Below are 144,179 nucleotides of genomic sequence, written 5' to 3' on the forward strand. Positions count from 1 at the left end.
AAGAAACAGATCACTTGGTGAAATACTACAAAGATGTAATGCTTCTTTTCAATACTTGGAAGAGTTTCAATTTTTCAGGAAGGCCTTATAATAGTCACTCTCAGAGCATCATATACTTTTTAATACATTAAAATTATAATTTTTCACTTATTATTGAAAGCATATTTATTTTCCCTACCTCTATCCTGTAAGTTCCCTTTGAGCATGGAGCATTTCTTGTTTGTTCACCACCGTATTCTCTCCATCTGACTACCTGGACGGTGAGTTCAGTAGTTATTGTCAAATGAATAAAGGATGTGTGGCTCCAATGAGAGGGTTCAATAAAAACAGATGGACTTAAAGGAGAATCAGGTATTCTATTAGTACAAAGATCTTATAAAACTTATATCAAGCAAAAGATAATTTATTTCATTGTCTTCCTGTCAAAATTGGAGAGTGGGTTCATGTAATGGATGCAAGTTTGCCAAGATATCTTTTTTTATAATAATATTTTTTTATTATATTATGTTAGTCACCATACAGTACATCCCTGGTTTCTGATGTAAAGTTCGGTGATTCATTAGTTGCGTATAACACCCAGTGCACCATGCAATCCATGCTCTCCTTACTACCCATCAGCAGTCTATCCCATTCCTCCACCCCCCTCCCCTCTGAAGCCCTCAGTTTGTTTCTCAGACTCCATAGTCTCTCATGGTCATTCCCCCTTCTGATTACCCCCCTTTCTTTTTTCTTTTTTTTTTTTTTTAAAGATTTTATTTATTTATTTATTTGACAGAGAGAGAGAGACAGCCAGTGAGAGAGGGAACACAGGCAGGGGGAGCAGGAGAGGAAGAAGCAGGCTCCCAGTGGATGAGCCTGATGTGGGGCTCGATCCCAGGACTCTGGGATCACGCCCGGAGCCAAAGGCAGACGCTTAACGACTGAGCCACCTAGGCGCCCCTAATTACCCCCCCTTTCTTCTTCTCCCTGGAGAAGAAAGGGCCAAAATATCTTCTAAAATTGCTGATAGGTTAAGATTGTGTCCAACAAAATGCATATTTAATAAGAATTGCTGGATCAAAATGATATGTGTGGATTATAATAGTTGATATTACCTATATACTTTAAGTATTAATACAGATATTTGTTTATGATAATACTCATCCTAACAGGAATGAGATGATATCTCATTGTACTTTTAATTTGCCTTTCCTTGATGATGAGTGAAGTTGAGCACTTTTTCATATACCTGCTGGCCATTTGTCTATCTTGTATGAAGAAATGTCTGAGGTCTTATACTCAGTTTTAATTGGTTTTTTTGTGGGGATTTTTTTATGATTGAGTTTTAAGAATTTTTAATATTCTTCAGATATCAATCCTTTATCAAGTGTAAAGTTGATATTTTTTGCCCAAATTATAGTTTGTGTTTTCATTCTGTTGACCGTTTACTTTGCTGTGGAGAAGCTTTTTAGTTTGATGCAATCACACTTGTTTATTTGTGCCTTTGTTGTTTGTTACTTTTGGTGTGATACCCAAGAAATCGTCACCAAGGCCAATGTCAAAATTTTTCCTAGGTTTTCTCCTTGGAGTTGTGCAGTTTCAGGTCTTAGGCTTAAGTTTTTTTCATTCATTCTGAGTTGAGTTTTGCATGTGGTGTAAGAACCATTTTTTGAAGGGACTCTCCAATCCCCATTGTGTATTCTTGGCTCACTAGTCAAAGATCAGTTGACTATACATGTGTGGATTTATTTCTGGGTTCTCTGTTCTCTTCCATTGGTCTAAATGTCTATTTTTATGCCAATACCAAATTGTTTTGATTACTGCAGCTTTGTAATATGTTTTGAAGTGAGGAAATGGGATTACTCTGGCTTCTTGCTCTTACATTTGTTTTGGTTACTTAGTGTCTTTTGTGCTTCTATATTAATTTTAGGATTTTTTAAATTAAATCTCTAAAAAGGACACTGGGATTTTGATAGGATTTTGTTAAATCTATAGATTACTTTGGATACTATGAATATTTTAAAAAATAGGAATTCTTTTAAACCATGAACACAGATATCTTTCCATTTACTTGTCTTTTCAAATTTCTTTCATATTTTAGTTTTCAGTGTACCAGTCCTTTTACCTTATTGGTTAAATCTATTCCTAAATATTTAATTCTTTTTTTTTTAAGATTTTATTTATTTATTTGACAGACAGAGAGACAGCCAGCGAGAGAGGGAACACAAGTAGGGGGAGTGGGAGAGGAAGAAGCAGGCTTCCATCAGAGGAGCGTGATGTGGGGCTCAATCCCAGAACGCTGGGATCACACCCTGATCCGAAGCAGATGCTTAACAACTGAGCCACCCAGGCGCCCCTAATTCTTTTTATTGCTATTATAAGTAGAGTTGTTTTCTTGATTTCCTCTTCAGATAGTTCATTGTTAATGTGTAGAAAGGATGGTCTACCATATGCAAAGCAATCAATGGGATACACATTAACAGAGTGGAGGTTAAATATCATAAGATCATCTCAATAGGTGAATATAAAACACTTGACAAAATTTAACATCCTTTCGTAATGGAAACTGTCAATAAATTAGGTGCAGAAGGAATTTATCTCAACACAGTGAAGTGAAAATCCAGAAGCTCTCATCATACTCAATGGTGAAAACTAAAGGATTTTCCTCAGTGATCAGAAAATATGCAAAGTTGATCACCCTCACCACTTCTATTCAACAGAATACTGCAAGTCCTAGTCGGAGCATTTAGGAATCAGAAAAAGAAACAAAAGACACCAAAATCAGAAATAAGTAAAATAATAAAATAATGTTTGAAGGGAACATGTTTATATCATATATTTATATCATGTATTAACTTATATTTAAAGCCCTAAAAACTCTACCAAGAAGCTGTTTTAACTAATAAATTTAGTAAAATGTCAGGATACACAAATATACTTGTTCTCTTTAAAAGGATCATACTGGTTACTTTTCACTTCCCTATTTATCTTTTGGGACCTCTCAGGTCTCTAACTGGTCTCATGGAATCACTGATACTAGGGATTCTTTGTTTTTCTAAGACTTTAATTTTTCAGAGCATTTTTAGGTTTTACAACAAACTCGAGAGGAAGGTGCCAAAATTTCCAACATTCTTCTTGTCTCTACATACACAGCCTCCTTCACTATCAACATTACTCGTCAAAATGGTACATTTATTTAAAAAGGATAAACCTACTTTGACACATTATAATCACTCAGAGTTCATAGTTTATCTTAGGTTTCACCCTTGGTGTTACCCATTCTATGGGTTTGGACAAATGTATAGTGACATGTATTCATTGTTATAATACCCTACAGTGTATTTGCATTGACCTAAAAATCCTCTGTGTTCTACGTAGTCACCTCTCCCGCCCCAGGCAACCACAGATATTTTTATTATCTCTACAGTTTTGTCTTTTCCAGAATGTCATGTCATTGTAATCATATAGTATATAGCCTTCTCAGGTTGAATTCTTTCATTTAGTATTATGAATTTAAGTTTACTCCATATCTTTTGGTGGCTTGATACTTCATTTCTTTTCAGTGCTGAATAATATTTCATTGTCTGGATATACCAGTTTATACATTTAACTCAGTGACATCTTGTTTGCTTCTGAGTTTTGGCAATTATGACTAAAGCTGCTATAAACATCTGAGTGCAGATTTTTGTGTGGATATAAATTTTCAGATCCCTTGGGTAGATACCAAGGAGTGTGATTGCTGGATTATATGGTAAAAATATGTTTAATTTTGTAAGAAACCTCCAAACTGTTTTCCAAAGTGATTGTACTATAGACTTACCATTATTTATCATCAGTATTCTTAAATTCAGCCCTTCCAGTAGGTTTGTAGTGGTTTCTCGTTGTTGTTTTAATTTGCATTTCCCTGATGATATATGATTTGGAGTCTGTTTTTTATGCTGTGTAGTCATCTGTATATATCTTCTTTGGTGAGATATGTATCAAGTTTTTGGTCCAGTTTTAATCTGATTATTTTCTTGCCGGTGACTTTTAAGAGGTTTTTGAATTTTCTGGATAGTAGCCCCTATGAGAAATGTTTTGCAAATATATTCTCCCAGGCTGTGGCTTGACTTTTAATTCTTTTTTGATATTGTCTTTTGAATAGCAAAAATTATTAATTTTAATGAACTCCTGCTTATCAGTTATTTTTTCATGGCCGTGTTTGGTGTTGTTTCTAAAAAGTCATCCTTATATTCAGTGTCATCTAAGTTTTCCTATGTATTGTTTTCTAAGAGTATTATAGTTTTACATTTTTCATTTAGTCCTCTGGTCCATTGTGAATTAATTTATGTGAAGAGTATAAGGTCTGTATCTAGATTCACTATTTTGCACGTGGCTGTCCAGTTGCACTAGCACCATCTGTTGAAGAAACTATCTTTGCCCCATTGCATTTCCTTTGCTTCTTTTTAAAAGTCAACGTTGACATATTACAGGTCTATTTCAGGGCTTTCTGTTCTGTTCCATCAGTTTATGTGTTCTGTCACCAATAACACGCTCTTGATTACTATACCTTTCTAGTAAGTTTTGAGGTCAATAGTCCTCCAACTTTGTTCTTCATCAATATTGTGTTATTCTGAGTCTTTTCCCTCTCCATGGAAACTTTGGAACCAGTTTGTCAATATTCATAAAATAGCTTGAGATTTTGATGGGGATTATATTAAATCTATAGATCAAGTTGGGAAAAACTAACATCTTGGCAATATTGAGTCTTCTTACCCATGAACATGGATATGTCTACATTTAATAACTTTTCCTTTGATTTTATTAATCATACTTTTATAGTTTTCCTCCTATAGATCTAGTATATATTTTGTTAGACTTATACCTAAATATTTCATTTTGGGAATACTAATGTAAATGATATCACATTTTAATTTTCAAATTGTACCTGTTCATTGCTGGTATATAGAAAAGCAATTGACTTTTGTATATTAATGTTATATCCTAGAGTCTATATGATAAATATATTATCTGAAAACAGTTTTATATCCTCCTTTCCCATCTCTCTATATTTTTATTTCATATAAAATTCATATAAAATATACATATCCATATAAAATATTTTATATATTTATTGCATTAGTGAAGACTTACAATACAATGTTGAAAAGGAATGATGAGAGGGTACGTTCTTGACTTACACCTGATCTTAGTGGAAAAGCTTTGAAATTCTCACCTTTGAGTATAATGGTAGCTGGAGGTTTGTTGTAAATAGTATCTTCCAACAGTTGAGAAAGTTTCCCCCTCTTCCTAGTTTACTGAGTTTGTCATGATTTATATAAGCTGTTTTTCTGCATCTTTTGATAGAATCATACAGTTTTTCTTTTTCAACCTATTGTTGTGATGGACTATGTACATTGATTTTCAAATGTTGTACCAATCTTTGCAAACCCAAAATAAATCCTGCTTGGTTGTGGCATATAATTATTTCTATACTTTATTGAGTTCAATTTGCTAGAACTTTCTTGAGGATTTTGCACCTATGTTCATGCGATAAATCAGTTTGTAGTTTTCTTCTAATGTCTTTGTCTGCTTTGGTCCTAGGGTAATAACACTGGCTTCATAGATTGAATTAAAAAGTATTCCCTTGGTTCTATACTCTGAAACAGGTTGTAGAGAATTGGTATAATTTCTTCCTTAAATGTCTGTTTGCATTCATCAGTGAACCCATCTGGATCTTCTGTTCTGTATTGAAAGATTAATTATTCAATTTCTTAAATAGATACAGGCCTGTTCAGATCATATATTTCCTCTTGTGTTGATTTCATCCACCTTGTGTCTTTCAAAGAATTGGTCCATTGTATCAATGTTATTAAAATTTGTAGGCGTAGAGGTGTTCATAATATTCCTTTATTATCCTTTTAATTTCCATGGGGTTTGTATTGATGTCCATTCTTTCATACTTGATATTAATGATTTGGTTCCTCTCCTTTTCTTAGTTTCCTTGGCTACAGGTTTGTTGCTTTTAATTATCTTTTTTAAGGAGTGCACTTGTGATGAGCACTGGATGTTATATATAGGTGATGAATCACTAAATTCTACTCCTGAAACTTTTATTACAATACATGTTAATTAACTAGAATTTAAATAAAAACTTGAAATGTAAAAAAATATCTTTTTAAAAACCTATTTTTTATTGATTTTATGTATTGCTTTCCTGCTTACAATTTTATTGATTGTTGCTCTATTATTTCTTTTATTCTGCTTATTTGAATTTAATTTGCTCTTCTTGATTTTAGTTTCCTTAGGTGTAAACTTAGATTACTAACTACAGATCTTGTTTTCTAATATGTATATTCAATTTTATAAATTTCTTTTTAGCACTACTTTCACTGAATTCCACAAATTTTGGTTAGTCATGTCTTTATTTTCATTTAGTTCAAAATATTTCTTTGACCTGTGTGTTACAAAGAAGTGTGCAATGTTTTTTGTGTTGGTTTGATTTTTGTTTTGTTTTCTTTGAAATTTTCAAGCTTCACTATTCTATATCGAGGTGTTGACCTATTTTTATTGATTTTGAGGGAGGTCTTTGTGCATCCTGGACTTGAATGTCTGTTTCCTTCCCCAGGTTGGGGAAGTTCTCAGCTATAATTTGTCCAAATAAACTTTCTGCGTCTTTCTCTTGCTCCTCGTCCTCTGGGACCCCTATTACTTGGATATTATTTCACTTTACGTAATCTCTGAGTTCTCTAAATTTCCATTCATGATCTAATAGTTTTCTTTCTCTCTTCAGCTTCCTCATTTTCCATCATTTTATCTTCTATATCACTGACTCGCTCTTCTGCCTGGTTCATCCTCATTTCTATAGCCTCCAGTTGGGACTATCTCTTGGTAATAGCATTTTAAATTTCAGCCTGACTAGATTTTAGTTCCTTTATTTCTACTGTAAGGGATTCTCTAGTGTCTTCTATGTTTTTTTCACACCCAGCTAGTATCTTTATAATCTTTGATTGAATTCTAATTCAGACCATCTTACTTATATCAATATTGATAAATCCCTGGTGGTGAGTACTACCTCCTGTTCTTTCTTTTTGGTTGAATTTATTTGTCTTCTCATTTTGTTCAGAAGAAGAAAGAAAAAGAGAAAAAACCAAAAAAAACAACAAAAACTTGAGGGAGTGTGGTGTGTGCTGTGTGCACTCTGCTGTTGTGTTTTGGTTGCTCTTTCCCGCTGGTCCATCCTCTGCAGAGTTCCTCCTTGCTTGTTGTGGGGACTGTTTGGATCTTTAACTAGGTGTGCTTTGATTTGTTTGTCAAGATAAGGCTGGAAAAGAAAAAAAAGAGAAAGAAGAAGGAAGAAAGACAAATGCCTAATCCAAGACAGAAGGAAAAGGAAAAAAAATGCAAACACAAAAAATTATAAGCCTGTTTCCAAAGAATAAGAAAGAAAGAAGAAAAAAAGAGTAAGGGAAGAAGAGGAAAAAACCAAGATGCCTGATCCAAAAAGTAAGGGAAGGAAACCAAAGAACCAGCAAGTGAACAAAAAATTATAAGCCTGATATCAAAAAGAAAAAAAAAAGAATATATATATACATAAGAATATGTATATAAATGTATATATAAAATAAAAAATAAGATATAGAAAAGAAAAACTTAAAAATTTTAAACATTAAGAAAAGGGTGGGGAAAGAAGACGACTGGTTCTATTTCTACCAGAAGCTGATGTTTTGGAGATTTCTATAATCAGTAGACTTGGTACATGCGAAGGCCTGTGTTGGTCGCCTGAGGGAGAGGCCTGCTTTGCTGGCTCACAAGCTGACTTGTCCTTGGAAAGACACCCCTTTCAGGTACAGGGGGTCCACTGGAAGCGCTGTGTTTCTCAAGTCTGGTGGGTGAGTGGGGGTGGTGGAGGAGGAAGAGTATAGTGTTACCCCACCCTCTTGTCCCCAAGGAGGGACAGTCCCTTCCCCCAAAGGAGAGCCTTGCAGGGTGCACCATTGTTCTGTCCCCAAAAAGCAGTCACACAGTGCATGCACAGAGGCTAGGGTTTATTCTAACACTCAGCAAAAAGCTGGAACCAGGCTATTGACCATCTGGGCATGACTCAGTCTCCTACTCCGTTCTGTCCAGGAACAGCAGCCACAGAGGCTTGAATCTATTGTGGTATATAGTGAAAAGCAGCGTCCATGTTATCTGCAGTCTGCCCCGGTCACTGCTCTCTGCTCAGTCCAGCCACAGAAAAGCAGCCACTGGGTGCACACACACAGGTTTAAGCCTATTGTGGCTCACACGGAAAAGTTAAGAGGTTTTCTGCCTTTTGTGTGCACTTCTGACCCTGCTCTTGAATGCTGCTCAATGGCTCCCAGCTGGCCTTTTGTCCTTGGAGAGGCAGAATCCACTCTTCATATTTACTCCGGGAAGGAGAGTGATCTCTCCTTGTGCAGCCCAGGGGATCTCCTCACCAGGGCGTATTGTGCAGTCCCTACCTGCTCCACTCTGTCCCACTTTCTCCCTCTCCCTGACTTTGCTCCTTGAGAAGGGTTCGCTCCCTTTTGTGGCCATGGGGCTTTCCTCTCCCCCAATTCGTGGCTCCAAATCGGGCACATCCTCTCCCTCCAACTGTGCAGATTGTTTCCTTAATCATCGGATCGTATTCCTAGTTGTTCAAACTGGTTGGATGTTGAACTTGCTGTGTTGGAAGGACGAGGCAAGCTCAGGACCCCCCACTACTCCACCATCTTAACTCTGCCCTGTAGCATTTTCTTTATCCATTCATCCATGAATGGACACTTAGGTAACTTTCATATCTTAGCTATTATAAATTATGCTACAATAAATATCGGGGTGCATATATATTTTCAAGTTAGCGTTTCCATTTTCTTCAGTTATATACCCAGAAGTGCAATTGCTAGATCATATGGTAGTTCTCTTTTTTAATTTTTTGAGGAACCTCTATACTGTTTTCCAGAGTAGCTGTACCAATTTAGATTCCCACCAACAGTGCATAAGGGTTTCTTTTACTCCACATCCTTACCAAGGGTTGTCATTTATTGTCCTTTTGGTGATAGCTATCTAACAGGTGTGAGGTGATATCCCATTTTGTTTTTTACTTGTATTTCCCTGATGTGTAGTGATGTTTCGCATCCTTTCATGTACATGTTGGCCATCTGTGTTGTCTTTGTAAAAATGTCTAATCAGATCTGACTTTTTTTTTTTAAGATTTTATTTATTTATTTGACAGAGACAGGCAGCAAGAGAGGGAACACAAGCAGGGGAAGTGGGAGAGGAAGAAGCAGGCTCCCAGCGGGAGCAGGGAGCCCGATGTGGGGCTCGATCCCAGGACTCTGGGATCATGACCTGAACTAAAGGCAGATGCTTAACAACCGAGCCACCCAGGCGCCCCATGATTTGACCATTTTTAAATCAGGTTTGTTTTTTTTCTTTTTTCCTACTGAGTTGTGTAAGTTCTTCATATATTTAATACTCTTGTATTTATTTGAGAGAGTGAGCAGGAGAAGGGGCAGAGGAGAGAGACACAAGCAGACTACCTGCTGAGTGGGAAGTCCAATGTGGGGCTTGATCTCAGGACCTTGAGATCATGACCTGAGCTGAAGGCAGATGCTTAACTGACTAAGCCACCCAGGTGCCCCCATGTTTTAGATATTTCACTCCATGGTCTTTTTTGCATGGTTTTTCAGGAGAAGTCCGATGTAATTCTTTTGTTCTTCTATAGGTAAGGTGATTTTTTCCTTTGTTTTTTCAGGATTTTTAAAAATTATATTTGATTTTCTGTAACTTGTAAATGATTGTTCTGAAGAAAAGATTTGTGGCAGCTGTACTCTCGGTTTCAAAGGGGAAAATATTTCATTGATATTATAAAGTAAAAACCTAGTGGAAATAGAAACAAGAAAAGACAAATCTACACATAGATGAGGGCAACAGTAAGCAGTAAAGGAGAATAAGACAGAGTTACATCAAATCAGGTATTTACGACATCCAAACTCATTCGCTGGGGAAGCTGCATGGAGACAGCTAGGTTGGAGTCCCAGTTGAGAGGTCTGGGTGGAGTGTCCACCCCTCAAGTGAGACTTCCAACTGACCATCCCCATAAAGGCCATATTTATAGGGCAAATGACAGGGTCTGAAGTTAAACATTTGTTTGCCTAAGTGCAGTTCTGTGTTACCATGTCTTTGACATCTTCAAGAAGCCTGGGCCAAATGTGTTTGCCTCCCCTCCCAGATGTCATTCTGGGGGGTCAGCCCAGCCTGGAGCCAGATGGTATGCAAGGCAAAATTTATAGCTCTTAGCAACCATACCAGAAGGGCCAGTTCTGACCTGGAGGCCAGACAGTATCAACTAACCAGGATCCCAAGGTCAATCATGCAGCACGAGTCTCACAACATTTTCTAGCCTGCCGGCGTATATGCAGGTTGGGGTGGTCAGTTATGCGGGACAAATTACGGAAAACTCCATCCATACAATAGACTGATATGCCTATGAGTAGGGTTTTGGCATTTTTTCCTGCTGGGTGTTTGAGCTTCCTATGTCTCTGGTTTGGTGTCTGATAGTAATTTGGGGAAATTTTTAGTCATTTTTGTTTCAAATTTTTATTCTTTTCCTTTTCTCCTTCTTGTATTTTCATTTCTTGTTTGGTACACCTTTTGTAGTTGCCTCACAGTCCTTGGGTATTATGTTATTTTCAATCTTTGTTCTCTTGCTTTTCAGTTTTAAGGATTCTGTTGATATATCCCCTAGCTCAGAGATTGTTTTTTCAGCCTTGTCCAGTCTACAAATAGGCCCACTGAAGGTATTGTTCATTTCTGTTAGGGGTTTTGTTTGTTTGGGGTGTGTGTGTGTGTGTGTGTGTGTGTGTGTGTGTGTGTTTCAGTCTGTAGCATTTCTTTTGGTTCTTCCTTAGGATTTTTATCTCCTCCTCCATGCCCATCTGTTCTTAAAGGTTATCTGCTTTATTCATTAGAACCCTTAGCATATTAGTCATCGTTGTTTTAAATCCGAGTCTGGTAATTCCAACCTCCATCCAAGGCTGGTACTAATGCTTGCTGTCTCTTCAAATTGCATTTTGTTCTGTTTTTGGTTTCTAATATGCCTACTCCCTTTTTTTTTTTTTCATGAAAGCTAAATATGATATATTGGGTAAAAGGAATTTCTGTAAATAGGCCTTGAGCGATGTGGTGGTGAGGTGTGGAAGAGGGGAGGTATTCCATATTCTGTGGTTAAGTCTCAGTCTTTTAGTGAGCCAGACTTTGGACTATGAACTTAACAGGTATTTCTCAGGTTTTTTGTTTTGTTTTGTTTTTTCCTCCTCCTCAGGTGACACAGGATGGTTACAATGGGCTGGAGTTGGGTATTTCCTTTCTTACTAAGGGAAAGCTACAGCTGACTAGATTTTGGTATTTCTCTTCTCTCGTCTCAGGCCAGGTAGGCTCTTACAATACCCTGTGAGGTTAGGTTCTGTGAGTTTTTCCCTGAGGGTAGGCCTCGTTAAGAACAGAGAGCTTTGGCATTATTCCAAATGGTCTCTTTCCTCTTTCCACCAGAAACCAGAGGTGATTTTTTTTTTTTTTTAAGATTTATTTATTTATTTATTTGACAGAGACAGAGAAGTAACACAAACAAGCAGAATGGGAGAGGGAGAAGCAGGCTTCCCGCCAAGCAGGGAGCCGGATGCTCGATCCATCGAGCTGGGATCATGACCTGAGCCGAAGGCAGACACTTAACAGCTGAGCCACCCGGGCGCCCCAACCAGAGGTGATTTTTCTCAGATTTACTGTGAGAAGTTCCCTGAATTCCTGGAGATGTTTGTCACAGTATTGTGGGAGACCTCCTACGTGTAGGTCCTCCTGGAATTTTTAAATCTTAGGTTCGTCTATACAGAGTCTGTAGCAATTTGTCAGTTACAGGTCAGGTTTTCCTGTATCTGCTCGTGAGTCTCTACTCTGTTGAGCCACGATCCCTGTATTTACTTCTCTGTTTCTCTAATTCTGGGAGCAGAGGTTTGCCCTGAGTCTGCCCCTTAATGGATCCAAGAAGTATTGTTGATTTTTTCTAGTCTGTTTAGCTCTTTACTTATTGTAGGACAAGGTGGTATCTTCTGAGCCCCTTACGTGCAGAACCAGAAACTGAAGTCTCCAGGAATCCTTTTTAAATCAATCACAACCAACACCTTCACTTGAGTGTAAAGAAAATGGCAAATTCTCAGTGTGGCCCTTTCTCTCTTTCTGTGCCATGCAGGCAGCTTCAGTAAGTTTGAGTTATTTGGCTTCTAGTTTGAGTTATATACCAATTCCCCCTTCCTTACCCCCTCTCCAGGGTATCTGTGGAAAGTTTTTGAGATAAACTTTTGGTGATGTCTCCCTTTCACCCAGTTTTCCATGAATGGGAAATGTCCTTTGTTTTCTAATAGTTCTGGAGATATTTTCATCAACAAAATTTATAAATCATGGTCTAGGATATATTTTAAAAAGGTAGATCTTATTGTATGGACTCCAAGGACAATATGGATAAGAAAAAAGCCGACTTAGTGCAACCTAGAAGATTTTGTTGCTTTAAGTGAAACTGGAGTAAAATTTGTATAATTTTCTAATATTACAATACTTAACCTACCACTTAATCATTACACTATTCCCTTGGATACAGATTTGTAACACTTTATTTTTGGAATCTAAGTAATTGATTTTGAACTAATAGTGTTTAAGAAGTAAATCAGATCATTGCCTCAAGTAACGTGTCAGTGTGGTTGAGAGTGGCCATGTAATTTTCCATTCAAACATGGGCACATTTCATGGTGAATAGGACCACAAATTGTAGATGACGTCAAATAAGCAGGATAAAGTGCACTCTACCCAGGCAAAGTAGACACATGGTCACTCAAGGTAGGAAGGTTTTAGCCATAGGAAACTTCGACTTAAATTGATTTAAACTCTGAAGGAGTGTACTGTAGCATTTAATAGATATCTCACCTCCAAACAAAATGTTCTCTATTCTGCTTCGGAGTGCTGGTCTAGAACTCTGCAAATCACATTGCTGATTTGCCGCCTTGTTCCTGTTAGGTTCTGCCTGTAGCAAGAACTAGAGGGAGACGGGAAAGCAAGAGAAAGAGGGGAGTTCTTCTATTTTGAAGAAAGGTCTTGCCCCTTTCCCGGTCCTGTCAACAATACTTTGCTCTAGCAGTGGCAGCCCATTGTACTAACAGTAGCTGGAGCTGATTTTCAGGCTTTCTAACACTTACAGAGCCATATTCATCATACTCCTTCAGAGACGCTAGCACACATTATCACGCTCTCCACCACAGTCTGGATCTTACTAGAAAGGGGCCCCTCCATGTTCAATGGCACAAATAACCACTGTTCAGCAGCATATTCTCAGATGTATAGGTTCTAGCTTTGTGGGGCTTGCTATGGACTGAATGTTTTTGTCTCCTCAAAAGTCATACGTTGAAGCCCTAACACCTATTGTGACTGTATTTTGAGGGTGGGCCTCTCAAAAGGTGATAAAGGTTAACTGAGATAATAAGGGTGCACCATGATCTGTGAAGCAGAGTGCTCCATGACTTTTTCTTACCATGTGTTCCTTGGAAAGGCGAGGTAAACACGTACCAAGGCAGCCATGTGCAAGCCGAGGGGAGATGTCTCACCAGAACCAATCAGGCTGGCACCCTGATCTCAGACTTACAGCATCTAGAACTATGAGAAACAGATTTCTGGTATTGGAGCCAGTCTGTGGCATTTTGTCTTTGCAGCCCAAGAAGACTAATATAGGCCTCTTCCCCCAAGACACTAAGTTCTGGTAATTGTAATCTGCTTCTTTTTGTAGCCCTAGCTGTATGGTAGCTGCCCCATTCTGCTATGATACCTTAGAAATCTTTTTTTTTTTTTTCCCTTTCAGTTCTTCACTTTCTAATTAAGAGTTATATATATTTATTTCCCTCTAGTTAAGAGCTTCAGGCGTGTTTTTCCCTTGTTCACTGCACTTAAAAATACATTCAGAATTTTTTATGTAGATCTTGATTTGAATCAGTATATAGAGAAAAAGGCATTTAGAAGAATATTAAAAAACTTTGCTGACAATATTGGGTGATATTGACAAAAACTATTTTAGGTATACTAATGAAATGTTATAAATTAGAGTTATATTTTGAAGTATTTAGGATGAATGATATGGTGTACTGTGTTTTAAAATTATTAATATGGAGGCCAAGAATGGGGAATTGGAGAGGATGAAATAAAGCCATACGTTCGTACTGATAGAACCTAAATGATGGGGGTTTATTTTGTCCATAGTTTTTTGTATATCTGAAAATTTATATATATGCAAAATTAAAATCTGAAATATATGCATAAATTCAAACTCCAATGACTTCTTACACCACTGCTACTATTACTCATTTCCTCACTGCTATAATGGCCTAACTGATCTCCCATCTTCTCTTTCTTCCATAGAGTTCCTTTTCAACATAGCAGTTAGAATGATGACTTTTAAATAGAGAGCCAATTCTTTCCCCTCCATAGAGAACCCTTTGTATTGTACTGAGAGTAGGAATAAAAGATCCTACAATGCTTCGTGGTGTCCTGCATGGTCTAATCCTAATCCTTCATTTCCTCAACTCTTTTCCCACATCTTCTGCTTCTCTTTCCTTAATTTGCTGCACTCCAGGTACATTAATCTGGTTTTTGAACATGCCTATTTTTCTCAACCTTCTTGAAACACTTCCCTAGATACCTAGCTGGACTCTTCACTTCCTATGGTTTTTCTGTAGCTACAGTACTTAAAATTAGACAACACAACACTCTATCCCCTTCACTGGTATCTTTCCCCCCCATTTTTTCCATATTGTATTTAATAATAATGTAATGCATAGTGACAATATTAATTCAAATACAGTGACTGGAGTTTGTCTACTGACTTTAGTCTGACCTCAGTTCTCAAAGTAGCGAATACATGGGTAGGATGAAATGATCTATTTGAGAACTGACAGGCAACTTTATCTCATGAAACTAGTGAGTCCTTATATTCCTTAACTTTCTCTAGCCTAATCTCCTAGGATAGAGCTTTCAAAATGGGTGCCATCTCTTAAAGAGATATAGAGATTCCTGGAATCCCTCTGGCTGTCCTGGGGGTACTAGCCACTCAGGACAGAATTAGACTGACTTTGCATTCCTCCAGAGCCCTGGCTTATGATAGTGGTCTTGGTATACAGTGTTAATACAACCACCTTTTATCCTTTCATTATAAAAACTGCTCAAGCTTTGAAAATGAATTATACGGCAATCTTACCCAGAATCCTCCCAGTTAGTATTTAAAAAGTTGGAATGGACAACTGCCATCCGGTAGTGTAAAACTCAGCGAGGACTCAGATATATTTGAAGGATGCTAAAAGCCTGCAGAACTTAGTTTGTCAGAATTGCAGTTTAGGGGCGCCTGGGTGGTGCAGTCGTTAAGCGTCTGCCTTCGGCTCAGGGCGTGATCCCGGCGTTATGGGATCGAGCCCCACATCAGGCTCCTCCGCTAGGCGCCTGCTTCTTCCTCTCCCACTGCCCCTGCTTGTGTTCCCTCTCTCTCTGGCTGTCTCTATCTCTGTCAAATAAATAAATAAAATCTTTAAAAAAAAAAAAAAAAAGAATTGCAGTTTATCTAGGATGAAGTATTTTGTTATGTGATAATGATTAACTCTTATGTAATCTGATTATTATATACCCTGGTCATTGAGTAAAGAAAGCATTAGTATATTTAATATGTTTTGGGGAACCATATATTTCAGTTAATTTTTATTATCCCTCTTCTTCCTCTATATAATAATTACTGTGAAAACAGTTTTTTCCTCTTTTGTTGACTTTTGTGTCCCCCAAACTCAAAAGAATACCTAGCACATTGAAGGTGCTGAATAAATATTTGTTGAAAGTAATGGAGGTTTTGGAATTCACTCTATACTTGCGATTTTTTTAAATTGATCTTGTCATTATGAGACTGCTTTCTAATATGCTTTTCTTTTTCTCCCCAAAGACAGACAAGTCATTTCCAAATGAGAATGGGATTCTAGCAGAGGATACTTCTTGTGAAATTTAGTTCATTACCTCTTGCTTGTGAAGCACTGAAGTTTCCCAAAATCTCTATGGTATGATAGTTTATGTCTTTATTCTATGATTCATTCACTTTTAAAAACTAATAAGTGCAATCTTGCAAAAACGAATATATTAAAAAGGCACAAAGCATCAATTCATGAGCTTTGGGAATTTTTTAAAAAGGTATTGGGATGTTATACAAAAGCTAGAAATAGAAGAATTCAAATTAAATTGTGTTTTCCAGAAATATCAACTGAGATTTTAATTCAAAAGTTAAATGCAAATATTTTATAGCAGTCTTTCAATTATTCTTATAAATTCAAGTGTTTGGTTTTGTCATATACCCATGTTTGTGCATCCATGTTATGTTGACCTTGAAATAGCAAAATTAAGTAAGTAGAAGCAGTTATAAACATAGAGGACATTATGCTAAGTTAAATACAGCAGTCAGAGAAGGACAAAGACCTTGTAATTTCATTTATGCGAGATAGCTAAAATAGTCAAACTCATAGAAGCACGGAATAGAATAGTGGTTGTTGAAGTTGGGAGGAGGGAAAAATAGGGAGTCATTGTTCAATGAGTATAAAGTTTCAGTTATGCATGATGAATACATTTTAGAGGTCTGTACAGCATTTTGCATACAGTTAATACTGTATTATAATTTTAAAGATCTGTTAAGAGGGTAGATCTCATGTTAAGTTTCCTACATGCACACAGAAGAGGCACAAGAATAGTTTTGGAGGTGATATGTCTAATTACCTTGATCATGGTGATGATACAGCAGGTGTTTATATATATGTAAATATATGCAGCTCTTTGTATATTAAGCATACTTCCGTAAAACTACTAAAATAAGTTTCTCCTCTGCAAGATGTATAAAACTAGAGGAGGACATATTAAGAACCAGACCTTTTGATCCCTGGATGAAGGGTAAATAAAAATGCCTTAGCTCTATACATCACTCCTCTTTCCATTTAAAAATAAATATTGTAGTTTGGGAATGAACATGAATATGAAGCTCAAAAAAACCTTAGACCTCATCTTTCACTTGTCATGAGCTTATGAAAGTCACTCCTCTGTACACTTAACTTTCTTCATCTGCTTTCTTTTAAAAAATATATATATATTTTTATTTATTTGAGAGAGAGCATGAGCAGGGGGAGGAGCAGAAGGAGAGGGACAAACAGACTCTGTGTTGAATGTGGGCCCAGTGTGGGGCTTGAACTCATCACCCTGAGGTCATGACCTGAGCCAAAATCAAGAGTCAGACACTTAACTGATTGAAGCACCCAGGTGCCCCTTCTTCGTCTGTTTAATGAGAAATTAGAACTTAATTTCTTCTGTCCTTTGCTAAACTAAAATCCAATGATTAAGCCCCTTAGACATAAAATAAATTAGGCTTTTCATAATAAGATTATGTTTTAAATTTACAAATGATTTAAAGACCCTCTATTCTCTTCCAATCTACTTTTCAGAAAAGGTATGTCAATACAGTGAATTGATACAATTGAACTTACATCACTGGATAATAATGTTACTTTTATAAGGGCAAATAGAACAAAAACATCCTTTTCATGAAATTGTTCTGAACTCTCATTTTGATCTGTATTCCTATAAAAATATATTTTCAGTTTTTTCAGTAGTTTGGACTCTAATTTTCAGAACCCATGGGCCCTCTGCCTTCAGTTAACATTAATGCACAGTCTCAAAATTTTCTTCCGCATTTTTAGGTTAAATGCACAGAATAAAGCTTACTGTTAAATTGATTTTTGCAATATAAAGCCTTTTCCACTGCATTGCCTACCCATGACCCTAAAATGAATGCCACCCATCATTGTTTTTTCATGCAAACTTTCAGGTAAAGCCTATAGTCTGAAATGCTTGACTTAGTGACTGAGCGGAATGGGGGAAGCCAACCACAATTTTACAAGCCGGGTATGTCATCGCTCTGTCTTACCCTCAGCTTCACAAATCATTGAGGAAAACAAAGCAATTGTAGGTAAATTTATCATCTTCACACAATTCTACAATCATAAATATATCTGTTCCTTTTTTTAAAGATATTTGAGAGGGAGACACAGTGAGTGGGGGGAGGGGCAGAGGGAGAGACTCTCCAAGGAGACTCCCTACTCAGTGCAGAGCCTGATGCAGGGCTTGATCTCACAACCCACGAAATCATGACCTGAGCAAAAACCAAGAGTTGGTTGCCTAACTGACTGAGCCACCAGGCACCCCTTAAATATACCTTTTCTTAAATTCTGCTTCTTCGGTTAGAGAAATCTTCTAACGATGCCCAATTCTTCTGTTAGTTCTGTCCTACTTTCCTCTTCCTTAGGTACTTCTTGTCTTTAATCTTTCTCAGGGATCTGCACTCTCTCTCATATACTAAATCCCCATTTTTCCATTTCAAGTCATTGAAACTTCTGTGTCTGCTAGGTTCAAAATAAGAGTTTGAATTTTTCATTCATAATTTTTCACATTGGTGGTCTGCTGTTCACAAAGAAAGAGTGTGACGCACAGGGAGGCCTCCCATGTGCCATTCATGTTAGGATTTATTTGTAAACTGCAACCTCATGGGGAGGCTGATTTGATAGCTACAGCAGCTCAGGTTTAGCAAATATTGGAACATGCTTTAATGTCCCCTGTCTCCGGAGCCGCTCTAAAAAGATTAAAATCCTAACCTGAGCCGTGAATGTCTTTTCTTTAGAAGCAAGGGGAATATATGCCTGGTGGATGGGGTAGCCACTGCTAACAATAATTGAATGGATTGCTTTGAGAGTTGATAAAACAGTTTAGTTTTTTTCTTTCCCGTTAACATGGCTGCAGCATGGTCTGAACCAAAGAACTTTTTCAGTATCTCTGTCAGACTGATACACAGTTTCCCTATCTCTAAACAAATACTGATGCAAATCCAAACAACAGGAATTAATTAGGAAATACAGCCATAAGAATAAAAAGAATCTCTCAAGTGTGGAATTTTTATTTGGCATATTTTACACAGGAAACTTTATGTTAATAGGCACAAATGTGAGTTTATAATTTCCCAAAACTTAGTGGTTATTTTTGCTTACATATTTTAAGTATGAAGAAAATTATAGAATAATAAGTAATGAACCTCCTTGTAACTAAGAAACCAGTTTCATCAATTAAAAACTCTTGGTCTTGGGGCATCTGGGCGGCTTAGTCGTTAAGCGTCTGCCTTCGGCTCAGGGCCTGATCCTGGCGTTCTGGGATCGAGCCCCACATCAGGCTCCTCCGCTGGGAGCCTGCTTCTTCCTCTCCCACTCCCCCTGCTTGTGTTCCCTCTCTCGCTGGCTGTCTCTCTCTCTCTCTCTGTCAAATAAATAAATAAAATCTTTAAAAAACAAAACAAAAAAACTCTTAGCCTTTGATCATCTATACCTCTCCCACTCTACCTTCTCAACTGAATTACTTTGGAAAATCAAAGCATCGTATGATTTCAACCTGAAGTATTTTATTATGTGCTCCAAAAGTAAAAACAAACAAAAACCAGATAATAATAATAATAATAATAATAATAATAATAATAATAATAGAACACCATTTTCACTCTTTAAAAATTAGCAATATCTCCTCAGTACCTTCAAATTTAGTTGTTTGTAGTTAGTGCAGTTATCTAAGTAATGTTTAATAGCTGATTTGTTCAAGTTATGACCAAATCCCACACACTGTATTTATGTAATGTCTCAAGTTCTCATCTCTTTTTTCTCAATGGACATTTTTGAAATTATATATAAATTAGAAGATTACAGCTTAAAAAATTGTTACAAAGTACGCAAGTATCACCCAACAAATAGAATACAACTGTACACCCGAATCATTCCTTTAACCCCTCTACTGAAAGCTAGCAACTGTTTCGACTTCTCTCATGGTATGTTTTGAACATCTATACCAGTTTCTGTAAGGTGTATTTCAAGTAGGGAATTTCTGGGAAATACCTTATGTATATATTGAACTTTAGTATATTGCCAAGTAATTTTTCCAAAGTGGTTGTAACAAATTGTACTGCCAGCAGCAATATATGAAAAATTCAGTTTCTCTATAGCATCCGCAATACTTGCAGTTTGACCACTCTTTAAAGATGTTTGTCATTCCGGTGAGTATGTGAGTGTGTCCCACTGTGGTTTAATGGACATTTCTCTCATCACTCATAAAACTAACCATTTGGATATCCTTTGTCCCACTCTTTTGCATATTTATGTTGAGGCTTTTGTGGTCATAAGTATTGCCAAAGGCTGCATTCTGTGGCTTGTCATTTCTTTTTTAATTCACAGAGAAGTTTGTAATTTAGTCCAGTTTATTGAATTTTTTCCCCATTTTTGGTGCATAAATTATGTGTTATGTTTAAATGACTCTTTCCCTCTTCAAGTTAATGAAAGTATTTGTCATTATCTTCTGGAAGATTGTGTTTTCATATTTAAAACGTCATCTGGAATTTATTTTTTTTTTAATATGGTATAAGGTGGGATCCAAGCTTCATTTTTATCCATGTGCATATCCAATTAAAACAAAAACTAATTATTGAAAAGACCATTTTCTCCCACTTATATGCAGCATTGGCCTATTTACAAATAGGTTGGCTATATATTTATATGTTTATTTCAGGACTATTCATGGTGTTGCATTGGTCTTTCTGTGCCTCCTTTATTATTACAGTGCTGTTTTAATTGCTGTAGTTTCCCTAATAGTACTAGATATCTGAACTGTGAGTTCTCAAACTTTGATCTTTTCCAAACCCGTCTGGGCTCTTCTTGCTCCTTGACATTTCCATATAAATGTTAGAATTTGCAGTTTCCATGAAAAACAACATTATCAACATCATGCTGGGATCATACTAAATTTATATATCCACACAGACAGACATGGCAGATTTATAATTTTGAGTGATCAAATCTATGAACATGGCATATTCCCTTCTTGGATTCAAATTTTCTTTTATCTCAATAGTATCAATGGTTTCTTCTCAGAGGTTTTAGAACATGCTTCATTAGATCTATTAGTTAGAATTCTAGAAAAGTACTTCATAGAAATGATGGTTAAGAATCCCTTTATGACCTCATGAACATAGCTTTCAAATAATTCAGAAATAAGTGATATTTGCTATAAGTTATTCATAGATTTCTTTTAAGAGACTAAATAATTTCCCTTATATTACTAATCAGATTAAAATTTGGGATAGCTTTTGGTTCCATATGAATTTTAGGATTTCTGTAAAAAAGGCCATTGCTGAGAGATTCCATTAAATCTGTCAATTGCTTTGGATAGTAATGGACATTTTAGCCATATGAAGTCTTCAGTCCTTGAACACAGGATGTCTTTTTCTTTTTAAATTTCAGCTTTATTGAAGTATAATTAACAAAGTTGTAGCGTTTATATCATTGTGGTGATTTGATATATGTATATGTTGTGAAAGGATTTCTTCCCTTCTAACTAACAAATCTATTGCCTCACATATTTACTTTTCAAAAAAAAATTTGTGAGAATATCTAAGTTCGACACTCAGCAGATTTTAATTATACAATATAGTGTTATCAACTATAGTCATTATGTTTTACATTAGATACTCAAACCTTACACCTGAAAATATATACCTTCCTCCAACCTCTCCCTATTTCCTTCAACTTCCAATCCTGAGAACCACTTTTCTGCTTTTTGTTTTGTGAGTTTGACTTTCTTCTTCATTTTCGAATTCCACATATAAGTGATACCTAGCAGTATTTGTCTTTGTCTGGCTTATATCCCTTAGCATAATGCCCTCAAGGTTTGTTGTCCCAAACGTCAAGATTTCTCATGACTCTGTAATATTCCATTGGAGGTATATGCCACATTTTCTTTATCCATTCATCCATCACTGGACATTTAGAAAGCTTTCAACCCTTGTCTGTTGTGAATAATGTTGTAATGAGCTTCAAAGTATATATACCTCTTTAAAATACTGTTTTCAATTACTTTGGTACAGACCCAGGAATGTGATAACTAGATGATTAGGTACTTCTATTTTCAATTTTTTGAGAAAACTCCATACAGTTTTCCTTAGCGGTTATACAAGTTTACAGTCACACCAACATGCACAAGGTTTCCTTTTGTCTGACATCCTCACCAACACTTGTTATATCTTGTCTTTTGATGACAGCTGTTCTGATAGGTGTAAGATGATATCTCACTGTGCTTTGGATTTGCATTGCACTGATGATTAGTTATGTTGAGCCTCTGTTCATGTACTTGGTCATTTGTTTGCTGTATTTGAAAAATGTCTATTCAGTCTTCTGCCCATTTTTAATTTGGTTACTTATTGCTATTGAAGTGTATTGAGTTCTTTAAGTATTTGGGGTATTATCAGGTATATGATTTGCAAATATTTTCTCCCATACCATGTTGCCATTTCATTTTGTTGATAGATTTCTCTTCCACATAGAAGTTTATAGTTTAATGTAGTCCCATTTTTTTTTTTTTTTTTTTTTTTTTTTTTTTGCTTTTGTTGTCTTTGCTTTTGTGTCAAGTTCAAAACATCATTGCCAAGACCAATGTTAAGGAGAATTTCCCTTATGTTTTCTATTAGGAGTTTTATGGTTTTAAGTCTTATGTTCAAGTTTGCAACCCATTTTGAGTATTTTCCTATGGTGTAAGACAGAGGTAGTTCCATTATTTTGCATGCATTTGCATTTATTAAAAAGACTTTACCTTGTAGTTTCTATATTTTGGGGCCTTTTGATGAAAATCATATATGCATGGGTTTATTTCTGTGCTCTCTATTCTGTTCCATTGATCGATGGGTCTACTTTTATGCTGAAACCATACAGTTTTGATTACCAAAGCTTTGTAATATAGTTTGAAGTCAGAAATTATAATGCCTTCAGCTTTGTTATTTCTTCTCAAGATTGCTTTAACAATCAAGGTTCTTTTGCAGTTCCACACAAATATTAGGATTGTTTTTCTATTGTGAAAAATGCCATTAGAATTTGGGTCGGGACTGAATTGAATCTGTAGATTGCCTTAGGTAGTATGGACATTTTAACAATATTCTTCCAATTCGCCAACTCAAAATATACTTCCATTTTGTGTGTGTGTGTGTGTAGTCTTTAATTTTCTTCATCAACATCTTACAGTTTTCATTGTACAGATTTTTCACCTCCATGGTTAATTTTATTCCCATGTATTTTAGTCCTTCTGATGCACTTGTAAATGGGATTATTTTTAAAGTTTCTTTTTCTGATAGTTCATTGTTGGTGTAGAGAAATGCAAATGATTTTGTATGTTGATTTTATATCCTGGAACTTTACTGAATTTATTTATTAGTTTTAACGTTTTTTTTTTTTTTTGGATGGAGTCTTTATGGTTTTCTATATGCAATATATCACCTGCAAAAAGAAACAGTTTTTACTTTTCTATTTAGATGCCTTTTCCCCCCATTATCTAATTGTTCTAGGGAGGACTTCCAATACTATACAGAATTAAAGTGGTGAGGGTGGACATCCTTCTCTTCCTGATTTTGGAGTAAAATCTTTGAGTTTTTCACAGCTGATGATGATGTAACCTGTGGATTTATCATATATGGTCTTTACTATGTTGTTATGTTTCCTCTATATAGTTTTTTGAGGGCTTTTAAAATCGTGAATGATTGCTGAAGTTTGTCAGATGTGTTTTTCTGAATCTTGTGAGATAATCATGATTTTTATGCTGCTGCTTGTTATTGTGGTGTATCCCATTGATTGATTTGTGGATACTGAGCTATTCTTGCATCCCTGAAATAAATCCCATTTGATCATGGTGTATGATCTCTTTAACGTATTGTTGAATTTAGCTTGAATATTGTTTTAGAATCAATGTCATGTTGTCCTCCATAAATGAATTTGGAAGTGTTTTTTCCTCTTCTTTTTCTTCTTTGGTTTTTTTTGTTGTTTTGTTTTTTTGTTTTTGAAGAGTTTGAGAAACATTGGCATTAATTCTTCTTTAAATGTTTGGTAGAATTCACCCCTGAAGCCATTTGGTCCTAGACTTTTCTATGTTGGGAGTTTTCTAATTACTGATTACTCTCCTTACCAATAATTGGTATGTTCAGGTTTTTATAATTATTCATGGTTCAGTCTTCATAGGTTACATATTTCTAGAAATTTATCCATTCTAGGTTGTAAATTTTTTGCATACAACAGTCCACAGTAGTGTCTTATGATCTTTTGTATTTCTGTGGTATCTGTTGCAATGACTCATCTTTTATTTATAACTTTACTATGTTCTCTTTTTTCTTATTAATTCTAAGTAAAGGCTTGTCTATTTTGTTTACTTAAAAAGAACTGAGTTCTGTTGCTATTTTTATTTATTTAGTTAGTTTCTGTGTCCTTTATTTCCATTTGAATGTATTTCTTCCTTCCACTAACTCTGGGCTTAGTTTGCTCTTAAGTTCCTTGAGATGGAAAGTTAGGTTATTTGAGCTCTTTCTTTTTTCTTAATGTAGGCATTTATTTCTATGAATATCCTTCTGAGAACTGCTTTCAGTGTAGCCCATAAGTTTTAGTGTGTTGTATTTTCATTGGTCTCAAGAAAATTCTGATTTCCTTTGATTTATTTTTTTAACCCATAGATTATTCAATAGCATATAGGTTAATATCCACATATTTATGAGTTTTCTTGATTTCATTTCATACAGTTGTCTTAGGAAAAGATGCTTGATATGATTTTAGTATTCTTTAATTTATTAAGACTTATTGGCCTAAAAAATAAGCTATGCTGGGAAATGATTCATTTGCACTTAAAAAATATGTTTTTTGCTGCTGCTGGATAGAATGTTCTGTAAATGTCAAGTCCATCTGGCCTAACATGTTGTTTAAGTTCAATATTTCCTTACTGATTATCCTTTGGGATGATCTATACAGCACTGAAAGTTTGGTGTTGACATCCCCTACTACTATTTCTTCCTTCATGTCTGATAACATTTTCTTTTGTATATTTAGCTGCACCTATGTTGGGCACACAAATATTTACAAATGTTATATCCTCTTGGATTTCCCCCTTTGTAATTATTTAATGACCTTTGTTTTTTAATTACAGTCTTTGGCTTTAAGTCATTTTTAAGTCTATATTTTTAAGTCTATTTTGATATAAGTATAGTTATTCCAGCTTTCTTTAAGATTTCATTTGCATGAAGTATATTTTTCTATGTGTTCACTTTCAGTGTGTCCTTACAGCTAATGGAAGTCTCATATAGGCAGCACACATTTGGGTCTTGTATTTTTATCCATCAGCCACTCTGTCCCTTGACTGGAGAATTTTGTCCATTTACATTTAAAGTAATTATTGATAGGTATGGACTTATTATTGTCATTTGTTAATTGTTTTACGTTTGTTGTGATTACTTTCTTCCTTTTTTTTCTTCTGTTCTTTAGGTATTTGATTTGATCATTTTCGTTAGTAGTATGGTTAGATTGTTTTCTCTTTATCTTTTGTGTATCCACTATAGGTTTTTGTTTGCATTACATTGGGTCTAAAATGGTCTATTGTTAACTGGTAGCAACTTAACTTTTAACACATACTAAAGTTCTACATTCTTTCTTTCCATGTTTTAGTTTTTAATTTTATAATTTACACATTTTTACCTTGTGTGTCATTAATAAAATATTATAATTAGAATTAGTTTAATATTTCTGAGTTTTAACCTTTCTAGTAAAGTTATATGTGATTAATACATATACTGGAGTATTCTGAATTTATATTTACTATATTAAATTGACACTTTTTACATTTTTTTGTTCATGTTATTTCAGCTTGACGAACTCACTTTAATATTTCTTGTGAGGCTGGTCTAGTGGTGATGAACCACTTCAGCTATAATTGTCTGGAAAATTCTTTTAATTCTGAAGGATACATTAGCTGGGTATAGTATTGTTGATTGGCAGTTTTGTTTTGTTTTTTCCTTTCACATCTTTGGATACATCATGCAGCTCACTCTGGCCTGCAAAGTTTCTGCTAAAAAAAATTGCCTATACTCATGTGGTAGTTCCCTTGTACATAACCAGTTGTTTTCTCTTGCTGCCTTAAGATTCTCTTCTTGTCTTTAACATTTGACACTTTAATTATAGTGTGTCTTTGTGTGGATATGTTTAGAGTCATCCTAATGAAATTCTCTGTATTTCCTGGATCTGGATATCTCTTTTTCTCCAGGTTAGGGAAATTTTTGTCATAACTTATTTGAATAAGTTTTCTACCCTTTTGCCTCTTTCTTTTCCTTCTAGGGTATCTATAATGTGTATATTGGCCTGTTTGTTGGTATCGATGAGGTTGGGGAATATACATGAGGTTCAGTGGGGTTGAGTCCGGAGCCGACAACCAAGAAAGAATTCTTGAGGCGTCTTTGGTACAAAATGGTGGTTTATTAAAGCATGGGGACAGGACCCGTGGGCAGAAAGAGCTGCTGCCCCGGGGTTGTGAGGAATGGCCCATTATATACCCTCAAGTTGGGAGGGGGTTAGGGATAGCGTAAGTCTCTAAGGAATTTTGGAAGCAAGGTTTCCAGGACCTTGAGGGGGCTAGCTATTGTTGGGAAAAGGTCATTTATTACTGTCTAATAAAACCCGAGTCATGAGACCCTTCAGATGTATATCAGTGGGCCATTTGCTTGGGGGATGATTGCCAATATGTATCTTGGGGAGGGGGGTTAGAGATAAAGGAAGTTTCCAAAGGAATTTTTATACATTAAAGTAGACTTACAGGATCTTGGTGGAGGGGGGGGGCTCAGGCTAGGATTGCCTTTTGCCCTTAGCAGAGTATTAACATCAAGGCAGCTGAGTTCCTAGAGGAATGTCACCATTCCTGTTTCAAGGACTTGTCAATGGGCTGTAGGTAGTAAGGACTGTTTCTTTGTCCTTTAGGGCAGCCAGGTGTGCCTGAGGAATGTTGCATACATCCCCGGGGGTAGGGGGGAGGTTTCAGGGTGTCAGCTTCTGCTTTGTCCTCAGCTTGCCTTCCGTTCCCTCATCAGGATCAGGTAAGTCCCTCAATTTATCGTCACTCTTTTTCATTCATTTCATTTTTTTCTTCTGATTAGATGTATTCCACTGCCTTATCTTTGTGTTTGTTGATTTTTTTTTCTTCCACTTGATTTTGCCTGCTGTTAGACCCCTCCATTCAGTGTTTCTTAGTTACTGCATTTTTCAGCACTGTGGTTTCTGTTGGATACTTTACTTTCTCCTATTTTTAGTCTCTGTTGAAATTCTTACTTCAGTCATACATTTTCCTCCTGATCTCAGTGAGCATCTTTCTGACCATTATTTGAACTCTTTGTTGTGGAAATCACTTCCATCTGTTTCATTAAGGTCTTTTTTCGGGAGTTTTATGTTCTTTTGTTGAGAAACACATTCCTCAATTTCTTCTTTTTCCTCTACTCTCTGAATTGATTTCTGCAAAGGTGCTAAAACACCCACATCCCCTCTCTTGACAGAGTGGTCTTTTGTAGGAGATAGACCCTATTGTTCAGCCCGGCCTGCTTTATTGGGTGTCTCCCAAACCTTTGTGATTGTATCTATCACTTTCTCTGTTCTTAGTTGAGGGTGTAGCAAGAACTGTAAGTGTCCCAAAAGGAAGGACTTCAGTCAGCCCCAAGATGCAGTCTCTATGGAAACCAGACCCTCAAGCAGCAGCTTTTGAAGTATATAGAGAGATCTCTTTCAAAGAAAGATAAGGAGATGGGCATTTCTGACTTTTCCTTGATACTGAGCCCTTGCTAGGTAAGAACTGGCTTTTTGCAAATGCAGCCCCACTGGTCACCACAGCCAGTTATCAAGGGGTTATACCTGTAAGAGCAAAGCACCGCTCATGTGTACAAGCTCCTTCCGCGGAAATGTAGGTGATTTTGAACAGGCTATAAGAAGAATGTGGAGATGGTGAGTTTGTTGGGGGAAAATTACCATCAGCCCCTAGTTGTGTGCTGCATTAGAACCCTGACCCTCAGGCAGCGGCTCTTAAAACATGTAAATAGGCCTCTTTTAGGGAAAGACTGGGAGATGAGAATTTATTCTCCCTGTACTGATCCCTGAGGAAATAACTGTTTAAGAATTGTTCTCTGGTTACAGACTTATGGGACTAGCTAACACAAGCCTTTCTGGCCAGCCAAGCCATGTGATGTAAGGATGCATCCCTTGGGTGGCAACCACAAAAGCTGGGGTGCAAGAAGTATGCACAAATTTCTTCTAGGAAGATGCTGGCAACATGAAGCGGACCAGACGGAGAACCTGGATAGAGCAGGCGTCAGCTTCCCTGGTATTGGCAGGAGGGTAATTAGACCCTAGATGAGTGCAGAATTAGAGGTCTTACCCTAAGGCGCTGTTTTAATGTTTGAAAATGCGCCTCTTTCAGGGAAAGACTGGAGGTGAGCAATTCTCTCTATTCCCTCTGCACTGAACCCAAGGAGGGGGTGGGGAATAGCTGGTTAAGAACTGTTTCTTTGTTGCTACAATCCTGTGGAATCAGAAAAAGAAAGCCCCACTGGCTGCCAGAGCTAAGTAATTGAGAGATGCAACCTCTGGGTGGCAGCTGCAAAAGATGGGTCCCAAACAGGAGTCCAACTCCTTCCGGAGAGGTACCAGCAACCCAGAGCAGGCTAGAAGAATGTAGAAACAGTCCCTGAGGCCTCAACTGTGTCCAGGGAGGGTTACAGTGAGCTCCTAATCCTGTGCAAAATAAGGTGCCTTACCCTCAGGCAACATCTTTTTAAAGTGTGGAAATAGGCCTCTTTCAGGGAAAAGCTGGGAGTTTCTGTCTGTTCCCTTTACATTGAGCCCTGGGGGAAGCTATTGAGAGCTTGTTAAGTAGTGTGGCTTTGTATAGTCTAGTGGGTTTCCTGGATACCCGTCCCATTGGCTGTCGGAGCTGGATGTTTTGGAGGCCTGTCTCAGGAGGAAGTCTTAAAAGTTGGGCACTATATGTTGGGTCCAATTTTTTTGCTCTTAAGGGAACTGAGCATTCACTCCCTTTCTGTGTCGCTGGGCTAAGGGGGGGGGTGTTCATGGGGAAAGTGTGTCTCAGACTTTACTATCTATTTTGCTGTGGGTATTTTCTTGCTTAGGAGTTGCTCGTCAGGTTCCTGGATTTCTTTCGGAGGTAAGTGTAATCCACACGCAGTCTATATTTGGTGTGTCTGTGGGAGGAAGGCAGTTCAGGAACCTCCTATGTCACTTTTTTGGCTTGGACTGTGGAGTGTCTTTCCACTTTTTGTGTTCTCTTCAAATTCTTTCATCAATAGTTTGTAGTTTTCAGTGTGCGCGTCTTTCACACCTTAGTTCGCTTTATTCCTAAGTATTTTATTATTTTTGTGTCTATCGTAAATGAATTTTTTAAAATTTTCTATTCAGATAATTCATTGTTAGTGTGTGGAAATGCAACTGACTTTTGTATGTTGGTTTTTCTTATATACTGCCACATTATTCAATTTGTCTAACAGGTCTTTCTTTGGCTAGGGTGGGGATGAAGAGTCTTTAAGGTTTTTATATTTAAGATCAAGTCATCTGAAAACCAGAACAATTTTTCTTTTTCCTTTTTGTTTTAAATACCTTTTCTTTTTGTGGCCTAAGCACTCTATCTAAATTCACCAGTACCTTGTTGAAAGAAGTGGTGAGAGTGGGAATGTTTGTCATGTTCTTTAAATTGGAGGAAAAGCTTTCAACTTTTCATTGTTTCATATGATGTTAGTTGTGGGGTTTTCTTATATTGCTTTTATTATTTTGAAGCAATTTCCCTCTATTCCAGTTGTTCAGTTATTATGAAAGGGTGTTGAATTTTATCAAATGCTTTTTATTATTTTTGTTAAAATTACTAAGTGATTTTTATCTTCTATTCTGTTAATGTGGTCTATTAAATAATTACTTTGTGTATGTTGAGCCATCCTTATATCCCAGCAATAAGTCCCTCTTAGTCATTGCGTATGATCTTTTCAATGTATTGTTGAATTCAATTTGCTGGTAAGGCTTTTCTGTTGAGCAGATCTCCCATTAGCGCGTCGGCCTGCAGAATTTTCAGACCTGCACAAAACTGTCCTTAGCCCTGCAAAAACCCATCCTTAGCCCTGCAAGGATATTTGAGGAGCACAGTACAGCATCCACTACACCAAGACCCATGATGCTCCCATTACTCCCTTCCGTGAAGAGGAAAATTGACCAGAGCAGGCCCAGGCCAGGAGGCCCCCGTAGATGGAAAGTTACTAACAATAAGCTAGGGATAACCAGAAGCCCTACTGGGAGCAAGAGATAACCAGCCGTTTCTGCTTTTGTAAACAGGCTTCTCACCACAGGCTCCCTGCACTACTGTTCCCCCCTAAAGCAGCCCCCCACTCCCCCAGTTTAAACCCACCTACCAGCAGTCAGAATAGCCCTTGGAACCTGACTGCCTGCAGTGCCATATAAAAGCCCTATAATCCCATTGCCCAGGGCCCAGAATTTGGAGCGGGAGCTCATCTGGGTCCGCCCACATAAAATAGATCCGAGTTTTACTTCTCCCAGGGTCACTTCGTCTCTCGCCAGCCTGATTCTTATTTTTCCGCAACATCCTCAGGGTTGTCCATTAAAGACAGTGTAATATAGAGCCACGTCTCTACCTATAGATGGGCTGTTAAAAGTTAAACTGAAGAGTTAAGCCAAATTTTCCACCTCCCTGAGTTAGGGAAAAAAAAAATTTCCATTCGCAAAATTAAAAAATTAAGCAAATGCAAAGAAATAAGCAGATGAAAGAAATAAAATGAAGGTCTTGAACTTGTTCAAAGGGTTTTTTCCCCCCTTTGGGAAAAAATACCTAGTATTTTGTAATCTTTATATTGTAACAATGAAATTTGCACCTTTTTTTCTCTTTAGTGTGCAGGATAGTTTCTTACCTCCTTATAAAAGACATCTAATTAATACAAGTAGATCTGTTACTTGCTGTGAAGATTTGGGTAAACTAGACTTTTTAAATTTGAGTTCCTTACCTGTATAAATCATAAGTATTTTAAGGTCAAATACAAATTAAATATAACAGGCTAAATTCTCGCTATTGAAAATGAGTGAAGAAACGCCCTTTTTTCTTTTATCTGAGAGCATTTACTTTATGCAACTTGGAATTTAAGTTCTTTATCTCTCTAAAATATATGTAAGTTTTAAAAAGCTATTCGAGTCTTTTGCCAGCTTTAAGACCTTGGAATATCTTTCTGAAGAATAATCTTTGACATGTTATCATCAAGAACAATAGTGCTCCTATCCCCCAGTTTTCCTGGGTATGAGCCTCCTTTTGGCAGGGTCGCTGGTTTCAAGTTGTAAAACTGCCCCTTCTCAAAAAGATACAAGGAATTTATTTTTCCTTTGGATAAACCCAGTTAGCTAACAGACGGTGATTCCAACTACCAAGTAAATTTAGGATGAACTGTTAAAAAAAAAAAAAAGGTGCTATCAAGTCGTCTCACTTGAGGACTAGTTATTTATCGTGAGAACATGTGTGTAATGGGTTGTATTTGCTTGGGCTATGTAGAGGGGTGAGAGATCTTCCTGTCTTTGCGGTCTCCTAGCCGATTGCCTGTGACGCACATCACATTCTGGCTTCATGCTTATTCAGTCCTAAAGTTCTTTTTCCCTCTACCTTTTTTGAGAGGCTTTCTGGGTTTGGATGAGATTTGATTGTTTCCCCAACACTACTTAGGTTTCAGAATTTGTGTGTGTGTGTGTGTGTGTGTGTGTGTGTGTGTGTGTTGTGTATGTGGTTGCAGATTATATAAGCCATTACTAATATTATTTCTACTAAATTTCACTTTGAGTTTCTGATGCATTTGTTTATCTCCAAGCCTTCATTCTAGTACTTCTAACTGCTGAGCATGTATTTATTCAATGAATAAATATATTTCTTAGAAGTTTAAAGTTGTGGTATTGATCTTTGCTCTTTTTCTAGGCTAGAAAATCAACAGGTGATAGTGAAATCTCGTAAATGAATCCCTGGAAATAAAATTATTAATTTAGGCATAAAAGTACTTTGCTGTGGAGACAGGTATACATTTAATTTCCTTTTATCTTCCCAAATCAGAAACTTAAATGCGCAGGTACCTGTGCACGAAAGCTCACGTCAACTCGTGTGAATCTCAGTATGTTCTAAGACCCCATGGGTTGTATTTATATATTCTTTAAAATATGTGGTACTTATAAACAAATACCGCATAATCACTGAAACTAATAGTTCCAAATATAGGATATTTCTATATTGTCTTAATGAGCCACAAGGAAAAAGATTTCACACTTTTCCCATAACCAGTAATTACATATTCTCACGTGGTTACAAGCTAGAACTCACTTGGGCATTGATTTTTAAGTTTGATAGGGAAGAGTATTGTATTTTTCACTAGATACTTATATAAAGCGTATGTATTGTCTTTTAATTTATTTTTTATTTAAATTAATTTTTGATGTAGTATTGGTTATAGGAATAGAATTTAACGATTCATCATTTAACATATAACAGCCAGTGCTCATCATGAGTGCCCTCCTTAATATTCATCACACATTTACCTCACTTCCCTACCCACCACCCCTCCAGCAACCCTGTTTCTTCTCTGTTTTTTGTGGTTTGCTTCCCTGTTTTTATTATTTTTCCTTCCCTTCCCTTATGTTCATGTTTTGTTTCTTAAATTTCACATACAAATTTTACATGTCATATGATGTATTTTTCTCTGACTGACTTATTTCACTTAGCATAATACTGTCTAGTTCCATCCATGTCATTGCAAATGGCAAGATTTCATTCTTTTTGATAGTTGAGTAATATTCTCTGTGTGTGTGTGTGTGTGTGTGTGTGCGTGTGTGTGTGTGTGTGTGTGTACACATCTTTATCCATTCATCTGTCGATGGACATTGGGGCTCTTTCCATAATTTGGCTATCCTGGACATAGCCGCAATAACCTTTGGGGTGCATGTGCCCCTTCGAATCATTATGTTTGTATCCTTTGGATAAATACCTATCAGCACGATCGCTGAATTATGGGGTAGTTCTAATTTTAACTTTTTGAGGAACCTCCACACTCTTCTCCAGAATGGCTGCACCAGTTTGTATTCCCACCAACAGTACAAGAGGGTTTCCCTTTTTGGCTAGGTTTATTCCTAGGTAACTTACAGTTTTTGGTACAATTATAAATGGGGTCGATTCCTTGATTTCTTTTTCTGTGCTTCTATTGGTTTATAGAAATGCAACCGATTTCTGTACATCGATTTTATATCCTGTGACTTCCCTGAATTCATATATCAGTTCTAGCAATTTTTTGGTGGAATCTCTCAGGTTTTCTACATAGAGTTATCATGTTATATGTGAAGAGCGAAGGTTTGACTTCTACCCTGCTGATTTAGATGCCTTTTATTTCTCTTTGTTTTCTGATTGCCGAAGCTGGGGCTTCCAGTACTGTGTTAAACAATAGTGGTGAAAGTGGACATTCCTGTCATATTCCTGACCTTAGGGGAAAAGCTCTCAGTTTTTTTTTTTTTCATTGAAGATGATATTACTTGTGGGTCTTTAATATATGGCCTTTACGATGTTGAGGTATGTTCCTTCTATCCCTTATGTATTAACATTTTAAAATTGCTCACCAAATACTATTCTGGAGACTGACTTCCCAAGCAAAAGAACAACAAAAACCCAGTAATTTTCTAGTCAAATCAAGTTATCTTTCATTGTTTTCTAAAAATTTAAGAGTTGTACACTTACCTAATGTATAGACTTGGGGTGGTGATGATGTATCAGTGTAGGCTTATCAGTTGTAAGGGATGTACCGCCATGATGGGGGGACCTTGACAGTGAAGAGGCTATGCATGTGAGGGGCCATGGGTATATGTGAAATCTCTGTACCTACCCCTCAATTTTGCTGCGAGTTTAAAATTGCTCTAAAAAATAGTCTATTAAAAATGTAACAAAAGTGGGTATTTTAGTTACCACCCTTGGAATCAGTTTATTTTCAGTACCAGCGATGAAAGCCTGAGGGCTAAACTATTGTGGAGATATTAGGAACAATGCTAAAATACCTTTAGGCAACTTGACAGTTTTTGAAATGCTAATGATAACCCCTTCTGTTACCTGGGAATTTATTCTTACTAAATTCTACATCTAGGTATATAAAGCAACCATCTGTGAACACAGAAGTATGAAACCACGATGATGCAGACTGTGAAGACTGCTTTATTCTCTATTATTTGCTCCAACATTTTTGTATGTAATGGGGGGATATGGGGAAAAATCTTATCCATCCCTATAAAAACAGCATTTTTAACATAATAGATTGTGTAGAAGGCTGAGGATATAATTCATTCTGTTTCTACACCATCTCTGTAAAATCTCAGTGTTATCTGAGGGGTGGCTGGTATCTTTGTGAGGAGACTGACAGTGTTTTTTGTTTTTTTTTTTAAAGATTTTATTTATTTATCTGACAGAGATAGAGACAGCCAGCGAGACGGGGAACACAAGCAGGGGGAGTGGGTGAGGAAGAAGCAGGCTCATAGGGGAGGAGCCCGATGTGGGGCTCGATCCCAGAACGCCGGGATCAAGCCCTGAGCCGAAGGCAGACGCTTAACCGCTGTGCCACCCAGGCGCCCCACTGACAGTGTTTTTTCACCTGAGGCTTTGAGACCTGGAGTGATATTGACAAGTTTATGAATCGGGATGTGAGGAATATGTCCTAGCTTTTATTTTCTAGTTAGAAAATTTTTTAGCAGACATTGTTACTTTCATTATCATAAAAATATTCTTTATTAAAAATCAATTTTATTAAATTTGAAAATAGTGTTAAAATTATTTTTAAGGTTCTCTTATTTGTGTTTTAGAATTCCAGGCATTTATGAGTCCCTATAATAACATTTTGCAAGGCAGAGTAGATGATATCACAAGTTTTGAGTTGGGCCAGTCTGATCTGGACTATTATACCAAAATACTAGGTTTTTACCCTTTTTTAGTTTTTTTCAAAAGTAGTTTTCGGACCTTGTATTAGGGTTCTCCAAAAAACCTGGAGACTCACTCAGTTTGTCTATCATCTATTCAGAACTCATAATATCAGGTAGCATTACATAGAATGATTACAATTACCAAAATAAAGTTTCAAAAATATCACTATTTTTGTAGTTTCCGTTAATGTCCTTGACTCACGTAACGGTCTTTAGCTACTTTTTATATTTGTAGTATTGAGACACTAAGAACAGGTAGAAAATATTGAATATTTTAATTGTGCCAAAATTATTCCACAAGTGCATTTACTAATTCGATCCTCACAGCATCCTTTTAATGAGTATATGCTATGGTTTTCACTTTTATAAATGAGGAAACTGAAGCACAGGGAGTTGAAATAACTTGCGCGATGTCACACAGCTGGTAAGTGGTAAAACTAGGACTTGAACTTAAATACTCCAGATGTAGCACCTACGTCTATGCCAGGATTCCTTGCTGCTTCTCAGTAATACATGCTCCGGTACTTCTCCTTATTATATGGCACTATTGTATTGCAGTGATTGTACTTTTGTGTCTAGTATCCACCTCTAGCATAAAATGCGTAGAAATAAGTGAAAGTGCAGTCTTCTAAGGCATTTTCGAAAGAGTGGGAAAGGCATATAGTAATTGGGATAATACCGTATACAGTGGGAGAACAGAAGGGGCACCACTCTTTGTTTAGGACAATGCACGCTTTGTGTGTGGGTGTCAAATAGCCACTTGGAAGCTGATAGGTTGGCTTGCCACATTTCCGTATATTTGGTTTACAAGGGACAAAGGGCTCAAGTGGATTTAGAGAGTTTATCGTGACACAGAAGGAAGCATGAGCTTTTTGTTTCCATTATTTCTCCATTGCCAAATCTCTAACGGGGCGTTTGCACAGGCGGAGTGGGGTGGATGCTGCATGCACTTTGGACTGTGTCATGGCTGAGGATCACGGAGCTTTGGAAAGCCCAAATCTCATGAGTGTTTCTAGAAAACTTTTCAGTGCCCCCTCTGGAAAGAGACATTATCTTCACTGTCCTAGACTATAAGCAAACATTCAGAGAGAGGAGGGAGAAAGTTTTTGTTTTTAAACTATCTTCGTACATCCAGGAATGGAGTTGTTTTCTCTCTGGAACTTAAATAAATCTGAGCAAATGACTTAATTTCTAGACATAAAGAAATGTGAAAAATTCATGGAGAGTTTTATCTCAATGTGGGACACTTTGGGGTAGCCTTCACAGAATAAATAAATGCTAAAATTGGAAGCTTGGGGAAAAGTTGTTCAAGAAGATTAAGGGTCCACAGGTTTCAATCAGAAACATAGACGGAGCAATAATTTTGATATGGCTGGAATACAGGTGTAACACTTGGCAGATTATGTTGGAAAGGCATCCATTCTGAGCACTTTGGGCCACACTAAAAGAGACTAAAGAGTTTATGTTTCTTCCTGAGATGAGTAGAGGACCTTTGAATACACGTACATAAAGGCCTAAGTAGCCTTGCTTTAGGGAATATAACTCTTGGGAAGTATGTCTTGTAGGAGGAAGCTCAAAGCTAATTTTGTTATTTCTTCACAAACTATAAACAAAACATAAGCAAACCTTACTCAAAATGCAAGCCTTTTATCCTTTGTTTTCCCTATTCCTTTTTTCTGATCCAATTTACTACTACTACTTTTCTTCCTTCCTTTCTATATTATGCAAGCCTTTAGTTCAGTAGAAAGCCAGATTTTCCGTACTCCCATCATTCTAGAGGCCTTTCTTTCACATGTCTCTCTTCTTTCTCATCTTGTCAAGGATGAATCTTACATTTCTCACACAGGGCCAGGAAATAGGACTATATTAATCTAGATTCCCAGTGCTGCCTTCAAATCACTTATCTCTCATGTTCTTGTAAAACTCTTTTCTCGGTCTTGGCATATGAAATGTGGTTATCCACTTTAACTGTTGCTGTGTGTAAAATTTTACATATTTATGGAAGATTTTGATATATAGCATAACTATGCTTCCTTATCTCAAGTCATAATATTGTCCCTGTTGATCTGTACGCTCTTAACAGAAACCCCTACGGCATGGTAAACTCTATTTTTTTTGACTTCTTAAGATCCAAAACATTTCAGTTATACTGCATTTCAGCTACTGAAACCCACAGCTATATTATCCAAACATAGCAGCTTCAGCAGTTGCTTTTACCTCTAAACTGTCTGTAACTGCTTTGTTAACAGCCTCTTCCAGTTGTATTTATTATTTTATTCCCCATAAACCATCACTTATTTGATGACTTGATTTTCTCCCATTGTAAAGTGCCCTTCTTGTCGTCAATTTCTTCTCTTTGTAGACTAAATCCAAAGAGCATACATTCTATTTTAATGATGTAAATGCCCCCAACTCTATGGTCTCCTTGCCATTTCTCACTTCTGCTGAGAAAACACCATCATAAATTTTATCAACTATCTTTTTTTATCCAGGTTTCTGAGCATTAAAGAAAATCCACGCAAGTACATCAGGGACACTTTCAGTTCAGCATGATAAATCTCTAGGTCCTAATCAATAATTTACAGAACCATTGATATTTAATTTTAAAGCTCTGTGGGATATTATCTCTAAGGTCTTTGAACTAACTCTAGCAAAATATCAGTGAGATTTAGAAAATATGCTTTAATCCACTGAGTTCTCAAAAACTTGAGTAGGAGGCATTATCCCTTATGAAAATCACAGTTCAGTATAGCAATAATTATTGAATGTTTTGAATATTTATAGAAATAGTAAGAGCTAGTATTAATAATCATAAAACAGTTTGGATGGTGGATAATTAAAAGTCAAAAACAGGTATTTCACAAATTGCTTTCAATATAACTTTTGTTATTTCAAGCAGATTTATCTTGTCCTTTAATGTCTCTGGACATGGTAATTCCTAGTCTAGTAGTAATTATTCTCTCATCCAAAATTTATTTTAGATGTGTTTTTCTTCACCTATAATTCTCAAGTTTGTGTGTGTGTGTGTGTGTGTGTGTGCGTGTGCACACGTACAGATGCACCTTATACCTAGTTTTATGACTCGAATCTATTTAGTATACCTATTACTAGGGCCTTTAAGATTATTATCATGCCAGCAATGGTCTGATTTTTCTTTTATTGAATGTAAAAGATCAAAGGGCAGAGCACATGTCTGAAATATTCTTTGATGGCCTTGCATTAACAGAAGAGCATTTAATAACTTTTCAAAAATGGTGATAATTTAAATATATTTTGCTGACATTGCTCTTATCCCCACACTCCCCTCATACGTGAACACACAAACAAGTAACTTCTCTGAAGGCAAAAATTCCTTATCATGCCAGCATAATACAAAGCATATTTACCTAAGTAAACCTTCAGGTACACAGGAGGCCTCGAGGTGCCATATAGGGAGGGCAAGACAGGGTACAAGCAGAGAGGCAGGACCTGAGACATATACCTTTACTGGGGTCTGTGGGTAGAGTGCTTTGCAGTTCCCAAGGTAAGTCTAGATCTGTCAATTGAAATAGAGAGGGATTTGGGGTAAGCACTGTGGGGGGTCTTATCTGAAGGGTACACAGGGGAGGGTCCTGGAAAGCAGGAGAGTTTTTTTCACAAGGACTGTTGGGGATGTCTTATCAAGACCTTAGTTTTACTTGTGACTGGGGCTGTTTTCTAGGGTATGAACTTGTATGAGGGGCAATTAAGGTTTTAGGTCCCTCCCCACCCCACCCCAGCTCCTTTGGTCAAATGAAATGGATGCTGAGGTGGCAATATTATGGTGTAGCTTACCTAAACTCTCAGCAGTAACATGTATACATCAAAGAAACTATCGTCATAATCAAGAGAATGAATATATCCATCACCCCCAAAAGTTTCCTCATGTGCTGTTGTAATATTTTCTTCCCCTGTTTTCTTAAATCTACCCCTACTGCCCAAACTCATTCCTAAAACAATTTCTATACCTCAACCTCAGTTTGCATTTCTTAGAATTTTATATAAATGGAATCATAGAGTATGAACTAGTTTTTGTCTAGCTTCTTTTACCCAGGGTAATTATTTTAAGATGTATTTAAATTGTTGCACACTTCAATAGTTATTATCTCTTTATTCCTGAGTAGTAGTCCATTGCACGGATGACAGCTTATTTATCCATGCTCATGTTAATGGACATCTGGACTGATTCTAGTTTTGGGTGATTACAAATAAAGCTGTAATTAACATTTCTATTTGTATAGTTTCTTTGTAGACATATATATTTTCATTCCTCTTGGGTAAATATATATGAGTGGAAGGGGTATATTTAATTTTTTTAAGAATGCCAAACTATTTTCTAGAGTGGCTCCACCATTTTATATTGCTGTCTATAGTGCACCAAAGTTCTAATTCATTCATGTCTTAGCCAAAATTGGTCTGGTCATTATTTTTAATTTTAACCATTCTGAGAAGTAGGCACTTATTTCATAGTGTATGTTAAAGACTATTTTTTTCTTAAAGTTGTTTTAAGTTTATGACAAACTCAAAGGTCAGAGATGTTCATATATCTGCTGCCCTCATACATGTGGGCCCTCCTGCACCGTAAACATTACCCAAATTTTACTTTTTCTTTTTTAAAACCAAGGATGAACCTACAATGACACATCATAGTCACCCAATATCTGTACTTTACCTAAGGGTTCACTCTTACTATTTGGACAAATGAATTATGGCATATATCTGTCATTATAATATCATACAGAGTATTTTCAGTGTTTGAAAATTCCTCTGTGTTTTGGATATTCATCTCTTCCTCTTCAACTCCCCGCCTCTGGTGACCATTAATCTTTTTATTGTCGCTATAGTTCTGCCTTTTCCGGAATGTCATATATTTGCAATCATACAGTATGATATTTTCTCATACTGGCTTTTTCCATTTAGTAGTATGCATTTAAGATACCTCCCTATGTTTTCTGGCTTAATAGTTTATTTCCTTTTTTTTTCTTTCCAGTGTTTTATTTAAATTTCTGTTAGTTAGCATATATTGTAATATTAGTTTGTGGTGTACAATTTAGTGATTCAACAATGCCTCCATACAACACCTGGTGCTCATCACAGCACATGCAGTCCTTACTCTCCATCACCCATTTGACCCATCCCCCCACCACCTCCCCTCTGGTAACCATGTTTGTTCTCTATAGTTAAGAGTCCATTCCTTAGTTTGCCTTTCTCCCTCTTTTCTCCCCCCTTATCTCCTTTGTTTATTAAATTCCACACGTGAGTGAAGTCATATGGTATTTGTCTTTCTCTAACAGACTCATTTCACTTAGCATAATACTCTAGCTTCATCCATGTCATTGCAAATGGTAAGACTTCATTCTTTTTTTATGGCTGAGTAATATTCCATTGTATGTATATACCACCTCTTCTTTATTCATTCATCAGTTGATTGGACATTTGGACTTTTTCCATAATTTGGCTATTGTTGACAATGGTGCTATACATAGTGGGGTGTATGGGTCTTTCAAATCAGTATTTTTGTATACTTTGGGTAAATATCTAGTAGAGCAATTGCAATTATTGGACCACTTTCTTACCCCATACATAAAAAGGAATTCAAAATGATTGAAAGACCTAAACGTGAGACAGGAAGCCATCAGAATCCTAGAGGAGAACACAGGCAGAAACCTCTTTGACATTGGCCATAGCAACTTCTTACTAGATATGTCTCCTGAGACAAGGGAAACAACAGCAAAAATAAACTGTTGGGATTTCATCAAAGCAAAAAAAATTCTTTGTAGTGAAGGAAACAGTCAATAGAACTAAAAGTCAACCTATGTGATGGGAGAAGATATTTGCAAATGATATATCCAATAAAGGGTTAATATCCAAAATGTAAAAAGAACTTATCAAACTCCGCAAAAAACAAATAATCTAGTTGAAGAAAGGGCAGAAGACATGAGTAGACATTTTTCCAAAGAAGACATCTAGATGGCTAACAGACACATGACAAAGGCTCAACATCACTCATGATTAGGGGAATACAGATCAAAACTATGATGAGATATCACCTCACATCAGTCAGAATGGCTAAAATTAGCGCAGGAAACAACATGTGTTGGCGAAGATGTGGAAAAAGGGGAACTTTCTTACATTGTTGGTGGGAATGCAAACTGGTGCCGTAACTCTGGAGAAGAGTATGGAAAGTCCTCAGAAAGTTAAAAATAGAACTATCCTACCTAGGATCCAGCAATTGTACTATTTTTTTTTTAAAGCATTAATATTCCTTTAACTGGATATGCCACAGTTTATATACCCATTCATATGCTGAGGAACATCTTGTTGGCTTCCATGTTTTGGCAGCTCTGAGTAAAGCTGCTATAAACATCTGTGTACAGGCTTTAGTATGGACATAAATTTCACACCCTTTGGGTAAACACCAAAGAGTTCAGTGGCTGGATCATATGCCAAGAATGTACTTAGTTTTGTTGAAAACCACTAAACTGCCCAAAGTGGATGTACAGCTCTGCATTCCCATCAGCAATGCATGAGAGTTCCCGTTGTTCCACATTCTTCTCAGTATTTGGTATGGGGAAGACAGAATAGGAGATAATTTTATTCAGCTACAGCAAAATATGGAAATTACTTAATAGGTCATAAGTGTTCTGGATTTGGGTCATTCTACTAGGTCTGGAGTGGTAGCTCAATGTTTTTAATTTATATTTTCCTGATGGCATAAGTGGAGCATCTTTTCCCAAGTGGTTTGAATTTGCTATTCTTAATTATGTTGTTGTCCAGGTACTTATTTGCCATCCGTATATCATCTGTCAAGTGTTTTTTCATTTATTATGTGAAGTTTGTTTTTCTTACTGAATTTTAGCAGTCAGTTATCTGTATGTTCTGAATATATGTTATCAGATATAATTTGCATATATTTTCTCCCAGCTTATGGCTTGTTTTTCTGAATAGCATCTTTTGAAGAGCAGAAATTTTTAATTTTTATAATGCCCAATTCATCTATTCGTTCTTTTGTAGATTATCTGTTTTTATCTTAGAAGTGTTTTTTTAAGCAGTGCCACAAAAGTTTTCTCCTGTACTTTCTCCTAGAAGTTTTACAGTTTTAGATTTTACAATTAGGTTGATCTATTTTGAGATTATTTTAGTATGAGTTTTTTGTATGAGTTCAGGTTTTTTTGAGTGTGGATATCCAGTTACTCCAGAATCCATTTTTGAAAAGTCTATCATTTTCCACTAAATTTCCTTGAATTTTAGTTGGGAATCAATTGTCGAAACATGAGTGAATCTGTTTATGTGCTCTATAATTGTAATCAGTTTTACTGCATTCATTGCCAAAACCAACAGTATCTCAAAATCAAGCATTCCCCCTATTTATTTTTTCTTTTTGAAATTATTTCAGTTCTTTGAGGTTTTTAAAATTTTTATTTTTGTTTACTCATGGACATTAGGATCAGTTTGCCCATTTTCTATATAGGCCTGCTGGGATTTTGACTGGGACTTCATTATAGTTTTAGATAAATTTCAGAACTGACATGTTAATATTAAATCTTCTCTTTTTTTTTTTTTTAGAAGTCTGATAAATTTATTTTATTTTATTTTTTTAATAATTTTTATTTTGTTATATTAGTCACCATACAGTACATCCCCAGTTTTTGATGGAGTGTTCCATGATTCATTATTTGTGTGTAACACCTGGTGTACCATGCAATATATGCTCTCCTTAAAACCCATCACCGGACTATCCCAATCCCCCACCCCCCTCCACTCTGAAGCCCTCAGTTTGTTTCCCAGAGTCCACAGTCTCTCATGGTTCATTCCCCCTTCTGTTTACCACCCCCCCTTCATTCTTCCCTTCCTTCTCATACCGATCTTCCTGCTATTCCTTATGTTCCATAAATGAGTGAAACCATATGATAATTGTCTTTCTCTGCTTGCCTTATTTCACTTAGCATAATCTCCTCCAGTCCCATCCATGTTGCTGCAAATGTTGGGTAATCGTTCTTTCTGTTGGCTGAGTAATATTCCATTGTATATATGGACCACATCTTCTTAATCCAGTCATCTGTTGAAGGGCATCTCGGCTCCTTCCATAGTTTAGCTATTGTGGACAATGCTGTTATGAACATTGGGGTGCATATGGCCCTTCTCTTCACTATTTCTGTATCTCTGGGGTAAATACCCTGTGGTGCAATTACTGGATCATTGGGTAGCTCAATTTTTAACTTTTTATGGGACGTCCATCCTGTTTTCCAAAGTGACTGTACCAAATTGCATTCCCACCAACAGTGTAAGCAGGATCCCCTTTCCCCACATCCTCTCCAACATTTGTTGTTTCCTGCCTTGTCAATTTTTGCAATTCTAACTGGTGTAAGGTGGTATCTCAGTGTGGTTTTGATTTGAATTTCCCTGATGGTTAATGATTTTGAACATTTTTTCATGTGTCTGTTAGCCATTTGTATGTCTTCATTGGAAAAGTGTCTATTCATATCTTCTGCCCATTTTTTGGTTTGATTATTTGTTTCACATGTATTGAGTTTGAGACGTTCTTTGTAGATCTTGGATACTAGTCTTATCTGTAGTGTTATGTGCAAATATCTTCTCCCATTCTGTGGGCTGCCTCTTGGTTTTGTTGACTGTTTCCTTGGGTGTGCAGAAGCTTTTTATCTTGATGAAGTCCTACAAGTTCATTTTTTCTCTTGTTTCTCTTGCCTTTGGAGATGTGTCATGAAAAAAGTTGCTGTGGCCCATGTCAACGAGGTTGCAGCCTATGTTCTCCTCTAGGATTTTGATGGATTCCTGTCTCACATCGAGGTCTTTCATCCATTTAGAGTTTATCTTTGTGTATGGTGTGAGAGAGTGGTCAAATTTCATTCTTTTGCATGTAGCTGTCCAATTTTCCCAGCACCATTTATTGAAGAGACTGTCTTTTTTCCACTGGATGTTTTTTCCTGCTTTTTCAAAGATTAGTTGCCCATAGAGCCAAGGGTCCATTTCTGGGTTCTCTCTTCTGTTCCATTGGTCTGTCTGTTTTTGTGCCAGTACCATGCTGTCTTTGTGATCACAGCTTTTTAGTATAGCTTGAAATCTGGGAATGTGATGCCCCCAGCCTTGTTTTTCCTTTTCAGCATTTCCTTGGAGATTTGGGGCCTTTTCTGGTTCCACACAAATTTAAGGGCTGTTTGTTCCAGTTCTTTGAAAAATGTCATTGGTGTTTTGATCAGGATGACATTTAAAGTGTAGATTGCTCTGGATAGCATAGACATTTTAACTATGTTAATTATTCCGATCCATGAGCATGGAATTTTTTTCCATCTTTTGTGTCTTCTTCAATGTCTTTCAAGAGATATTTGTAGTTTCTAGAATATAGATCCTTTATGTCTCTGGTTAAATTAATCCCAAGATAACGTACGATTTTTGGTGCTATTGTAAATGGAATGGATTCCCTAATTTCTCTTTCTTCAGTCTCATTGTTCGTGTATAGAAATGCAACTGATTTCTGAGCACCGATTTTGTATCCACTGAATGCTCTATAACTTCTAATAGTTTGGGGGTGGAGTCTTTTGGGTTTTCCACATAGAGTATCATGTCATCTGCGAAGAGAGACATTTTGACTTCTTCTTTGCCTATTTGGATACCGTTTATCCCTTTTTGTTGTCTGATTGCTTTTGCAAGGACTTCTAGTACTATGTTGAATAATAATGGCAAGAGTGGGCATCCTTGTCGTGTTCCTGATCTTAAGGGAAAGGCTTTCAGCTTTTTCCCTTTGAGAATGATTTTTGCTGTAGGCTTTTCATAGATGGTTTTTATGAGATTGAGGAATGTACCCTCTATCCCTACACTCTGAAGGGTTTTAATCAGGAAAGGATGCTGTATTTTGTCAAATGCTTTTTCTGCATCTATTGAGAGGATCATATGGTTCTTGACTCTTTTCTTGTTGCTATCTATCACTGATCCATTTGCTAATGTGGAACCACCCTTGCATCCCAGGGATGAATCCCACTTGGTCATGATGGATAATCCTTTTAATGTACTATTGGATCCTATTAGCTAGGATCTTGTTGAGAATTTTGGCATCCATATTCATCAGGGATATTGGTCTGTAATTCTCCTTTTTTGATGGGGTCTTTGCCTGGTTTGGGGATCAAGGTAATACTGGCCTCAAAGAATGAGTTTGGTAGCTTTCCTTCTGTTTCTATTGTTTGAAACCACTTCAGGAGAATAAGTATTATTTCTTCATTGGATGTTTGGTAGGATTCCCCTCGGAATCCGTCAGGCCCCGGACTCTTGTTTTTGGGGAGGTTTTTGATCACTGCTTTAATGTCTTCATATTTAATCGGTCTGTTTAAATAATCAATTTCTTCCTGTTTCAGTCTTGGTAGTTTATAGGTGTCCAGGAAGGCATCCATTTCTTCCAGGTTGTTAAATTTATTGGCATAAAGTTGTTGATAAAAGCTTCTAATGATCCTTCCTATTTCATTGGTGTTGGTTGTGATCTCTCCCCTTTCATTCATAATTTTATTAATTTGGGTCCTTTCTCTATTTTTTTGAATAAGTCTGGCCAGTGGCTTATCATTCTTATTTAATCTTTCAAAGAACCAGCTTCTAGTTCTGTTGATCTCTTCTACTGTGCTTCTGGTTTCTAATTCATTGATCTCTGCTCTACTCTTGATCAATTGCTTTCTTGTGAGTGGGTTAGGCCTGTTCTGTTCCAGCTCCAGCTTCTTGAGGTGAGAATATAAAAACTGCATTTTAGATTTTTCTCTTCATTTGAGTGATGCTTGGATTGCTATGTATTTTCCCCTTAAGACTGCCTTTGCAGTGTCATAGATTTTGGAATGATGTGTTTTCATTCTCTTTGGTCTCCAGAAATTGTTTAAACTGATTTTTAATTTCCTGGTTTCCCCAATCATTCTTGAGTAGGATGGTTCTTAGTTTCCAAGTGTTTGAGTTTCTTGTAAATTTTTCCTTGTGATTGAGTTCCAATTTCAAAGCATTGTGGTCTGAGAATATGCAGGGAATAATCTCAGTCTTTTGGTATCAGCTGAGGCCTGTTTTGTGACCAGTATATGGTCTATTCTGGAGAAAGTTCCATGTGCATTAGAAAAGAATGAGTATTCTGTTTTTCTGGGGTGTAGTGTTCTGTGTATATCTATGAGGTCCATCTGGTCCAGTATGTCATTCAAAGCTCGTTTGTGTGTTGATTTTCTACTTAGGTGATCTGTCTATTGCTGACAGCGGAGTGTTGAGGTCCCCTACTGTTAACGTATTAATATCTATATGTCTCTTTATTCTTGTTAAGAGTTGGCTTGTGTATCTAGCTGCTCCCCTGTTGGAGGCATAGATATTTATAATTGTCATATCCACTTGTTGGATACATCCTTTAAGAATAATGTAGTGTCCTTCTGTATCTCTAACTGCAGTCTTAGTTTAAAATCTAATCTGTCTGATATGAGAATTGCTACCCCAGCTTTCTTTTGAGGTCTGTTGACATGAAAAATGGTTTTCCATCCCTTCAGTTTCAGTCTGGATGTACCTTTTGGTTCAAAATGAGTCTCTTGTAGACAGCAAATGGATGGGTTATGTCTTTTTATCCAATCTGCAACCCTGTGGTGTTTTATGGGAACATTTAGGCCATTCGCATTGAGAGTGATTATTGAGAGAGATGATTTTAAAGATGTCATGTTGCCTGTGAAGTCTTTGTTTCTATAGATTGTAAATTTCTGTTCTGTATCACTTTTGGGGCCTTTTTACTTTTATGGAACCCCCCTTAATATCTTCTGTAGGGCTGGTTTGGTGGTTACGAATTCCTTCAGTTTCTGCCCATCCTGGAAGGTCCTATCTCTCCATCAATTCTGAATGACAGCCTTGCTGGATAAAGGATCCTTGGCTGCATGTTCTTCTCAGGTAGAGTTTGAAAATACCCTGCCAGCCCTTCCTAGCCTGCCAGGTCTCTGTAGACAGTTCTGACATTATTCTGATATTTTTCCCTCTGTACATAAAGATTTTCTTCCCCCTGGCCGCTTTCAATACTGTATCCTTGGATATTTGCGAATTGCACTATTATGTCTTGTGGTGTAGGTCTGTTCTCATTGATCTTGGGAGGGGTCCTCTCTGCCTCTTGGACATGAATGCTTGCTTCCTTTGCTAGATTGGGGAAGTTCTCAGCTACAGTTTGTTCAAATATGTCTTCTAGACCTCTCTCTTTCTCCATCCCCCTCCCCCCAGGGATGCTGCTGATTCTGACATTGAAACATTTCATTGAGTCAGTAATCTCCTGTAATCTACATTCTTGAGATTGGATTTTTTTGAGCCAAGTTTCTGTTTTAACTTTCTCTTCTACCATCCCATCCTCAAATTCACTAATTTGTTCTTCTGCCTCATTTACCCTGACAACCAGAACATCTAGTTTTGACTGCGTTTGATTCATAGCATTTTTAATTTCTGCCAGATTTGCTCTCATTTCCACCCTTAGAGATTCTATATTCTCATTAATATTTTCATTAATTTTTTTTTCAATCCTACACTTCATCTTGACCATTGTTACTCTGAACTCTATTTCTGACAATTTGGTCATATCCACATCCATCAGTTCTGTATCAGAGGCCACAGACTCATTATCTTTTCTTTGCTGGGGGTGATTTCTCCTCCTTGTCATTCTGATGAGGAGAGGTGGGGGTTGTACAGAGCCCAAATTATTGACCAGGACCCAGATAGTGTGCACTTGTTTTATGGGGGCCTTAGGGATGTGGGCTTCTTGATTTTTCAGCCTGCGTTCTGTGGGAGGGGCCTGCCGTGCTGAAACTGAGGCAACCCTGTTTGGGTAGAGTCTCCATGTCCCCTGCAAGGGGGGATGGGGATGGGCACAATGTGAGCTGGTATTTCCAGGGTTTTGTTCTCTGGCGGCTTTCCCTGATGGTTTTCCGTGACTCTTCTGAGAGTCAGAGCAGCAGTGGCCACATCCTAGCCTCTGTGTCAGGACAGATAGATAGCAGTCTGCTCTCCACTGAGCTCTCTTGGCCTCTTTAACTCTGTTTCTGTCTGTGCTGCTAAAAACCCTGCAGCGTCTCGGGTTGTGCATCCCACAGCCACTCTCCCAGCCCTCACTTCCAGGGCCGGCACATCTCCGTCCTTTGTGCTTCTAACACTGCCAGCTGCTCCTGGTTCCCGCGTGCGTTCCTGAGCTCCCTGTTTCAGTGTGGTTCGAGTGCGCTCCGGATCGCAGGTTGTCAGTCTGGACGCACAGGCTCCCAAGCTTCCGGTTTTAGTCTGGTTCCAGTGAGCACTCTGGGGCTCCAGTTTTCAGTCTCCTCGCGCATGTGCTCCCGAGTTTTCGGTTTCAGTCTAGTTCGAGTGTGCGCTTTGGAGGTCCGGCTTCGTTTGGACGCGCGTGCGCTCCCGAGCTCCCGGTTTTAGTCCAGTTCCAGTGAGCGCACCAGAGCTCTGGTTTTCAGTTCGGTTGCATGCGCATTCCCAGTCTCATGGTCTCAGTCTGCTCTCTCGGGCGTGCCAGTCCGGGAGTCCAGCCCGCTTCCCAGTGCAAGTGGCTACTGTTTCCCGGCGCCTGAGCACATTGGCTCCCCCACCTTCCGTTTATCTTCGGATATCTGTGCACAGATTCAAGGCTCCCCGCTTCGTACCTCAATATTCAGCGCTGTAGATGTTCGTTTGTAGCTATCCAGATGTATCTTCCTGTGTCTCAGGCTGATTCTATGGGTTTTCAGGATGGTGTGGTAGACATCCAGCTTGACTCAGGTGACCCGCTGACAAAGGCGTCCCCTACGCCTCTGCCATCTTTTCTCCTCCTTGCAGAAAGTGGTCACTTTTCTGTTCATAGAGTTTCTGCTACTCTTTTCTTCGTTCTCCAGTTGCGTTCATAGGTATTCAGAATGGTTTGGTAGCTCTGTAGCTGAATTCCTGGTACCAGATGAACTTTAGGTCTCCTACTCTTCCACCATCTTGGAACTGGAACCCTTATTAAATCTTCTCACCATGAGCATGGTATGGTTTTTTTTTTGTTTTGTTTTGTTTTGCTTTTGTTTTTTTAATTAGAAGTCTACTGTCTTTAGAGACCGATTTTCTGAATTAAATTGTCTCTATTTTACTTTTTATTTATTTATTTTTTAAAAGATTTTATTAATTTGACAGAGAGGCAGCGAGAGAGGGAACAGAAGCAGGGGGAGTTGGAGAGGGAGAAGCAGGCTTCCCGCTGAGCAGGGAGCCTGATGTGGGGCTCTAACCCAGAATGCTGGAATCACGACCTGGGCCTAAGGCAGTGCTTAACTACTGAGCCACCCAGGTGCCCCAATTGTCTCTATATTAAAATACTCAACATTGTTTCTATTTTCCTCTTTTGAGTCTTATGGGAACATTCACCAACTTCTCAAATCTTTTAGTTCTACGTTAAAAGCAGCTTTCTGAGTAAGTCAACCTGAGCAGTCACCCAAAGTAAAAGTCAGTTTAATAGTTGTAAGGTCAGAGACCATAACAATTACTCAGACTTCCTTTTAGTGTAAATAGACTGAGTTCAAAGGGGAATGGAAAAAATGGAGAAAACAGTATAGGAGATAATTTTATTCAACTAGATCAAAATATGGAAATGACTTAAGTAGGTCAGAAGTGTTTCTTACTATGTGGCAAAGATTCATCTTGAGCACTGGACAGTGGTTTATAATTTTAGGAAGTTAGCATAGCAATCAGAAAAATTGTTTTAGTTATATATAATGAAGAGTAGACCTGAATAGATGGGTACAATTTTGAAATTTAGAAATAGGGAAATAATTTTTAATTTGATGGAACTGCTTTAAAAAACACCAGGCCATAAATTATGATGTTTTGTTTTCTTAAGGTCGTCATCTTATGGTTTAATGGGAGTTGAGGACAGGGTAGTGCAAGATCAGGTTATGATGGAACTGTAGTATTTTGCTTAGGAGTTTCATTTCATTCTTTATGTGACAATTCACTATTAAATGTTATTGGCAAGTGACTAAATCAAGCACAAATTTTAGGACCACCATCTTTGACCAGTATGAAAGATGAGAGGAGGAAGCACAGACACTCTACTAGTACTAGAATTACTTCTAATGAGGGGATTATTTACGGCAATGAGCATGGAAATGGGAGCCTATCAGTGATGTACCCTACAAGAGAAGGAAGACAATACATGTGACTTTGACAGAACATTGCTTTGCTATGTGGACTCTCATTCTCTGAATTCTAGTAGGGAATTCCATTTCTATAATACATGCAGGAAGTCCAGTTATCATTAATCTGCCTTATTGTGTGCTAATTGTGTATGTGTATAATTAAAATGATGTATTCACTGATATATGCACTTATTTAAACAGCATCAATTTAAAATTTGTGTTAATATGTGCTTGAAAGTATTTATGTGCTTAGTTTCTTAAGCACTTAGCAGCTATCTAGATAGGATCCTATACTTTTATTACAAATACTTAAAGCAGGCCTAAAAAACTTATATCGACAAATCATTATTACACTTTAAATAACTGTAAGTTATAAATAACTGAAAATAAATTCTTTCGAACATTCTGTACTTTTAAACTTTTCAAAAATCCTTATTTTTTGGCTTCTAATTAGTATGAATTAATGAGGTTCTAGCTATAAAATTCATTCCAATTTTCTCACTAATCAAAATTCATTCTTGCCCGCTCTGAAGGTGTGGTTTGGATGATTGAATATTATGTTCTCTGTGGTTTCTCCACTCACAGGTCAATTAACTCCTTTGCTTCAACTCCTCTGTTTGGAAAATGGCTCTCTTATTGCTTGTAATTCAGCTTTCTCACAGGAGTGCTGTGAAGTATAATGAAGAGGGAAGTGGCACTGACAAACTGAAATTGAATAGAAGTGAGGATTCAAGGGTCTATGATTTGCACCTGGTCTTCCTAGTTAAGAAACATTGTAAATTAAACTTTTTCAAGACTTAAATTGTCCTTGTATAAGATAATGGAATGACTTTTCCTGTTATTTGTTGGAAAGACTTAAGTACCACCTGTGAGAGAAGAGAGAAAAAGGGGCAATAGCCAGAAGTAAAAGTAAAGACTATTAAATTGAGATACTGAAAGAAGATCAGTTTATAAAGAAGAAAAGTGAGGGGAGTGGAGGAGTTCAGAAGGAACATTCACAGATTCCATGCTTCAAGAAGGAGAGGACAGAACCTGGAACTTATTTTTCCTGAGGCACTTGTAGGCAGGCACAGGAGAGTAAAACTTCAAACTAAGAAAGATGTGGGAAGAGCTGGCAGCGTGAGTGTGGAAAAAAGTAGAATAAACAAAGCTGATCTTCTTAGTAATAGGTTGGCTACCGGTTGGTTCTCTTTTAACTAAAGAGGTGGGGGGGGGGAGGATGAGTTGAGAGAAAAAAGACACAGGGAGAGCAGACAAGTCATGAGAACATCTAAAGGCAATCCTTTATCTGAAGATATTCAGAGGAAATGGTAGTGGATAGATCCTTGGTAATTTGAAGAGCATTGAGAATGCCTTTTGCATATCCCAGGTATGGGATTGCATTCTGTAAATTGTAGAAGTGTTTGGGTATGTTTAAAGGAAGTATTTAGAAGGAAGATTACTGAATTCAAAATATACAGGATTCTTTTTTTTTTTTTTAATTTCAGACACTGTCTACATTGGCATTAAGTCATTAAATAAGGCAAGGGTTAAGTGTCTTAACTTAGAATTTTGTTGTTTCCTTAGATGACAACTTCCTATTTAAAGAGATCAACTTCATTTCTATTCATGAGACTTCCAGTGTGATTATAGGAAAAAGAAATGGTTGAATATAATAAGGAAGTTAATATCTCATTATTAATCACCCTTTACTCTGGAGTAAAAAACAAATCATAAGTATATTTAGTGACATGGCAGCAGTCATAAATATATAAACTGAAGAGTCACATGAATTTGCCTCATATTTAGGTATAGACCTGTGTCCAAGGAAGATTTCACCAAAGAGGTTTCTACATCAGCATGCATTTGTAGCATTGTGAATAAAGAAAACCGATATATGACCACTAAATCTTATTCAGGGCAATTTGAAAAGTCATATATTTGTATTGGAATTGATCAGAATTTCATATTTGTTCAAGTATGAAAATTTTTATTCTTAAAAATTCATGCACTATTCCTTAATGATTCCTAAGCTTTGTTCCTGTCAAATAATTTAATGTCATAGGCTAATATCACCAGTATAGCAATTGTAAACTAATATGCCTATTAGAATTTCATTTGGCAACTATTCAATGAAATATAATCTCTATCCTTGTCTTACACTTTTACCTTTCATAGTTGCAGTGTTTTCTTTTTTCCCTGATTCCTCCTGTCTGATTTTCAACCCCCAGATGGATCCTTGCAATGAGGGTAATAAAACAGAAGAAACTTCTTAAATAGATCATAGCTCATTGGTTGAAGAAGGATTTTGCATAGCTTGTCAGGGCCATATCTTCACTTCTCTAACTACCGGGTTGTTACCTACTCTGTTCCCCATGCTGATGATAATGGCCTACTGCATAATGTCTTTTTTTCTTGGTCTGGTTCATTAGGTGAACCCTGAAGCTGGGAGCATTTTAGTGATATAGATACATTTTTGGCATTCACTTTCACCAAATCCTATCCAGGAGAATCTCCTGAGAGCATCCATATTTTTCTTATGCTTAGGCAGTGATACATATCCTCTCTCTTCTGGATGAAATTAGCTTTGCTTTTCCAGGCAATTAGTGGGCAGACCCCCAAGCTCTTTCTCCTTAGCTAATGCTTTGTTTTGTTCCACAGAACCATGAGGGATTGTTTCTCTTCCCCTCTTTCATTGAATCATGAGGAGGGACCAAGATGGGAGTGTGGTAGTATTCCTCCAAGCTTAGCAAGCCTCTTACATTCTGGATTTTCCAGATAAAAAATAAGCAAGCCCTTGTTCTGGCATAGTCCCAAATTTCAGGGGTATTTCTGTTACTCATTGTTTTTTTTCACCAGACATACACGTTCAAGGAGAAAAGATATTTTTAAAAAACCCAAATCTGTAATGTCCTTAAGTTCTGTGTTCATTGTGGTAGATAGTCTCAAAGGTGGTCCCCATGTTTCCTACCTTCTGGTCCTCATGCACTCATGAAATGCCCTAAGCTTGACACTTAATGGAATCTTCGAATTGCTTCTAACCATTAGACAGCAAAGGTGAGGGGATGTGTATATGACTACAGTACATTTTCAGCCATCTTACCAGGAAACTCTTTCTCCCTCATCAGATTTGAAGACACAGACTGGCTTCTTGTCCATATCCATATGAAGAGGGTCATGAGGCAAGGAGCTGAGGACAGCCTCTGACCAACAACCAGAAAAGAAAAGAAAAAAAAAAAACTTTCTTCAGCAAGAAGCAGCTCTTTGCAAAGTCAAGCCTCAGATGATACGCTAGCTCTGGCAGACATCTAGCTTGCAACTTTATGAGATCCTGAAGCAAAGGACCAAGGTAAGCAGTGCCCAGAATTTTGACCCTCAGAAACTGTGAGATAATAAATGTGAGCATTTCTAAGCACCTAAAATTGTGATAATATTGTTAAAAAGCAACAAATAACTACTACGTTGAGGAAAGACTAATCTCTCCTCACTAGCAAGCTTAATTTTTTGTATTGATCAGTAACAGAGAAGGTTGGAGAAAAACTAGTCCTTTTAGTTTACATTGACCCAGTTTATCTCACAGTGACAAGTTTTGTCCCTGAACATTACCAAGAGTGATGAATGTAGGTGAGAAGGGAAGTGGTAATGGTCTTGAGGGGTGGGAATATATAAAAGGTGACTGTTGCAATTAAATAAAAAAGAACAAAAAAGAGATCTTTCATTTGAAGCTGTAATATAAGAGGAACTGTGGGAAAAGGAAGAGAAAATGTAATGAGAAAATGCCTACTAAACAGTGGAAGAGTCAGTAAAAGAAGATCATAAAAATAATTGTATACTATGAAAACTCTGTCTTTCATTAATCTACCAAAATAAGTAATGAAGGAAAGAACAAGGAAGTGGAATACTGTAAAACATCAAATACGATTTTTTTAAAATGGAGTTATAAGGAACAGAGGCTAGTTTGATGTTACCAAAGAAAAATTAAGGTCAGAAATCATCAATTTTAGTAAGAAATAAGGTCCCTAAATATAACTATGCATGTAATGAAGGAATGTTTCTTTTTTTCCAAAAGTTTATTCCTACAGGAAAACAAACCAAATTCAAAAGGGCTTTGAAAGATAGGCATGTCAAAATAAGCCCAGAAATTGGCAAATGCCATTAAGTATGTGTTTCTTAATTTAATCATAGAGGAGGCAGAAAACTAAAGTATGGTGAATTTTGTTGACACAATATGGTTTCCTTCTCCTACATTAAAATAATCATAGGTTTGAAAGCATAAATTCGTCATCAGGAAGTAGAGAGCAGTTTAAAAGTTTCCCATGGAAAAAAGGGACATTTTCAGTCAATTGAATAAAGATTTTTCTAGCTGTTTATGTTAACCTTTGGCAAGTGTTTTCAATGTGATTACATTTTAGAGGAAGAGAAAATCAAAATGTAGGTAGAAACATTTGACAACTGTACACACTAAAGTGCAAAATATTATTTTAAAAAGAAAAATGGTATAAATTTTGAAGCTTTTTAGAAAATTAATTGTAGCTCAATAAAAAATTCAAACTATCAGATATTTGTAGAGGTTTACTGAAGTTTTGACTTGTTATTTCTGGCAATGATACATCTGACAAAAAATGATGAGAAATAAACATCACCAAATGCTTCATAATTTAGGAGAAATAGTGCTTGGAGACAAAACAACATACAGTCCTTATATCTGAGCTCAGAGCAGCTATCTGACAGTGTATCTGGGATTCTGTTTGACACATATCAGGTTACTAGTTTCATCAAATTTTGGGTTGAACTAGATACTAGTAAGTGGAATAGAAAACAGAAAACAATTTACTAATATTCAAGTATTTGTTGCATAAAGATTTTGATGCAGCTTTTGACTGAATGTAGACAGTTGATAAGGAAAAGGAACATGGTGTGTTGAATCCAGTGCTAGTCTACAAGGATATGCTTTTTTAAAGTGATGTGGTGACAAAAATGCATTATGACTTTCAAATTTTCAATCTGTGCAGAGAAAGGAGATGATGAAGAAAAATCAGGAAAGAATTGAATATGCTGCTGTCCTTTATTGTTCGGTTTTTGAAAAGTTTGTGAAAAGGCCCAAACATAGAAGGAAAATTAAGTGATTATTTTCCTTTGTAATTGGAATAAAGTGAAGTGATGCTTGAAATAGAATTTGAAGATAAATAAAAGTCATCTGGTAGAGAAAAGTAGGATGGGCATTCTAGAGAGAGAAACAACATATGCAAAAGATTGTCAACAGGCAATCTAAGATAGTTTTTTCTTGCTGATTTTGTCTGCTAATGAGAGGCAGGAAGCAAAGTGATACAGTTTGGAGACTGAGAAAACAAACTTAAAAATCAAAGAGATAAAGTACCAAAAAAATTTGATGACTAATTGATATGGGGGTGAGAGAGGGTGGAGTAGAGGATTCCTGAGCTTTCAATAAGGACAACTGGGTAGATAATGAATGGTGTCGCCTACAGAGACAGCAGATGCAAGAATGATCAGATGTATAGTCGTGAGTGGTGGAACAGAGAGCAGAATAACAAGAGCAGTTTAAGATAATTTCACTTTGGAACACTGAAATGGGGATGCCAATGAAGGCATTTTATATAAAGGGCTAAAGTAAATTTATAATGTGATTTATAAATTAAACTATGTTTCAAAATATCTTATTACATTGTTTATTGAAGTAAAACTACCTACAGAAAAGTGCACTGATCTTAAATATTTAGATCAATACATTCTCATAAAAATGCACACGCTGTAACCTCCAGCCAGGTTGGGAAATAGAATAAAAATATGACCTCAAAAGGCCACTTTGTGCTACTCTGAAACACCTCCTCAGAGGTAATCACTATACGCATTGTTAATATGATGGATTTGTTTTGCCTGGTTTTCATCTGTGTACAGTGGAATCATGAAGCATATTCTTCTGTGTCTTACTTTCCTCTTTGTTACTATTCTTAAGTATCTTCATCTGTACCTGCCGTCATTTTTCACTGCCTTTTCATTGATTAAGGAATTTCTTAAATTTATTTCTTCCACTGTTTTTGTTGTTGTTGTTGTTGTTTTCTTCCTGTTGGTCATTTCTGTTACTGACTCAGAGTACTTTTTTTTTTCTTGTAACTCTTTCCTTTGTCAAGATCATTCTCTCTATCCCCCACTGGCAATATGTAGCCACTATTTTCACAGTTATATATATGTAAATTTATTTAACTCTCATGACAACCCATTGGATAGATATTATGACTATTAATTTACTATATATAATTACATGCATTGCATTATTTCTATTAGATTACTGTTATATAATACATAAGATATGAATAATGTTTCTATTATACATAAGGAATCTGAAGCTCAGAAAGTTTAAATGACTTGCTTATTAACTGATAAGGGTTTGTAGTGAGGATCTGAATTCATAAATGACTTAAACATTTATATTTGATTTAATATTTACAATATCCATATAGAAAAATCCACATAATATGAGAACTGTGTCCACGTACCTTAGAACCTAAAATTGTAGTCCCCAGAAAAGGAACATCAGGATCAAGCGGGAAATTTTTAGGAATGCACATTCTGTGGTTTTACCCAGATTTATCAAATCTGTATTTTAACAAGCTTATCCTTATGCATGCTAAAAATTTGAGAACCACTGCTTTAAAATATTCTTTGCTATAAAGTTTGCATGAGGCTGAACTGATTTTACTAAGGGCACAAACTCTACAATAATTACTTTGTTAGTATTTGCTAATGGCTAAGTGATTAAAAAATATCTTCAGGGATGTTGATACAATGCTGTAAGAATATAGAGAGACATGAAGAAAATATGAACACCTCATTTGAATTTTAGTTGGTAAGGCTAGTAGACTAAAAATTAAATTTCAGGATCCTAAATCAATGGAGAGCATTCACACTGGCACTTTTATGAGTTCCTGGAATTAGATTTGAGTGCAAAAAAAAAAAAAATAGGTAAGTGTAGAAATGTGGAACAGTGACTTATATAGAGATTCTTTTAGGGAAAATTACGTTTGAATAATTTTTTAGATGAATCAGTGAGGGGAAAAAGCTCTTGGAAAAACTGGTTAAGGAATATTAAAAGTAACCATTTTAGAGGAGATTACAAAGAACTATTTTTATGTCCTGCAAAATGAAGAAAATAGGCATAAGATATTTCAGTTCATTGCTTGGGACTCTGCTTTTAAAATCTGTTTTCAATCTTACTGCTTTGTATGAGAGTAAAACTGAATTAGACACACTTCAGAATTAGTATAGTTACTTTGAAAATTTAAATTAGTTTATTTCAGAAAATCTTCCACATTCTCAAATTTTTAGTACTATAGTTTTGACTTGCATGTTACTGAGATAGTTGTATAATATCAGTCAATTTATGGATCTGTGGACAACCACACTGCTCACACTCGTATTACTTTCCCATCTTAGAGCCTGAGTTGTAGCCTTTTCTGAATTATAAAAATTTTAATTTGTAAACATAATGTTCAAAGATGCATAATGAAGACATTTATCATATTTGGATTTATGTTTGTGAAAAAAAATGGGAAAAAGCCTAAATTGTCAAAATACGATCTGATTAAATAATTGTGGTTAATCAGTATAATGAAATGCGGTAAGACTAATGTAAAATCATGCTGAAGTCTTACATACGTTAATGGGGAAAAGGTGTTAAATTGGTAAGAGAAAAAGAGTATAAAATAGTTTCATATGATTATATAAAAAATGTGCATTTCAAACTTGAGGAAAACCTATTGCAAGGCTCTTAACATTGTTTATTTCTGGTAGGTGAAATTACAACCAGGGGAAATTACCACTATTTGCTTTCCTGGGCTTTCCAGTTTTTCTGCCACATATAGGTCTGTTTGATAATTAGAAAGATCATTGTTAAAAATCTCCTTCAAATAATAATTCTGAATTCTAAATTGTTGAGTGTTGCAGAAAATCATTAAAAGTGATTTGGAGACATGATATTTTGTTCATTTTAAATAACAGCTCTTTTGGTTGGGGTAAAGTTTAGAGCAAATAGAAGTGACTGATTAAAGCATGCCACTGTTTTCTGCATTTTTCAGAATATATGAATTAAAGCAGAAAATATTTGTCGCACAGTGAAAAAATGATTGAAATAGAAGTTACTAATTTTCAAGAGAAAAAAAGGGAAGGTTGGGATAAAAGTTTAGATTATACTTCTTTGCCATAGCTACTGTGTATGTGCTCCCACCAACTTCTTAGGCCCAACACAGGGCGGATGGTACATAATATAACCAGTTGATTACACTAGTGTAATCACTGTTTGGGACCTCTAGAGAGTTGGAACTATAAGACAGAGGAAGTAAGAGGAAACTCAGAACATTCTTGACCTTAATAATTTACTGTTAGTGTCCTCCGGACGCTGTGGTTGCAAAATAGTTGGCTGTTTTGTAGGTTCCCCTAGAGGTCACCTTACTCCTTTGAGAATTTCTCATTACAGATTCTCTTCACATAGTGATAAATTCTCAGGCTTTCTACTTAAAACTTTGTCTTTGACCCTTGGTCTCCAGTGATTCATCGCTTTCATTGTGTTTTATCCATTCAGGCAGTTTTCATCTTTCCGTTTCTTCCCCAAATGGACCTGGTCTGCCTCTCTTTTGTGAGATCCACATCTCATCTGTGAGAAGCTAGCCTACCGTCTTCCTCCAAATTTTGGAAATACAGGCTCTTAGCAAAATAGTCTAGTCTCTTCCCTTTGACATTGGGTAAGTCAGTTCTAGCCACTGACTCTTGCCTTCAGTTTTTTCCAGGCCAGAGTCCTATGCCAATCTGTTACATTTGAAAGATACTATGGCTAATTATAAGACTCTTTTTAATTATAAAATTTTTAACTAACAAAAACAACCACTTCATTATCTTTTGGAATTAGGTTTGGGTCTTTTTATTCATATTTTCTATCTCCCTGCCTTTTTATGTAACATGATAGGCAACATATTCTAGTCTATCTTCAAGTTTATAAACATTCTATCTATGTCCATTTTGCTGGATAAACTATTCATCAAGTTTATAATGGTAATACTTATATTTTTCATTAAAGGAAATTAAAAAAAAAAGTGACCTAATTACACTTTTAAAGGATTTATTTATTTGAGAGAGAGAGAGAGAAAGCACGAACTGGAGGGGCAGAGGGAGAGGGAGAGAGAATTCCATCAAGCTGAATCCCATCAGGCTGAGTGCCGAGCCTGATGCAGGGCACGATATCACAACCATGAGATCATGACCTGAGCTGAAACCAAGAGTCAGTCACTTAACCAACTGGGCCACCTAGGTGCCCCTATGTGGTTACATTTGATAGCATCTTGTTCTTTGGTCAATTTTTAACCCCATTTTATTTTTCTGTGTAATGTATATACGGTAATTTAGAGTCTATTTTTAAATTCCACTACTGGATGTCTTTGGAGGTTATATCTGTTGAATCTTGCTCCTAATTGTGCTTATAGATTTTGGTTTTGTGTTTAGCTCATACTTGACTAAACTCAGTCTAATGGATATGCTTAATTTTTTCCCCATAGGGACAATTTGCATTTGCTGTTGAATCTAGAGGTACTACCTGCTATAATTTTCATATCTGTCTTGAACATTTCCTAGAAACCCTGCCCAGAAATCAGAAATAACTGTTATATAGTATTGTCTTGAAATATGTCATAGAGCCATCACTAACTGTAAAGGAGGCTGTTAGATAAAGTACTGTTTCCGTGTTTCATGTCTCCCAAACAAAACCAGGCTTATCTTAGAAAAAAGGAGAGAATGGAAAGGGGTAGGTAGGCTAGTAGCAGTCACAATATAGTCTATTTTGAGAATGGCACTGTTTAAACATTCAGGGTATAAGTTAGCACATGAATATTTCATGTAAAATTAAAAGCAAAGACAAAATATATTTGCATTATTCCCTCAGCTTCTTTAATTAGGCTCATAATATTTTTAGGGTATGATAATCATGTTAGTATCATTTCTAAAAAAAAATGATATGAGACACTCCAGTTCATCCTTTGAAATTTGAATTTAATTTTAGGCATTCTGTTTTACACCAGTAAAGATAAAAAATTGAAGTATGTCAAACATAAAATCAAAATAAAAATCGTATTTTACTTTTGGTGAAGGAAAAGCCATTTTTTGGTTGTCTATGTGTTTCAGGAAAATTCTAGTGTCATAAATATTTTATATTGATGACAGTAGTTGTAAGGAAATATTTCAGCCTTTAGCTTTTTTTATTTTTATTTTTTATTTTTTGTTCTATCCAGGAATTTTAGCTAAAACATTGACTAAGGGCATTGACAGAGAAAGTTTATTGATTAAAATGAACTTAAATTATTTATACTGATTTTTCTATACATTGGAAAGGTTTATGAGACTCAGATATAACTAATCAATATATTTAACCCTGTGACCCCCAATTCTTGGGCTCACAAAATAGATATTTTTTTTTCTTAGTCTTCTTATGTTTGGCATTGTCAGAAGTGGTTGAAATTTTATAAGTAAAATAAAATCAAATATCCTAGCAGATTTTTTATTTTTTTTAAGAGAGAGTGAGAGAGCACATGAGCCAGCATTGAGGGTTGCAGTGGGAGAGGGAGAGAGAGAATCTTAAGCGGGTTCCATGTTCGGCATGGAGCCCAACAGGGCACTTGATCTCATGACCCTGAGATCATGACCTGAGCTGAAATCAAGAGTTGGATGCTTAATTAACTGAGCCACCCAGGCATCCCCCCTCCCCGAGCAGGATAATTTTAAAATACTATTAAGGATGTATCTGTAAGGTAAAATGAGAGGGAAAAGTATTATTGTCTGAATCTATTATCAAGAAAGTTTTCACACCAGCGGGTAAAAACTTTCTTGGTTTGAGAAGAATGAATAGGAGTATTTCATGTCCCAGAAGGGTGTATTCAGTTAAGGCATTTCAAACTGAGAAAGCTCATACACAAAGATCCACAGTTTCAGGGCAGAGAATGACCTGTAGTTTGGTGTGGTTTGCAGGGAGAAGAAAAGCTTGAGAATAAGCCTGTTTTAAATCACACTATAAAGCAATAAACAGAATCCAAACTTTATTTCCAAGGAACAAAGCCAGCAGACTTTTCTCAGAGAACATAAACATAATAAGTCTAATTTTAATAAATAGGGAAGCTCATTCACTTTAATTGATAAATATTGGGATTTTATCTTACAAATAAAAGTTTTAAGTCACTGGAAAGTTGTGAACAGGGGAGAGATTATTATTGATTCATTTATGAATGTATTTTGATAATTATCCACTTAACCTGTATTGTTTATTGCTTGGTTCACCTCCCTCTGGAGGAATTGAGCAGGAGTTATTTACTGTTTTCTATTTTTTTAAAGATTTACCCATTTATTTTAGAGAGTGTGCATGTAAGTAGGGGGAGGGGCAGAGGCAGAGGGAGAGAGAGAATCGTCAACCCAACTCCCTGCTGAGCACAGAGTCTGTTGTGGGGCTTGAATCATGGGGCTTGATCCCAGAACCCTGAGATCATGACCTGAGCCAAAATCAAGAGTTGGCTGCTTAACCAACTGAGCTACCAAGGCACCCCAGGAGTGATTTACTCATAAATAAGGTTTTAGCATTAAAGCTTGTTTACCAAAATGATCTAGAAAAATAAATAAGCTTACCTGTTGAATGAATGTATTTTAATGTCATGATAATTACAAATCTGTGGGAAATATATCTTTCTGGGAAGGAGAAAGAAAGAAAGAAACTAGTAATGATAGTAGTTTAGCATGGTAAAAATAGTGGAGGTACATTTTTCCACGTGATATTTGAGGTTTATTTGCAAGGTTTTATTCAAAAAAGGAAAGTGAAAGCCATTAACTTTAAAAAAGATTGTTACAGTGAATTTGCAAGCCTATCCTTTGAAATATCTCAGGATTCAGAAGCTAGTTTAAATTTCTATAAGAGCATAACTTTTACATAAGTTTTAATAATTTATTTGATCCTCAGGAGGAAAAGAAAGTCAATTTGAACAGCTTTGTGTTTCTCTTCCTCAGGTAAAACAGGAATAGCTAATTTAAGAATGTCGGGCTTATGATTTTAAGCCTTTACACCAAATTGATGCTTGTTTTTGAAAGAATATAGTTATTTGCATTGATATTAATATAGAAGGTATTGTTACATGAAAACATTCATTTACAAACTAAAAATTTGGTAGAAATAGACTCCTGATCCTTTTAATGGAAAACTAACAATCAAATTTGCTTTCCACTAAACAAAAAATAAAAAAAGCCCTTATGTAGTTCTATGAGGTGAGGTTTTCCTATTGTATTGAAAAGGAGGTATATGTAGTCAAGTTGATGTTCTAGTGAGGCTACAGAGGTAATATTTTGTGCGACGTATTATTATTACAAACTGAAAGGAGAAGCCTCAGTAGCTAGAAAAACAGTCTTCCATACCAAGACTGGTCCTCTTCCTATTGTAATCAGACCCTGGTACTTACCTTCAACCATTATTGACCCAACTTTGCTCTTGATTGCAATCTGCAATCTGCAATCACCAGAGCCACCTCCGATACATTTTGTTGAAATCCAACTTGCTCTTCATCTTATGAAGATTCTTAAGTTTTAAATAATCTAAAAATCAATGAAGTGATAAAACATTGAAGAACTTTGGGAATTTGTAAATTCTCACTAGAGTGAGAATTATCATTACCGTAAGAAGAATGAGTTTATCTTCATCCTTAAGGTTCCTACTTATGACTATTTATTTTTAAAGAATTTATTTATTTGAGAGAGAAAGCATGAGTAAGGGAAGGGGCAGAGGAGAAGCTGAGCAGGGAGCCTGACATAGGGCTCGATTCCACGACCCTGAGATCATGACCTGAGCGAGAGGCAAACACTTAACTGACTGAGCCACCCTGGCACCCTCACGGAACATTGTCAAACAAGAAATAACATGAGCTGATTTTGGGGTGCTTGGGTGGCTCAATCGATTGTCAAGCGTCTGCCTTCGGCCCAGGGCATGATCCCAGGTACCTGGCATTGAGCCCTGCATCGGGCTCCCTGCTCTGCTGGGAGCCTGCTTCTTCCTCTCCCGCTCCCCCTGCTTGTGTTCCCTCTCTCGCTGGCTGTCTCTCCCTGTCAAGTAAATAAATAAAATCTTAAAAAAAAAAAAAAAGAAAAGAAATAACATGAGCTGATTTAAATGTAATAAAATAAATTGTTTATGTCACTGAAGGAGGTGATATTGGCTTGGTCAAATATAATAGCATAAAAACTACAGAGAAGTGACTACATTAGGCATATAATTTACAGGTGGAGCTGACAAGACTTGCTAAGGGGTAGATAGATGTCAACTCTGAGAAAAAGAGACAATTCAGGGATAACTCACTTTGGCTTTTTTGGGTCTGAGCAAATGCTGTTTATTGAGCTAGAGAATATCAGGGGTGCTATAGGTTTAATTCGCTTACTAACATTGAGATGAAGGTGCTTACTATGAATTTGGCAGAGAGGACATAGTTTTGTGTCAAGGCTTCCCTTGCCATAATTCCTATAGGGGTTTTTCCTTCAAGCAGCTTTTTATCCCTCTGTAATGGAAGCTGTAGATCAAAACTCAGTCTACAATATTTAAAGCTATGAAACTTGACTAGAATACATGGAAATGTTGTATAAAGAAGGGTTCTGAAGACTTAGTTGTGGGGAATTGTATCATTTACTAATGAGAAGGAATATAATCCAGCAAAATAAAAGAAGAAACAAATACTGAGACAGAGGAAAACCAGGAAAATGATGTTTTGTAAAGTGAAGTAAAACACATATTAAGAAGGAGGGAGTAATCAAGTATAGTAAATGATGTATGGCTGAATTTGGTAAAGACTGAAAATTGTTCATTAGATTTGGTAACATGGAAGTCATTGTTAAAAATAAAATTGGTGGAATTGGTAACACATGTCTGAAGTCAATTTAAAAGAAAATAGGTAAAGAATTAAAGCTGGTGTGGGTACACAAATTTAGAGAACTTTTGATATAAAGGGCTATAAAGAAAATGGGTTCTTCACAAATAGTGAAGAGATACATAGAATTATAGTTGTTTTCCTTTTTACTGGAGCATGTTTTAGCATCTTTCTATGGCCATAGGAATGATTTAAACAAAGGGAAAAATAATGCAATGCTGCAAATGGTAATTGCTGGATCAACATCCTTGTATTGATAATAGGGAATGGATTCATAGTTCAAGGGAAGGGGTTGTAAAGGTCATATTAACAGTATGAAATGCACATAGTATTTGCAGAAATACATGTGAATTTGTAGCATTTAGTGGAAAGATGAGTTTTCTCTTCAGAGATTATTTTTTAAGTGAAATACAAGTGAGAGTATCAGGTAAGAGAGTATGGAAAGTTGGAGGGTTCAAGAAAGAAGTCCCAGTATGAAGTGGTTGAATGGAAGCATTGGAGGATGCGTTCTCTGTATTTGACACCAATGTTATCAATGTGGGATTTCTCTCAAATACTGCATTTGGATCTAGAAAGGATGGGAATGTAGTAGATTTTGAATTGGCTTGAGAGGTTTAAGGCGCAGGATCTAGTGTCTTTTAATATCTAAATCAGGTAATCTCTGATAGATTATCTAAACTCAGGGAACTTGCAAGTTCTCATGGATCAGCATAATGCCCTGAGTTTTTACCGGATACCAAGCCACTGAGTTTGCATCATCTCATCAAATACTGTTGTGTCAATGTTATTACCTATTTTATAAATTAACCTCTCAGTTTTTGGAGAAGGTAACGAAGCGATTCAACAGGATTTAGCGACCAAGTGAAACACTTTGGAATAACATCCTGATTATATAACTCTGGAAGCAGAATACTTTACAAATGTTACTGCTCCCTCACTGCATTTTAGTCTCACAGGAAAGGTAGAGTGAAGCAAAACTGAAACAAAAAACAAACAAAAAACGTTTGGTAACTTGAGAAAGAGTTGACAAAATTTTTCTGTAAATGTTCCGATATAAATATTTCATTCTTAGGGCACAAAAAATATCTGATGCAACTATTCAACTCTGCTACTTTAGCAAATTAGCAGACATAGACAGTATGTAAATGAATGGGCATGCCTATATGCCAATAAATCATTATGTACTAAGGGGCAGGATCTGCTTCCCATCGCGCTGAATGCTTGGTAAGCTAACTGAAATGAGAGCCGTTGTGGAATTTCTTAAGGATGAAATATATAAGTTTAATAAGCACATATTTGCATATACTCTTTGCCAGTCACCAGGCTCAAAGAGGGCCTTACAAATGAGTGGGGCTGACGAAGTTGGACTCTATGAGTTTTTAGTGTATTAAGTTGAGAATGAAGAGTAGAAGATAACTAGAAGACTGCTTACAAAGAAATGCTAAAAAAAAAAAAATGATGAAAGCAGTAAATGAGAAATTGAGAATGTAATTGAAAAAAACTTGACGTAGTATTACAGATACTTTAATTGCTTGGGCTTTGAGTTTTTATATAAGAGTTTAAAGTACAAATAAATCACGTATTTTTCAAATCAATGTCTTTAAAGAATATATTAAATGATATGTGAAGCACTGTGTCATATAATCATAAATTATTAGAGTAAGAACTTTAAAATGGGTAATCCCATATCTTCAAAAATTTTATTTAGAATGTATTAATCATATCCAGAGACTTTCCAAATGCTTCAAAGCTGTGTTAAATACCATAGAATGATCATTACTTCCAACATCTTCCTAGGCAGCACCTTTCATCTTTGGGTATTCCTAAGAGTTAGGTATTTCTCTATAAGAAAATAAATCCAATCTCTCTTCTTTTGATATTTTGATAAATTTTCGGATAATTTTTAAAATATATCTGTAGTATATACTAACCATTAAAGATAGCTGAAGTCGTCAACTATAGTAAACATAGAAAAAATAGAAAAACATGAAACTTTAAATTCCTCTCATTATTTAATAGATAAGGCAGAGGGCACATATACATAACATATAACAAAGGGTCCATATAATTCCATACATTGGAATTAATCGGACATCATGAAGATAAATTTGTTACCACATGCTTTTGAGAATGCTCAAGATTGGATTAGTCATTAACATCATAAAGGTAAGAAAGCCTATTGAAGACTATTAATAAGTCAGTTGCCATAAAAATTCAAGGAATAAAATCATGGGGCAAGTGGTTAATGAATTTCCAAATTTATTTTAACAATAAATATTCTGTATCTTGTCATTATGAAAATGAATTTTGCAGAAAATGCAAAGATTCTCCTATGAGACTCTTTCTTACAAAAAAAAATATGTTTTGCTAAACTATGGAATTTTGCTTTTTGTGCCCATTATATTCTCATTTTATAAGTCTGTTATATAAAATTGAATGTGTTGGAGGAAATTGAACCAATTCACTGAGGTTATAATGTACACACCATCTGTGAGATGACTAACATATTATCTGAAATATCATTAAATTGTAGCTCTAATTCCCATAGTATATAAGTGACATAAATCCACTTGGTAGACAGAAAATTTTAAAACACTTTTTGTTCACCTCCTCTCTAAATTCTGTTAAGGAAATTAAATTGGCAGTTCTGACAGATTTACTTTAAACTCATAAGCACTTTTTTTTTCCCTTTGATAGTCTGTGTCAGACAGATTCTCCTTAAGCATCTCTTAACATCCAGTTTTTAAAATTACTTTTACTGAGGTAAAATTTATACATAATAAATGTTTCTAAAGATTTTTATTTCTTAAGCTTCTTGTTTTCTATTGGTGGTAGTTCTTCTCAGTCAAAAGTTGTCTCTTTAGCATTCCTTATGGTGCTGGTCCATTGATGAGACCATCTTTTTCTTTACCTGAAATTCTAATAAATTTACCTTCATTTTTGAGATATATATATATATATATATATATATTTTTACTACATAAAGAATTACATAATTTCTATTTTTTCCCTAAACACTTTAAAGATGTTCCATTGTCTTTAGGTCTATGATGGTTTGTGATGAGAAGCCCACATTGCAATTATTTATTCTTTATATATAATGGGTCATTCTCCTCTAGCTCCTTTTAAGATTTTTCTTTTCATTTTTGGTTTTCTGCTGCTTGACTATAATTTGCCTACCTATACTTTTCTTGGCATTTATTCTGTCTGATTCTTGATTCTGTATTTTTTTCTTTTAAAAAATTTGGGTAGTTTTATTCATAATTTTTTTTCCTCCTATTTCTCTCTCTCATTCAAGTACGTGTACATGGTACCTTTGACATTGTCCCATAGATTCTTAGGTTTTATTCATATTTAAATCTGTCTCCCACTTCTTTTGATTGTATAATGTGTTTTTAAGTTTTTAAATTCTTCATTGTGTCAGCTCCATTCTATTTTTTTAAAGATTTATTTATTTGAGAGAGAGAGAGTACAGGGGGTGCATAGGGAGAGGGAGAGAGAGAATCCCAAGCAGACACCCCACTGAGCAAAGATCCTGACACGAGGCTCAATCTCATGATCTTGAGATCATGACCTGAGCTAAAATCAAGAGTTGGATGCTTAACTTAGCCACCCAGGCTCTGTTTTATTTTTAAATCCACTCAGAAAAAATTTCTTTTTAGTAATAAACTTTTTATCTGTCTTCTTAAATTCCACATATGAGTGAAATCGTATGGTATTTGTCTTTCTCTGACATTTCACTTAACATGATACTCTAGCTCCATCAACATTGTTACAAATGACAAGATTTCATTCTTTTGTTGTGGATAATATTCCAGTGTGTGTGTGTGTGTATAATTATATAATTTATAATATATATACACATATGTACATATGTACACACATATGTACATACATCACCTCTTCTTTATCCATTCATCAGTTGATGGACATTTGGACTCTTTCCATAGTTTGACTATTGTTGATAATGCTGGTATAAACATCGAGGTGCATGTGCCCCTTTGAATCAGTATTTTTGTATTCTTTGGGTGAATACCTAGTAGTGCACTTTCTGGGTCATAGGGTCTTTCTATTTTTAACTATTCTGAGGAAACTCCATACTGTTTTCCACAGTGGCTGCACCATTTTGCAAACCCACCAACATTATAAGAGGGTTCCCCTTTCTCCACATCCTCACCAACAAGTGTTGTTTCCTTTTTTTTAAATTTTAGCCATTCTGACAGGTGGGAGGTGATATCTCATAGTTTTGATTTGTATTTCCCTGATGATGAGTGATGTTGAACATCTTTACATGTGTCTGTTAGCTGTCTGGAAGTCTTCTTTGGAAAAATGTCTATTCATGTCTTATGCCCATTTTTAAAGTAGATTATTTATTTATTTATTTTTTAGGTGAGTTTGATAAGTTCTCTATAGATTTTGGATGATAACCCTTTACGAGATATGTCATTTGTAAATATATTCTCCATTCCATCGGTTGCCTGTTAGTCTTGTTGATTGTTTCCTTTCCTGTGCAGAAGCTTTTTATCCTGATGAAGTTCCCAGTGTTCATTACTGCTTTTATTTCCCTTGCCTCGAGACCTATCTAGTGGGGTGCCTCAGTGGCTTGGTTGCTTCATTGTCTGCCTTGGTCTCAGGTCATGATCCCATGGTCTTGGGATTGAGCCCCACATCAGGCTTCCTGCTCAGCGGAGATCCTGCTTCTCCCTCTCCCTTGCTGCTTCCCCTGCTTGTGCAGGTTCATTCTCTCGGTCGCTCGCTCGCTCTCTCTCCCCATCAAACAAACAAACAAATAAATAAATAAATAAAATCTTAAAAAAAAAATAAGACCTATCTAGTAAGAAGTTGCTACACTCATTGTCAAAGAGGTTACTGCCTGTGTTGTCCTCTAGAAATTTAATGTTTTCCAGTCTCACATTTAGGTCTTTCATCCATTTTGAATTTATTTTTGTGGATGGTGTAAAGAAGTGGTCCAAAATCATTCTTTTGCATGTGGCTGTCCAGTTTTCCCAGTACCATTTGTTGAAGAGACTGTCTTTTTTCCATTGGATGTTCTTTCCTGCTTTGTCAAAGATTAGTTGACCATATGTATCTGGGTCCATTTCTGGGTTTTCTACTCTGTTCCATTGATCTGTTTGTTTTTGTGCCTAGTCTTCAAAAAAAAATTTTAAGATTTTTATTTTATTTTTATTTGAGAGAGAGAGTGTGTATGTGAGTGCTTGAGGGGGAAGAGGGGTAGATGGAGAAGCAGACTCCTCACTGAGCAGGGAAGCCCTACATGGGGCTTCTGGTCTCCAACCCAGGACCCTGGGATCATGACCTGAGGCAAAGGCAGCAGCTTAACTGATTGAGGCACCCGGGTGCCCCTAGTCTTCAAATTTAATTCTAAACTTTTTAGTTTTCAATTAAATTTAAATTAATTTGATCCCTTGGCTTGATTTTCTATTATAAGTATGTTCTATTTGTCTTTACATCACTGACCATTGTTATAATACATGCTTTAAACTATTGTCTGGTAACTGCATTATCTGAGTCTTCTTGGGCTTGACATCGGTTGACAATTTTTTTTTCCCTCTCGAGTCCTGTCACAGTATGTCAAGTCATTTTAGATAGAATGCTGGCAATTGTGAAATGTTATGTGGTGGGAAATCTGTGTACTGTTATATTTCTTCCAGAATGTTGATGTGTTTGTTTTAACGTGCAATTAACAGAGTCAAACTATAAGCTTTGTTATATTCATGGAGAATTGCTCTTCAAACTCCAGACTTCAGTCTCCTCACCTGTGAATGGTTCATGAACAGAAAGAGACTTGGACAGTGTATATGCAAAATCTGAGAATGTACTCGTCAGCTCACTTTTAACTAGTGATTCCCTCTCATTCTCAAATGGCTCTTGTTGTCTTAGGCTTCTTTCTCTTGTTATTATGTCCAGCAAGATAGTGGGCTGTCTCTCAGAGTATTAGCTACCTAACAGAATATACCTGTGATTCTCTCTGCCCCAAAATCAAAGCCACAGAAATGGAAAATATGTTTTTTGCTCATCATTTCCTCCAGTTACAGTTTTCTTTCTAAAATGTGCCTGCATTGGTTATCCCTATAGAATCTTCATGTGCTTGTATTTCGTATGTTGGCCAGAGTTTCTGTTTTTATTTAGAAGAGTGATAGTTGGGGGCGCCTGGGTGGCACAGCGGTTAAGCGTCTGCCTTCGGCTCAGGGCGTGATCCCGGCGTTATGGGATCGAGCCCCACATCAGGCTCCTCTGCTATGAGCCTGCTTCTTCCTCTCCCACTCCTCCTGCTGTGTTCCTTCTCTCGCTGGCTGTCTCTCTGTCAAAAAAAAAAAAAAAAGTGATAGTTTGTTAGGAACTTGCTCTGCATATATAAATATTTCAGATTTGGTTATCTTATGTTTTTGTATGAATTCATTTCAAAGTATTTTCTATTGCCTGTGATTTCTTTTACCATGAGTAGTTTAGTAATAAAGTTAATTTAAAAAAAAAATAAGGGTTTCCCAGGGGAGCTTCTACTATTAATTACTATTTTGATATTATTCCTTACAAAGAACATACTCTGAATTATTTCACTTTTATTCTTTAATTTTTTAAACTTTATTGAGAAATAATGGACATATAACATGTAAGTTGAAGGCATATAATGTGATGTTTTGATACAAGTATACATTGCAGAATGATGGCTGCAGCAAGGTTATCTAGCACAATCTATCACATCACAGATTTACATTTGTTTGTGGTGAGAACATCTACTCTATAGTAATTTTTGAGTGTATAATACTGTATTGTTAACTATAGTCAACCTTCCTCAATATTAGACCTGTAAAACTTATAACTAAAAATTTATACCCATTGACCAACATCTCACCATTTTCCTCAGCCCCCAAACTCTGGCAACTACCATTCTACTCTCTGTTTCTGAGGGTTTGCCTTTTTTTTTTTTCTTCAGAGTCCACATATAAATGAGATCATACAGTATGTTTTTCTCTGACCTATTTCACTTAGCATAATGATCTCAGGGTCCATTTATGTTGTTGCAAATTATAAGATTCCCTTTCTTTTTTTCTAATGGGTGAATAATATCTCATTGTGTTATATACAGACACGTACACTTACATGTATAATTTCCTTTATCTGTTCATCCATTAACGGATGCTAAAATTGTTTCTGTGACTTGGCTATTGTGAATAATGGTGCAGTTAACATGGGGAATAACTGTCTTACTGAGACCTTGATTTCACTTCCTTCAGATACATACCCAGAGGTGAAATTGCTGGATCTTATGGTAGTCTTGTTTTTAATTTTCTTTTAGGAATCAACGTACTGTTTTTCATAGCAGTTATACCAATTTGCATTCCCACCAACAGTGCAGAAGGGTTCCCTATTCTACCCTTTAAAGAAAGAGCTCAGCGTTGTTATTTTCATTGAACCCCACAAATTATGTAACTGGCCCTGTTTATAGCTACACACTCTCACACACCCCCACATGCACACTTTATTTTTTTAGTATCGTCTCCAAGATTTATTATATTCATCTTTAACTTTTCAAAGTCCATCTGTAAATAATACTATTTCACATCAAATGTAAGCAGCGTGAAACTATAGAATTATCTTTGCTGCCTCTTGTTCCATGTGCTGTTATTGCCGTATATTTTATCTCCATAACCCCTACACTGTATTATTTTTCTTTAAATAAGTTTCTCATAAATAAAAATGAAAGAATTATCTTTTATACTTACGATATGTTTACCATTTCTGATACCATTTATACCTTTAAACACACCCCCCCCACACACACACACTTTTCATCTTATAGCATGTTCCCTCAGCCTGAAGCATTGTCTGAATTATTTCCAGTAGTGTAAGTCTGCTTCTGACAAATTCTGTCAGCCTTTGATTGAAAAAAAAAAATGTGTATTTACTTTTTGAAAGATACAGTCAATGTATCAAATTTTAACTTGATAGTTGAAAGGTACTCTTTCATTGTTTTTATTTTTCACAATTCCTAATGAGGTTTGTAATTATTTTGTGATGTGAAATTTCTCTCTCACTTCTTTTATAATTTTGTCATTGTTGGTTTCTAGTAATTTTGTGATATTTTCTTGCTTTGGTGGTTTTGTATTTTTTCCCCTAGATTTTCTGAGTTTGTTGAGTTTAGGCCTTTCACCAAGTGTTGGAATTTAATACTATTTTATGTAATATATTTTCCTATCCCTCAAATTTGCAACTACAAAAATGTAGATGACTTAAATTGTCCCACTACTTACTTAGGTCGGTCCTTCGTTTATTTGTTCATTCCTTCCTTCCTTCCGCCCTCCCTCCCTTCCCTTTTCCTTTTTCCTTTTCCTTTTTCCTTTTTTCTTTTTTCATTTCATTTCTTTTCTTTTTTCTTTTCTTTTCTTTCCTTTCATCTTATTTCCTCTCAGTGCTTCAGTTTGAATAGGTTTTATTGCCAGGTCTTTAACTTTGTCTTCTGTAGGTTCTCTCTATTCTTAATCTGACCTCTTACTCCTTCCTTTCAGATGTTGTATTTTTCATCTATAGATTGTTTTCTTTGATTATTCCATTTCTGTCTTTATTTATTTTTTTAAATCATTGGGTATACCACACACACTTATAATATGATTTAAATCTCTTATGCATTATGTCTGTCATTTCTTATTTCATATTTTTCCCATGGATATATCTTCCTAATGCTGATTAGTCACATTTCCCTCAATTTTCTCATCTATGATAGTTTCTAACTGGTTGGTAGACATTATGAATTTATATTATTCAGAGCCAGATTGATTACATTTAAATAGTTTTGATCTTTCTCCCATATGGAGTTAAGTTTCTTGAATATCAGCTTTATGATTTTGAGGCTTATTTTTAATGCTGTCTGAAGGAAGGTGTAAGGTAGCCTTAACTCTGACCAGTAAGTGATTTCTTACTGGTAAGTCTTGACCTGTCTGAGGTCTCTGTAAATGTCCATGATGTTCTTCAAGTACTTTCTCCTGTGACTGGTCAGAGCTCAACTATCTTTCAGTTCTTTTCTTGCTCTGAGAATTATTTATGTCCTTGCATTTGGTATTCCCTTGACTTTAGAAAATTTCACCATAAGTATGTTTGAGTTAGTATTCAGCAGTTAATTCAAGAGAATCCTAAGTTTACTCTCAAAGGGTTCCTTTGCACTATTATATGTTATGGAATAATGACAAAATATCGGAAATAATGCATCTCTTATATTGAAATGTCAACATATGTTAAGCCAATATTATTATTATTATTATTATTTTAATATTTTATTTATTTATTTGACAGAGACAGCCAGTGAGAGAGGGACACAAGCAGGGGGAGTGGGAGAGGAAGAAGCAGGCTCATAGCGGAGGAGCCTGATGTGGGTCTTGATCCCATAATGCCAGGATCACGCCCTGAGCCGAAGGCAGACGCTTAACCTCTGTGCCACCCAGGCGCCCCCAATATTTTGTTTTTAATACCCCAAATAGACTTTGAAAATTATGTTCCTTAATGCGCAATAAAAGAAAGTAATACAAAAGCCATCTTAGTTGGAAAAACTTTTTCTCACCATTATCTTTCGTGTTAGCTGGAGGGTTTTGTACATATTCTTTATTGAGTTCAGGAATGTCCCCTATATTCTTATTTTATCAAGATTTTTTATTATGAGTGCATGTTGGATTTTGCAAAAAAAATATTTTTAAAATGTGAAACATTTATTAATTTAGCCATATGATTTTTCTTTTTTTGTTTCAAATTTTTATTTAAATTCTAGTTAATTAACATACAGTTTAATATTGGTTTCATGAGTAGAATTTAATGACATCATTACTATTACACCCAGTGCTCATCACAGCAAGTGCCTTTCTTAATACCCATCGCCCATTTAGCCCATCCTCCACCCACCTTTCCTTCCATCAGCCTGCAGTTTGTTCTCTATAGCTAAGAGTCTCTAGTGGTTTGCCTCCTTTTTTAATTCTCCCCTTCCCCTCTATTCATCTTTTTTGTTTCTTAAGTTCCACATATAAGTGAAATCATATGGTATTTGTCTTTCTCCAACTGACTTATTTTGCTTAGAATAATGCACTCTAGCTTCATCCACATGATTACAAATGGCAAGACTTAGTTCTTTTTTGATGGCAAATATACCATTCTCTCTATATACCACATCTTCTTTATCCATTCATGAAATGATGGACATTTGGGTTCTTTCCATAGGTTAACTATTGTTGATAATGCTGCTATAAACATCGGGGTTCATGTAGCCTTTTGAATCTGTATTTTTGTATCCTTTGGGTAAATAACTAGTAGTACAATTGCTGGGTTGTAGGGTAGTTCTATTTTTAAATTTTTGAGGAACGTCCATACTGTTTTCCAGAATAGCTGCACCAGTTTACCTTCCCACCAATAGTGCAAGAGTGTTCCCCTTTCTCTGCATCCTTACCAACATCTGGTTTTTTCTTGTGTTGTTAATTTAAGCCATTCTGACAGGTGTGAGGTGGTATCTTATCATGGTTTTGATTTGTATTTCTCTGATGATGGGTGATGTTGAGCATTTTTTCATGTGTCTGTTAGCTATCTGAATGTCTTCTTCCAAAAATGACTATTCATATCTTCTGCCCATTTCTTATCTGGATTATTTGTTTATAGGTGATAATTTTGATGAGTTCTTTATAGGATTTGGATACTAACCCTTTATCAGATATGCCATTTGCAAACATATTCTCCCATTCCATAGACTGCCCTTTAATTTTGTTTCCTTCACTGTGCAGAAGCTTTTTATCTTGATGAAGTCCCAATAGTTTATTTTTTGCTTTTGTTTCCCTATCCTCCAGTGATGTGTCTAGTAAGAAGTTGCTATAGCCAAGGTCAGGGAGGTTACTGCTGTGTTCTCCTCTAGGATTTTGATGGTTTCCTGTCTCACATTTAGGTCTTTCATTCATTTTCAATTTATTTTTGTGAATGGTATAAGAAAGTGGTCCAGTTTCATTCTTGTGCATGTGGCTGTCCAGTTTTCCCAACACCATTTGTTGAGGAGACTGTCTCTTTTCCATTGGATATTCTTTCCTGCTTTGTCGAAGATTAGCTGACCATATATTCATGGGTCCATATCTGGGTTTTCTATTCTGTTCCATTGATTGATATGTCTCTTTTTGTGCTAGTACCATAATGTCTTGATCCTTACAGCTTTGTAATATTGCTTGCAGTCTGGAATCATGGTGCCCCCATCCTTGTTTTTCTTTTTCAGGATTGCTTTGGCTATTCAGAGTCATTTGTGGTTCTGTACAAATTTTAGGATTATTTGTTCTAGCTCTGTGAAAATGCTGGTGGTATTTTGATAGGGATTACATTAAATGTGTAGATTGCTTTGGGTATAGACATTATAACGGTGTTTGTTCTTCCAATCCATGAGCATGGAATGCTTTTCCATTTCTTTGTGTCCTCTTCAATTTCAATTTCATAATTGTTCTATAGTTTCAGAGTACAGATCTTTTACCTCTTTAGTTAGGTTTTATTTCTAGGTATCTTACAGTTTTTGGTGCAATTGTAAATGGGATTGATTCCTTGATTTCTCTTTCTGCTTCTTCATTATTAGTATATAGAAATGCAACATATTTCTGTACATTGGTTTTATATCCTGTGACTTTGCTGAGTTCTTTTATTAGTTCTATTTTGGTGGAGTCTTTTAGATTTTCTATATACCGTGCCATGTTGTCTGCAGATACTGGAAGTTTGACTTCTTCCTTGCCAATTTGCATGCCTTTTATTTCTTGATTTGTCTGATTGCTGAGGCTAAGACTTCCAGTACTGTGTTAAATAGTAATGGTGAGAGTGGACATCCCTGTTTTGTTCCTGATTATAGAGGAAAAAATCTCCCAGGTTTTCTACATTGAGGATGATATTAGCTGTGGGTCTTTCATGTATGGCATTTATGATGTTGAGCTATGTCCCTTCTACACCTACTTTGTTGAGGGTTTTTTTGTTTTGTTTTGTTTTTTATCAAGAAAGGATGTTGTATTTTGTCAAATGCTTTTTCTGCTTCTATCGAGAGGATCATATGGCTCTTATTCTTTCTTTTATTATTATGGTATATCATGTTGGTTGATTTGAAACTATTGAACCACCCCTTCAGCCCAGTAAATCCCACTTAATCATGGTGAATGATTATTTTAATGTACTGTTGAATTGGATTTGCTGTCATCTTGTTGGTAATTTTTGCATTCATGTTCATCAGGAATATTGGCCTGTAATTTTCCATTTTGGTGGGGTCTTTGTCTGGTTTTGTAATCTAGGTAATGCTAGCCTCATGGAATGAGTTTGGAAGTTTTCCTTCCATTTCTATTTTTTGGAATAATTTGAGAAGGATAGGTATTAACTCTTTTCTAATATCTGGTAGAATTCTCCTGGGAAACCATCTAGTTCAGGGCTTTGCTTATTGGGATATATATTTTTTTAATATTTTATTTATTTGAGAGATAGCAAAAGCAAGTGGGAGGAGGAGCAGAGGGGAAGGGAGAGGAAGAGAGAGAGAGGATCTGAATCAGATTCCAGGCTCAGCATGGAGCCTGATGAAGGGCTCCATCTCAGGACCATGAGATCATGACCTGAGCTGAAACCAAGCATTGGACGCTTACCCAACTGAGCCACCCAAGGTGTCTCTGTTGGAACATTTTTGATTACTGATTCAGTTTCTTTGATGGTTATGGGTCTGTTAAAATTTTTTATTTCTTCCTTTTTCAGTTTTGGTAGTCTATATGTTTTTAGGTATTTGTCCATTTCTTCCAGGTTGCCCAGTTTGTTGACATATAATATTTCATAATATTCTGTTGTTTTTATTTCTGTGGTGTTCGTTGTGATCTCTCCTCTTTCACTTGTCATTTTTTTTTTAATTTGGGTCCTTTCTCTTTTTGATAAGTCTGGCTAGGTGTTTATCAATTTTGTTACTTCTTTCACAGAAGTAGCTCTTAGTTTTGATTATCTGTCCTGTTGTTTTTTGTTTGTTGCTGTATTGTTTATTTCTGCTAACATCTTAATCATTTCCCTTCTTCTGCCATCTTTAGACTTTATTTGTCTTTCCTTTTCTAGCTCCTTTAGGTATAAGGTTTGGTTGCATATTTGAGACTTTTCTTGCTTCTTGAGGTAGGTCTGTATTGCAATATACTTCCTCTTGGGACTGCCTCTGCTGTATCCCAAAGGTTTTGGACTGCCACGTTTTCATTTGCATTTGCTTCCATGCATTTTTTTTTTTAATTTCTTCTTTAATTTCCTGGTTAACCCATTCATTCTTTAGTAGGATGTTCTTTAACTTCCAGGTATTTGCGGTCTTTCCAAATTTTTTCTTGTGGTTGACTTCCAATTTCATAGCATTGTGGTCTGAAAATATGCATGGTGTGATCGCAGTCTTTTTGTCCTGGTTGAGAACTGATTTATGATGCAGTATGTGATCTAATCTGGAGAGTGTTCCATGTGCAGTTGAAAAGAATGTCTATTCTGCTGCTTCAGGATGAAATGATCTGAATGTATCTGTTAAGTCCATCTATTCCAGTGTGTCATTCAAAGTCATTGATTCCCTGTTGATTTTCTGCTTAGATGATCTATCCATTGTTGTAAGTGGGGTGTTAAAGTCCCCTACTATTATTGTATTATTATCTATGAGTTTCCTTATGTTCATTATTAATTGACTTATATATTTGGGTGCTCCTATGGTGGGGGCATAGATATTTACAATTGTTAAATCTTCTTGATGGATAGACCCCTTAATTATGATGTAATTCCTTTATTCATCTCTTGTTAGTCTTTGATTTAAAATCTAGGTTGTCTAGGGACACCTGGGTGGCTCAGTAAATTAAGCATCTGCCTTCAGCTCAGGTTATGATCCCAGAGTCCTGGGATCAGGTCCCACATCAGGCTCCTTGCTCAGTGGGGATCCTGCTTCTCACTGCCTGCTGCTCCCCCTGCTTGTGCTCTCTCTCTTTCTCTGACAAATAAATAAAATCTTAAAAAAAATAAAATCTAGGTTGCCTAATATAAGTATGGCTACTCTGGCTTCCTTTTGATGTCCATTGGCATGATCATTCTCCATCCTCTCACTTTCAATCTGCAGGTGTCTTTAGGTCTAAAAAAGGTATTTTGTAGGCAGTATATAGATGAGTCTTGTTTTTTTTTTTTTTTTTTTTAAACCCATTCTGATATCCTATGTCTTTTGATTGGAGTCCATTTATATTTAGAATGACTATTCACAGATATGAATTTACTGCCATTGTGTTACCTATAAAATTGGTGTTTCTGATGATGTTCTCTGGTCCTTTTTAGTCTTTGTTGCTTTTAGTCTTTTATTTTCCCCATTCAAAGAGTCCCCTTTAATGTTTCTTACAGGGCTGGTTTAGTGGTCATGAACTCGTACAGTTTTTATTTGTTTGGGAAACTATTGCTTCTTCTATTCTAAATGACAGCCTTGCTGGATAAAGAATTCTTGGCTGTATATTTTTTCCATTCAGCACATTGAATATATCCTGCCGCTCTTTCCTGGCCTGTGAAGTTTCTGTGGACAGATCTGATGCAAATCTAATCTGTCTTCTCTTGAAGGTTAAGGATTTTCCCCCCTTGCTGCTTTCAGGATTCTTTCCTTGTGTGTGCATTTTGTGAATTTGACTATGATACGCCTTGGTGTAATGGCTGGCTTTTGTTGAATTTAATGGTACGTCAGTGTGCTTCTTTGATTTCAATGTTTGTTTCCTTCCTCAGATTAGGGAAGTTTTCACATGTAATTTGCTCAAGTAAACCTTCTGCCCCCTTTTGTCTCTCTTCATCTTCTGGACTCCTGTGATATGAATGTTATTACAATTTAAGAAGTCACCTTGTTCCCTAAGTCTGTCTTTGTGATCCAATACTTCTCTCCTCTTTTGAGCTTCATTATTTTTCATAATTTTTATCTTCTGTATCACTGATTCATACCTATGATTCATCCTTCCTCAGTGTCATGGCATCCACTCAGTTTTGTATCTCAGTTATAGTGTTTTTTTTTTTTTCTTAACCTTCTTTCTCTACAGTAAGGGATTCTCTACTGTCTTCTATGCTTTTTTCAAGCCCAGCTAGCATCCTTATAATTGTTTTAAATTCTAGTTCAGACATCTTATGTATATCTGCTTTGATTAAATTCCTGGCCATTACTTCTTCCTGTTTTTTCTTTTGCAGTGAATTCCTCTGTCTTGTCATTTTGTCAAGGTCACTTTTTTTTTTTTTTTTCTGTATGATTGTTAGGAAAGCCTATTATATTCCTGCTCCTGAGAGTAATGGCTATATTAAGAAGAGGTCAAAGAAAACACACACACACACACACACTAAGAGGAGAAAAGGAAGCCAAATCCTAGGTGTGTTTTGGTCTGCTTGTTAAAATAAGCTATATCTAAAATAACCCCCAAACAAACAAAAAAACATCAAAGGAAGCTAGATTCTGTTTCTCCTGGATCTGAAGCTTTGAAGCACTCCATCATCGGTGGACTTGATGCTGGTGAGGGTTTTTCCTGGGTTTCTGGGTGTGCAGCTTGCTGTGCTGATTCTCAGGTGGACTTGCCCTAGTAGAGATGCCCTTGCAGGGCACAGGGGTGTGGGCCTTCATGTAAGCATCTCTGGCCTCCTTTTGGTGGTGCTTTTCTCACCAAGGTTTGGTTTGTATTGATGGGCAAGAGGAAATGTGGCATTGCCTTGCTCTTTTGTCTTTGGAGCAGGAAGCTTGTGCCCATGCTACTCCTCAGGAAGCCCTCACAGAAGGGCAGACAGTCTCCCTTTCTATATTCTCAGTTTCCATCACATCCCTACCTTTACCTTGTCTGTGTCTGAGAAGGCCATCTACTGGGTCACACAGCATTCCCATATTTTATCTCAGGTGCAGCTGGGTTTCAAAACTCCAAACTTGAGAGACCCCTGTAGACTGGACCCACACTGATTCTCTGGGTGGTGGGTCTCACTGGACTGTGGCCAGTGCTGGTTTGTCTCAGAAAAATTTTGTGCAACCATACAGTGGCTCAGGGTTTATGGTAAAGAGCAGCAGAAAGCCATCACCAAGGCTTGCTGGCCTCAGCCCACATCCCCATTCCTGTGCTGGTGAATGGGGCAGCTGAGTGGTACTGATAGCATCTTTTGTCTCTAGAGAGAATGTGTCACTTCTTCCCAAATGCAGGGGAACTGTTTTCCCCCATGCAATCCAGGGGATCCTCAGACCATGCTGCCCACTGCTGTGTCTCCACCAACCTTCCCTACTGGAGCGTTGCTAAGCCAAACAGGTGCAAACCTGGTGAGGGCTCAGACCTCTGAAACTTTAGAGTTTGCATTCTGTTTATAAAGACTAGTGGTATTCAGCCCCTCTCCTTTTCCCAGTCGGTGGTTTTGGGGCAGTTTTTCTTGAGCAATCCTATGTTTGTGTTTTCACTCTTTTTTAACTGTCTTTCTCTCTTTCTCTCTTTCTCTCCCCCTCTCCCTCTTCTCTCTTAGTGATCAGGGCTCCCTCCCCTCTGCAGCACCTGTGTTTTCCTTTCTCCCCCACATCAACTCTCTGCAGCTCCTACCTTCCGCAAAGCGGTCATTTTTCTATTGTAGATGTGCAGCTTTGTTCTCTTAGTCCTGAGATCAATTTCTTAGGTGTTCAGAATGATTTGATATTTATCTGTGTTTGAGTATCAAAGCAAGCTTAGGGTCCCCCTGCTCCTCCACCGTCTTCCACATAGAATCCATTTCTGATATTAGTAATTTGTGTCTTTTTTCTAATTTGCTTGGTGAAAGGTTTATTGATTTTATTGATCTTTTTCAAAGAACCAGCTTTTGATTTAGTCAATTTTCTCTGTTGATTTCCTGTTTTCAACTGTATTGATTTCTTTTTTCTTCTGCTTACATGGGATTTAGTTTGCCTTATTTTTCTAGTTTCCTAAGGTAAAACATGGATTATTCATTTTAGATATTTCTCTTTTCTAATAAATGCATTCAATATAATATATTTTCTTTTAAGCACTGCTTTTGCTTCATCTCACAAAGTTTTGTAAGTTGTGTTTTCGTTTTCATTTAGTTTAAAATAGTTTTAAAAATTTGCCTTGAAGATTTTTCTTTGACCCATGTGTTAATCAGAAGTGTATTCTTTAATATCCATGTAATTTTGGATTTTCCAGTTATTTTTTTGTTGATTTCTGCTTTAATTCCATCACAGCCCCAGAGCAGATCTACCCTCCTTCACACTTTCTGTTCACCGTGTCTTTTTATTATTTCTAGATTTTCCTTGGGTATTGTAATCTCTCACCTGAGGTCTTTAGCTCTTGTGAAGGTATTTTCATGCATGGATGGTTTTTCAAGTAGATGTTTCTGTCAGGGGACAAGTGCTAGACAGTCCTATTTTGCTAATTTGATCTGTCCAGAAACATTTTATTTAGAAAGGCAAAGGATGAGATTATTTTTTACCTTACCTAAAATGTTATATTTTAAAATTCAACACATTGAGCTTGATTAATTATAAAAACAATGTTGCTTCTTAATTAGACACTGTCAGAGCAAACCTTAGAATAAAATACTCTATTTTGCAGTGTCAACTAAGTATCTCTGCTATATGGTAAATATTATAGCAACACAATTGCATGTTTTAATAGTTAAATGCTTAGGAGTTTTGTGGTAATTCTCAGTAAGCTCAAGTATTTATTTTCAGTTATATATATATATAATTTTTTTTTTACCATTCCTGTTTTACCAATGGATTTCCAGTAATATTTATAATCTATCAAATAATTCACTTTGAAATTCATCTGTATGATAATTCTCTCATTTATCTGTGTGTATATAACCATCAGAAATATAGTATATTTTATTTAATTTTGATCCAGATGGGTTTACATCTATTTAATTATCTCAATTTTCTTTGCATGTTTTTTTAAATAAACTGATAGCTGTTTGTATACTACTTATATCTAGACTAATACAATGATTTACATTTTGTAAATCTAGCTTATATAAGTGAAACACTATAAGCTGTATTTATTGAAACTACTTAAAACAACCAATAATTTTACTATCAATTTTTATTACATTTGTTTGCAATTGTGGATTTTTGAACCAGACTGCCTGATATTCAATACTCGTTTCACAATTTCTTACCTTGAACTAGGTTTTTACGTCTACAATTTTGGGCTAATAATACTCCCTCCTTATAACATCATTAGAAAGAAAAAACTCCTTTTAAATCATTTAGAATTTGCGTTATACACAATAAGTGCACAACATGTTTAGATATTATACCAAGACAACTATATACTTTATTCTGAGCTACATTTTAGACATTGTTCTACATAGATTAATTTTATACAGAGTACATGAAAATCTGGTGCTTTTGTAAAATGCAGTATACTTCAACATCAAATACTTTTTATACTCTTTTGTCTCTCCATAAATTTGATCGATTCAAATTATTCATAACATTATATAATGTTGTTAATATACTCTACTATAAATGCTTATTTCCAATGGATAACACACAAGTAGTTTTTAATAGATAATGTTAAAGTAAACATAACTATACATTTTTGTTTTCGAATATTTTCTTAAAAAGCACTTAGAAATGAAACTAACAGCAATGATTGTTCTGACCTTTTGCAGGAACAAGGTCCATTTGGACAATCAGTTCAACAGTAAAGTGCTTCTATAGTGCATAAGGGTAACTAGATAAGTTCAGAAAGGCATAATTAAGCCTAATATCTCCATTTGTACTTGGCATATAAGAAGACTAATTTGTATAGAAATGCAATGTAAATATTATTAACAATTATAATTTAAAACTTCAACACATGTTCTTGGGTGCATCCTGGGTATCAGGTGATATTTCAATTATCATATCTTACTTAATTGCTAGTAATAAATGTTTTGCTATTTATAGTCCCATTTCACAGTTAGTTTTAAAAGGTTACTGGTCTTGTTAAAAATACCTGACTGGGTTATGAAACATGAACGTATCCTCTCTTAGTATCTAACAAAGAGTAGTCATTTAACACGTATCAGTTGAATGAATAAGTAAATAAAAATAAATATGAAAATAACAGTGGTAGAGCCCTACTAACAAGATTTTTCGTATTCCATCCAAATGCATGTTTTCGATAATGCTTATCCATTTTCAAAATAGTAAAATATTCTGTTATTAAAATAATTGCTTTTTGGATATATATTAGAAATTCTATGCTTATTGATTGATACTACTTAATTTTAGAAAGAGAAGTGTTTTTGTATCCTTGTGTAGAGAGAGGTGGGAGATATCTTAGGCTTCCTATTAGAATTTAAGAAATTAAATCATCTAAAGCAACATATAATATAACATAATGTTGTATAATGTATAATAACATAATTCTTTTTAGGCCTTTTTTTTTTTAATGAGAGAGAGCATACACTGTGGGGAGGGGCAGAGGGAGGGAGAGAGAATGTTAAGCAGACTCACACAGAGCCCATGTGGGTCTTGATCCCATGGTCCTGAGATCATGACCTGAGGAGAAATCAAGAGTTGGAGACTTAACCAACAGATCCACCCAGGTGCCCCTTGTTTTTCCTTTCTTAAGGTGCATCTAGAATAGCTTTTTGTTTAAGACTAGTGTAGAAACACCCTTAGGTTGTGACCTTTATGGTATCTTATTTGAATTAGCAAGATTATTCTGCAGTTTTTCCATTTATATGGTTGGATCTCCCATGTCTTCCAAGAATGTGTGATCTTTGGAATATCTATTTATCTCATAGCTCTCCAGTATCTGCTGTCTGCCAGGACATGAAGGGTCTCAACTTAACATGTGCAAGTTTGGACATCTTAGGAGAACTCTGTGCGGATGTCTGGAGACTCACACTCCTGCTTTCTTTGGATTTAATTTGCTATTTCAGACAGAGAAAGATACGTAATATATGATTTCATTTATATGTGAGATCTAAAAGACAAAACAAATGTGTAATCAAACAAAAGGCAGAATCAGACCTATAAATACAAAGTGCTAACTGATATTTCTCTGGATTTATAGTCATTTGTGGCAGGAGAGTTAGTCTTTTCTGTTATTTAATCATTGTTAGAAGTGGAATTCAATGAGAATTCATATTTCTGGTGATATACATCTATATTAATTTTAATACATTCATGGGTTGTGATTTGAATAAAAATAAGTGGTTAGTATTTTTCTGCTAGTAACCAAATTTTGACTCAAATACTTAAAGGAAAAACATTTGATTTAATTTAATTCTAAAAAGTATTTGCAAAATAAACTTTCATCATATACAAATGAGCAAAAACCAGTGAAAAATGGGACTAATCATAGCATATGTGGGAAAAGCAAGGTACATGACCATGAGAGCATTTGTTTGCAATAAAATACATATAAATGCACATATATGTGTATATTATAAAATATAATAACATTTATACAATGTAGATACAATTGTACACACCTAAACACCTATATTTACGTAGTTAAAGAGATAGATAACATATACTTGTAAGGGTGGATGGAGACCAAGTTATGGAAAGCCTTGAGAGTTAGACTTAAAAATCAAGAATTGATATCGTTATGAGTCAGTAACTTCAAATGAGGGAATATTATAATGAAATAGATAAAATGAAAATATTTGTTTTAAATATATATTTGAGGTGAATTTGAACTTGAAAAGTTAGAGCCTAGAAAAGTATCTCATATACTATTGGAATAAGCAAGATAATGACATTTTAAGGTAGTGCATGAGGGTAATGATGGTGAAGATGCATAAAAAAAGAATGAAGAAAAAGTGAATGTTGGAAAAATTTTGAAAGGCAAAATAATAGATTTGCCACCAAAATAGAAGGGACAGAAAACAGAAGGGATGGTCAAAGGATTTTGGCATATATATGATAAAAATATAAGTACAAATTCTTATTCTTACCTATTTTTGCTGAATCACTAAAAACTTTTTGAATGATATCATAATATCCCACAAAATAGTCAACCTTAATATTTATCAAACTAGCAACTCTTTTTTGCAGTAGTAATATTTTATTTTGTATCATAGCTATGTCATTGAAAATACACATATTTATATATCTAATATCTAAATACAAAGAGCTTGATATTTAATGAACTTATGTATTTAAACCTTTTTAAAAATTGCTAGTATCTTTCTATTTCATCTTGATAAATCTGAATTTCCATAGGTGCTTTTCTTTAAAGAAATGTTACAAATGAGCATTTCTAAGATTTTACTTGTAACATACATAAAATATTGATATAACTTCTAATATTTGAAGAACTGATTTTTCTAAAAAGGCAAATCCTTTGCATATTGTTTCATAAGTTGCATTTAGGGACATTGTATATATTTTGCAGATTTTAAAAACATAATTGTATAAAATTGCAATGGCTTAGGAAGATAGTTATCTAAAATGAAATATAATTGTGCGGTCATATGTCTTTATTATGGAAACTTAAATTTTGGCTGCAATATTGTTTATTGGAGAAGGTGATTCCTTGAAGAGTTTTTTTTGTTTTTTGGTTTTTTTTAAGTAATAGGAGTTTCTCATTGTTTTCATCACTTGTTAGCTCTTTGGAGCATGACATTTTCTTCCAAATTAATACTTAGCAGTATTAATCAAAGACTCCTTAACGAAGTCCAGCATTTGCATATTTGCCTTTTATACATAAAGGTTATGTCTACATAATAAAGATAGATAATTAAAGTAGTTATTAAGAGAGAAGACAAGACCTGAGCCCATATCTTTATTGTTTGAATATTTCACACTAAATCAGCTGTTCTACTTTAAATTAACAGCTGTTATTTTATGCAACAGGCATCATGTTAACAGCTTTAGATATATTAATTGAATTAAGCCTGTCTATACATATAAGATGTGTAATATTAATTTTATTTTATAGATGAATATCTTATCTGAGATTTTAAAATTAGAAATGGCGGAGTTATGAAAACTGGTAATCTTACTTTTCTGTCCATGCTTTTAAATACTATTGCTTATACTTATCTATCTAGCAATTCTTGCCATAACAGATACTTAAGCTCTTAACCATTATTAATGACATTGGCATATTTTAGAAAAATTAGTCTTGGTGGTATAGACTCTTACTAGAAGGTTCCATATTGGTTCCTACTGATGCAAACTTCACGCTGAGTTTTGCAGTCGTTTTAGCTCCGGTGATGTTTGTTTACCGTGTAAGCATCTCTTACTATAGAGCTGGTATCTTAACTGCAAGCAGTGTTAAACCTTTCTGTTATAGAAGTGCTAATGTATCTAATAAAATACATCTGATCATGGTATCAGCTTAATTCTTTTTCTATAATTTGTATCACTCTGATAACATTTGTAATGAGATCTGCTTTTGGATATCTGCTTGTCTGTGTGATTAGTCTCTCATGATTTGCTATTCCTTTTTTCCCAAAATATCTTTTCTTTATTCAAAGTTTTCTATTATTCTGTTATGCAAGAGATTTATATTTCAGACTAGAAGTAAATTTTGTCTCTCCCTTGCATCTTCATATTTTGTTGAAATACAATCATTTTTAAATTATAAAAACAAACATTTTGAATAAGTAAATGTTAAATGAATAATTTTTCATCAAGTAAATAAATGCACTGTATGGTAAATAATTATTTTAACATATTATCAACCTGATAGCTGTCAAGTAAACAGTTTATTAAATAATAGTGCTTATTTTCAGTGATAAAAGGGTACCTATCCATTTATTGGCTAGGGAGATCTTACAAAAACACTATTCGGGTGTATCTTGTAGAATTGTGACTTCACAGTTTTACATAGAGATCCTTGTCCCTATTCTCCAATTCAAGTTGTAGATACTTCTTTAGTTTCTGAATAAATTCTAGAGTATATGTTTAATAATGAAGAAAAATCAAGACCGTATGTTTGAAAAAAGTAATTAAACATAGTGTCTAAAGTCTAATGACACTATTAACTAGTTTAATGATACAGTTTCACTATTTTTCATTTTAATGCTAAACATAACTTTTTAAAGACTTCTGAAATACTTCTTACTGCATGACTGGAGAAAGACATTTGAAGTTAACAGTTTAAAAACCTAGAAGTCCCACAGACCAAAGTTTAGATATTTAGAAATATTTAACTTTTTTTTAGTTTTAGCCACCATAAAAAAAAGTCATTTGTTCACTGTGGTAATTGGCATATCCATTATTGGTCTCCCTGAATGACTTAGATGTGAGAAGTAAAATTTTACCAAAAAGAATGGGATGATCCTTAAATGCAGATGTTTGTAATTCTAATTTACTTCTGACCAATGGATTCTCAAATAAGATTGCCTAATGACAGGGCCTCTGGATTCACATAGATAATGCAGGAGTGTTCATTCACACAATCAGACTGTGAAACACATGTTTCTACTTGAAATTTATGGAATCATAGTTTGGGACACTCTTTGTTTGGACAGAGATAAAGATGATGGGAATCTGACAGGCATTTTGGCAGCAAAGTTTATCATTTCCTCCTCAACTGAGTTGATGGAATGAATTACAAAAAATCAGCATCCCTTGATGTCTCCTCTAGTAAACAGCAATTTGAATTATACTGAAAAGAATGCAGCGATGGCAGATACATAGAAACTAAGAATCAAATGCTTATTACGAATTTACCAATGGTGATGGAAGGCCTCCATGATGTCTCTTTAAGAGATTAGTGTCTTCATGTTAATATTTGGAGACACATAGTTAGGGATCCCGCAGTTAGTCTGTAACTGATTTTGTTATTCTTACTTTCTAGTATATGTTTCTCCTTCAGTGCCCCATCAGTGATCTTTGGCCTGTCTTCTGTGGAATAGAAAAGATTGTGTTGATACAGTTATACTTTGTGCACTTATTATTTTTAACAGGTTAAGTTCAACCTTTCTAATTATTATAATAAATTATGTAAATATTACCAGACTTAATTGAAATTAATAATTTAAATTTCTTGCAAATAGGAATTGTACATAAAAGTATGGTTGGATGGATGGATAGATGTTTTCTCATTACTAGTGAAGTAGGGATTATGAGCAAGGGCACTTCAGCTCTGGGATAAATCACTTCTTCCTGCTCTGATACATTCCAAAATATGGTTCTTTGTAAAGCTTCTCTGACTTACAATGCAAACCAAAGAAAGCTCCTCTGACTTACTTGCAAACCAAAGAAAGATGTTTTATACAAGAATAGAGTTTTATTTTGCTCATTCTGATTTTTTATTACCCATATAGCAACTGGATATTTTGATCCCAGACATTATTATATGTGTGGAGTTGGTGCTGTTTTGATCAGAATAAGGCTGGATAGATTTTTAAGTAGTTATCCTAAGGGAAATATAAAATCATTTTGCTTTATGTATGAATGCTTGAATCCAACTGTAAAGTAATTTTGCAAATTATATTCCATGAATTTACATAACACATCTTGTCTTTTTTCTTTACATTTCCTTTCGGTGAGTCACAAAACCATGTGAAATGCTTGAATTTTTCTTGAGAGAAATGTTTCTTGCTGAAAAAATTATTCCACAGTGTGAAAAGATATATGTGGATGAAGCTGTTCAAGGAAGTTTTAGCATGCCATTATGGACAATTTTCAGTAATGTGTTTGTCTCTCTGTCCATATCAGGGACTTACATTCATTTTACAGACTTCATGATAGAGATAAACACAGAGCTGTAAATTGCTAATTCTCGGGCTCTGTTAGGATGCAATACTTATAAGAGGATCTTCCTTAAATTTCCCTCAGTACTTTGAATGTAATTCTTCATAGTGGGCCTTAATTATTGGCTGTACCTTTCAAAATATCTTGTATATTCCTAATGAAGAGAGAAAGGCATAGATAGTTTAAATAGTTCTTTCATAAGTCTTTAAGCTAGATACAATTATTGCTTATATCATTCATTAGACAATAAGGTTTGTTTTGAAGAAAACAAAGAGATTTGCTTTGAATTCTAGTAAAATGTGCCAGTCTCTAGAATCTACTACTAGGTTGTGATAGATCTGAGAGCAGAGAGTAATTTTAAATATAGTAACTAAAAATAAACTAGAGCAATTCTGACACCTTTCTAGATCCAGCCTCAAGATTTTGTTTTAAATGCCTGTTACACTGTGAAATGGCTTAACTACATAAGTGATTAAGAGAAAATTGAGAGATACTTGAATATTTTTAGTAATAAATTCAATATTATGTTGATGGAGCTTTTTATTATATGAACCTTAATTAAGTTGATTATATTAAAACTTATAACCTGTTTCTTATTTAGTTGAATTATGCTAGCTGTGGATTAATTTAGTAAGCTTATTTTTATAGGAAAATTAAATTACCAAACTTTAATCTGCTTAACCATTTAAAATGATATCCAAAAAACTTTAAAATAGCTCAAATGGATTTTACAATTAAACTTAATTAGAGTTATCATTTCAGTATCACAAAGTTGCATAATAATGTAAGGTAAATGAACTCTATGAAAATGTGTGTTGCATTATTTCATTGAAGTTCATTTTCGTAATGTAAAATAATTTTTCAGTAATTTAATATCAGCTTTTTAAATAGTCATTTGAATTTTAAAAGGTAATTCAATTAAATTATATATATATATATTCTCTATATGTGGATATGTAAGTGTTTGTACACCCAGAATTATGCATAAAGTAAAAAGTATAGCCTAGGTTTTATTGTAAAAGAGAAATTGCAAAGTCCTATTTGGGTACATATGGCATGGTTTCTGATACTAGATGTTAATCTCTATGGAAGTAATGAAATTATAGATATAACAAAAGAAAGTAACTCATAAATATTAACTCATAAAATTATAGTTTCTATGAAGTGAAAACATATTTACTAAAATGAGGAAACTAAATGACAGATTTAGATCTGACAGATTAATCATACCTCACATGATTAATTATTAGAGAGTAATCTTTTGATTGTAAGAACATTGCTTTTACGTAACAAGACAAACTAGAATCCACAGGGTGCTAAAACTGGTTCATAAATCTTTCCTGTTATAACTAGCAGAACGAATTAATACATATGATTCAACAAAAAGTTATTTATTAGGTTATTTGAAGAAATGGGTATCTCAAGTTATATATGTATATATATTCTAGACAGTGGAAAGCCTTGTACATACATATGTGAGTGTACATGCACAAATGCCTCACAAAATGTGAGTAGCTCTCTACTTGGGTATATTGTGGAAGTGTGAGTCAGAGCAGCCTGTGATTGGATTGTCAGCCTGATATTCCCTAATATATGTTATGGAAAATAGTGCTGTATCAGTTCGAAGGATTGTAGTGAGGATTCATGGTTATATATATAAATCTCTTTTGTACTATGCCTTTTTATGATCAGAATTCAGTAATTCATGGTATTTAATGCTATTGGGTGTATCTATTTTTTACAGATGTGAATATAGTATTAGAGATCTTTTTCAATCTCTCTGTTTCTGACATTGTTGGCTCCCTTCTCATTGTTGAAAACTTGTTTAGTTTTTGACATGATTGTAATGCTATCTTGATGATTTTCTTACATCACAGACTTTTTTCAATATTGACTCCGTCTAGTCATTCTCACTCATTTTTACTTAATGTTTCTCCTTCACACTCATTCTTTTCTTTCTTTAAATTTGTCCTCCTCTTCTTGATTTATACTTGATTTTACACTAATATGTGTGGTCATAGATGGTTATCAATTTTTTTTTTAAGAGGCAGTGCTGAATTCTCTCCATAGAGTGCCATTTCCAAATGAGGATGATTTTTATCTGCTCTCAGTTTTCAATATCCCCAGATCAAATGTCCATCTTCTTTTCTGCATCTCTTGTTTTCAGTTCTTTGTTTTGTTTCATCATTGAGTTATAAACCTCAACCTTTCTTTTAAAAATTATTTTTCTTGAACTCCTAACCGGTCTGAGTCTTCACACCCTGACATCCCAGTATAACATGGTGAAATTATAATTTGGTTATTTTGCTTTATTTACTTAATACAAATACTTTTCAGAAATCAAATTGCTAATATAATTCATTACTTATGCCATACTGTTCCTAATATATCATTCAAGTTATGTCACTTCCTGCTCAGATATATTAAATTGTTAGTTCTACATTATCAAGAGTATCAAGGGGTTGGGACATCTGGGTGGCTCATTTGGTTAAGCATTTGACTCTTGCTCTCAGGGTTGTGAGTTCAAGCTCCACGATGAGGCTTGCTCCATGCTTGGTGTGGAGCTTACTTAAAAGTAATAATAAAAAAAAAAAATAAGGGGGAAAAAAAGCCCAATGATTCCCATTGGGTAGTTCTGGAATTATTAAAAAGAAAAAAGAGTATCAAGAGGTTAACTCCTTAAATGAAACTGTAGATCATACAGCCTTTCTTAATTTCTCCACTAATATATTAATTTACATATATTATAGTAAACTGTTGTTATCTAAATAAATCCCATATCCTTGCTTTTATAAACCTCATCCTAAGCCTCTTCCGTTTCCTCAGGCAAATATTTTATGATCTTGAAAAACCAACTCACAATCCCCTGTTCACTGAAGTCTCTGTGTGCAAGTAATTTCTTCCTTTAAAAATTCCTATGATAATTTCCTGGGAACTTATCCATTTATTAGTACTACCAGAGTCATTTTCTCCCACTTTCTTGAGTACTTGGCCAGTGTAATGGTTGCTTTTCTATACTCTTAAGTCTCAGTGTCTAAAAAAAAAAAAAACAAAAACAAAAAAAACACCTCCCTGCATGATTAACTTTCCACAGTGCTTGTTACTCTGTCAGTACCTGCTATGTGCTCAAAAATGGTTGAGTAAACATTTCAATTTCATTATATATGTTTTAATCAATAGATTTAAGATCATAATAAAAGGCAACATTTTTACAGCCACACATTCAAGCGAATGAGAAAGAATGGACCACCTCTTTTAATAAAAATGTTTATTGAACTTAAAATATGAAAGATCAAGCAAATGTAATGTTAAATGATGTGTAGAAAAGGATTAATTAAGCACTTAAAAATAAAATGAATAAATGTATTAATAGGGCATAAAATTGGTAGTATACATTTTAGTTGTGCATATTGGACCATACTTTTCAATTATCATTGTTAAAAAGGAAAACTGAGTAAATTTTAAATATCTCCGTGGCTTTATTCAGTGATTCATGAATTGGACAGCATCCAGTCTAGCAGTTAGAAGTTTTGAAGAGCTGTACAAAGTGAAAGACTTTATGGCAGAAGAAAACAGGAATAAGGAAGTTACACTAGGCAAAGAGCAAACTGGGTTTTGTAAGGTTACTTTCCTTTACGGGATATGAAGTGTCTGTTCAACAGATTCTCAAACTAGTGCTGATCAGACAATTCCTGATGCACTGGTTTAAGATTCCATTTCTGATAGAGTGGAAACTGTAATTAAGTCTCAGTTTGGTGATGTGGGGTACAGCATAAGTGACTCTATTTTGAATCTGTTGCCTTATTTTTGTTTTCTATTGTTTCGTTTTTTATTGAGGTATAATTGACATATATCATTAGTTTCAGGTGTACAACATAATGATTTCATATTTGTATACCTTGTGAAATGATTACCACACTAAGTCTAGTTAACATCCAGCACCTTACATAGCTACAAAATATTTTTTCTTGTGATGAGAACTTTAAGATCTACTCTCTTAGAACTTCCAAATATGCGATATAGTATTACTAACTGTAGTCACCATGCTATACATTATATCCTATGACTTACTTACATTATGAGTTAAAGTCTGTAGCTTTTGATTCCCTTCAACCATTTCTCCCAAACACCACCCCCTCCCCCCACCTCTGGCAACCTCTAATCTTTTCTGTATATATATATATAAGCTTAGTTATTTTTAATAATCCATATATAAGAGATCATATGGTATGTGTCTTTCCATCTGACTTACTTCCCTTAGCATAATGCCTTTGAGGTCCACTGTGTTAGTGCAAATGACAAGATTTCATTCTTTTTTTATGGCTGAGTAATATTTCAGAGTGTGTGTGTGTGTGTGTGTGTGTGTATCATGTTCTTTATTCATTTATTCATTGATGGACATTTACGTTGTTTTCATATCTTTGCTATTGTAAATAATGCAAAAGCATGAGGATGCAAATATCTTTTTGAGTGATTGTTTTCATTTTCTTTGGATAAATATCTGCAAGTGGAATTACTGAATCATATGTTAGTTCTTTTTTTAAATTTTTTAAGGGCCCTGTATACTGGTTTCTATAGTAGCTGCCCCAATTTACATTGTTATCAACCATACACAGGAGTTTCCTTTTCCCCACATCCTTGCCAACACTTGTTACTACCTGTCTTTTGGTTAATAGCCATCCTAACAGATGTGAGGTGGCATCTCATTGTGTTTTGATTTGCATTTCCCTGATGATTAATGATTTTGAGCACTTTGTCATGTACCTTCTTTGGGAAAATCTCTGTTCAGATCTTCTGTCATTTTTAAATCAAGTTGCTTATTGTTCTTGCAATTGAATTGTATGAGTTCTTTATATATTTGGATATTAACCCCTAATCAGATATATGATTTGCAAATATTTTATCCAGTTCAGTAAATTGCCTTTTCATTTTGTCAATTATTTCCTTTGCTGTGCAGGGATTATCTTATCTTAATCTATTTATTTAGAGAGGGGAAAGGGAGTAGAGAGAGAGGGCAGGGGTGGAGAGAGAAGCTTAAGCAGCCTCTATGCCCAGCACATGCCTGACATGCAGCTCAACCTCACAACCCTGAGATCATGACCTGAGCTGAAATCGAGTCAGACACTTAACTGACTGAGCCACCAAGGCACCCTGGGGTTGTCCTTTTTTTTTTTTTTTTAAATCATGAAAATGAATTTATATCGTGGTGTTTAAATTTGCCATCTTTGGGGCGCCTGGGTGGCTCAGTCGTTAAGTGTCTGCCTTCGGCTCAGGGCGTGATCCCAGCATTCTGGGATCGAGCCCCACATCAGGCTCCTCCGCTGGGAGCCTGCTTCTTCCTCTCCCACTCCCCCTGCTTGTGTTCCCTCTCTTACTGGCTGTCTCTCTGTCTGCCAAATAAATAAAATCTTAAAAATAAAATAAATTTGCCATCTGTGATTGCCTTCTCTGTCCATGTGATATCTGGCTTGTCTTTTCCAATCAGTTGTAACATGAGCCTTTCTTTTAAGATTGTATGAATTATGATGTTCTATTTCTTTAAGGGACCCTCAACTAGCGTTTCTTGAAAAAGTAACACCAAAAGTAAATGAAAATAAAGGCAAATTTATAGAAACAAATTTATGTCTATACATTAGAGCATTTTGAGATTATTCGACCCTTTCCTTGTGAAAGTCTATAAATGGCATTGTGTAAGTGGCGTTCTGTAAGTGAAATTGCAAATAACATTTAAAGAATTAGACAAAAAGGTAAATTTCATACTTCAAGTTCATACAAATTTCCTCATGTATAAACAGCAAACATCATGTGTTAGAGTGAACAAATTATTTAAAAATTTAGAATGTATTCTAGATAAATCACAAAGAAAATCAAATCTGGGACCACTTTTTTGATATGTTTGTCTTTTGCATATAACTTAAATAAACCATTTGTTCTTTTTATTCTTTCTAGTTATGGAGGAAGTGTTTTAGCATCGAACTATCGGACAAAACCCAGTTAACTGATGCTCCACTTAATCTTCAATACTGCTTGCAAATAAAAATGGATAAGATCAGAGAAAATCATGTTTTGTGTCAAGCAATATAGTGGAGCATAAGTGATTTGGAGAACTGTAAGAAATTTTCCTGGAATGACTAGATTATTAGGTTGGGTTTCCAATAGGTATCTCCCCCATCGTGTGAGGTATTATTCTGGTGAGGGCCTCTGAGGACAGCTTTCTGGAGTAACCCTGAATGTCAACGCTTAGAAATGCTTCTCCATCCTGAATGGAGGATAAGTGTGTCATGTCTCTTGAAGTATTTTATTGCAAGACACAGTCACAACATATAGTCTACGTTGCTACACCATTTTTTTTTTAAGAAAACCTTACCTTCATCCCTCCTATCCTTTAATAATGTAACTAAAGATTCTCACTTAAAACCTCCACATTCTTTAAGAAACTCTTCACCTCCATACACCAAACATTGATCCATAAACTTTTATTATGAAGCCATTTAAGATGAAGGTGGTTTTGGCTTAAATTACCAGCATAATATAGGCATTTTTACAGAAATAAAGTAGGTTAATTTGACATTTGCATCAATGATAGTTAGCCTTTACCATGTACTATGTAGATAATGTTTTATGAAAATACATAACTTTCAAAAAAATACATAACTTTCAAAAGAAACTCCAGTGTCCTTATGATGCAAAAATTTTGAAGCCTATTTTACGGAAAAACTGACAAGAGGACTTCCTATGAAGCCTTAAGAACATTTCCTGTCCTCTCTAATGTGATGTAGCCTCTTGTAATTGTAGGATGTTTTTGAAATACCAGCATTTTCCCAAAGGATTTTTGTTTAGAAAAAATAATTTCTGTAGAATAATAAAATCTGGGCTGGTCATTTCCAATGTTTTTTTTTGTTGTTTTGTTTTTTTATTTTGTTTTGTTTTTTACCTTTAAAGACATTTCTTTCATCACTTCTTTCTGTTAATGGTATGCATTGATTTGTGTGGTATATGTTAAATTATGCATAAAATAACCAATTTCTACCTAGTGAACAAGGGACATGTTGTCAGTGCTTCTGAATTACTGCTTTGTTCCACAGTTGTTAAATTATGCTGCTCAGATGTAGACAAATAAGAACTTCATAAGAGCTTCTGCCCAACTGTCGGAAAAGGAAAAGGAAGTTAGCAATTTAGGACAGAATAAGAAACAATGACTCCAAGTGGCATGAATATAAAAGATGCTTCCAACAAAGGGCACTAGGTGTGACTTAGCTTCATAGACATGTAGGAAAACTAAGATGTATTGAAACACAATAACATTATTTTGAAAAGTTTACCACAATAAGACATTAGATGAATGATTAAGTTTAAAGAAATAACCGAATTTCAATAAAGGTGTGGAAGCGAAAATGTCCACAAATATTAAAATACTTTAAATCCAAATGTAAATTTTTACTAAAAGGGAATTTTAAACATAGAAAAATAATTGTTATTGTACATTGAATATTACTGTGTTTTCATATAAAAGAAGAAATCAATAAGTAATTTCAATGATTTCAAATGATACCTGCTCTAATTTTATGTTTTGTTCTTATTCTAATGCCCATAGCTTCCATTTGTATACAGGCTTCACAAATATTTACATATACAAAATTTCCAATATCTTGCCTATCCTAAAGTGTATATTTTATCACTTCCTGATATATATGTGTGTGTGTGTTTGTGTGTGTGTGTGATTTCAAATGTTAAATTAACTGTGCTATGACAGTTTACAAGTAAAATTGTGATTCTCTGTGATGGTTCCATCTGACAAAATCTAGGATTTCAGCTGGAGAGGTTATTTTTTGTTTTGAGAATTCATCTGAAATTAGGGGAAAATATGGAAAATGAGTAATGTATTGTCATACCTTCTTTTTATTTACAGATAAATATTAGTTTCTCTTTGAATCCCACATGTTCTCTTCACATCCTGCCAAATATTTCAGTCCTGTTTCCTATTTGGCATTATTTCAATGTATTCTTTATTCAGCTGCCAGCATAATATATCATAATACTAATCTGAATATATTTCCTCTCGTAAAACTTTCAGTGATCCTCTATAACTAGATAGATAAAGGTCAACTAGAACTTTTTGAATTCCTAAAAATATCTCACATTCTAAACCTCTTGAGACTATAATTTGCTCATAGACGAGTATTTTGTTTGATTTTAAGTACACACCAACTAGTACGGTATTATTAAATGTTGTATGAATGCTGACACACAGATACACACACACACATACACACAAAGACACATACACAAATGAACAAAGGAAACATGTCAAAAGTAAAAGTAAGTGTATAACCAATTATAAAACTATAGAAGTTGCAAAAGAGTTCTATTCAGTAAATGATTAGACACATCTCAGTGGAACAGATTGAAAGTCCAGAAACATACATACAGGTACAGAGGCTTCTGATTTATGACAAAGGAATAGAGAAATCTTGAGGGAGGCAGACACTTATTTAATATAACAAGGGCTAAACATAGAATAAAATTGTAATAAACTGGACTCTATTAAGATTAAAAACTGTTCATCTTAAGACTCCCTTATTGTGAAAAGTGAAAAGATACCCCATGGACTGGAAAATATATTTGAAATTTATTTTACTCATTTAATTATTATAATTAGCTCTGAAGAAAAACTTGACTATACAAGCCAGTAGAAAAATGAGCAAAAATGTGAATAGGTACTTTACAAAATAAAATATCCAATTGCCTGAGAATTAAATTAAAAATATTCAACCTTATTAGCTACAAAGAAAATGCAAATTAAGCACAATGAGATACCTCTGTATACCCAGCAGAATGGCTAAAATGGAAATAGACAATTCCACATGTTTGAAAGGCTGTGGTAAGTTTAAAGCCACCAAAGTTTTGGTACACTGCTGGTGGACACATAAATTGATGAAACCTCTTCGGGAAGCTGTTCAGTGTTATCCATCAGAGCTGGACATACATGTATCAAGCTATATAATATCTCCTTCAGGGATGTCAACACCCTAATCCCTGGAACCTATGAACAAGTTAACCTTCCATGGTGAAAGGACTGTGCTGAGGTGATTAAGAATCGTGAGATTGGAGATAATACTAATTATCTGGGTGAGCCCAGTGTACCACGAAGTCCCTGTTTAGGGGTACTGAGAGGATCCGAATTAGAGAGACACGATGTGGGGATAGAAGCAGAGGCCAGAGAGCATGCTGGTTTTGAAGGTTGCAGAAGAGGGCTTGAGCCAAAAAATATAGGTAGCCTCTGGAAGCAGAAAAGGAACGGAAATGGATTCTGTCCTAGAGCCTTCCGAGGAATGTAGCCCTGAGGAACTGGTTTTAGACGCCTAGAATTCTGAGAACAATTTGTGTTTCAGTAAGCCACTGAGTTGGTGACAATTTTATACAGCAGCAATAGGAAATGAATACAATATGCATGTCCTTTTGCACAACAGTTCTGTTCCTAGGAGTATACCCAACAACATTTAACCTTAAATTCACCAAAACACATGCATTGCTATTTCTAATAGCCCCACACTGGAAACTACACGAGTGGCTGTCAAAGTTCCATGGATGTAATGTAGTGTATTCACAGAATAAGATTTTATACAGCATTGAGGATGTATGAGCTACATTTTTGTGCAATAATTATTTTTGAGTCTCACTTATGTACATTTCAAAAACAGACAAAACCCATTTATGGTAACAGGAGGTATCAGATTCGTTGCCCTTGAGTATGTAGTGATTTAATAGGGATATAAGGGGGTGCTCCAGGTCTGCTAATAATATTCTTGTTTTTTTATCTGTATGCTAGTAACATTTTAGGTTTGTGAGAATACATTAAATATACACTAGAACCTTTCCGTATGTACTTCATACAAATTTTAGAAAATAATGTAAGGTACAGAAAGCATTCCTATCATAAACTATCTCTTGCATCATTAATGCTGGTGGATCACAGTAGCAAGAGATCACATGTCACAAAGAAGATTTGAACTCAAAGTATTCATCTGTCATGAACACTTTGGGTTATGAAGGGGAATATCTTCAATGCTTAAAACTGTTCAAGAGACTTATACCAACTTAGACTGATGATGATTTTGAAAGCTTCATCAATTAGGGCGTGCTTTTGTTTTTCTTTTTTTTTTTTTTTTTTAATTTTTTTTAAAAGATTTTATTTATTCGACAGAGATAGAGACAGCCAGCGAGAGAGGGAACACAAGCAGGGGGAGTGGGAGAGGAAGAAGCAGGCTCATAGCGGAAGAGCCCGATGTGGGGCTCGATCCCATAACGCCGGGATCACGCCCTGAGCCGAAGGCAGACGCTTAACCGCTGTGCCACCCAGGTGCCCCATGCTTTTGTTTTTCTAATAGAAGGTCAAGAGCAAGTTTCTCTTGCAAAACCTATTTGTTTCTTGACTTAAAAATATATGTGTATGTGTGTGATTTTTTAAAAGATTTTATTTATTTATTTGAGATAGAGCGTGTGTGTGCAAGGAGAGGGGCAGAGGGGGAGGAGAGAAAGACTGCACTGAGCCAGCACAGAACCTGACCAGGGCTCAATCTTATAACCCTGAGATTATGACCTAAGCTGACTCTTGGAGTCAGATGCTTAACTGACTGAGCCACCCAGGCTCCCGTTTCCTGACTTGCTGTTGTCTTTAAAACGCTGGTTGGAAGGATAATATCAGAGGCCAGCCTTGCCCTGGTGGTTAATAGCAAGGTGGATTTTTTCAGGGAGTGTATGAGGAAAAGATGGTGTATGTGCCCAAAGACTTTTGGAACATACTGTGTGATCCCTCCCAGTCGAGGACTACTTACTCTTCTGTGCAGTGTTGATTCTTAATCAGGAGGTTGGGAGGGGGTGATGAAATTCAGCTTAATAATTTGCCATTAAATTTTCTAGTACATGATACATTTCATCCCCAATGATGAATTTTATAAGTTGCAATGAGAGTTGTAAATGGAACTATAAATATTTCTGCAAACATTTATCTTTTCCTGGACAGCAAGCAAATTGTTTTATAACAGAGCATGATAGAGTAACAAATAAAGAAAGAAAGTTAGCCATTACAAATCACTATTATCCTCTCAGAACAGAAGAGGACATTATGCTCCATGGAGACAGTCACCATATCATATCCACAGAAGATGGCTGTGGGTAAATTTATCTTTGTAGGTTTTCCTTCTTTTTAAAGCAATCTCTCTGCCCAATGTGGGCTCAAACTCGAGATCAAGAATCACATGCTCCACCAACTGAGCCAGCCAGGTGCCCTTCTCTTCTAGGTTCTTCTTAAGTAAGTTCTTTCCTAATTGTGTTTTTGAAACAAAAAACTTATCAAAGGAAACTGAAAAAAAGTGCAGTTAATTCCCTGTTACCCATTTGAATATAAGGATCAAAAAGACTTCATAAGTGAATGTTTGAGAAAAGAGAATTTTAAGCTTATAAATGCTGGACACAGACAACATAAGAATACAGTGTTTTTCTGGGAAGTATTTTAGCACAGTTCAAATCAGGATTAAGACTTTGGGTACCAGGATAACATCAGGTCTGTCTTCCATTAAGCAGCTCCTAGTTCCCTGTGTCACACTAGCCGTGGTGGCCTGCTGGCAGTTTTTCTATAGTCCCATCATTTCCTGGCCTCAGGGCCTTTGTAAGGAATGCTCTGTCTTCCTGGTGCACGGTCTTCTCACATACCTGTTGTCTACACCAGTAGTTTTTAAAATAGGGAAGTCCCCCTTAGAGAGACACATCATCTGCAGGAGACCAGGCATTAATGTGTAACTATTATTTATATATCGCTTTCATCTATAATAACAGATACTAAACTTGGTACTGTATAGATTTACATATATTTTTAATCAAATTGCAGAGTGCCATCTGGAAGATACCCTAGACAAGGCATTTTGAAGGGAAGAAAGAGAATTCCACTATAGTGAGAAGTAGAAATGGTGTCCTCGCATATTTGTTAACTTCTTGGGTAATGTGCAGCATTAAAGTTTACATGTGAACAGTTAAGTGGATTCAGAGATTATAGTATCTAGTTCTCACTAAAATGGACAATTAACTTCAAAATACTCTAAAAAAATTATGAGTCTAACAATGCAGACAAAATTGAACATCAAGAAACTGGCAAAACTGTAGTTCCCTTCATCTTAGTACGATTTCATTCTTTCTTCCTTTTTACTATTTATTTATTTATATTGTACTAAGAAATGAAGCACTCATTAAATCTGAAGAGAATTTGGCCTTTAATTAAAACATTTTCAAGAAGACCATTTGTTCTGGATTTATATATACTATCATTTAAGAGGAACAATGGCATGTGTGTATGTTTTGCTTTAAAATGTTAATGAAATTTTGATGCTCTCATAATTTGTAAGATATTTATTAATAATTTTACCTTTACTTCATCCTCTTCACTTTGCATTTTAATTTTGTATTGAAACTCATTAGTGCAGTAGAGTAGTACACATATATAACTTATAAGTATGTGTGTGTATATGTGTATGTGTGTGTAAACACACACATGAATGTAAATTTGGTCTTATTTTTCTTAATAAGGTGCACATTAAAAATGTTTGCAAATGGGGGCACCTGAGTGGCTCAGTTAGTTAAGTGATCAACTCTTGATTTCAACTCGGGTCACGATTTCAGCCTCTTGTGAGGCTAGGCGTGGAGCCCGTTTAAGATTCTCTCCATTACCCTCTGCCCACCCCCAGCCCCCAGCGTTTGCAGATAACTGGTTTGGTTTAGTTTAGTTTAGTTTAGCAATTTCTATTGATATTCTGGATCTCAGAAGAAAAGTAATTTCCTCAGGAAACCCCTGAGTCAAGGACTAAATTAGTTCCCTGAATTACACTCTCATTCTTCCTTATGCTTTCTTTTTTTCACAGCATTTACTACAGTGTAAGATATTTTTGTAGTTACCAATATTCTTCTTTCTCGTGATCTGTAAATTCAAGAGGGCAGGCATCATACTTATTTTGCTACTCATCTGTATTTTAAGGCAGTGTCTGGAATAGAGTAGGTGACAATGAATACTTATTAATGAATAAAAATTTAGTTATATATTGTTTACATGAACAGAAACCTAAAAAGATCCTGCCCAAAAATGGCGAAAGTGAAAACTGTGTAAAAATGTGGCTAAATATTGGTATGCTTTGATCTAATGGTACAGTAGTTGAAGAGACCGGATATATACCTACTTTGGATTCTGAAGATGTGAGTATATCACTGAGTTAAATTTTAGGCTTATTTTCTGCATAAGTGAATGAAATGATAAATAAATGAAAGCCAGCATCTTGTAGTTTGTAGATATGTTATTCAAAAAGGTAATGCATTGATTTGATAGTTTTTTTCCCCAAATCAAAAATCTCAAGTAATTTAGATTATCGTTTATAAAAGCCTTAGAGAAACAACAATCACACAAGAACATCGACAAGAACAACAAAAATCAGTTAAGATATATTTGCTCAGGAACAACTTCCCAGCGTTCTTTATACAGACAAATTTTATAAAGAAAGAAGCATTCTGAGTGGGAATCAGAAGACATTCAAGATTGCTACAGTAAAAAAAAAAAAAATTGTTTCATTGTCTCTTTTTAAATAATTTTATTTAATTTCATATATGTATGTACTTACATATATTTTATGTGAATGCATAATGTTTAATAATCAGCAATATATCTATTACACTTATTTCCCTTCATATAACTCCCCACTCAAAGCAATATATTAACTACCTAATAGGTACTAATATGTGTCCTATATTATCCTCTCTACATATGTAGTCCTATAAGTATATATGTATAACATATATATATTATTATAAATATACAAAACAGATAAACATGTATGCTAATAAATAATGGCATATTTACAATAGGGAATAACCATTACAAGTGATTAGTTACACTTCTACCATATGACTTGGAGGAATATTTCAAAAGGGTGAAATATGCCTTTTTTTCTTTTTGAAATACTCCTCCAAGACACATGGTAGAGATGTAACTAATTAATTTTAATGGCTATTATTCCATTATGTATATATGCTCTAATTTAACCATTCCTCTCTGTATAAACATTCATGTAAATTCTTGTTTTCTTACCACAAATAATGTTCTGTTTTTTACATTTTTCTGTAACATGCTGACTTAACATTGACTATTCATTCTTAAAGGACCCATTAAAAGACACTTTGGGAAATGTGTACTGTTGTACAGTATTATGAGGACTTATTTCTGGAAATGTTTGTGAATATCACGCTGAACAACGGCCTGATAAGCAACAAACCAGCAATATCTCTTTCTCAAGCGTTAGGATAAAAAAAATAATCTTTTTTTAAGTCACAGATAAGGAGATGTTAGATCTTGCCTAATAGGATGGAAACAGAAACTGCACTATATTGTTCAATGCAATACCTTTATATATTTCCATATAGCTGATAAATGACAAATTACTCTGTGTCCAAACGGTATGCACTTCTCTTCAGTATCCCACAACTCCTATAAAAAGTAATGTAAATCTTTATCAGAGATAGATGCTAGAGTTTTATCCTCTGGTTTTAAATATAAAACTAAAAATGTGTTTCTTCTTCTAAAGAGGTGTGTGTGTGTGTGTGTGTGTGTGTGTGACCTCTGTATAGATATAATTGGAATATACAGAAATATTCGAATACAGCATACCTTCATTTTCATATCCACTGTAAATTTTTTAAAGATACATTCAACATTGGAAACATTCCTGAGAAATTTGTTGAAAAAAGACGTGGGTCTGGTTATAGAGTGATTTGTGTGTGTGTGTGTCTGTGTGCGTGTGTGTCTATGTGGATATCAACAAAAACTAAAGATTTCCATGTGAGTGATCTTTTTCTTCTTTAACATGCAGATTGTGTATGTTGAAGCAATTGTAAGGATATAAAAATAAATATATCTAATATGTATGGAAACTACTTAGAATTTTTTGAAAGTACACAAGATTAATTTCACAAAAATATTTTATATTTTATATATTTCTCTCTGATTTACTATTTTTACTCCTCATTAATAACTTTTGTATGTTTGATTTCTTTTATGGAAAAGCCAACGTATTTGGCAAATATTCAGTCTTTTCCCTAAAATAGGCACTCTGGAACCTATTATCCACATATTATCTGTAGGATAATGGCCATTCACAATTTGGTGTAATCATGGAGCAATTTCAGAAAAATTCTAGCACTTCCAATTTTTCTTTCTATGGTGAATAGTATATTAGGATTCCTAATATGGATAAGTTTTGAATAGCTTTTATAAAATATTTTCCAGGTTCTTTTTATAGTGTCTAGACTTGAATTCAAGTATGAAAGTAGCAGTGCATGTTATTAAAACAAGGATATAGTTGAGATTCAAAGTACTCCTTCTACATCTTAGCACTTTGAGGATGTTTTGGTGCAACATTACCTTTCTTGTAAGTGTTTTATACATGATCCATGAATCAGAAAGCTAGACTTCCTAACTTGGCAGACTGAACAGACTTCCACTGTCACATTTGCCCAGCTCATTCCTTGATCCCCTTTCTGAGGTCTCTCCAGTTCTTGGATTTTTTTTTTTTTTTTAAAGCTCCAAAGTGGGTCTGCAACTGTGCCCTCTGCTCATGTTTTTGGCAACCCTGAATTCTCTCCCATCTGTGCTTGGTCTGTTGATGAAAGCTATCCTCAGAATCAATAGGCAGACTGGGACTCTTTATATATATGTATATATATATATACACATACACATTTAATTTTGCAGAACAGGAAGAAATTCCATAAACTGTATGGTAGAGGGCATAGACATAAAAATGTATAGGTTTTAAAAATATAGAAGTTGAGAATAGAAGAAGAGAGAAATAAATGGATGGACTATTAAACAGCTTGTCGGAAAGCTGTTTGTTGAATCTGTTCTCTCTGTTTCAAGGAGGATTTTAGGCAACAAAAGATAAAAGGTAAATTGGATGGCAACGGTTGAAAGCGAAATAAAGATATGCTTTGGAAGTCTTAGAATCAGTATTTCCAGGAATCAAGCTAAAGCTTCTTTACAAATGAATATATTTTTAATACTGTATTTCCTGCTATGTTGAAAGAGGAAATAGTCTGGTTGAAATATTACTATTATTGACAAAAGGACTATGGACACTTGGAAGCAGAGAAATAATTTTTATCCCAGAAATAAATTTAAGATTTTATTATGGATTGCTTTCTTCGGAAGCTTTGAAATGTAACAAATACTGTCTTCTCTACCACCAGGAACTTAATGTTGTTCCTGGTTTGGTAACTGCAATATAAGATGTGATTAAAATTTTACAGCAAGTTATTTCAGCCAACTTAGCACATTCTTCTATCTTCACCCACATGGTTATTTTATGGGACTTCTTCCCTTCAGCTGCATTCATGCCCATTTCAATTTTTCCTAATGCCACCCTCTGCGTTTATTTCCGTACTGCTCGTTCTTATCTTTCCTCACAGTGCTATAATTTGTCTCCTCTTAGCCTCTTTTATTGTGTTTGTGGATCATATAATCTATTTTGGGGGAAAAAAAAAACTTAGCTAACTTCAGTAGTATTTCATGTTCTCACTGCAATGGAATATAGTTTTTCATGGATAAAAAAGTGGCAGCTCTTTTAAGGACTCCTTCGACTTGCATCTCTGCAAACACAAAGGGGAATTATATGAATAATATTGTGAATAATACAGCCTGCTTCTTGCATTAAACAAGAAAGCATTCTACTTCAGCCTTTAGGAAGCTCTTTCCTCTTTAAAATGCATGCCATCCACTTTTCTCTTCTTACTCTTGCTATTACCTGCTATGCTCTAATATACACACCTCTTTTCAATAATGATTTTAGACCATTGCCTAGCTTTTAATTTGTCAGGAAATTATTCTTGGAAAATTCAGTCTTTTTTTTTAGTGATTTTCCCCTAACATTTAGACCATAGAGTCCCTTGAAATGTTTGATTCCTGTGAATTTCAGTTCTATTTTATTTTTCCTGTTGTAGGAAGACCACAATGAAAGTTACATTAATCCTTGATATTGAGCCTACTTAAAATCTTGGGGAAATTCCTTTGTGTTGTAGTATATCTTACCTTTCGAGTATTAGGATTACTTTGCCTCAAATAGCTCTTAAAAAAAGAAAAAAACACAACTTTTTTTTTTTTAAGATTTTGAGAGAGAGCGTGATCATGCGAGAGAGCGTGAGAGAGAGAGAGAGCACACAAGTGGAGGGGAGGGGTAGAGGGAGAAGCAGACTCCCTGCCCAGCAGGGAGCACTATACGGGGCTCCATCCCAGGACCTGGGATCATGACCTGCACAGAAGGCAGATGCTTAACTGACTGAGCCAACCAGGCGCCCTCAATTAACTCTTCCTAACCACTCTACAACATCGTGTCCCTCACAAACTATCTACAGACTCCATCTACCTTTATTTGTTTCCCCATCCAGTCAAGATTCTATGAACAAGTCCTTTAATTCAATTGTTAAGTCCGTTTGCATTTCTACACAGCTGCCAAACAATGCACAGTAAGTATTTATATTATATAAACTTGTGAGATGTAGGTTTATCTTATTGATTGTTCAATGCAGGCTAAGGTAAATCTATGGAAAACTGCATATAAACATCCCAAATGGTTTAATAAGTAATATATGATCATCTAACTAGGAAACATATTTGTATTGTATATGTGTAAAGTTTTAGGTAGTCGCATTCATTATAAAATTACTCTTGTAGTGTAGATAGTGCACAAACTATGTTGAAAATTCACAGTTGTAAAAACTGAAGAGAAATATTAGTCAAAGCCACTAGCAAAATTTGATGCCAGAATATCAGACAAAGTAGATAGTAATACAAGAGCATTGCTAAGTATAGAGGGCAATTTGATGACGATTAATGGTACACTCATCAGAAAGATAACTAAAAAAGAAATAATCTATAATGCATGATTTTAATATATCACTTAGTAACTGAGGTATGAATCATACCAAACAGCAAACATCATGAAAGTTTAACCAACTCATGAGCAAACATGATAGATACATAAAAAAAAATCTGTGCAAACACTTGAAGGTAATTTTGTTTTAGGATACATGGAACAATTTTTAAAAATTAACTATATGCTGAGCCATAAAAAGTCTTAGTATACTTCAAAGAACTAAAATTTTACTGCCTATTTTCTTTAATGAGATAGAAAATTTCTTTTCTCTGGCAACAGAAAAATGTAATCATAAATATTATTTGAATAGAAAAGTCACAGTAGATATTTGAAAAATACTTATTTGGAGAAAAAAAAAAAAAAAACAAACACCAAAATGTGTTGGATCCAGTTAGAGCAATTGTTAAATTTATGGCTGTAAATCCATGTATGAAAAATTAAAGTCTAAAATGTCAGGGTGTTATGCATCCCTCTGAAGAAAAGATACTCAAAGAGAACAATGGAACTTGGAAATAATAAAGATAGAGCAGAAACTAATGAAATAAGGATTAAAAGAGAATCAAAGCAAATAGCTCGTTGAAAAGACTAATAACATGTATATATGCGTCCTAAGACAAATCAAGAAAGATAAGAAAAATATTTAATATCAGACAAAAAAGGAGAGTCCTATAAATGCTAGTGATATTAAAAAGATAAAACTTATTATCAACAAATTTGAAGCATTTCGACTTTATCATATTCTTTAAATTATATAACATCAAAACACACATGAAGAAAAACTATAATCCTTAATAGCTTGTCCAGCTTTTGATTTGGCTCAGGTCATCATCTCATGGTCCTGGATTAAGACCTGCCTCCAGCTCCCTGCTTAGCAGGGGGTTTGCTTGAGGATCCCTCTCCTTCTCCATCTGCCCCTCCCCTGGGTTCTCGTTCTCTCTCTCTCTCTCTCTCCCTCTCCCCTGCTCTCTCTGATAAATAAATCTTTAAAAAAAAATCTGCCTACAAAGTAAACACCATGCCTGAATATTATTATACATTGCTTCTAGAAAATAAAGAAATAACTCCAAATTATGCAAGTGGTTCTAGAGAATAGACAGGAAAATCATTCAAACACCTTTTTGTTGAATGAATATGACACATAACATGTAAAATTTAGAAGGTGAACAAGAGGGGCATCTGGGTGGCTCAGTCAGTTGAGCTTCAAACTCTTGGTTTGGGCTCAGGCTATGATCTCAGTGTCCTGGGATGGAGCATGCCTTGGGCTCCTCTGCACTCTGGGTGGAGTCGGCTTGAGATTGTCTGCCTCTGCCCTTCCCTCTGCTCATGCACAGGTGCTCTCTCTCTTTTAAAATAAATAAAATCTTTTAAAAATGATAAAAGGTAAACAGCGTCTTACTTTGATGCCTTTATATATTATAGTATGATTGCTCTTGTAGCTGTATTTACCATTTATATAATCATTGTACAACATTGTGTTTGTTACATTGTGCTTCAGATCTTGATGGTTTATTTACTACTTGGTGCAAGTTTCTTCTCTTAGACAACAACAGTCTTATCCTCCACACCCCAATCCTCTTGTAACCACCATTTTACTGTTTTTTATGAGTTTTACTTTTTTAGATTCCATGTGTAAGTGACATCATACAGTGATTGTTTGTCTTACTTATCTCAGCATAATATGTTCAAGGCTCCTCCCTGTTGTTATGAATGGCATGTTACCTTTTTTTGTTTGTTTGTTTGTTTTATGGTCAAATACTATTTTATTGTGTATATATACCACATTTTCTTTTGTTCACTCATCCACTGATGATGAGCTTTTAGTGTTTTTCCATGTCTTGACTATTGTGAATAATGTTGCAATAACCATGGGATACACATATCTCTCAGAAATCCGGTTTTCATCTCCTTTGGGTATATACTAGACGTGGAATTGCTGGATTGATGGTAAATCTGTTTTTAATTTTGGGGGGCACCTTTAGTGTTGCTTTCTACAGTGGTTGGACCAATTTACAATCTCAGCAGTGTATAATTGTTCTCTTTCACTGTATCCTCTCCAGCACCTGTTGTCTCTTGTCCTCTTGAAGATAGCCATTCTAACAGGTGTGAGATAACGCCTCATTATGGTTTTTATTTGCATTTCCCTGATGATAGGTGATGTTGAGCATCCTTTCATATGTTTGCTATTTGGATGTACTCTTTGGAAAAATGACTTATTTCACTTAGCATAATCTCCTCAAGTCCCGTCAATGTTGCTGCAAATGTTGAGAAATCGTCTTTTTGATTGCTGAATAATATTCCATTGTAAATAAAGACCACATCTTCTTAATCCATTCGTCTGTCGATGGGCATCTCGGCTCCTTCCACAATTTATCTATTGTGGACAATGCTGCTATGAACACTGGGGTGCATATGGCCCTTCTCTTCACTACATCTGTATCTTTGGGGTAAATACCCAGTAGTGCAATTGCTGAATCATAGGGTAGCTCTATTTTTAACTTTTTGAAGGACCTCCACACTGTTTTCCAAAGTGACTGTACCAACTTGCATTCCCACCAACAGTGTAAGAGGGATCCCCTTTCTCCACATCCTTTCCAACATTTGTTGTTTCTTGCCTTGTCTATTTTTGCCATTCTAACTGGCGTAAAGTGGTATCTCAATGTGGTTTTTGATTTGAATTTCCCTGATGGCTAATAATTTCGAACATTTTTTCATGTGTCTGTTAGCCATTTGTATGTCGTCATTGGAAAAGTGTCTGTTCATATCTACTGCCCATTTTTTGATTTATTTGTTTCTCATGTATTGAGTTTGAGAAGTTCTTTGTAGATCTTGGATAACAGCCTTTTATCTGTAGTGTCATTTGCAAATATCTTCTCCCATACCGTGGGCTGCTTCTTACTTTTTTTGACTGTTTCCTTGGCTGTGCAGAAGCTTTTAATCTTGATGAAGTCCCACAAGTTCATTTTTTCTTTTGTTTCTCTTGCCCTTGGAGATGTGTCATGAAAAAAGTTGCTGTGGCTGATGTCAACGAGGTTGCAGCCTATGTTCTCCTCTAAGATTTTGATGGATTCCTGTCTCACATCGAGGTCTTTCGTCCATTTGGAGTTTATCTTTGTGTATGGTGTGAGAGAGTGGTCAAGTTTCATTCTTTTGCATGTAGCTGTCCAATTTTCCCAGCACCATTTATTGAAGAGACTGTCTTTTTTCCACTGGATGTTTTTTCCTGCTTTGTCAAAGATTAGTTGCCCATAGAGCCAAGGGTCCATTTCTGGGTTCTCTCTTCTGTTCCATTGGTCTATGTGTCTGTTTTTGTGCCAGTATCATGCTGTCTTTGTGATCACAGCTTTTTAGTATAGCTTGAAATCTGGGAACGTGATGCCCCCAGCTTTGTTTTTCCTTTTCAACAATTCCTTGGTGATTTGTGGCCTTTTCTGGGTCCACACAAATTTAAGGGCTGTTTTTCCAGTTCTTTGAAAAATGTCATTGGTATTTTGATGGGGATGACATTGAAAGTGTAAATTGCTCTGGGCAGCATACATATTTTAACTATGTTTATTCTTCTGATCCATGATCCATGGAATGTTTTTCCATCTTTTTGTGTCTTCTTCAATGTCATTCAAGAGTGATTTGTAATTTCTAGAATATAGATCCTTTACATCTCTGGTTAAGTTAATTCCAAGGTAACGTATGATTTTTGGTGCTATTGTAAATGGAATGGATTCCCTAATTTCTCTTTCTTCAGTCTCATTGGTCGTGTGTAGAAATGCAACTGATTTCTGAGCATTGATTTTGTATCACGCCACAGTACTGAATTGCTCTATAAGCTCTAGTAATTTGGGGGTGAAGTCTTTTTGGTTTTCCATATAATCATGTCATCTACGAAGAGAGACAGTTTGACTTCTTCTTTGCCGATTTGGATACCTTTTATCCCTTTTTGTTGTCTGATTGCTGTTGCAAGGACTTTTAGTACTATGTTGAATAATAATGGCAAGAGTGGGCATCCTTGTCGTGTTCCTGATCTTAAGGGAAAGGCTTTCAACTTTTCCCCATTGAGAATGATATTTGCCCGTAGGTTTTTCATAGAAGGTTTTTATGAAATTGAGGAATGTACCCTCTATCCCTACACTCTGAAGGGTTTTAATCAGGAAAGGATGCTATATTTTGTCCAATGCTTTTTCTGCATCTTTTGAGAGGATCATATGGTTCTTGACTCTTTTCTTGTTGCTATCTATCACACTGATCGATTTGCTAATGTGGAACCACCCTTGCATCCCAGGGATGAATCCCACTTGGTCATGATGGATAATCCTTTTAATGTACCGTCGGATCCTATTAGCTAGGGTTTTGTTGAGAATTTTGGCATCCATATTCATCAGGAATATTGGTCTGTAATTCTCCTTTTTTGATGGAGTCTTTGCCTGGCTTGGGGATCAAGGTAATACTGGCCTCAAAGAATGAGTTTGGTAGTTTTCCTTCTGTTTCTATTGTTTGAAACCGCTTCAGGAGAATAGGTATTATTTCTTCTTTGGATGTTTGGTGTAATTCCCCGGGGAATCCGTCAGTCCCTGGACTCTTGTTTTTGGGGAGGTTTTTGATCACTGCTTTAATGTTTTCATATTTAATTGGTCTGTTTAAATAATCAATTTCTTCCTGTTTCAGTCTTGGTAGTTTATAGGTTTCCAGGAAGGCATCCATTTCTTCCAGGTTGTTAAATTTATTGGCATAAAGTTGTTGATAAAAGCTTCTAATTATCCTTCCTATGTCATTGGTGTTGTTTGTGATCTCTCCCCTTTTATTCATAATTTTATTAATTTGGGTCTTTCTCTATTCTTCTAAATAAGTCTGGCCAGTGGCTTATCGATCTTATTTATTCTTTCAAAGAACCAACTTCTAGTTCTTTTGATCTTCTCTGCTGTGCTCCTGTTTTCTAATTCATTGATCTCTGCTCTAATCTTAATCAATTGTGTTCTTGTGTGTCAGTTAGGCCTGTTCTTCTGTTCCAGCTCCAGCTTCTTGAGGTGAAAATATAAAAACTGCATTTTAGATTTTTCTATTCTTTTGAGTGAGGTTTGGATGGCTATGTATTTTCCTCTTAAGACTGCCTTTGCAGTGTCATAGGTTTTAGAATGATGTGTTTTCATTCTCTTTGGTCTCCATAAATTGTTTAAATTGATTTTTAATTTCCTGGTTTACCCAATCATTCTTGAGCAGGATGGTTCTTAGTTTCCAAGTGTTTGAGTTTCTTGTAAATTTTTCCTTGTGATTGAGTTCCAATTTTGAAGCATTGTGGTCTGAGAATATGCAGGGAATAATCTCAGTCTTTTCTTATCAGTTGAGACCTGTTTTGTGACCCAGTATATGGTCTATTCTGTAGAAAATTCCATGTGCATTCGAAAAGAATGAGTATTCTCTTGTTCTGGGGTGTAGTGTCCTATATATATCTATGAGGTCCATCTGGTCCAGTATGTCATTCAAAGCTCTTGTTTCTTTGTTGATTTTCTGCTTAGGTGATCTGTCTGTTGCTGAGAGCGGAGTATTGAGGTCCCCTACTATTAAGGTATTGTTATCTATATGTCTCTTTATTCTTGTTAAGAGTTGGCTTGTGTATCTAGCTGCTCCCCTGTTGGGGGCATAGATATTTATAATTGTCATATCCACTTGTTGGATACATCCTTTAAGAATAATGTAGTGTCCTTCTGTATCTCTAACTACAGTCTTAGTTTAAAATCTAATCTGTCTGATATGAGAATTGCTACCCCAGCTTTCTTTTGAGGTCCGTTGGCATGAAAAATGTTTTTCCATCCCTTCAGTTTCAGTCTGGATGTATCTTTAGGTTCAAAATGAGTCTCTTGTAAACAGCAAATGGATGGGTCATGTCCTTTTATCCAATCTGCAACCCTGTGGCATCTTATGGGAGCATTCAGGCCATTCACATTGAGAGTGATTATTGAGAGAGATGATTTTAACAGTGTCATGTTGCCTGTGAAATCTTTGTTTCTATAGATTGTCAATATCCATTTTGTGTCGCTCTTGGGGTCTTTTTTCTTTTATAGAATCCCCCTTAATATTTCTTTAGGGCTGGCTTGGTGGGCACATATTCTTTCAGTTTCTGCCGTTCTTAGAAGGTCCTTGTGTCCCCATCAATTCTGAATGACAGCCTTGCTGGATAAAGGATCCTTGGCTGCATGTTCTTCTCAGTTAGAGCTCTGAATATGCCTTGCCAACCTTTCCTGCCTTGCCAGGTCTCTATAGACAGGTCTGATGTTATTCTCATGTTCCTCCCTCTGTAGGTGAGGATTCTCTTCCCCCTGGCCACTTTCAAGGTGTTATCCTTGGATCTAATATTTGCAAATTGCAGTTTGATGTGATGTGGTGTAGGTCTGTTCTCATTGATCTTGGTACGGGTCCTCTCTGCCTCTTGGATATGAATGCTTGTTTCCTTTGCTAGATTAGGGAAGTTCTCAGCTACAATTTGTTCAAATATCTTTTCTAGACCTCTCTCTTTCTCCACCCCCTTGGGGATGTTGATGATTCTGACATTGGAGCGTTTCATTGATTCAGTAATCTGTAATCTACATTCTTGAGATTGAATTTTTTTGAACCAAGTTTCCATTTTTTCCTTTTTTTCCATCATCCCATCTTCCAATTCACTACTTCGTTCTTCTGCCTCATTCACCCTGGCCTTCAGAGCATCCAGTTTAGACTGCATTTGACTCATAGCATTTTTAATTTCTGCCAGATTCTCTGTCATTTCTGCCCTTAGGGATTCTATATTCTGGTTAATATTTTTGTTAGTATTTTTTTAAAGATTTTATTTATTTGGCACAGAGAGAGACAGTCAGCAGGAGCGGGAACACAAGCAGGGGGAGTGGGAGAGGAAGAAGCAGGCTCACAGCAGAGGAACCCGATATGGGGTCGATCCCAGGACCCTGGGATCACTCCCTGAGTCAAAGGCAGAGGCTCAATAACTGAGCCACCCAGGTGCCCCAAAGTATTTTTTTCAAGCTTACACATCTTGACCATTGTTACTCTGATCTCCATTTCTGACAGTTTGGTTATATCCATATCCATCAGTTTTGTGGCAGAGGCCACAGTCTCTGTCTCCTTTCTTTGCTGAGGGTTTCTCCTCGTCATTCTGAGGAGGAGGTGTAGGGATGCACAGAGCCCTAATTTTTGACCAGGACCCAGGCAGTGTGCACTTGTTTTATAAGGACCTTAGGAATCTGGGCTTCTTGTCTTTTCAACTTGACTTCTGGGGGAGGGGCCTGCCATGCTGATACTCAAGCAACCCTGTTTGCGTAGAGTTGCCTGGTCGCCTGTAAGGGGGTGGGGATGGGCACAATGTGAACCGATATTTCCGGACTTTTGTTCTCTTGCGGTTTTCCCTGGCAGGTTTCCGTGACTCTTCTGAGAGTGAGAGCGGTAGCGGTTGTATCCTAGCCTCTGTCTCAGAACAGAGAGATCGCTGTCAGCTCTCCAGTGAGCTCTCCTGGCCACTTTAACTCTGTTTCTCTCAGTGCTGCTAAGAACACCGCAGCATACTGGGTTGTGTGCCCCACAGCCTCTTTTCCAGCCCGCGCTTGCAGGGCCCGTACGTCTCCGTCCTTTGTGCTAACTCGGCCAGCCGTCCCTGGTTCCCACGTGTGCTCCTAAGATCCCTGTTTCAGTGTGGTTCACCCATGCTCCAGAGCACTGGTTTTCAGTCTGGTCGCAGAAGTGTTTCCAAGCTCCCGGTTTCAGTCTAGATTCAACGTACGCTCTGGAGCTCAAGTTTTCAGTCTGGTTGCGTGAACGCTCCTGAGCTCCTGGTTTCAGTCTGATTCCAGGGAGCGCTCCGGGACTCTGATTTTCAGTCTGGCTGCGCGCAATCCGGGCTCCCAGTCTTAGTCCGCTTTCTCGGTGGCTGCTGGTCTGCGAATCTGGCCCACTCCCTAGTGCAGGTGTCTACTGCTTCCCGGTGCCCAAGCGTGGCAGTTCCCTCCCCTTCCGTTTATCTTCTGATATCTGTGCGCAGATTCACGGCTCCCTACTTCGTACCTCAATACTCATCACTGGAGATGTTCATTTGTAGAGATCCAGGTGTATCTTCCTACATCTCAGGCTGATTTCATGGGTGTTCAGGATAATCTGGTAGATATCCAGCTCGATTCAGGGGACCAGCTGAAAAAAGGTCCCCTACTCCTCTGCCATCTTTTTCCAACCCCCTGGATCCCTTGTTAAGTATTAATTGTTAGTATATTTCAGGATTTAATTTTAGGCTCTCTTTTCTGTTGATCAATGTGTCCATTTTTTGTGCTGATAACATACTGTGTTCATTACTATAGCATTGTAGTATAGTTTGAAATCTGGAAGTATGATACCTTTGGGGTTTTTTTTTGTTTTTTTTGTTTTGTTTTTTTGTTTTTTGTTTTTTTTTCCTCCTCATGATTACTTTGGCTATTTGGGGTCCTTTGTGATTTCACACAAATTTAAAGATTTTTTTTTCTTTTTCTGTAAAAAATGTTTTTGATATTTTGATGGGGATTGCATTGAATCTGGAGATGGCTTCAGGTAGTGTGGAACATTTAACAATATTCTGGTCTATGAACCTGGGATGTCTTTCTATTTGTGTCTTCTTAAATATCTCTCAAGAAATTCTTATAGCTTTTATTTTCACATATTTAACTTCCTTGATTAAATTTAATTCTAAGTATGTATTGTTTTTGATGCTATTTTGAATAAGATAGTTTTCTTCATTTCTTTTTAGTTGTTTCATTATTAGGGTAAAAAATGCAACTGAGTGGTGCCTGGTGGCTGAGTTGGTTAAGTGGCCCACTCTTGATTTTGGCTCAGGTCATGATCTCAGGGTCCTGGGATAGAGCTCCACATTGGGCTCTGTGCTTAGTGGAGAGTCTGCTTCAGGATTCTCTCTCTCCCTCTGCCCCTTCCCTGCTTCCTCTCTCTCTCTAAGTAAGTAAGTAAGTAAGTAAGTAAATAAATAAATATTTTAAAAAATATGCAACTGATTTCCATATGTTGATTTTGTATCCTGCCACTTTACTGAAATTTTTGAGTAGTTGTTCCAAGTGTTTTGATTTTTTTAGTTTTTCTACATATGTTATTAGCAGCTAGGGACAAGTTTACTTATTCCTTTCTATTTTGGATGCCTTTTATTTTCTTGTCTTGACTAATTGCTCTTTCTAGTACCTTCAGTATTGTAATGAATGGAGTGCTGAAAGTGGAAACCCTTGCCTTGTTTCTGAGATTAGATGAAAAACTTTCAATTTTTTCCTATTAAATATAATGTTACATATGGGTTTTCCATACATGGTCTTTATTACAGTGAGGTATGTTCCTTCTTTATGCATTTTGTTAAGGGTTTTATCATGAAAGTGTATTGTATTTTGTGAAATGTCTGTTGTGGTGATCATGTGATTTTTATCTTTCATTGATGTATTACATCCATTGACTTACATATGTTGAATGATTCTTGAATCTCAGAGATAAATCCTACTTTGTCATGGTATATAATACCTTTAATTATTTTTGAATTCAATTTGCTAATATATTTTTGAGAACTTTTGTATCTATATTTATCAGGGATATCAGTCTGATTTTCTTGTGGTATCCATATCTGGTTTTGGCATCATTTAATGCTGGCTTTGTAGAATGAGTTCAGAATTTCTCACTCTTCAAGTTAAGAACAAGTTAAGCATTGTTTTAGAGACTATAGCAAAACTTAGTATTTATGATGATGTTGTATTGAATAAATGATAGAAGAAATTCAGTTGAAAAGAATTAGTATGCTAAGAGCCCAATATGTATTTATAATTTTAATTTTGGGAAGTGTCAGTGTGGGGGGGTGATCTTTTGGATAATGGTACAGAGTCATTTGGCTAACTATACAAAAGAGAGTCTTGGTTTGTTTTGAGAATGTCACTTTCACAGAAATTTGACAATTTGCTACAAGTACCCGTAAGAGTTAATTGAAGGATCGATCTATCTATCTATCTATCTATCTATCTCCTGCTAAGGCTTATCACAACAAAAAGATAAGAAAAGGAAAAAAAATATATCCATTGGGCAAATTCTGAGTAAAAATATGTAGGCTTCTGTGTTCTTCCATTTCTGGTATTGGATAGAATGCATTTTTCTCTTTCACCCTGAAATTTAAGGACAATGCAAAGTGTCACTTACCAGGAAAGCATGTTTGAGCATGATTCCAGGGCTTTCATGGAGGACTAGTCACATAAGCACATCCTGCTATGTGAACAGCCATAGTAATTGAAACTCAGAACCCTCAAAATGAAACCTAGTATATGTCCTTAACCTTGGTGTTGATCAGATCAACACCTTATTGATCAGATCAAACACCTTGTGCAAAGAATTCTGACAAGTTGATATGCACAACCTATTACTCCAGATATAAAGAATCATTAGTCATTAACATAAAGAAGTTTCCAAGGAGAAGTCAAAGGAATTAGCCAGGGTCCATCATGGTTCCATGGAATTTTGAGGACAAGCAAGGACTACTGTACACGTTAAGGACTACTGTTACGTTAACTCTTTCTTCACAGGATCCCTTCCTCACACCAAAAGTTAATTTCAAGTGGAGTGTAGATTTAAATAAGAAAGCAAAGTAACCAAAGTTATTGATTGTACTAGATATCTCCTTTACTTTTGTATTAGGAAAGATTTCTTAGTTGGGGAACATTGTGTGTAACCATAAATAAGAGAGTGATAAGTTAGGTTTAAATTAATAATTTCTGTTCATCAAAAGATGGAGTTAACATATGTAAAAAGAAAGGCACAGATTTATGGAGACATTTGTAAGACACATACCCATGAACAATTTGTAACCAGTATATATAAGGAATGCCTACAAAGCAATTATAAGTCCAACAGAGAAAATGTGCAAAATTAGGTTTCTTAAAAGAGAATATTGAAGTAGGCAATAAACACGAAAGTTTATTCAATTTCATTCGTGATCAAGAAATGCAAATTAAAATCACAGTGAGATATTACTATTTACCCACGAGAATGAGTAAAGTTCAAATGCTTAAAATTAAGAAGTATTGGTGATGATATGGACAAATTAGAATTCTTAGGCACTGCTAATGGAAATAGTATTTTATGCAGCCTTTTTGGAAAGCTGATTGTCATTATTTACTAATGTTAATATGTTAATGTCCTTTGACTTAAAAATTCTATTCCTGAGAATATAGCTAACATAAATGCATGTGTATGTTTACCAAAAGTTACACAGAAAAGAATTATCCATATGGGGCAAAAATGGAAAAAAAAATTAAGATGTACATCAGAAGAATGGATAAAGAATTTATGGGTTATTTATGCAATATAAGTTTACACAACAATAAAAATGAAGTCCGCTTACATGCATCAATGTGGGAAAATTTCACAAACATAGTGATGAGTGCAGAGCTAGGCAGGTAGGCACAAATATATATTATGTAATTCAATTTATGTAATGTCAAAAACAAATACAATTATTAATACAGTTTTTGATACCTGGTTAGTGAGTACTTTTATGAAGGCAGAAATGATAAGTATTGGATGAAAAAAAGGAAATTTAGAAATGCTGGCATTATGTTTGTTACACTTCACAATAGAAAAATATTTAAAACAGTATTAGTAACATTAATAAAAATACCAGTGACCATCTTTTATCGAACACATTGCCTGATTATCTTTTTATTTTAGAAATACTCCAGGAAAGTAGATTATATATCTATGGTTCTTTAAATGCAGGAAATTCAAACAAACATAGTTATTTTGATTAAAACTTAAATTCATTATGAGTACATAAAGTAGTTTGAAATTCTGAAGGAAAAACAACCAGACTTTGGAAGGCGCAGAAGCCAGAACAACTATTAGGATTCAGTTTTCAGTAATGAATCAACATGTTCTTCTGAAGGCAACATTGGAAAAATATCAGCTCAAGTAATTTCCTTCCCTTTGTCACTTTATTAACTTCTTATTGCAGCTGTAACAAATTACCACACACTTAGTGCCTTCAAGCAACACATATTTATTCTCTTATAGTTCTAGAAGTGAGAAGTAAAAAATGTCTGTACAAGTCTTTGTTCTTCCTATAGGCTGTAATAGGAACTCTGTTTTCCTACCTATTCCACCTTCTAGAAACCACCTACATTCCCTAGCTCAAGACCACTTACATTCCCTAGCTCAAAGCCCAGAGTATGGTATTATCCTCCCTGACATCTACTCTGTCCTCATATGTTCCCACTGACTAATCTTCCTGCTTCTCTCTTAGAAGAAATTTGTGATTATATGGGGCTAGCCCAGACAATGCAGGATAATCTTTCTTAAATCCTGTAAGTCTTTTTTAATTTGCAAGATAATATATTCGCAGGTTTTGGGAATATGAGGATATAGATATCCTGGGTGGTAGGTGTGGGGTGTATTTTCAGCATGCCACAGTCATTTTGATAGAAATGAGCCTTTTAGAAAGAAAATGTATTATGATTATTTTAAATGCCTAATTTTTGGCAGAGCAGAGTGCCACTATTGAGTGGGTCATCAAATTCGTATCATGATATTTCAGGAATTGCTGTTACCAAACAAGAATATTAGGTAAAATTTGGAGATCAACAACAACTGCACAAATCACAGATTTTTATAGGGTGTGATTAGGATAATATTAGGTATTATGCTCCGGTCATTTCAAAGTAATGTGATAGTCGTACTGCACAAAATTTAGTATGGATATCAAGCCTGATGCCAACACTCATGCTTTAAGAGGGTAGACAAAGGTCTATTACTAACTAATGAGTTTGTCTGGAAGATGGAGGGCTGACTTCCAAGCAGGTCTGAAATGGTTTGTGATAGCACGAAAGGGAGACTGGCTTAGATTTTACTGTGGTTAGAGGGTTAGGAATGAGTTGATGATTTTCATGTCCTTGCTGCCTGGGGTCAAAGGAGGGAGCACACAGGCTCTTTTATCAATTTGCCCAGGTTTAGGGTGCCCAGGTTTAGGGTGGAAGGTGTAAGGAGTCAAAAATTTAAAAATGAAGTCACATGCTTTATTACTTATAATGACATTTTCCCAAGAATACACGTCTTCCATTCGATTAAATTCTCTTCCCCAAGAGATCCCTGAGGAAAATTTCCGCACAGAGAAATAAGATGCAAGTTAGAAGTACCTTATTATCAATAAAAACTTTATCCTGGTGATAATGTGGTGACAAAATACTTAATCCTAAGGTAAACTATTCAATGTCACCCCCCAAATATTTTAGACACAAAAACAAGACCATATTAAATATGCATCATTAGACATTACTGGTCCTAAATCTTTCCTTTGATTATGCTCTACTGACTTCCTGTTTACTCTTTAAATCATTCATTGATGACTTTACCAGTTGGTTTAACAGTTGGTTCACAGACTTGACCGTTTCATTATCAACAGCTGTTGCACTCCTGAAATCTGATTTCAAGTTTTCAGTGTACATTAGTACTATGTACTAATCAAAGTCTAAGATTTGGAAGTATAATATGTCTAAAAAAAAAGAGGAAAATCTTCATGACGTTGGTATTCACAATGATTTCTTGGATGTCACACCAAAAGCACAAGCAACAAATCAAAATAGCGTAGTAGGGTTATAGAAAACTAAAAAGCTCTGGACAGCAAAGGAAACATGAGGTCATCTAAGAAATAGAAGAAAGTATTTGCAAATCATGTATCTGAATAGGGGTTACTATTCAAAATATTAACTCCTACAACTGAGTAGCAAACAAACTAATAACCTGGTTAGAAAATGGGCAAAGGATCTGAATTAAAATTTCTCACGTGTAAGGATGCGTGTGCGTGTGTGTGTGTATACATGCATACACATATGCACACATACATATATATACATACACATACATAATATACACATATACAATGTGTATATGTGTATATATGTATAACTGTATATGTAAATAGTATTGGCAAAGATGTGGAGAAATTTGAAGCCTTGTATGCTTTTGGTGGGGATGCAACAATGCTGCAGCCATTGTGGAGAATAGTATTGAGGTTCCCAAAAAAATTAAAGATATCCAAGAGAGATCTGCATCCTTGTGTTCAATGCAGCATTATTTACAATAGGCAAGATATAGAAACAACCTTAATGTCCACTGATAAGTGAGTGGATAAAGAAAATGTGTTATGTACATACAAACGGATATTTTTAACCTTAAAGAAAGAAGGACATCAACATGGATGGATCTGGAGGACATGCTAAGGGAAAGAAACCAGTTGTAGAAGAACAAATACTGCATGATTCCATTTATATAAGGTGTCTAAAACAGGATAGAAATGCAGAATGGTAGTTGCCAGGGACTAGGAGGATGGGGAACAGTGGATTTGCTGTTCAACGGGTATAAAGTTTCAGTGATAAAAAATGAGGAAGTTATAGAGATAAACTGTACAAAATTATACCTGTAGTTAAAAATATTATATTACCTACCTAAAAGTTTGTTGAGTACACATCTCATGTTAAATGTTTACCATAATAAAAAAAAATTGGACAAAAAGGTTAATTGAATATTAATACAAGGTAGAATGATTAAAAAAAAGCCACGAGAGTCATGAAATTCTGAGCACAGAATAACATAGTAACATTGTATGGAAAGCATAAATGGACATGCAAGTAAACATGTGAATGGTATTGAAAGTTCATGCATTGCTATAGGTTAAGAAGACAAAAATAACATAACACACTTGAATTATTTAATGTTTGAATAAATGTCTATAGATTGATATAACCTTATGCCTTAAGCATAGAAATGCATCTTCTCAAGCATGACAATGATTACAATCATTGAGCATAATCTAGAACACACCGTATTTCTGTGCATTGCTAGAATAATAATTTTACAACTCTATTATCTTTAAAATACTAGACCTTGATATTGGAACTTTAAAGAAAAAAAGCAGAAATTACATGGGTATTTAGAAATTGTTGTATAAATGAGTTAAGGAAACTAGACAATAAAACAAGTAAGAACATTAACAAAAACCCATGAGATACAGTCAAAGCTGTTTTATGTAGTATGTTCATAGGTTAAGTGCTTTTTAATGAAAAGAATTATTAGAATTAAGCATTCTTTTCAGGAATGTAGAATAAAGGAATGTTGGAAGAAAAAATAATATAAAAATAAAAACATAGTAAGATAAAAATAAATCAATTTTCTATAGAATTAATAGCTAAGACCAAGAATAGTTTTTCTAAGAAAACAGACAAATCTTTGTCCAATTTTATCAAAGAAAAATAGAAGGAAAATAAATTATAAAATATATAATCATATATAGAAAATTTAGACAAAGTGATTTATTTGAATAAAAAAGAAAATAAGGTAAAATAGAATTGTCTGAGAACATTGGAAATAAAGAAATAAAGCTGAGTTCACTGAGAAGAAGACCAGAGATAGAATAGAAGAAATTGAAACACTTAAAAACAAAAAACAAAACAAAACAAACAAAAAGCTAAACAGCTAAATGTTTTATATATGGCAACAAAATTTTCAAGAGGCCTAGGTAGAGTTCTACCTTTGATTCTAAAACTCATGTTCCAACCACCTCATTTTAGATTTGGGATCCTCACCATTACTGTTGCAGCCAGATAAAGTAAAATCATCCCAGTCAGAACCTATATTTGATATTAAGTAGTAGAGGACAAAAATGGCTCTATCCATGAAATATTAAGCCAAAATAATAAGAGATGACTCATACTTGACAAATTTAGGCGAATACTGCAATTCAGTAACTAGTTCCTAAAAAGTGGAAGTCAAACGTTGACTATTGGGTGTAATGGATTTTGTTGATAGGTTACCTCATACCAAGCCGTGCTTTTCTGTAGTAAACACTTTCATCACAAATTTTATTTTATACACCTGTATTTTACTTATTTTTTTATTTAAAGTTTTGCCTCTATAAGGTTAGACTATAGTTGTTCTGGAGGATTATCATGGAAAATCCTGATTTTAAGTTGTAATTATTTTATAATATGGATTTTTATATTTATACTGATTTTAGGAAATTGGCAAACATTTCAAAATTTTATATGACAAACATTGCAGGATTATTCACTGTTTAACTTCCATAAATGGTCATTAAAAAGGTGGTTTGAAAAAAAAGAAAGAAAGGCTACATTGCACAAAACATTTTCTACCTTTTGCTATTAAAAACTATGTATAATTAAGTGCCCATTTTGCTATTCCTAAGAGGCCTTTTACACTTCTGTATGTTTAACCTCCAGATCCCCACTAGGTTCTGACAGTGAAGATTGGGAAGAAATTCCCATCATGTTGTCAGCACAAAGACAGGAAAACTGACCACATTTAAATAGACCAGGGAGTTCTCCATAACAAAGGCCTACTTTCTTTTCTTTTTTAAATTTATTTTATTTTATTTCATTTATTTGACAGAGAGAACACACAAGCAGGGACAGCAGCAGGCAGAGGGAGAGGGAGAAGCAGGTTGCCTGCAGAGCAGGGAGCCTGATATGGGACTTGATCCCAGGACCCTGGGATCATGACCTGAGCCGAAGGCAGATACTCAACCGACTGAGCCACCCAGGCACCCCAAAGGCCTACTTTCTTTTTTCTTTCTTTTTTTTTTTTTTTAAAGATTTTAATTTATTTTATTCGACAGAGACAGAGACAGCCAGCAAGAGAGGGAACACAAGCAGGGGGAGTGGGAGAGGAAGAAGCAGGTTTCTAGTGGAGGAGCCTGATGTGGGGCTCGATCCCATAAGGTCGGGATCACACCCTGAGCCAAAGGCAGACGCTTAACTGCTGTGCCACCCAGGCGCCCCCCCAAAGGCCTACTTTCTAAGGGAAATTATTTTAGCCAGACTTCTATGACCTGGGGGAAAACAATTAGACAACTCTAGCCTTCCTGTCTCATTCAACAGTGTTGGGAGTGGGAGGTGACCCTAGGGAAATTTCTGAAAGTCACAGTTTACCAACTCAGGCCCCATAAAAAGCTAAGATCTATTCTTAAAATTATAGTTTTCCATTCCCCTGGATCTCACCGACAAACCAACTGTTAGTGGATTATTGAGAGAGCTGAAAGACACTATATAAGAAGTTTTAATGAAACCCAAAGACAACAAGGAAGGAAAAAAAAAAAGAAAATGTGTGAGGAACTTTAAGCCTTGGGCATCTACACTTAGTCATCTGCCATTGAACATACCAGCAACAAACCACATTCACGGAAAACCTCACCTTCAAAACCTAATTAACCTGGTTGTTATTACCTGCTGTATTCTGTTCAGTACTCACCAAACATTTATAAGGCATGCTAAATAGCGAAGAAAAAGCACTGATGGTTTGGCAAAGCTGAGGACCAAGTGTTCACGGGTCTGCTGGAGCTGATCTGCTTCAGTGCCAGCTGGACAGAACCCAAAACAGGTGTAGTTGTCCCACTCGTGTGGAGTTCAAGGCCATCTCCTACCTCTGGCCAATACTTGCCTAGATTAACTTTGGCATATTTTTCAACTGATTCTTGGGCTGGTCCCAATTGCCTCACTGTTTGGTGTGCTGCTTAGAAAATAAAAGACTGACAAATATGGGCAACCTTCTTTGGGGCCATGAAATGGGGAAACAAATCATGGCTACTTATGAAAATGTGTGGGCCACTCCGGTGGAAGTCCACAGTTAAAGATCACCCTTGGATGCAGCCAGCTGTGATTAAGTTGCTGATCAAGTCTGTACTCCTCAGATCACTGCCTACCTAGATCGGCCATCATACTGGACATGGCAATACTTCCACCCTTATAAAACTGAGCTAGGGGCTCAGAGGCACCTGGGTGGCTCAGTTGGTTAAATGTCTGATTTTGGCTTGGGTCATGATCCTAGGGTCCTGGGATCAAGTTCCACCTGGAGCTCCTTGCTCAGCGGGAGCCTGCTTCTCCTTCTGCCTGTAGCTCCCCCTGCTTGTGCTCTCTCTCTCTCTCTCCCCCTGACAAATAAATAAGATCTTAAAAAAAAATAAATAAATAAACAACTGAGCTACCATTGTGTGATAGACCTGTGACTCCTACCAAAGTTTACCAAGTTGCTCCCAGTGGAGCATATCTCCTTGTAGTAAGTGTTTCCTCTGCCTGTTCCACATCTGCAAACTGACTGCCTCAGGGCTTGGACCCTGGCTTAGGGCTATAGATCATATCTTACCACTGCTTGTACTTTGCCAGATTGTTGTTATTATTATTATAGTCTGACCAACTGACCCCAGCCACAAAATGGTGCCCCTTGAAACTAATCTGTATCTTTTTTTTCCACTTTATTAATGATTTACAGTCTGACGGTGGTATTCTTTTATCACAAAAGTCATAGAGTAGGCTGATGGAGTAATCAGTGGTCCTTCTGTACTTCCTGCTGTCTACAGATATCTTTTATTGTTGCACATTGGAATATCTTTCTCTAAAATTAACTCAAAAATATTTCTTACTCTACCTACTTCATCTCCTTCTGGTCCATGCACTTTGTAGGCCACTTTGTTCACCGAATGAAGCTGCTTTCGGAAAGTCATGATCTCTTCTTGGTTTCTTACTGGGTATGATCTATATAAAAACTGGAACATTAATAAGCCTATTAAAAAATAATTTCAGGCTCCCTTCTTTCCTATAGGGAAACCAGTCATATATTCCTTCCATATCTTATTTTTTCTTAGATATTATATTAAATAATACAGATAAATGGTAATGAAGAACTTTATAAAAGCCATTAAATGAGTAGACCCCTACAAGTTAAAGAAAACATGAATTATTAAGATTTTTGTTGTTGCTTTTTCTCTTGATATTTTTGCTTTTTCTGTGACTGGAAATGGTCTTCTGAAAAATATCACACATATGAATAGCAGCTGAGATTTCTGAGCTCTTACAAATGGTGGAACAAATGGGCACATAGATATTTGAAGTTTTAGAACACAGAACATAAAGCCAGCCACAGAGTAGACACAACAGTCCATTAACTTCTACAAACACCAACCTCCTCCTTTGGACCCCAATATTAAATATAATTAAAGTGTCCATTGGTCATTTCCTAACTTTGACAGAAATATGTCCCCCGCCACCCTTGACATTGACCCTAGATTTTAGATCGACTTCTATTCGGATTATGCTTCCCCACCCCCGTACTTATTACCAATTTTTTTTTTAAACCTGATTTATTCTAGGCTGGGTCCTTTTATTTCACTTGCTTTTTGTTGGTTTGTTGCCTTAGTTTGGCAGCTAAGATTCTGGATCAAATTGCATGATTCTTAACTAGAAATGAGCTTATAAACAGCATTTGAGTCTCATTATTTCTTGGCTTTGGTGTCTTTTTTTACACCTGTTTGGATTCATCCTGCCATATTTCCCTACGTTTATGGAAATAGAGTAAACAGTGCTCAAAAGCCATTTTCTTAATTCATTAATGAATTAGTAAGAAAATCCTCACAGGTGTTTGACCCCCCCTTCTTCAATTTTTCCACTTAGTATGACTAAGAGGCTGGAAAAGGAATATAGTTTATTGTCCCAGATAATGATTGGGTCTGTAACTATGAGGGAAGAGAGTAGATTTCAAGGATGTTAGTTTTATTAATAAAGCTAAACCTGTCAAAATACTTTTTAAAAATATCTTGACATTTGTGCATCTCCTATGCACTTCAGCAAAATTATGTTTTGATGATAGAGAATAAGAGGACGTAGAGTAATTTTCTGTAAGTTCCTTAGTGCATACAGAAAAAAAAAAAACGTTTATTTACTAGTATCTTTTGTAATGCTTTATTTCAACAATGCATATATGCTTTGAGGGTTTTTAAGTCAATATATCAAAAGTTAAAGGGATGTGAATTTATGATGTATTCTATTCAAGGATGATCTTAATAAACTTTGAAAATTAATCTTCAGAATCTGTATCCTTGGGATCCCACTCTACTTAAGCACACAAATCTCAGATGAAATATAGCCTGATATAACGGGAAAACCCTAATATGAATTACTTTGGAGCAGTTTTCCGTATTCTGTTCCCTTTCCTTTGTCATGATTTACCTTAGTACAAACCCTGAGAGTCCCATATTTTTTTATAGCAGCTATTTAAACATAATTTATGAAAATTTGCTAATAATTTTCTTTCTCTGATAATATAATTACTTTGAACAGGGTTCTTTTAGAGACATAGTAGCTTACATCACAAGAACGACAGTAGCAGGGAATTTACAGTTTCCATCTTACAGTGGGTCATGTAATATTTTGTTCTTTATAAAATGTGTCCCATAATGAGAAGTTACTCTGTATCCACAACTGGCTCTTTTCTAACCACATAACAAATTTCCTCCTACCATTCAATCATCGTAACTTGAATGGCAATTGGTTTGTTTTTCTGGTCCCTTGATTCATCTATCAAGACTTTTTCATAAATTTATTTCCACATAAATGTATACATGAAGAAACAGTAATGGCTATAAAACATATTAAGTATTAAACTTCATGTAAATCAATGACATTAAATAAAATAATAGCAGATATATTATATTAAAAATATTAAAAATATATTTTTGTTACCAAATAGTGAAGACACTGATAAATTTCCACTGAAGAGACACTTTCCTCCTCAACATTTTTTCTGAATTTTTATGAATAACAGTGCATCTAGTTAAGAGACCTACTTTTTAAAATTTATTGGAATATACTTGACATACATTATTGCATTTCAGATGTACAACATAATACATAGATATTTTTTATATATTACTCAATGCTCACCATGATACATGTAGTCACCATATTAGGTTATTCAATAGTATTGATACATTCCCTGTGCTTTTCCTTTCATCTCTAGGACTTATATTTGGAAGTGTGTACTTCTTAATTCCCTTCACCTGTTTCACTCATCTTCCCCATCTACCTCCCCTCTGGCAACCACCAGTTTTCTGTATTTTTTTGTTCATTTACTTTTTATTCTACATATATGTGAATTCATACCATATTTGTCTTTCTCTAATTTCACTTAACATAATTCTCTTTAGATCCATGCATATTATCACAAATGGCAAGATATAATTTTTTAATGGCTAAGTAATATTAAATATTAAATGATTGTGTGTGTGTGTATGAATGTGTACCACATCTTCTTTATCAATTAATCCATCAAATGGACTCCAGTTGCTTCCTGTATTTTGGTTATTATAAATAATCTTGCAACACACAGGGATGCATATATCTTTTGAATTGGTGTCTTTATTTCTGGGGGGTAAATACCCAGTAATGGTGTTACTGGATCATATGACATTTCTATTTTTAATAGTTTGAGGAAAATCCATACTGTTTTCACAGTGATTTTACCAATTTGCATTCCCACAGAAAGTGCATAAGTTTCCTTTTCTCTACATCTTTGCCAACACTTGTTATTTCTTGCCTTTTTGATACTAGATATTCTGACTGGTGTGAGGTGATACCTCATTGTGTCTTCAATTAGTATTTCCCTGATGATTAGTGATGCCAAGCATCCTTTCATATGTCTGTAGACTATCTGCATGTCTTCTTTGGGAAAATGTCTATTCAGGTCCTCTGCCTACTTTATAATGGGATTTTGGGTTTTTTTGGTGTTGAATTCTATGAGTTATTTATATAATTTGGATATTAAACCCTGTATCAGATGTATCACTTGCAAATATCTTCTGCCATTCAATGGGTTACCTTTTAGTTTTGTTGATGGTTTCTGGTGCTGTTGCAAAGGCTTTTTATTTGGGTGTAGTCCCGGTAGTTTATTTTTGCTTTTGATTCCCTTGCCTGAAGAGACATACCATAAATATGTTGGTAAGGCTGATGTCCAAGAGGTTACTGCCTGTTCTTTCTTTAAGAAATGTTATGGTTTTGGGTCTCACATGGGTAACTTTAATCCTTTTTGAGCTTATTTTTGTGTACAGTGTGAGAAAGTAGTTCAGTTTCACTCTTTTGCATGTAGCTGTCCACTTATCCTAACATCATTTATTAAAGATACTGTCTCTTCCCCATTGTATATTCTTGCCTCCTCTGTCATAAAGACCTGTTTTATTTTAACCTTTAGAAGGTATAATTGATATATGAAAACTTGCATGCATTTAATGTATACATCTTGATTAATCTGGTCTCGTGGTACTATTACCACTGTCAAGGTACTAAACATATCCATAACCCCCCAGATTTCCTTGTGTGCATGTGTATGGCAAGGATATTTAATACGAGATCTACCCTTTTATTTTATTTTATTTTTTATTTTTTTTTAAAGATTTTATTTATTTATTTGACAGAGATAGAGACAGCCAGCGAGAGAGGAAACACAAGCAGGGGGAGTGGGAGAGGAAGAAGCAGGCTCCCAGCAGAGGAGCCTGATGTGGGGCTCGATCCCATAATGCCGGGATCACGCCCTGAGCCAAAGGCAGGCGCTTAACCGCTGTGCCACCCAGGCGCCCCAAACCCTTTTATTTTAAAGTACACAATGGTGTATAATAAATTTTAGGTAGTAGTGTTTATAGCAGATTGAGCTAGTTTTGGTTATATAATAGAGTTCTCAAAAATGATGTGTGAAGGCAATTGTGATGATGAGATTTTAGTTAAGGCTGTTTAAAGTAATATATTGGCAAAGTTCCCTAGAAAGTGCTCCTCTCTGGCCTTCCTTCTTGCAATCTGGAACATATATGTAACATGAGAAAAGCTTTTTTTTTTTTTTTAAAGATTTTATTTATTTGACAGAGAGAGAGACAGCCAGCGAGAGAGGGAACACAAGCAGAGGGAGTGGGAGAGGAAGAAGCAGGCTCCCAGTGGAAGAGCCTGATGTGGGGCTCAATCCCATAACGCCAGGATCACGCCCTGAGCCGAAGGCAGATGCCTAACCGCTGTGCCACCCAGGCTCCCCTTGAGAAAAGCTTCTTATACTTGAAGATGAAAGTCAGTAAATCCTAGGATATTACAGCCGTGAGACCAAAAGTGCCTGTGTTTTTGATAATCACAGAGGAGCCATAGGAGCCTTGTTTTACTTACTTCTGGATATCTGTTATACTTTATTTACACACATGCATTTCTCTCTCTCTCTCTCTCTCTCTCTCTCTCTCTCTCTCTCACACACACACACACACACACACACACATAAATTGATTACACTTTTCCTGTAGGCTTTTTATTTTATACAGCTTCCTAATTCAAATGCATGCACTAATTCTCGGCAAATAGATTAAATAATCTCACTGGTGGGAGATTTTGTTTCTGTGTGTAGGGACAATTAATCAAATGTATTAAAATACTTAGAAGTTGAGCGTATTAAGTATCTTCATGCACAACTATAGATTTTTTCCTTTAACTCTTTAACTCCTTAGCCCCTAGACATTTTTTCTCCAGTTTCATTGAGATATGATTTACATTAAATGTTGATTAAGGTGTACAACATGTTGACTTGGTATATATTGCAAAATGTTTACCACCATAGTGTTAGTTAACACCTGAATCAAATCACTTAATTACCATTTCTTTTTTGGGGTGAAAATATTTAATATCTACACTCTTAGCAACTTGTTAAGTATAATCTTTATGATGTACATTAGATCTCCAGAACTTATTAATCTTATGGCTGGAGTTTTATACTCTTTGACCAACATTTCCACTCTTCCACTAGCCCAAGCCCGTGATAACCACCACTACACTCAATTTCTGTGAGGTGGACATTTTTAGATTTCACATATAAATGATACTGTACAGAATTTGGCTTTCTCTGACTTATTTCTTATAAACCCAAACTCCATATTGTTGTAAATGACAGGATGCCCTTCTTTTTCATGGTTAGTTAACGTTCCATTGTTTTATATACCACATCTTCATCCATTTATCCACTGACGGGCACTTAGGTTGTTTCCCTATCTTGACTACTCTGAATAATGTATCAGTGAACATGGGAACACAGACATCTCTTCAATATCTTATTTTCATTCCCTTCAGATAAATACCCAGATGTGGGATTGCTGGATCATATGGTAGTTCTATTTTTAATATTTTGAAGAACGCTTATACTCTTTCCCATGGTGGTTAAACAAATTTACATTTCCACCAACAGTGCACAAGGATTCCCTTTTCTCACCAACACTTACTATCTCTTTTTGATGATATCCATTCTAACAAGTTTAAGATAATATCTCATTGAAGTTTTGATTTGAATTTCCCTAGCCATTAATGATGTTCAACTCTTTTTTCATATACTTGTCCATTTGTATGCCTTCTTTGGAAAAAAAATGTGTATTCAGTTCCTCTGGAGATGTTTTAATAGGACCAGTATACATTTTAAAATAGATGGATTTAGACATTCACAGAATGTTACATCCAACAGCAGAATACATACTCTTCTCAAGTGTGCATGGAATATTCTCAAGGTTAGAACATATATTAGGCCACAAAACAAATCTCAAATTTAAGAAGATTGAAATACTATCAGGCATCTTTTCTGACTACAGTGGCATGAAACTAGAAATCGATTATAAGAATAAAGCTGGAAAATTTTTTAAAATGTTGAGATTAAACAGCATGCTCCTGACAACCAATGAGGCGAAGAAGAAGAAGAAGAAGAAGAGGAGGAGGGGGAGGGGGAGGGGGAGGAATCCAAATGAAAATGGAAACATGATATACCAAAGTGTATGTGATGCAGCAGAAGTTCTAAGAGGGAAGTTTTTCACAACAAATGCCTTCATTGAGAAAAAAGGAATAATCTTGATTTAGTTTTTCCCTTCATACATCCATATCATGAAAAGATTATTTTCGCTTCTCCTAGTAATACATTCAAATACCAGTCCTTTTATAATATGTTCCCTGCTGCCACTCTGGTTTAAACCCAAAACCACCAAATTTTTTCTCCTGGGCTAGTGCAATAAAATATTAAGAGGTCTTCATTCTCTTATTTCTACATTCTCTTATCCATAAAGGCAGGAGATGATGGAACTGTTCTTTAAAAACAGCTCCCTCCCCCAACTGTACACCTGCTTTTATTTTTATTTGATTGCCCCCCTTTCACTTTAAATTTAGTTGTCTCTCTCCCTAATTATCAGCATGTTATTACAAGGGCTCATTTCTATCTTTTTATTGTTGTTTCTGAATCTCAAATCTTATTACAGCATCTGACACATAGGTACTTAATACCTATTTGTTGAGTGGATGAATGGATTACAACACTTAGAATAAACCTGTATATTTAATATTAGAGTGTTTAAATTATGAGAAAGCCATTCAATGAACACTTTGTTGCTGTATAAATAATTATGTAGAATCTTTTATTTTATATAAACTTTACTTTCTAGAAGAGTTTTAGTTTTATAAAATGTGAAGATAGTGCAGAGTTCTCACATAAGCTACACACAGTTTAAGCTAGTAACATTATTACATTCATATGGTATGCTACATTTGTTACAAATAATGAGTGAATCTTTATACATTATTATTAACTAAATATACTTAATTCAGATTTTTTAAAATTTTACTGAATGTCCTGTTTTGCTTCCAGGATCATCCAGAATACTACTTTATTCATCATTATTCATCATTCAAATTCATCATTTCTCCTCTGGCTACGTTTGGCTGTGAAAGTTTCCCAGACCTTCCTGTTTTCAGTGACCTTGACAGCTTGGAGGAGCACTGACCAGGTACTTTATAGAATGCCCTTCTATTGAGATTTGTCTGATGTTTTTCTTACTATGAATCTAAATTTATGGCGTTGGGGAGGAAAAACACAGAGGTTACGTGCTGTTTTCATCACATTATAGCAAAGGTATGTACTATCAAGCGTGACTTAGCACCACTGATAATGACCTTGAGTACTTGACTGAAGTGGTATTTGTCAAACTTCTTTACTGTAAAGGGAGTCTTTTTTTCTTTTTAAACTTCTTTTTATGCTGTACTCCTTGGAAGGAATTACCATGTGTAGTCTATATGTGAAAAATAGGAATTTATTCTTTGTGTCCTTGAAGACAGAATACCTACATAAATTGTTTAGAACTCTTCTATATTGTAAGTTTTTCTTTTCTCCTCCACTTACTTTTTTTTTAATTCAAGTTATTTATTTATATTAGTATGGACTTGTGTACTTATTTAAAATCTTGAGTTATAATTCAACTTTATTGATGTTGCTATTCAAATTATTGAATAGCTGTGAACTTTGAAAGATTTTTCAATTGTCTCCTATCCTTATGGGTATTGTTTTGTTTTGTCCTGAGTGCTTCCTTGCTTTCTGATACTATAAGATTATACAAACTCATGTTGTATTTTTTCCTATCTTCATCCTGGTATCAGTTATTTCTCTAAGGAAAATGTTTTTTGTTTTTGTTTTTAACTCATTGAATGATGTTAGAAATCAAAATGTAGTTGCTAGGTGTCTTGTTAGCCATGTGGTTGTCATTACTTTTAGGTTTTCTCAGTTGGCAGAGCAAGGAAACGTGTGTGTATACTAACCTGTGTATATATACACGTATCTTTCAATGTATCTATATGTAACAATCAGTATTTATAGTAAGCTGAAAGTGAGGTCACAGTGACTTATCAAACTCTAATGAACCTATTTAACCGAATGAATCATTCTAGTTCCCTCTCCTTGCTTATTTGTAATTTCCCACTTCAGCAGTGAGAAACCTGCCTCCAGTCATCTGCCATACAAATACTTAATGTGTCTATATGTCTATATGTCTATATGTCTATATGTATAGTAGAATCAGAATTGTCAGTCTATACCCTCTGGGGTTTAACTTTATCAACTAGATTACAGTGATTATGCACAGTTTATTTTGTTTTCTGTTTTACAAACCACTCATTTCCAAACATAGTTTAGTACTTTTTTTCTTACCTTCTTCGGTGAGATTATTTCATGCATTTGTAACATATTTGGGTTCTTGCTTACTTCATAGAATGAGTGAGGAGGTGTTCCCCCTGTTTCTGTTTTTTTAAAGAGATTCGGAGAATTAGTATTTTTTTCTGAATTGTTCCTTATATCTGTAAAAAAATCTGGGCCTGGTTATTTCTTTTTGGAGGGTATTTTCATTATTGGACTATTAAGATTATATATTTTTTATTGCATGATTTTTAGTAGCATATGTATTTCACAGAATGGGTCCATTTTATCTAAGTATTAAATTTGTGGACATTGTGTTGTACATAGTATTTTTTATCTTAACTACTTTTAATAAATATGTAAGAATGATATACACTTTGAGGGGGAAACTGTCAACACTGTCTTCCCTTGGGCTTGCAAATGATGCGATAGAAGTGATGGAGGAAAAACTAAGGTTTAATTTGGATTCTAAAACAAATTTTTGTCACCAGTAATTTTAAGAATGATAATAAACTCATATGTAAATGTTCATTCTTCCAACAGTATAAAAATTAGTAGGATTTAGAAATTAAAGCAGAAGTCTTTCAAAGGTCTCTCTGGCATTCCATTAAGGGAGAAGTCACAAGAAGTTAATGTTCAACATTTTGAATCCCTTACTGAATATAACAATTGTCAATGTGGAAATCCTGCTAAATTGTTTTTGTTCAGGAACTAAACATGTGCTGCATAAATTAGAGTGATATAATGTACTGCCATAGCAGTGCAAGAGCTTCTATTTTGCAGCTGAATTTCTAAATTGAAATGAAGAAAATCATCAATCATTTTAATTTTCACAAAGTGGTCAATAGCATTCTTATATTTCTTATTTGCATATAGCATAAAACCTACATTCATGTGTGTAGCAAAAAGTCTTACTGCATTTTAGTTAAGTAGAGACAGCATAAATGATGGGCACAGTCAATTAAATACTCAGAAATTTTCTTGGTTAAATTTAGAACCATCTCTACATGCATGTGTGGCAATTTATGTTTCTCAACATACAGCTATCTGTAGAAATAAAGGAAAAAAGATGACCATTTTTTGTGTATCTGACTTGGAGCTAAACATCATCTTAATTATTTGAGATATCACTTTTAATATTATCAGCAAATTCTGTATTAGATTTTATTATCTCTATTTTATAGGTTTAAATGGGTATGACACTTGCCAACTTCATACACTTAATAAATCTATGAACTCTGCTTTAATTTCAGGTATGCTTGATTCCAGGTCCAAATTATAAAGCACTCTATAGTCCCTTCAAATACAATAGATTTTCCAAAAGTTCTGTTGTATATATACACATAAAATAAGAATTGGAAAATTTACACACAATAATATTAAGGTATATCGCTTAAAAATTTTATATAAATAAGTGAGTAATTAATGTGATAAATTGAATGTTATTAGAATGTAGAAAAATTTTTAAGACAAATTTTTTTCAAAATAGTATTAATGTATTTTGTAAATGTATATTCATATAGAAAATTTGTTTATAGAAGACCATGGCTGTACCCTTCAGCAAATCTATTCTCCATTCCCGGCTTTACCACTTACTATCTAAGTGATGTGAGATAATTTTTGCAAATATTTTTTTCTTAGTTTCATCAACAACACGTATATATATATATATATATATATATATATATATATATATATATATATATATATATATATATATGTATGTATATACACACACATACACACACACACATATTAGTATATATACATATACATATGTATACACACAAATGTGTGTGTATGTGTGTGTGTGTATATATATGTGTGTGTGTGTGTGTATATATGTGTGTGTGAAATAAAAGTACATTTATTATTGGGCTGTTGGGAGATGTATTAGGGTTTTCCAAAGAAACAGAACCAATAAGATCTACAGATGTGTGTAAAAAGTGATTTATTATAGGAATTGGTACACATGGTTATAGAGGCCAAGAAATCCCATGATCTGACATCTGCAAGCTAGAAAACCAGGAAACCCAGTGGTATGATTCAGTCTGAGTTTGAAGACCTGGGAACCAAGGGCACCGATGTCCGAGGGCAAGAGATGATGAATTGACTCCTCCTCCACCTTTTTGCTCTACTCAGACCTACACTGGAGTAGATGATGCCCACCTGAGTTGGTGAGAGTGATGTCCCTTACTCATTGTACAGATTCAGACACCCTCACAGACATATTCAGAAATAATGTTTTCCGAATTATCTGGGTATCCATTAGCCCAGTCAAGTTGACACAGTAGATTAGCCATCACAGAAGAATTAAGTGAATTAAATGAGTTGCCACATAAAATGCATATAAATTACTTGTCGAAATGTTTGCCACAAAATGGGCAATGATAAATACAACTGTTACCTACAACACGTGCTATCAGATTTCTTGAGATGGAGACATAAATAGTTAATCCATGAGCTTTATGGATTTGCTAGGAGAAATGTTTGATGTATTACTTCACTAATAAGATTTGACATAAAGATTCCCTTTAATTATTTACACTGAGTTACTGAGAAATATGAAGGATAATTAATGTAATGAGTCACACCATCATGCTAGTAGGAATTTTAGGTGGAATCACAGTAATAGATGCAGACTAGTGAATAACAAGTATGAATTTTACAAATGCAAATTTGTCTTTATAAAATATAAAAGAGACCCATATGATGGACTGAATTACTCTAACACTGTATAGTATCGGAAGACTGTTCTCCAGGAGAAGCATCATATACATTATTTTAGCTAATCACAGAATTATGTATCCTATTGGCAAGGTCTGACTCAAAGAGAACAGATCACACTTTTTATATATTTTAGTTTTGACTGTGGTAACAGCATGATCTGTCACTCCATCTTCTATTTGTGAGCAGGAAGAGATACTTCATAAAATATTGGCAGAGTTTTAGTAAAGGATTTCAATATATAGATGAAGATTATTAGGGGGAAAAACAACAACAACAAAAAAAGATGAGAAGCTGTTTGGACCAGTCTTATTTATCAGAAAAGAAGACATCAGACAGGTTGGGATAAATGAATCAGTCACATAATATTTATTTGCCTCAGTTTTTGCCTATACCTCCAGTCTACACATGTAATTTCAAAGTCTCAGCAAGATTATCCCTACAACTTTACCAACAACCTCTTTTTTTATTTTTCATATTGTAAAAGAGAGCACATTTTTCCTGTCCATCATCCTGGTTAAATCTTTATTTACCATGTTTCAAATGATCGAAGGTATGTTGCACGGGATAAACTAAACATAAACTTAGTGGCTTCTTTTTCCTTTTCAGAAACTACCTCCTTCCTAGATATTAGGACATTATATCATATAATTTATTCTTTGTTTCTAGATTCTCAACACTTCATTCTTAAATATTTTGCCACATATGTACTCTTGGACATGCCTTGCTTTCCTAATCCACTTTAACTGCTTGTCTCCAACTAGTTTGCTTTCTCATTTCCATAGCATTATTTGCATTAACAGTTTTTGAAGCATGGTGACCTTTGATTTTAGTTATTATCAGTTTTTCACATGTGTATGTCACAAAGCTTTTTGTTTCTATTTGAAAAAAAAAGCATTTAGTCTAGAGAATTTTAAAATTCACATAATGAAATCAGGTTTTATACTAGGTACTTTGCACTAGAGTACTGTGTTAAGTAATTAGAGGGAAATTCTGTTGGGTAGAAAATTAAAAGCCACATAGATTTTGAAATAAGGTAGGCCTGTCTTTGAATATCAGGGTTGAAAATACACCTGTAATTTGAGCACTTTTTAGCACTTTTCCTGTTATTACTGTGGTAGCCCAATCGTCTCAAACCTGGTTTATTACAATAGCCTCTTTTCTTTTTATAATGATATTTTTTTATTAGTCACCATACAGTACATCCCTAGTTTTTGATGTAAAGTTCCATGATTCATTACTTGCCTATAACACCCAGTGCACCATGCAGTGTGTGCCCTCCTTAATACCCATCACAATAGCCTCTTATAGCTCTTCCTTCTTCAGTGCCTGTCCCCTTAGGTACGATTCCAACACTGCATCTAGAGTGATTTTTTAAAACAAACTCAGATCTTTTTTTTTTTTTCTTCTCCTCTGTAGAAAACACTCCAATTGGGATTCCCGTTCACTATAGTAAATGCCAAAATTTATAAGGTTCTATAAGATGTGCTCCCTCCACCCCATCCCTAACTTTTTGATCCCATCCCTACTACTTTTTCCTCAGGCTTCCTCATCTACTTCATATCTTAACTCAAAAGACACTTTCACAGAGCAGCCTGTAGCTACATTATCTGAATTGTAATTACCCTCAAATACTACATATACTCTCAACTGCTTTATTTTCTTGTTGTGCTCACCATATCTATAATATATATTTTACTTATTAATATTGCTGTTTTCTCCCCATGGCCACTAGATTGTGGGCCAATGAGCTTTTGTTTTATTGCTGCATTCCTCATGTGTAGCTTGGTAGTCATGCAAGAATACAAGAATGAATAAATTGCAATGCTGCTGTTCTTAGGTATGTGACATCAAAGTCTTCTTGGTAACCCGAGCATCAGTATCTCCATCCTTGGAAAGACTACAATATCATAATAACCAAAATGTCACCGAGAAGATTAAATATAATGTGCCAATGGCTTAGTATAAATAATGATTATATTGGCAGCAGTTATTACTGGTTATTAGGTCACCAGTACTACTTATTATATTACTTCTAATTATTATAATCTAGATAAATTTATTTATCTTTTTGTTTGAACCCACTGCATTAAGTAAATGCCCTCAAGGGAAATGCAAATCTGATTTTCAAGGTATAAATAAAAATAATGACTATCCTCCTATCATAAAAATGTAGAAAACTGTGCAAATTTCAGATGATGATTTTCAAACATTGGACAGGAGTCTGTAAAGAACTGTGATATATTACTGAGAGAAGGAAAATAAATGATGAAAGGTATAGGAAATCTTTGTCCTTTTACCTAGAGACAGTTTTCAGACTCCAGAGCTAGAGAGGGGGAAAAGACAGAGCCCAGCAGTCTTCTTGAATTGAAGAGATAAAGAACAGCGTTCAAGGAGGCAGACCCAATTAGAATTTTCAGGGCAAACTGTTGGGATGGAGGACTATTCAGAGAAAGAGCTGCAGAAATCAGTAAAGCATCCTTTTGAGTCTTTGAATATCAATCTGTATATCCACAGGGTAAAACTCCATGAATTCAGGCAAAGAACAAATGCAGGAAAGAATAATAGCTAGAGAACCATGAATCAAGCAACTCAATCAAGAGACTTGTGAATCATTAAAGTTCATGCCAGCCAGAATAGAACAATTTTATGAATATATAAGGCATATACTAGACATCAGAAACATTCACTTCTTTCTAGTAGACTATAGACTTTGCTCCAGAGCTGCCCTAAAATATGTGTATAAATAAGCTATAAAAGTTTCTGCTGCTCTGTAAATAAGTCTGCCAGAATAAAATTAGACACCCTTTTTTATTCAGCTTTTGAAAATATAAATTTAAGAATATTCTCTATCAAAACTACTAATCAGAAATGTCAGATATGTCCCTTAAATGAAAAAAAATAGACAGTAGAGTCATGATTCAAAATCATAAATTCATATAGATTATAAATGTGCCCAAAGGTTTAAAGAAAACAATAAATGTAATGAGAGAAATGGGCATTTAGAAAAGAACCAAATATTTGAAATAAAAATTATCTGGTGCTATTAGAGTAGACACAGCAGAGTAAATATCAGTGAAACTGAAGATCTATGAATAGAAATTATCCAGTTTCTATGACAAATGTATAAACCCATAGAAAATGATTACCTGACCTTAATGCTGAAAACATAACAGTTTCAGTGACTTGTGCAACGTTGTTAAGTGTTCTAATCCACGTGTTATTAGAATCCAGAGAAGTTGGAGAGGAAGAAAACATAGTTTCAAAATAAAAAGTCTCCAAATTAGATGAAAACTTTAAACTTATTTTGGATAGTAAATCCCAAGCCAGATAAACATTTTTAAGAAATGAACACACACACACACACACACAATACATATAAATAAGTTCCAGGAAACCACTGATAAGGAATATTTTTTTTATAACGTTAAACAGAAAACATTTAAAGGCACGTTATGTTCAGAAACAGGTAACGAAAACTATTCTTTTCAGAACGAATGCTACTATATCCAGGAAATAATAGAATGACATATTGGAAGTACTTAAAGATTGAGGAAAAAGCCAAAACTTACCTAGAATGCTTTGGCTTAACAAACATATGGTATAAACACAATATGGAATAGTACTCAACAATTAAGTAGGAACTAACTTTTAAAACATGTAACAAGTTAGATGAACCTTAGGGAATTATGATGTGTGAAACATGATTTCAAGTGAATACATGCTATATGATTCCATTTAATATTCATGAAATATTATAGAAAAGGAAAGCATATTTGTGGCTGTTAAGGGTTAGAGTTGGGGGTGGGTGGGGATGCCTATGAAGGAGGGAGGATTCGATGATGGTAGGTTGATATCTTAATTGTGGTGGTAGTTACATGAAGCCACACTTAGAATAGCAGGTCCTCTCTGCCCCCGCCCCCACATGACTGTGTGACTAGTGAAATCTGAATACACTGTGTGGGTTCCCCGGCTTTGATGTTCTGTAGACATGCAAGATGTTAACATTGGTAGAGCCTGAGTGAAGGGTGCCTGAGACCCTGCTGCACATTTCCTGGTTACTTCCTTTGAATCCGTAATTGTTTCAAGATGGAGTTTTAGAAACTGAGACACATGGAGATGGAGGGGGAGAAAAGTCAACCTAGATTTCTATATGCAAATACAAATCTTTCAAAATAAAATAATAAAGTATCAAATAAAAGTTGACAGAATCCACTTTGACCACTAGATCCGAACTGAGAAATGTTAAAAGAAGTTTTTTAGCTCAAACAAAAATAATATCAAATGGAATCGTGGCTGTATGCAAAGAAATAAAGAGCTTAGAGGTGGAAAATATGTGGGTAAATATAAAACACATTTTCACAGTTTTAATCTCCTTGAAAGATAATTATCTACTTAAAGCAAAAATGTCTATGTATGTTTTACAACATAGGTGTAAGAAAAGTGTATGCTAAAATTAGCACCCCATATCAGAGATGATGATAGAAATCTGCAACAGTTTATCTCTTACGAGCTTTTGTTAAGTCTTCTGAGTCATGCCAGAGTTCCCAGTTTAAGTGGCTTTCTGCTGTTGTTTATGAGTTCTATCATCCCTACTTGCAACTCTCTTTCCATTGCACTAATCTGTTTTACTTGTATGTATAAGTAGTAGACAGTATTGTCAGATTCTTTCTTTTCACCCGTACAGACCGGAATGTGTGATCAGATTTGGGTCATGTGTGTGTCTAAGCGTCAGCTTCAGCGTAGCCAGGACCCATGATACATTGGTTTCAACTACTCTAATTTAGGAGATACCTTAATCAGGTAATCTCTGATTAGTATTATAATAGAGTTGCAAATGATAAATTAAGTGAAAATATTTCTAGCTGTGTGTTAGAGGCAAGTATGTAAGGAGAGGATGGTGAGGACCTCCTGAAATAATTGTCAGGGTGACATTTATTATTTATTTATTGGTTTTGGTGAGATAGAACAACTTTCCCCCAATATGAATACTCAGGTTATGGAAAAGGGGGGGCAATATAGAAAAGTTCTAACAACAAATGATTGCCTTGTCATTTTTCTTATTTTTATATATTTTGTTAAAGAAAATGAATGCATCCTACATTTTAATTAAGAATAATGGTAAAAATATGGGGCGCCTGGGTGGCACAGCGGTTAAGCGTCTGCCTTCGGCTCAGGGCGTGATCCCGGCGTTATGGGATTGAGCCCCACATCAGGCTCCTCTGCTATGAGCCTGCTTCTTCCTCTCCCACTCTCCCTGCTTGTGTTCCCTCTCTCACTGGTTGTCTCTATCTCTGTCAAATAAATAAATAAAATCTTTAAAAAAAAAAAAAAAGAATAATGGTAAAAATAACACAATGATAATTATTTAAAAATAAAATATTAAGCTGTATGCTCATTTTTCTTTCCCCTTTCATCTTTTTTTCTTCTCTCTTTCTTAAAGATTTTATTTATTTGAGAGAGAGAAAGAGAGAGAGAGCATGCATGTGCACTCTGGGGGAGGGAAAGAGGGGGAATGAGAAGGAGAGGATCTCAAGCAGTCTCTGCACTGAGCACAGAGTCTGACTTGCGGCTTGTTGTCATGACCCTGAGATAATGACCTGAGCCAATACCAAGAGTCAGATGCTTAACAGACATCCAAGCATCCCTCTTCTTTTTTTTTTTAATCTTAAATTTTTGTGCTTCTTGGCAATCAGAAGAAACCTAAAAATTCTAGTTTATTTCAGACAGTGAAAAGTTAAGTTCATAAGAAAGGTTGAATCTGGGGTTTGAGGGAGGTGATGAATAATAAAGAGATCAGAATGCTTTTGAAAAATAATTTTAGAGAAAAAAGCAGTGATTTGGGGATTGCCAAAAAGAGTGGAACTTTGAGGACAGATAAAAATACTTTTTGGCAAGATTTGTTGCTCATTATTCTGTGTAAAGTCCCCCAAATCCACCGAAGACTTTCAGTAAAATGTTAACAATGTTTGTTTTTACAATGCTTATCATTTTTTCAGGCTTAATTTATACCTACTAAAATTTGGGCAGAGTTTTAAAAATATAGTTCTATAAGTTTTGGCAAATGTATAAACCTATAGTTTGGCAACCAAAATCAAGATACAGGATATTTCCATCAATGACTTAAGATTTTCAAGCTCCTTTACAATAAAACCAACCATAGCAAAATTTGATCGACTTTCTATTGAAGTAGGTTGGGTTTGGCTTTTGTAAAAAATTTATTTTGATGAAACTATGCTGGTTCCTTTTTTGACTTGACTTCTTTTGCCTCCGTTAATGATGCTGAGATTCATCCAAGTTGTTCTATGTTGTTAGTAGTCCAGTATTTTTTAATTGTAAAGCGTATCTTCATTATACTATCTCTTTATCCATTTTTCTGGTAAACGTTGTATTTTTTTCTCCCTGGTTTTCGGCCATTATAATTTCTGAATTTAAACAGCATATATATAAAAGCAATTTTGCTATTAACAATGTATGTACAGCCTTGTTACATTATCAGTTTACATTAATAAATAGGGATGCTATAATTAGAATCTTATCTTTAAATATATGTATTAGAAAAATTCAACTTTACTTGAAATGCTGTGTCAATCGTATGCCCTTGAACTACACAACAAGCAGAGTTTTGAGTTTTACATAAACCATTGAGGGAGTATGAAAGAAGTCAGTAGACTTCTTGAACAGGGAATTCTCATCAGTATTCCATTTTGCAGTTACTTTACTTGAACATAGAGAAGATTCTGATGTGACCGTTAATCGTTAACATTTTTTTTGTTTTAGCATAAGGTCTGGTGATACGTCACACTGTGAATTTTATAAGTTGAGTGACAATTGACCTCATTGTATTAAAAGGGCTATCAATAAAAATAATGTAGCAGTATTTTCTAAGAAAATATATAAGTGCAACACTATTTGCCTAACTCTGCATTGAACCATCAGAACTGTTTCGGCCCAATGCCACAGTGGTAATTTAGGTTTTATATTGGTCATGCCACACAATCTGTACAAGTTTTGAAATTGAATCAATCACTCAGTGGCCCAAATAGACCACAAAGATAGCCAAACTGTAGTTAGCAAAGTCAGCTCATTTGTATGTGTTTAGGCCAAGTAAATGCTAATTGAAAGGTCAGAGAATAAAATTCTCATTGCAAGTGTATGTGCTCTACAGTCAATATGAATTAGTTTTAGTCTCTCAGTTTATTTGTAAGTGATTTTGGAGGTTCAAAGACTGGAAAGTACCTATTTATTTGGTAATATCAGGACTAAGACTTGAGATAATATTTTGAGTCTGTTCTGATACCTTGTTACTGTGCTCTGATAGAGAGCCATGCAATGGATGTGGTTAGTGGGACTCTAAATGAGTGAGAGCGGTTCTCTTCTGCGTATCTCACTTTAAAAGGTTAGAAATATACAGTATACAATCTCCATGTAAACAGTGTTACCTGAACTTTCATGGATACTTCATTAATTTATTTTTTTTAAATTTTAACTCTATTAGTTAACATAGTGGTTATATTAGTTTGAGGTATACAATATAGTGACTCAATAATTCTATACGTCATCATGACAAGTGCGTTCCTTAATCCTCATCACCCATTTAACCAATCCCCCCACACCCCTCCTTTCTGCTAACCATCAGTTTTTCTCAAGAGTCTGTTTCTTGATTTCTCTCTTTTTTACCCTTTGCTCATTTGTTTTGTTTCTTAAATTCCACATGAGTGAAATCATATGGTATTTGTCTCTGACTTATTTTGCTTGGCATAATACTCTCTAACTCCATCTGTGTCATTGCTAATGTCAAGATTTCATTCTTTTTTATAGCTGAATAATATTCCAGTGTGTGTGTATGTATGTGTATACACATATATATATACATATATATACACATACATACACACACACACACACACACACACACACCACATCTTCTTTATCCATTCATCAGT

The 144,179-nt window shown here is 35.4% G+C and overlaps 1 long non-coding RNA gene across 1 annotated transcript; it reads left to right on the plus strand.

Moving 5' to 3' along the window:
- The first annotated feature begins 15,985 nt into the window (after window positions 1-15,985).
- LOC148107125 (uncharacterized) lies at window positions 15,986-95,097 on the plus strand. Its single transcript, XR_015723095.1, has 3 exons — window positions 15,986-16,091; window positions 53,242-53,462; window positions 94,679-95,097. It is a non-coding gene; the product is annotated as an uncharacterized LOC148107125 (long non-coding RNA).
- The last annotated feature ends 49,082 nt before the right edge of the window (window positions 95,098-144,179 follow it).

Source organism: Ursus americanus, chromosome 35, assembly GCF_024610735.1.
Source record: "Ursus americanus isolate L20-20 chromosome 35, mUrsAme1.1.p, whole genome shotgun sequence".
Classification (NCBI taxonomy): Eukaryota; Metazoa; Chordata; class Mammalia; order Carnivora; family Ursidae; genus Ursus; species Ursus americanus.